Genomic DNA, 144179 nt, shown 5'->3' with positions numbered 1-144179 from the left:
GCACAACGCAGTGCACACACACACAACACAGAAACACGCCACACAACAGACACCATAAACACACCACACCCTTGAAAGGCAGGCACATAGCTACTGCTCACAATACGCGCGATAAACACTGCACAGACCGCAGACTGCGCACAAGAGACGTACAAAACAAGCACAACCACACACAGTCAACACATCTCACATCACGTGCATAACTCAAACAGCCAAACACACACACACAGCCTCTCTAACACAACAGCACACAAATCACAATCTCACACACACAAAACTGACTCATCACCTACATGTTCACACACACATTTGACGAAAATACATGCTACACACATAGAACGCATAGAACACAACACGCACAACCACAAGCATACAATACTGCGCACACGCAGACCCACACGCACACAACACGAACGAAAACGCACAAACACACACACACAAAATGCACCTGCACACAACACCTCCGACACAAGGCAAACTCAACTTTGCACACAGTGCTCAAATTACACAGCCCACCCAACATCGACCCAGTATGCAACACACGGAAAGCCGAAAGACAGCACTCGCACAACCCAGAACACAGTACACAACACAGCAGACAACAGAAAGAGCAGACACACAGATCACACTACACATTAGGCGGGAAGCCACACACCAAACGCAAAACATACGCAGCCGGCAACAGAGAACTCATCAAAAAAGGCGAAATGTACAATGCACGAAGAACCACTCAACACACACCACTCACAAATACCAACATCTCACATAACACACAGCACAGTGAAAAATACACAGAACTGTGCACTCAGCAAGCAGTGAGGAACACATACCGCACATACTACATACAAGATACACACAGCACGGACAACACACAACACAGAAGACAAGCAGGTCCCGCAGGCCGTCGGCAATACATCGCCAAGCACACAAGAACACAGCGTACCGCAACAGAATTCTACTCTGTATTTGGCGATTCCACTCTGTATGAGTTAGGAGAAAGTAGCTGCAAGTGTTAGAGCATGAAGTTAGAGCTCAGTTACCCCAGAACAATTTTCCATTGCACGTTTGAATTAAGCCTCGCTAGCCATAAAGAGGAGCTTCCTTGACAGATTCTCCTAGTGCTGCCTGCTTTTCGCCTGTGGAACAGAACCTCCAAACGTCCTGCTTCCAATGAATGCTGTACAGAAAGCAACTTGCCCCGCCTCTTCCCCTGAGGCTGGGCGGAAGACCTCTTCACAGTATCCCTGTGTCTGGGAGTAGAAGTGTGTATAAGAAGCTCGCCTTGACACAGCAGTGTTTAGCTGCCAGTCTGGATATGGCTGAGCAGGAAATCCCTTGAACTGAGACAGCCTCAGATCCTTCTCTGCAGGACAACGGCCCTGACGCTTAGGGCCCATCCGCCACCAGGCTTTGCAGAAGCTTGCACACACCTCTCGCTGACATGATGGTTGGGGACTGAAGCCAATGGGCACTTAGTTTTCAAAGCTCAGACTGTGGCATGGGAAACCGGCTTACATACCACACAGACCAACCTGGGCCTCTCTGGAGCGGCCACGTAGTAGCAGACGAAAGCGACTTTTTGCACTGCCAAGCTAAATTCGTTGTATGCGGGCGTTTTCCTGACAGCCAGGCTTCCTCAGCAAGGCCTCGCGCGAATGGCCACCCAAGCGAGCGCACGCCGCTCAGCACACACAGAGCTCTGCGCAGCAGACTCCACTCAGGCGCTTAGAGTGCAGGCACACACGGCAGACACGGGAAGCACATTGCAAGCGGAATTCGTTGTATGCGGGCAACTTTCTGACAGCCAGGCTGCCTCAGCAAGGCCTCACGCGAATGGCCACCCAAGCGAGCGCACGCCGCTCGGCACACACAGAGCTCTGCGCAGCAGACTCCACTCAGGTGCTTAGAGTGCAGGCACACAGGGCAGACACGGGAAGCACTTTGCAAGCGGAATTCGTTGTATGCGGGCAACTTTCTGACAGCCAGGCTGCCTCAGCAAGGCCTCACGCGAATGGCCACCCAAGCGAGCGCACGCCGCTCGGCACACACAGAGCTCTGCGCAGCAGACGTCACTCAGGCGCTTAGAGTGCACGCGCACACGACAGACACGGAAAGCACATTGCAAGCTCAGTTTCAACTTCCACCGCTACGGCTTCAATGATTCCTTGGATGGGCCATCCCGCACTGGTTTCTTTCACTCACATAAGCTGAATCCATAGCTGGCTTGCCTCCACTGCTGTCATTTCAAAGCATCTTGTTCTGCAGCTTCCTGTGTGGCTAGTGCGAAGGCCTATTCGCGGCTCACTTCGGTCTCTGAGACAGAGGGCATACAGAGAAGACCGCCTTCTACTGCAATGTTTACTGTTTTCCTTATCACGTAGGAGCAAGTTGCATGCAAGGCGAAAGCAGCCTAGTATTCTCTCAGGGAGGGTCTCCTCAGTGCACGGTGGATTGTTTCCCCAGCAGAGTTTGGCACAAGGCTCTCCCGCAGCAGTTTCTGACAGATTACTACAAAGGCATCGTCAGGGCCTTGCTATTAAAGGGATGACGTGGCTCTTTGCACCCTCAGGAAACAACGCCCTCCTGGAGGATTACAAACCTGTGGCGAAAACGGACAAGCATGAGAGGCTACCTTCTGTGCACTTGAATGCAGAAGTCCCTCAACGCACAGCACATCACACCGAGAACATAACTGCACGCTATACACATGAACCACGGTTCTCAGAGTGAACACAACACCCACAGTGAGGCCCACTGACCAAGCTTGACCATACACAGTACACGCATCACAAAGTACACTCATTGCTCAAGGAGCCAACCACGCACACAACCTGTCAAACACAACCACACACATAGCAACCCCCATGCAAAACACACACAAACCACCACAGAAAGAACACCGAATTTATGCAACACACATTTCACACAGTGCACACATCACTCCAAACACACATAAAACATACAGCACACAGAGCCTCGCAGAATGCACAATGCCAAACACGCAACATATACACAAGATATCGGTCCTAACACGCAATATCTCACTCAACTTGCAAAACACACAGACCACAGAACACACAGAGTAGGACACACACAGCACAAACACAAATCACAGAACAACACAGCACACGACACACACAGAAAGTACCACAACTCCTAACACACACGACACTCCCAAATCCATGGGCAAAACACATATAACCAACCAAGAAGACAAGTAGCACCCATTTCACACACTACGCACTACACACACAATCACGCACAGACACACCACACATACATCCTCACACAGGAGCACAACGCAGTGCACACACACACAACACAGAAACACGCCACACAACAGACACCATAAACACACCACACCCTTGAAAGGCAGGCACATAGCTACTGCTCACAATACGCGCGATAAACACTGCACAGACCGCAGACTGCGCACAAGAGACGTACAAAACAAGCACAACCACACACAGTCAACACATCTCACATCACGTCCATAACTCAAACAACCAAACACACACACACAACCTCTCTAACACAACAGCACAAAAAACACAATATCACACACACAAAACTGACACAGCACCTACAAGTGCACACACGCAACTGACGAAAACACATGCAACACACATAGAACGCACTACACACAACACGCACAACCAAAAGCATCCAATACTGCGCACACGCAGACCCACACCCAGACAGCACGAACGAAAACGCACAAACACACACACACAACATGCACATGCACACAACACGTCCGACACAAGGCAAACTCAACTTTGCACACAGTGCTCAAAATACACAGCCCACCCAACATCGACCCAGTATGCAACACACGGAAAGCCGAAAGACAGCACTCGCACAACCCAGAACACAGTACACAACACAGCAGACAACAGAAAGACCAGACACACATTTCACACTACACATTAGACGGGAAGCCACACACCAAACGCACAACATATGCAACCGCCAACAGAGAACTCATCAAAAAAGGCGAAATGTACAATGCACGAAGAACCACTCAACACACACCACTCACAAATACCAACATCTCACATAACACACAGCACAGTGAAAAATACACAGAACTGTGCACTCAGCAAGCAGTGAGGAACACATACCGCACATACTACACACAAGATACACACAGCACGGACAACACACAACACAGAAGACAAGCAGGTCCCGCAGGCCGTCGGCAATACATCGCCAAGCACACAAGAACACAGCGTACCGCAACAGAATTCTACTCTGTATTTGGCGATTCCACTCTGTATGAGTTAGGAGAAAGTAGCTGCAAGTGTTAGAGCGTGAAGTTAGAGCTCAGTTACCCCAGAACAATTTTCCATTGCACGTTTGAATTAAGCCTCGCTAGCCATAAAGAGGAGCTTCCTTGACAGATTCTCCTAGTGCTGCCTGCTTTTCGCCTGTGGAACAGAACCTCCAAACGTCCTGCTTCCAATGAATGCTGTACAGAAAGCAACTTGCCCCGCCTCTTCCCCTGAGGCTGGGCGGAAGACCTCTTCACAGTATCCCTGTGTCTGGGAGTAGAAGTGTGTATAAGAAGCTCGCCTTGACACAGCAGTGTTTAGCTGCCAGTCTGGATATGGCTGAGCAGGAAATCCCTTGAACTGAGACAGCCTCAGATCCTTCTCTGCAGGACAACGGCCCTGACGCTTAGGGCCCATCCGCCACCAGGCTTTGCAGAAGCTTGCACACACCGCTGGCTGACATGATGGTTGGGGACTGAAGACAATGGGCACTTAGTTTTCAAAGGTCAGACTGTGGCATGGGAAATCGGCTTACATACCACACAGACCAACCTGGGCCTCTCTGGAGCGGCCACGTAGTAGCAGACGAAAGCGACTTTTTGCACTGCCAAGCTAAATTCGTTGTATGCGGGCGTTTTCCTGACAGCCAGGCTTCCTCAGCAAGGCCTCGCGCGAATGGCCACCCAAGCGAGCGCACGCCGCTCAGCACACACAGAGCTCTGCGCAGCAGACTCCACTCAGGCGCTTAGAGTGCAGGCACACACGGCAGACACGGGAAGCACATTGCAAGCGGAATTCGTTGTATGCGGGCAACTTTCTGACAGCCAGGCTGCCTCAGCAAGGCCTCACGCGAATGGCCACCCAAGCGAGCGCACGCCGCTCGGCACACACAGAGCTCTGCGCAGCAGACTCCACTCAGGTGCTTAGAGTGCAGGCACACAGGGCAGACACGGGAAGCACTTTGCAAGCGGAATTCGTTGTATGCGGGCAACTTTCTGACAGCCAGGCTGCCTCAGCAAGGCCTCACGCGAATGGCCACCCAAGCGAGCGCACGCCGCTCGGCACACACAGAGCTCTGCGCAGCAGACGTCACTCAGGCGCTTAGAGTGCACGCGCACACGACAGACACGGAAAGCACATTGCAAGCTCAGTTTCAACTTCCACCGCCACGGCTTCAATGATTCCTTGGATGGGCCATCCCGCACTGGTTTCTTTCACTCACATAAGCTGAATCCATAGCTGGCTTGCCTCCACTGCTGTCATTTCAAAGCATCTTGTTCTGCAGCTTCCTGTGTGGCTAGTGCGAAGGCCTATTCGCGGCTCACTTCGGTCTCTGAGACAGAGGGCGTACAGAGAAGACCGCCTTCTACTGCAATGTTTACTGTTTTCCTTATCACGTAGGAGCAAGTTGCATGCAAGGCGAAAGCAGCCTAGTATTCTCTCAGGGAGGGTCTCCTCAGTGCACGGTGGATTGTTTCCCCAGCAGAGTTTGGCACAAGGCTCTCCCGCAGCAGTTTCTGACAGATTACTACAAAGGCATCGTCAGGGCCTTGCTATTAAAGGGATGACGTGGCTCTTTGCACCCTCAGGAAACAACGCCCTCCTGGAGGATTACAAACCTGTGGCGAAAACGGACAAGCATGAGAGGCTACCTTCTGTGCACTTGAATGCAGAAGTCCCTCAACGCACAGCACATCACACCGAGAACATAACTGCACGCTATACACATGAACCACGGTTCTCAGAGTGAACACAACACCCACAGTGAGGCCCACTGACCAAGCTTGACCATACACAGTACACGCATCACAAAGTACACTCATTGCTCAAGGAGCCAACCACGCACACAACCTGTCAAACACAACCACACACATAGCAACCCCCATGCAAAACACACACAAACCACCACAGAAAGAACACCGAATTTATGCAACACACATTTCACACAGTGCACACATCACTCCAAACACACATAAAACATACAGCACACAGAGCCTCGCAGAATGCACAATGCCAAACACGCAACATATACACAAGATATCGGTCCTAACACGCAATATCTCACTCAACTTGCAAAACACACAGACCACAGAACACACAGAGTAGGACACACACAGCACAAACACAAATCACAGAACAACACAGCACACGACACACACAGAAAGTACCACAACTCCTAACACACACGACACTCCCAAATCCATGGGCAAAACACATATAACCAACCAAGAAGACAAGTAGCACCCATTTCACACACTACGCACTACACACACAATCACGCACAGACACACCACACATACATCCTCACACAGGAGCACAACGCAGTGCACACACACACAACACAGAAACACGCCACACAACAGACACCATAAACACACCACACCCTTGAAAGGCAGGCACATAGCTACTGCTCACAATACGCGCGATAAACACTGCACAGACCGCAGACTGCGCACAAGAGACGTACAAAACAAGCACAACCACACACAGTCAACACATCTCACATCACGTGCATAACTCAAACAGCCAAACACACACACACAGCCTCTCTAACACAACAGCACACAAATCACAATCTCACACACACAAAACTGACACAGCACCTACAAGTGCACACACGCAACTGACGAAAACACATGCAACACACATAGAACGCACTACACACAACACGCACAACCACAAGCATACAATACTGCGCACACGCAGACCCACACGCAGACAGCACGAACGAAAACGCACAAACACACACACACAACATGCACATGCACACAACACGTCCGACACAAGGCAAACTCAACTTTGCACACAGTGCTCAAATTACACAGCCCACCCAACATCGACCCAGTATGCAACACACGGAAAGCCGAAAGACAGCACTCGCACAACCCAGAACACAGTACACAACACAGCAGACAACAGAAAGACCAGACACACATTTCACACTACACATTAGACGGGAAGCCACACACCAAACGCACAACATATGCAACCGCCAACAGAGAACTCATCAAAAAAGGCGAAATGTACAATGCACGAAGAACCACTCAACACACACCACTCACAAATACCAACATCTCACATAACACACAGCACAGTGAAAAATACACAGAACTGTGCACTCAGCAAGCAGTGAGGAACACATACCGCACATACTACACACAAGATACACACAGCACGGACAACACACAACACAGAAGACAAGCAGGTCCCGCAGGCCGTCGGCAATACATCGCCAAGCACACAAGAACACAGCGTACCGCAACAGAATTCTACTCTGTATTTGGCGATTCCACTCTGTATGAGTTAGGAGAAAGTAGCTGCAAGTGTTAGAGCGTGAAGTTAGAGCTCAGTTACCCCAGAACAATTTTCCATTGCACGTTTGAATTAAGCCTCGCTAGCCATAAAGAGGAGCTTCCTTGACAGATTCTCCTAGTGCTGCCTGCTTTTCGCCTGTGGAACAGAACCTCCAAACGTCCTGCTTCCAATGAATGCTGTACAGAAAGCAACTTGCCCCGCCTCTTCCCCTGAGGCTGGGCGGAAGACCTCTTCACAGTATCCCTGTGTCTGGGAGTAGAAGTGTGTATAAGAAGCTCGCCTTGACACAGCAGTGTTTAGCTGCCAGTCTGGATATGGCTGAGCAGGAAATCCCTTGAACTGAGACAGCCTCAGATCCTTCTCTGCAGGACAACGGCCCTGACGCTTAGGGCCCATCCGCCACCAGGCTTTGCAGAAGCTTGCACACACCTCTCGCTGACATGATGGTTGGGGACTGAAGCCAATGGGCACTTAGTTTTCAAAGCTCAGACTGTGGCATGGGAAACCGGCTTACATACCACACAGACCAACCTGGGCCTCTCTGGAGCGGCCACGTAGTAGCAGACGAAAGCGACTTTTTGCACTGCCAAGCTAAATTCGTTGTATGCGGGCGTTTTCCTGACAGCCAGGCTTCCTCAGCAAGGCCTCGCGCGAATGGCCACCCAAGCGAGCGCACGCCGCTCAGCACACACAGAGCTCTGCGCAGCAGACTCCACTCAGGCGCTTAGAGTGCAGGCACACACGGCAGACACGGGAAGCACATTGCAAGCGGAATTCGTTGTATGCGGGCAACTTTCTGACAGCCAGGCTGCCTCAGCAAGGCCTCACGCGAATGGCCACCCAAGCGAGCGCACGCCGCTCGGCACACACAGAGCTCTGCGCAGCAGACTCCACTCAGGTGCTTAGAGTGCAGGCACACAGGGCAGACACGGGAAGCACTTTGCAAGCGGAATTCGTTGTATGCGGGCAACTTTCTGACAGCCAGGCTGCCTCAGCAAGGCCTCACGCGAATGGCCACCCAAGCGAGCGCACGCCGCTCGGCACACACAGAGCTCTGCGCAGCAGACGTCACTCAGGCGCTTAGAGGGCACGCGCACACGACAGACACGGAAAGCACATTGCAAGCTCAGTTTCAACTTCCACCGCCACGGCTTCAATGATTCCTTGGATGGGCCATCCCGCACTGGTTTCTTTCACTCACATAAGCTGAATCCATAGCTGGCTTGCCTCCACTGCTGTCATTTCAAAGCATCTTGTTCTGCAGCTTCCTGTGTGGCTAGTGCGAAGGCCTATTCGCGGCTCACTTCGGTCTCTGAGACAGAGGGCGTACAGAGAAGACCGCCTTCTACTGCAATGTTTACTGTTTTCCTTATCACGTAGGAGCAAGTTGCATGCAAGGCGAAAGCAGCCTAGTATTCTCTCAGGGAGGGTCTCCTCAGTGCACGGTGGATTGTTTCCCCAGCAGAGTTTGGCACAAGGCTCTCCCGCAGCAGTTTCTGACAGATTACTACAAAGGCATCGTCAGGGCCTTGCTATTAAAGGGATGACGTGGCTCTTTGCACCCTCAGGAAACAACGCCCTCCTGGAGGATTACAAACCTGTGGCGAAAACGGACAAGCATGAGAGGCTACCTTCTGTGCACTTGAATGCAGAAGTCCCTCAACGCACAGCACATCACACCGAGAACATAACTGCACGCTATACACATGAACCACGGTTCTCAGAGTGAACACAACACCCACAGTGAGGCCCACTGACCAAGCTTGACCATACACAGTACACGCATCACAAAGTACACTCATTGCTCAAGGAGCCAACCACGCACACAACCTGTCAAACACAACCACACACATAGCAACCCCCATGCAAAACACACACAAACCACCACAGAAAGAACACCGAATTTATGCAACACACATTTCACACAGTGCACACATCACTCCAAACACACATAAAACATACAGCACACAGAGCCTCGCAGAATGCACAATGCCAAACACGCAACATATACACAAGATATCGGTCCTAACACGCAATATCTCACTCAACTTGCAAAACACACAGACCACAGAACACACAGAGTAGGACACACACAGCACAAACACAAATCACAGAACAACACAGCACACGACACACACAGAAAGTACCACAACTCCTAACACACACGACACTCCCAAATCCATGGGCAAAACACATATAACCAACCAAGAAGACAAGTAGCACCCATTTCACACACTACGCACTACACACACAATCACGCACAGACACACCACACATACATCCTCACACAGGAGCACAACGCAGTGCACACACACACAACACAGAAACACGCCACACAACAGACACCATAAACACACCACACCCTTGAAAGGCAGGCACATAGCTACTGCTCACAATACGCGCGATAAACACTGCACAGACCGCAGACTGCGCACAAGAGACGTACAAAACAAGCACAACCACACACAGTCAACACATCTCACATCACGTGCATAACTCAAACAGCCAAACACACACACACAGCCTCTCTAACACAACAGCACACAAATCACAATCTCACACACACAAAACTGACACAGCACCTACAAGTGCACACACGCAACTGACGAAAACACATGCAACACACATAGAACGCACTACACACAACACGCACAACCACAAGCATACAATACTGCGCACACGCAGATCCACACGCAGACAGCACGAACGAAAACGCACAAACACACACACACAACATGCACATGCACACAACACGTCCGACACAAGGCAAACTCAACTTTGCACACAGTGCTCAAATTACACAGCCCACCCAACATCGACCCAGTATGCAACACACGGAAAGCCGAAAGACAGCACTCGCACAACCCAGAACACAGTACACAACACAGCAGACAACAGAAAGACCAGACACACATTTCACACTACACATTAGACGGGAAGCCACACACCAAACGCACAACATATGCAACCGCCAACAGAGAACTCATCAAAAAAGGCGAAATGTACAATGCACGAAGAACCACTCAACACACACCACTCACAAATACCAACATCTCACATAACACACAGCACAGTGAAAAATACACAGAACTGTGCACTCAGCAAGCAGTGAGGAACACATACCGCACATACTACATACAAGATACACACAGCACGGACAACACACAACACAGAAGACAAGCAGGTCCCGCAGGCCGTCGGCAATACATCGCCAAGCACACAAGAACACAGCGTACCGCAACAGAATTCTACTCTGTATTTGGCGATTCCACTCTGTATGAGTTAGGAGAAAGTAGCTGCAAGTGTTAGAGCGTGAAGTTAGAGCTCAGTTACCCCAGAACAATTTTCCATTGCACGTTTGAATTAAGCCTCGCTAGCCATAAAGAGGAGCTTCCTTGACAGATTCTCCTAGTGCTGCCTGCTTTTCGCCTGTGGAACAGAACCTCCAAACGTCCTGCTTCCAATGAATGCTGTACAGAAAGCAACTTGCCCCGCCTCTTCCCCTGAGGCTGGGCGGAAGACCTCTTCACAGTATCCCTGTGTCTGGGAGTAGAAGTGTGTATAAGAAGCTCGCCTTGACACAGCAGTGTTTAGCTGCCAGTCTGGATATGGCTGAGCAGGAAATCCCTTGAACTGAGACAGCCTCAGATCCTTCTCTGCAGGACAACGGCCCTGACGCTTAGGGCCCATCCGCCACCAGGCTTTGCAGAAGCTTGCACACACCTCTCGCTGACATGATGGTTGGGGACTGAAGCCAATGGGCACTTAGTTTTCAAAGCTCAGACTGTGGCATGGGAAACCGGCTTACATACCACACAGACCAACCTGGGCCTCTCTGGAGCGGCCACGTAGTAGCAGACGAAAGCGACTTTTTGCACTGCCAAGCTAAATTCGTTGTATGCGGGCGTTTTCCTGACAGCCAGGCTTCCTCAGCAAGGCCTCGCGCGAATGGCCACCCAAGCGAGCGCACGCCGCTCAGCACACACAGAGCTCTGCGCAGCAGACTCCACTCAGGCGCTTAGAGTGCAGGCACACACGGCAGACACGGGAAGCACATTGCAAGCGGAATTCGTTGTATGCGGGCAACTTTCTGACAGCCAGGCTGCCTCAGCAAGGCCTCACGCGAATGGCCACCCAAGCGAGCACACGCCGCTCGGCACACACAGAGCTCTGCGCAGCAGACGTCACTCAGGCGCTTAGAGTGCACGCGCACACGACAGACACGGAAAGCACATTGCAAGCTCAGTTTCAACTTCCACCGCCACGGCTTCAATGATTCCTTGGATGGGCCATCCCGCACTGGTTTCTTTCACTCACATAAGCTGAATCCATAGCTGGCTTGCCTCCACTGCTGTCATTTCAAAGCATCTTGTTCTGCAGCTTCCTGTGTGGCTAGTGCGAAGGCCTATTCGCGGCTCACTTCGGTCTCTGAGACAGAGGGCGTACAGAGAAGACCGCCTTCTACTGCAATGTTTACTGTTTTCCTTATCACGTAGGAGCAAGTTGCATGCAAGGCGAAAGCAGCCTAGTATTCTCTCAGGGAGGGTCTCCTCAGTGCACGGTGGATTGTTTCCCCAGCAGAGTTTGGCACAAGGCTCTCCCGCAGCAGTTTCTGACAGATTACTACAAAGGCATCGTCAGGGCCTTGCTATTAAAGGGATGACGTGGCTCTTTGCACCCTCAGGAAACAACGCCCTCCTGGAGGATTACAAACCTTTGGCGAAAACGGACAAGCATGAGAGGCTACCTTCTGTGCACTTGAATGCAGAAGTCCCTCAACGCACAGCACATCACACCGAGAACATAACTGCACGCTATACACATGAACCACGGTTCTCAGAGTGAACACAACACCCACAGTGAGGCCCACTGACCAAGCTTGACCATACACAGTACACGCATCACAAAGTACACTCATTGCTCAAGGAGCCAACCACGCACACAACCTGTCAAACACAACCACACACATAGCAACCCCCATGCAAAACACACACAAACCACCACAGAAAGAACACCGAATTTATGCAACACACATTTCACACAGTGCACACATCACTCCAAACACACATAAAACATACAGCACACAGAGCCTCGCAGAATGCACAATGCCAAACACGCAACATATACACAAGATATCGGTCCTAACACGCAATATCTCACTCAACTTGCAAAACACACAGACCACAGAACACACAGAGTAGGACACACACAGCACAAACACAAATCACAGAACAACACAGCACACGACACACACAGAAAGTACCACAACTCCTAACACACACGACACTCCCAAATCCATGGGCAAAACACATATAACCAACCAAGAAGACAAGTAGCACCCATTTCACACACTACGCACTACACACACAATCACGCACAGACACACCACACATACATCCTCACACAGGAGCACAACGCAGTGCACACACACACAACACAGAAACACGCCACACAACAGACACCATAAACACACCACACCCTTGAAAGGCAGGCACATAGCTACTGCTCACAATACGCGCGATAAACACTGCACAGACCGCAGACTGCGCACAAGAGACGTACAAAACAAGCACAACCACACACAGTCAACACATCTCACATCACGTGCATAACTCAAACAGCCAAACACACACACACAGCCTCTCTAACACAACAGCACACAAATCACAATCTCACACACACAAAACTGACACAGCACCTACAAGTGCACACACGCAACTGACGAAAACACATGCAACACACATAGAACGCACTACACACAACACGCACAACCACAAGCATACAATACTGCGCACACGCAGACCCACACGCAGACAGCACGAACGAAAACGCACAAACACACACACACAACATGCACATGCACACAACACGTCCGACACAAGGCAAACTCAACTTTGCACACAGTGCTCAAATTACACAGCCCACCCAACATCGACCCAGTATGCAACACACGGAAAGCCGAAAGACAGCACTCGCACAACCCAGAACACAGTACACAACACAGCAGACAACAGAAAGACCAGACACACATTTCACACTACACATTAGACGGGAAGCCACACACCAAACGCACAACATATGCAACCGCCAACAGAGAACTCATCAAAAAAGGCGAAATGTACAATGCACGAAGAACCACTCAACACACACCACTCACAAATACCAACATCTCACATAACACACAGCACAGTGAAAAATACACAGAACTGTGCACTCAGCAAGCAGTGAGGAACACATACCGCACATACTACATACAAGATACACACAGCACGGACAACACACAACACAGAAGACAAGCAGGTCCCGCAGGCCGTCGGCAATACATCGCCAAGCACACAAGAACACAGCGTACCGCAACAGAATTCTACTCTGTATTTGGCGATTCCACTCTGTATGAGTTAGGAGAAAGTAGCTGCAAGTGTTAGAGCGTGAAGTTAGAGCTCAGTTACCCCAGAACAATTTTCCATTGCACGTTTGAATTAAGCCTCGCTAGCCATAAAGAGGAGCTTCCTTGACAGATTCTCCTAGTGCTGCCTGCTTTTCGCCTGTGGAACAGAACCTCCAAACGTCCTGCTTCCAATGAATGCTGTACAGAAAGCAACTTGCCCCGCCTCTTCCCCTGAGGCTGGGCGGAAGACCTCTTCACAGTATCCCTGTGTCTGGGAGTAGAAGTGTGTATAAGAAGCTCGCCTTGACACAGCAGTGTTTAGCTGCCAGTCTGGATATGGCTGAGCAGGAAATCCCTTGAACTGAGACAGCCTCAGATCCTTCTCTGCAGGACAACGGCCCTGACGCTTAGGGCCCATCCGCCACCAGGCTTTGCAGAAGCTTGCACACACCTCTCGCTGACATGATGGTTGGGGACTGAAGCCAATGGGCACTTAGTTTTCAAAGCTCAGACTGTGGCATGGGAAACCGGCTTACATACCACACAGACCAACCTGGGCCTCTCTGGAGCGGCCACGTAGTAGCAGACGAAAGCGACTTTTTGCACTGCCAAGCTAAATTCGTTGTATGCGGGCGTTTTCCTGACAGCCAGGCTTCCTCAGCAAGGCCTCGCGCGAATGGCCACCCAAGCGAGCGCACGCCGCTCAGCACACACAGAGCTCTGCGCAGCAGACTCCACTCAGGCGCTTAGAGTGCAGGCACACACGGCAGACACGGGAAGCACATTGCAAGCGGAATTCGTTGTATGCGGGCAACTTTCTGACAGCCAGGCTGCCTCAGCAAGACCTCACGCGAATGGCCACCCAAGCGAGCGCACGCCGCTCGGCACACACAGAGCTCTGCGCAGCAGACTCCACTCAGGTGCTTAGAGTGCAGGCACACAGGGCAGACACGGGAAGCACTTTGCAAGCGGAATTCGTTGTATGCGGGCAACTTTCTGACAGCCAGGCTGCCTCAGCAAGGCCTCACGCGAATGGCCACCCAAGCGAGCGCACGCCGCTCGGCACACACAGAGCTCTGCGCAGCAGACGTCACTCAGGCGCTTAGAGTGCACGCGCACACGACAGACACGGAAAGCACATTGCAAGCTCAGTTTCAACTTCCACCGCCACGGCTTCAATGATTCCTTGGATGGGCCATCCCGCACTGGTTTCTTTCACTCACATAAGCTGAATCCATAGCTGGCTTGCCTCCACTGCTGTCATTTCAAAGCATCTTGTTCTGCAGCTTCCTGTGTGGCTAGTGCGAAGGCCTATTCGCGGCTCACTTCGGTCTCTGAGACAGAGGGCGTACAGAGAAGACCGCCTTCTACTGCAATGTTTACTGTTTTCCTTATCACGTAGGAGCAAGTTGCATGCAAGGCGAAAGCAGCCTAGTATTCTCTCAGGGAGGGTCTCCTCAGTGCACGGTGGATTGTTTCCCCAGCAGAGTTTGGCACAAGGCTCTCCCGCAGCAGTTTCTGACAGATTACTACAAAGGCATCGTCAGGGCCTTGCTATTAAAGGGATGACGTGGCTCTTTGCACCCTCAGGAAACAACGCCCTCCTGGAGGATTACAAACCTGTGGCGAAAACGGACAAGCATGAGAGGCTACCTTCTGTGCACTTGAATGCAGAAGTCCCTCAACGCACAGCACATCACACCGAGAACATAACTGCACGCTATACACATGAACCACGGTTCTCAGAGTGAACACAACACCCACAGTGAGGCCCACTGACCAAGCTTGACCATACACAGTACACGCATCACAAAGTACACTCATTGCTCAAGGAGCCAACCACGCACACAACCTGTCAAACACAACCACACACATAGCAACCCCCATGCAAAACACACACAAACCACCACAGAAAGAACACCGAATTTATGCAACACACATTTCACACAGTGCACACATCACTCCAAACACACATAAAACATACAGCACACAGAGCCTCGCAGAATGCACAATGCCAAACACGCAACATATACACAAGATATCGGTCCTAACACGCAATATCTCACTCAACTTGCAAAACACACAGACCACAGAACACACAGAGTAGGACACACACAGCACAAACACAAATCACAGAACAACACAGCACACGACACACACAGAAAGTACCACAACTCCTAACACACACGACACTCCCAAATCCATGGGCAAAACACATATAACCAACCAAGAAGACAAGTAGCACCCATTTCACACACTACGCACTACACACACAATCACGCACAGACACACCACACATACATCCTCACACAGGAGCACAACGCAGTGCACACACACACAACACAGAAACACGCCACACAACAGACACCATAAACACACCACACCCTTGAAAGGCAGGCACATAGCTACTGCTCACAATACGCGCGATAAACACTGCACAGACCGCAGACTGCGCACAAGAGACGTACAAAACAAGCACAACCACACACAGTCAACACATCTCACATCACGTGCATAACTCAAACAGCCAAACACACACACACAGCCTCTCTAACACAACAGCACACAAATCACAATCTCACACACACAAAACTGACACAGCACCTACAAGTGCACACACGCAACTGACGAAAACACATGCAACACACATAGAACGCACTACACACAACACGCACAACCACAAGCATACAATACTGCGCACACGCAGACCCACACGCAGACAGCACGAACGAAAACGCACAAACACACACACACAACATGCACATGCACACAACACGTCCGACACAAGGCAAACTCAACTTTGCACACAGTGCTCAAATTACACAGCCCACCCAACATCGACCCAGTATGCAACACACGGAAAGCCGAAAGACAGCACTCGCACAACCCAGAACACAGTACACAACACAGCAGACAACAGAAAGACCAGACACACATTTCACACTACACATTAGACGGGAAGCCACACACCAAAAGCACAACATATGCAACCGCCAACAGAGAACTCATCAAAAAAGGCGAAATGTACAATGCACGAAGAACCACTCAACACACACCACTCACAAATACCAACATCTCACATAACACACAGCACAGTGAAAAATACACAGAACTGTGCACTCAGCAAGCAGTGAGGAACACATACCGCACATACTACATACAAGATACACACAGCACGGACAACACACAACACAGAAGACAAGCAGGTCCCGCAGGCCGTCGGCAATACATCGCCAAGCACACAAGAACACAGCGTACCGCAACAGAATTCTACTCTGTATTTGGCGATTCCACTCTGTATGAGTTAGGAGAAAGTAGCTGCAAGTGTTAGAGCGTGAAGTTAGAGCTCAGTTACCCCAGAACAATTTTCCATTGCACGTTTGAATTAAGCCTCGCTAGCCATAAAGAGGAGCTTCCTTGACAGATTCTCCTAGTGCTGCCTGCTTTTCGCCTGTGGAACAGAACCTCCAAACGTCCTGCTTCCAATGAATGCTGTACAGAAAGCAACTTGCCCCGCCTCTTCCCCTGAGGCTGGGCGGAAGACCTCTTCACAGTATCCCTGTGTCTGGGAGTAGAAGTGTGTATAAGAAGCTCGCCTTGACACAGCAGTGTTTAGCTGCCAGTCTGGATATGGCTGAGCAGGAAATCCCTTGAACTGAGACAGCCTCAGATCCTTCTCTGCAGGACAACGGCCCTGACGCTTAGGGCCCATCCGCCACCAGGCTTTGCAGAAGCTTGCACACACCTCTCGCTGACATGATGGTTGGGGACTGAAGCCAATGGGCACTTAGTTTTCAAAGCTCAGACTGTGGCATGGGAAACCGGCTTACATACCACACAGACCAACCTGGGCCTCTCTGGAGCGGCCACGTAGTAGCAGACGAAAGCGACTTTTTGCACTGCCAAGCTAAATTCGTTGTATGCGGGCGTTTTCCTGACAGCCAGGCTTCCTCAGCAAGGCCTCGCGCGAATGGCCACCCAAGCGAGCGCACGCCGCTCAGCACACACAGAGCTCTGCGCAGCAGACTCCACTCAGGCGCTTAGAGTGCAGGCACACACGGCAGACACGGGAAGCACATTGCAAGCGGAATTCGTTGTATGCGGGCAACTTTCTGACAGCCAGGCTGCCTCAGCAAGGCCTCACGCGAATGGCCACCCAAGCGAGCGCACGCCGCTCGGCACACACAGAGCTCTGCGCAGCAGACTCCACTCAGGTGCTTAGAGTGCAGGCACACAGGGCAGACACGGGAAGCACTTTGCAAGCGGAATTCGTTGTATGCGGGCAACTTTCTGACAGCCAGGCTGCCTCAGCAAGGCCTCACGCGAATGGCCACCCAAGCGAGCGCACGCCGCTCGGCACACACAGAGCTCTGCGCAGCAGACGTCACTCAGGCGCTTAGAGTGCACGCGCACACGACAGACACGGAAAGCACATTGCAAGCTCAGTTTCAACTTCCACCGCCACGGCTTCAATGATTCCTTGGATGGGCCATCCCGCACTGGTTTCTTTCACTCACATAAGCTGAATCCATAGCTGGCTTGCCTCCACTGCTGTCATTTCAAAGCATCTTGTTCTGCAGCTTCCTGTGTGGCTAGTGCGAAGGCCTATTCGCGGCTCACTTCGGTCTCTGAGACAGAGGGCGTACAGAGAAGACCGCCTTCTACTGCAATGTTTACTGTTTTCCTTATCACGTAGGAGCAAGTTGCATGCAAGGCGAAAGCAGCCTAGTATTCTCTCAGGGAGGGTCTCCTCAGTGCACGGTGGATTGTTTCCCCAGCAGAGTTTGGCACAAGGCTCTCCCGCAGCAGTTTCTGACAGATTACTACAAAGGCATCGTCAGGGCCTTGCTATTAAAGGGATGACGTGGCTCTTTGCACCCTCAGGAAACAACGCCCTCCTGGAGGATTACAAACCTGTGGCGAAAACGGACAAGCATGAGAGGCTACCTTCTGTGCACTTGAATGCAGAAGTCCCTCAACGCACAGCACATCACACCGAGAACATAACTGCACGCTATACACATGAACCACGGTTCTCAGAGTGAACACAACACCCACAGTGAGGCCCACTGACCAAGCTTGACCATACACAGTACACGCATCACAAAGTACACTCATTGCTCAAGGAGCCAACCACGCACACAACCTGTCAAACACAACCACACACATAGCAACCCCCATGCAAAACACACACAAACCACCACAGAAAGAACACCGAATTTATGCAACACACATTTCACACAGTGCACACATCACTCCAAACACACATAAAACATACAGCACACAGAGCCTCGCAGAATGCACAATGCCAAACACGCAACATATACACAAGATATCGGTCCTAACACGCAATATCTCACTCAACTTGCAAAACACACAGACCACAGAACACACAGAGTAGGACACACACAGCACAAACACAAATCACAGAACAACACAGCACACGACACACACAGAAAGTACCACAACTCCTAACACACACGACACTCCCAAATCCATGGGCAAAACACATATAACCAACCAAGAAGACAAGTAGCACCCATTTCACACACTACGCACTACACACACAATCACGCACAGACACACCACACATACATCCTCACACAGGAGCACAACGCAGTGCACACACACACAACACAGAAACACGCCACACAACAGACACCATAAACACACCACACCCTTGAAAGGCAGGCACATAGCTACTGCTCACAATACGCGCGATAAACACTGCACAGACCGCAGACTGCGCACAAGAGACGTACAAAACAAGCACAACCACACACAGTCAACACATCTCACATCACGTGCATAACTCAAACAGCCAAACACACACACACAGCCTCTCTAACACAACAGCACACAAATCACAATCTCACACACACAAAACTGACACAGCACCTACAAGTGCACACACGCAACTGACGAAAACACATGCAACACACATAGAACGCACTACACACAACACGCACAACCACAAGCATACAATACTGCGCACACGCAGACCCACACGCAGACAGCACGAACGAAAACGCACAAACACACACACACAACATGCACATGCACACAACACGTCCGACACAAGGCAAACTCAACTTTGCACACAGTGCTCAAATTACACAGCCCACCCAACATCGACCCAGTATGCAACACACGGAAAGCCGAAAGACAGCACTCGCACAACCCAGAACACAGTACACAACACAGCAGACAACAGAAAGACCAGACACACATTTCACACTACACATTAGACGGGAAGCCACACACCAAAAGCACAACATATGCAACCGCCAACAGAGAACTCATCAAAAAAGGCGAAATGTACAATGCACGAAGAACCACTCAACACACACCACTCACAAATACCAACATCTCACATAACACACAGCACAGTGAAAAATACACAGAACTGTGCACTCAGCAAGCAGTGAGGAACACATACCGCACATACTACATACAAGATACACACAGCACGGACAACACACAACACAGAAGACAAGCAGGTCCCGCAGGCCGTCGGCAATACATCGCCAAGCACACAAGAACACAGCGTACCGCAACAGAATTCTACTCTGTATTTGGCGATTCCACTCTGTATGAGTTAGGAGAAAGTAGCTGCAAGTGTTAGAGCGTGAAGTTAGAGCTCAGTTACCCCAGAACAATTTTCCATTGCACGTTTGAATTAAGCCTCGCTAGCCATAAAGAGGAGCTTCCTTGACAGATTCTCCTAGTGCTGCCTGCTTTTCGCCTGTGGAACAGAACCTCCAAACGTCCTGCTTCCAATGAATGCTGTACAGAAAGCAACTTGCCCCGCCTCTTCCCCTGAGGCTGGGCGGAAGACCTCTTCACAGTATCCCTGTGTCTGGGAGTAGAAGTGTGTATAAGAAGCTCGCCTTGACACAGCAGTGTTTAGCTGCCAGTCTGGATATGGCTGAGCAGGAAATCCCTTGAACTGAGACAGCCTCAGATCCTTCTCTGCAGGACAACGGCCCTGACGCTTAGGGCCCATCCGCCACCAGGCTTTGCAGAAGCTTGCACACACCTCTCGCTGACATGATGGTTGGGGACTGAAGCCAATGGGCACTTAGTTTTCAAAGCCCAGACTGTGGCATGGGAAACCGGCTTACATACCACACAGACCAACCTGGGCCTCTCTGGAGCGGCCACGTAGTAGCAGACGAAAGCGACTTTTTGCACTGCCAAGCTAAATTCGTTGTATGCGGGCGTTTTCCTGACAGCCAGGCTTCCTCAGCAAGGCCTCGCGCGAATGGCCACCCAAGCGAGCGCACGCCGCTCAGCACACACAGAGCTCTGCGCAGCAGACTCCACTCAGGCGCTTAGAGTGCAGGCACACACGGCAGACACGGGAAGCACATTGCAAGCGGAATTCGTTGTATGCGGGCAACTTTCTGACAGCCAGGCTGCCTCAGCAAGGCCTCACGCGAATGGCCACCCAAGCGAGCGCACGCCGCTCGGCACACACAGAGCTCTGCGCAGCAGACTCCACTCAGGTGCTTAGAGTGCAGGCACACAGGGCAGACACGGGAAGCACTTTGCAAGCGGAATTCGTTGTATGCGGGCAACTTTCTGACAGCCAGGCTGCCTCAGCAAGGCCTCACGCGAATGGCCACCCAAGCGAGCGCACGCCGCTCGGCACACACAGAGCTCTGCGCAGCAGACGTCACTCAGGCGCTTAGAGTGCACGCGCACACGACAGACACGGAAAGCACATTGCAAGCTCAGTTTCAACTTCCACCGCCACGGCTTCAATGATTCCTTGGATGGGCCATCCCGCACTGGTTTCTTTCACTCACATAAGCTGAATCCATAGCTGGCTTGCCTCCACTGCTGTCATTTCAAAGCATCTTGTTCTGCAGCTTCCTGTGTGGCTAGTGCGAAGGCCTATTCGCGGCTCACTTCGGTCTCTGAGACAGAGGGCGTACAGAGAAGACCGCCTTCTACTGCAATGTTTACTGTTTTCCTTATCACGTAGGAGCAAGTTGCATGCAAGGCGAAAGCAGCCTAGTATTCTCTCAGGGAGGGTCTCCTCAGTGCACGGTGGATTGTTTCCCCAGCAGAGTTTGGCACAAGGCTCTCCCGCAGCAGTTTCTGACAGATTACTACAAAGGCATCGTCAGGGCCTTGCTATTAAAGGGATGACGTGGCTCTTTGCACCCTCAGGAAACAACGCCCTCCTGGAGGATTACAAACCTGTGGCGAAAACGGACAAGCATGAGAGGCTACCTTCTGTGCACTTGAATGCAGAAGTCCCTCAACGCACAGCACATCACACCGAGAACATAACTGCACGCTATACACATGAACCACGGTTCTCAGAGTGAACACAACACCCACAGTGAGGCCCACTGACCAAGCTTGACCATACACAGTACACGCATCACAAAGTACACTCATTGCTCAAGGAGCCAACCACGCACACAACCTGTCAAACACAACCACACACATAGCAACCCCCATGCAAAACACACACAAACCACCACAGAAAGAACACCGAATTTATGCAACACACATTTCACACAGTGCACACATCACTCCAAACACACATAAAACATACAGCACACAGAGCCTCGCAGAATGCACAATGCCAAACACGCAACATATACACAAGATATCGGTCCTAACACGCAATATCTCACTCAACTTGCAAAACACACAGACCACAGAACACACAGAGTAGGACACACACAGCACAAACACAAATCACAGAACAACACAGCACACGACACACACAGAAAGTACCACAACTCCTAACACACACGACACTCCCAAATCCATGGGCAAAACACATATAACCAACCAAGAAGACAAGTAGCACCCATTTCACACACTACGCACTACACACACAATCACGCACAGACACACCACACATACATCCTCACACAGGAGCACAACGCAGTGCACACACACACAACACAGAAACACGCCACACAACAGACACCATAAACACACCACACCCTTGAAAGGCAGGCACATAGCTACTGCTCACAATACGCGCGATAAACACTGCACAGACCGCAGACTGCGCACAAGAGACGTACAAAACAAGCACAACCACACACAGTCAACACATCTCACATCACGTGCATAACTCAAACAGCCAAACACACACACACAGCCTCTCTAACACAACAGCACACAAATCACAATCTCACACACACAAAACTGACACAGCACCTACAAGTGCACACACGCAACTGACGAAAACACATGCAACACACATAGAACGCACTACACACAACACGCACAACCACAAGCATACAATACTGCGCACACGCAGACCCACACGCAGACAGCACGAACGAAAACGCACAAACACACACACACAACATGCACATGCACACAACACGTCCGACACAAGGCAAACTCAACTTTGCACACAGTGCTCAAATTACACAGCCCACCCAACATCGACCCAGTATGCAACACACGGAAAGCCGAAAGACAGCACTCGCACAACCCAGAACACAGTACACAACACAGCAGACAACAGAAAGACCAGACACACATTTCACACTACACATTAGACGGGAAGCCACACACCAAAAGCACAACATATGCAACCGCCAACAGAGAACTCATCAAAAAAGGCGAAATGTACAATGCACGAAGAACCACTCAACACACACCACTCACAAATACCAACATCTCACATAACACACAGCACAGTGAAAAATACACAGAACTGTGCACTCAGCAAGCAGTGAGGAACACATACCGCACATACTACATACAAGATACACACAGCACGGACAACACACAACACAGAAGACAAGCAGGTCCCGCAGGCCGTCGGCAATACATCGCCAAGCACACAAGAACACAGCGTACCGCAACAGAATTCTACTCTGTATTTGGCGATTCCACTCTGTATGAGTTAGGAGAAAGTAGCTGCAAGTGTTAGAGCGTGAAGTTAGAGCTCAGTTACCCCAGAACAATTTTCCATTGCACGTTTGAATTAAGCCTCGCTAGCCATAAAGAGGAGCTTCCTTGACAGATTCTCCTAGTGCTGCCTGCTTTTCGCCTGTGGAACAGAACCTCCAAACGTCCTGCTTCCAATGAATGCTGTACAGAAAGCAACTTGCCCCGCCTCTTCCCCTGAGGCTGGGCGGAAGACCTCTTCACAGTATCCCTGTGTCTGGGAGTAGAAGTGTGTATAAGAAGCTCGCCTTGACACAGCAGTGTTTAGCTGCCAGTCTGGATATGGCTGAGCAGGAAATCCCTTGAACTGAGACAGCCTCAGATCCTTCTCTGCAGGACAACGGCCCTGACGCTTAGGGCCCATCCGCCACCAGGCTTTGCAGAAGCTTGCACACACCTCTCGCTGACATGATGGTTGGGGACTGAAGCCAATGGGCACTTAGTTTTCAAAGCTCAGACTGTGGCATGGGAAACCGGCTTACATACCACACAGACCAACCTGGGCCTCTCTGGAGCGGCCACGTAGTAGCAGACGAAAGCGACTTTTTGCACTGCCAAGCTAAATTCGTTGTATGCGGGCGTTTTCCTGACAGCCAGGCTTCCTCAGCAAGGCCTCGCGCGAATGGCCACCCAAGCGAGCGCACGCCGCTCAGCACACACAGAGCTCTGCGCAGCAGACTCCACTCAGGCGCTTAGAGTGCAGGCACACACGGCAGACACGGGAAGCACATTGCAAGCGGAATTCGTTGTATGCGGGCAACTTTCTGACAGCCAGGCTGCCTCAGCAAGGCCTCACGCGAATGGCCACCCAAGCGAGCGCACGCCGCTCGGCACACACAGAGCTCTGCGCAGCAGACTCCACTCAGGTGCTTAGAGTGCAGGCACACAGGGCAGACACGGGAAGCACTTTGCAAGCGGAATTCGTTGTATGCGGGCAACTTTCTGACAGCCAGGCTGCCTCAGCAAGGCCTCACGCGAATGGCCACCCAAGCGAGCGCACGCCGCTCGGCACACACAGAGCTCTGCGCAGCAGACGTCACTCAGGCGCTTAGAGTGCACGCGCACACGACAGACACGGAAAGCACATTGCAAGCTCAGTTTCAACTTCCACCGCCACCGCTTCAATGATTCCTTGGATGGGCCATCCCGCACTGGTTTCTTTCACTCACATAAGCTGAATCCATAGCTGGCTTGCCTCCACTGCTGTCATTTCAAAGCATCTTGTTCTGCAGCTTCCTGTGTGGCTAGTGCGAAGGCCTATTCGCGGCTCACTTCGGTCTCTGAGACAGAGGGCGTACAGAGAAGACCGCCTTCTACTGCAATGTTTACTGTTTTCCTTATCACGTAGGAGCAAGTTGCATGCAAGGCGAAAGCAGCCTAGTATTCTCTCAGGGAGGGTCTCCTCAGTGCACGGTGGATTGTTTCCCCAGCAGAGTTTGGCACAAGGCTCTCCCGCAGCAGTTTCTGACAGATTACTACAAAGGCATCGTCAGGGCCTTGCTATTAAAGGGATGACGTGGCTCTTTGCACCCTCAGGAAACAACGCCCTCCTGGAGGATTACAAACCTGTGGCGAAAACGGACAAGCATGAGAGGCTACCTTCTGTGCACTTGAATGCAGAAGTCCCTCAACGCACAGCACATCACACCGAGAACATAACTGCACGCTATACACATGAACCACGGTTCTCAGAGTGAACACAACACCCACAGTGAGGCCCACTGACCAAGCTTGACCATACACAGTACACGCATCACAAAGTACACTCATTGCTCAAGGAGCCAACCACGCACACAACCTGTCAAACACAACCACACACATAGCAACCCCCATGCAAAACACACACAAACCACCACAGAAAGAACACCGAATTTATGCAACACACATTTCACACAGTGCACACATCACTCCAAACACACATAAAACATACAGCACACAGAGCCTCGCAGAATGCACAATGCCAAACACGCAACATATACACAAGATATCGGTCCTAACACGCAATATCTCACTCAACTTGCAAAACACACAGACCACAGAACACACAGAGTAGGACACACACAGCACAAACACAAATCACAGAACAACACAGCACACGACACACACAGAAAGTACCACAACTCCTAACACACACGACACTCCCAAATCCATGGGCAAAACACATATAACCAACCAAGAAGACAAGTAGCACCCATTTCACACACTACGCACTACACACACAATCACGCACAGACACACCACACATACATCCTCACACAGGAGCACAACGCAGTGCACACACACACAACACAGAAACACGCCACACAACAGACACCATAAACACACCACACCCTTGAAAGGCAGGCACATAGCTACTGCTCACAATACGCGCGATAAACACTGCACAGACCGCAGACTGCGCACAAGAGACGTACAAAACAAGCACAACCACACACAGTCAACACATCTCACATCACGTGCATAACTCAAACAGCCAAACACACACACACAGCCTCTCTAACACAACAGCACACAAATCACAATCTCACACACACAAAACTGACACAGCACCTACAAGTGCACACACGCAACTGACGAAAACACATGCAACACACATAGAACGCACTACACACAACACGCACAACCACAAGCATACAATACTGCGCACATGCAGACCCACACGCAGACAGCACGAACGAAAACGCACAAACACACACACACAACATGCACATGCACACAACACGTCCGACACAAGGCAAACTCAACTTTGCACACAGTGCTCAAATTACACAGCCCACCCAACATCGACCCAGTATGCAACACACGGAAAGCCGAAAGACAGCACTCGCACAACCCAGAACACAGTACACAACACAGCAGACAACAGAAAGACCAGACACACATTTCACACTACACATTAGACGGGAAGCCACACACCAAACGCACAACATATGCAACCGCCAACAGAGAACTCATCAAAAAAGGCGAAATGTACAATGCACGAAGAACCACTCAACACACACCACTCACAAATACCAACATCTCACATAACACACAGCACAGTGAAAAATACACAGAACTGTGCACTCAGCAAGCAGTGAGGAACACATACCGCACATACTACATACAAGATACACACAGCACGGACAACACACAACACAGAAGACAAGCAGGTCCCGCAGGCCGTCGGCAATACATCGCCAAGCACACAAGAACACAGCGTACCACAACAGAATTCTACTCTGTATTTGGCGATTCCACTCTGTATGAGTTAGGAGAAAGTAGCTGCAAGTGTTAGAGCGTGAAGTTAGAGCTCAGTTACCCCAGAACAATTTTCCATTGCACGTTTGAATTAAGCCTCGCTAGCCATAAAGAGGAGCTTCCTTGACAGATTCTCCTAGTGCTGCCTGCTTTTCGCCTGTGGAACAGAACCTCCAAACGTCCTGCTTCCAATGAATGCTGTACAGAAAGCAACTTGCCCCGCCTCTTCCCCTGAGGCTCGGCGGAAGACCTCTTCACAGTATCCCTGTGTCTGGGAGTAGAAGTGTGTATAAGAAGCTCACCTTGACACAGCAGTGTTTAGCTGCCAGTCTGGATATGGCTGAGCAGGAAATCCCTTGAACTGAGACAGCCTCAGATCCTTCTCTGCAGGACAACGGCCCTGACGCTTAGGGCCCATCCGCCACCAGGCTTTGCAGAAGCTTGCACACACCTCTCGCTGACATGATGGTTGGGGACTGAAGCCAATGGGCACTTAGTTTTCAAAGCTCAGACTGTGGCATGGGAAACCGGCTTACATACCACACAGACCAACCTGGGCCTCTCTGGAGCGGCCACGTAGTAGCAGACGAAAGCGACTTTTTGCACTGCCAAGCTAAATTCGTTGTATGCGGGCGTTTTCCTGACAGCCAGGCTTCCTCAGCAAGGCCTCGCGCGAATGGCCACCCAAGCGAGCGCACGCCGCTCAGCACACACAGAGCTCTGCGCAGCAGACTCCACTCAGGCGCTTAGAGTGCAGGCACACACGGCAGACACGGGAAGCACATTGCAAGCGGAATTCGTTGTATGCGGGCAACTTTCTGACAGCCAGGCTGCCTCAGCAAGGCCTCACGCGAATGGCCACCCAAGCGAGCGCACGCCGCTCGGCACACACAGAGGTCTGCGCAGCAGACTCCACTCAGGTGCTTAGAGTGCAGGCACACAGGGCAGACACGGGAAGCACTTTGCAAGCGGAATTCGTTGTATGCGGGCAACTTTCTGACAGCCAGGCTGCCTCAGCAAGGCCTCACGCGAATGGCCACCCAAGCGAGCGCACGCCGCTCGGCACACACAGAGCTCTGCGCAGCAGACGTCACTCAGGCGCTTAGAGTGCACGCGCACACGACAGACACGGAAAGCACATTGCAAGCTCAGTTTCAACTTCCACCGCCACGGCTTCAATGATTCCTTGGATGGGCCATCCCGCACTGGTTTCTTTCACTCACATAAGCTGAATCCATAGCTGGCTTGCCTCCACTGCTGTCATTTCAAAGCATCTTGTTCTGCAGCTTCCTGTGTGGCTAGTGCGAAGGCCTATTCGCGGCTCACTTCGGTCTCTGAGACAGAGGGCGTACAGAGAAGACCGCCTTCTACTGCAATGTTTACTGTTTTCCTTATCACGTAGGAGCAAGTTGCATGCAAGGCGAAAGCAGCCTAGTATTCTCTCAGGGAGGGTCTCCTCAGTGCACGGTGGATTGTTTCCCCAGCAGAGTTTGGCACAAGGCTCTCCCGCAGCAGTTTCTGACAGATTACTACAAAGGCATCGTCAGGGCCTTGCTATTAAAGGGATGACGTGGCTCTTTGCACCCTCAGGAAACAACGCCCTCCTGGAGGATTACAAACCTGTGGCGAAAACGGACAAGCATGAGAGGCTACCTTCTGTGCACTTGAATGCAGAAGTCCCTCAACGCACAGCACATCACACCGAGAACATAACTGCACGCTATACACATGAACCACGGTTCTCAGAGTGAACACAACACCCACAGTGAGGCCCACTGACCAAGCTTGACCATACACAGTACACGCATCACAAAGTACACTCATTGCTCAAGGAGCCAACCACGCACACAACCTGTCAAACACAACCACACACATAGCAACCCCCATGCAAAACACACACAAACCACCACAGAAAGAACACCGAATTTATGCAACACACATTTCACACAGTGCACACATCACTCCAAACACACATAAAACATACAGCACACAGAGCCTCGCAGAATGCACAATGCCAAACACGCAACATATACACAAGATATCGGTCCTAACACGCAATATCTCACTCAACTTGCAAAACACACAGACCACAGAACACACAGAGTAGGACACACACAGCACAAACACAAATCACAGAACAACACAGCACACGACACACACAGAAAGTACCACAACTCCTAACACACACGACACTCCCAAATCCATGGGCAAAACACATATAACCAACCAAGAAGACAAGTAGCACCCATTTCACACACTACGCACTACACACACAATCACGCACAGACACACCACACATACATCCTCACACAGGAGCACAACGCAGTGCACACACACACAACACAGAAACACGCCACACAACAGACACCATAAACACACCACACCCTTGAAAGGCAGGCACATAGCTACTGCTCACAATACGCGCGATAAACACTGCACAGACCGCAGACTGCGCACAAGAGACGTACAAAACAAGCACAACCACACACAGTCAACACATCTCACATCACGTGCATAACTCAAACAGCCAAACACACACACACAGCCTCTCTAACACAACAGCACACAAATCACAATCTCACACACACAAAACTGACACAGCACCTACAAGTGCACACACGCAACTGACGAAAACACATGCAACACACATAGAACGCACTACACACAACACGCACAACCACAAGCATACAATACTGCGCACACGCAGACCCACACGCAGACAGCACGAACGAAAACGCACAAACACACACACACAACATGCACATGCACACAACACGTCCGACACAAGGCAAACTCAACTTTGCACACAGTGCTCAAATTACACAGCCCACCCAACATCGACCCAGTATGCAACACACGGAAAGCCGAAAGACAGCACTCGCACAACCCACAACACAGTACACAACACAGCAGACAACAGAAAGACCAGACACACATTTCACACTACACATTAGACGGGAAGCCACACACCAAACGCACAACATATGCAACCGCCAACAGAGAACTCATCAAAAAAGGCGAAATGTACAATGCACGAAGAACCACTCAACACACACCACTCACAAATACCAACATCTCACATAACACACAGCACAGTGAAAAATACACAGAACTGTGCACTCAGCAAGCAGTGAGGAACACATACCGCACATACTACATACAAGATACACACAGCACGGACAACACACAACACAGAAGACAAGCAGGTCCCGCAGGCCGTCGGCAATACATCGCCAAGCACACAAGAACACAGCGTACCGCAACAGAATTCTACTCTGTATTTGGCGATTCCACTCTGTATGAGTTAGGAGAAAGTAGCTGCAAGTGTTAGAGCGTGAAGTTAGAGCTCAGTTACCCCAGAACAATTTTCCATTGCACGTTTGAATTAAGCCTCGCTAGCCATAAAGAGGAGCTTCCTTGACAGATTCTCCTAGTGCTGCCTGCTTTTCGCCTGTGGAACAGAACCTCCAAACGTCCTGCTTCCAATGAATGCTGTACAGAAAGCAACTTGCCCCGCCTCTTCCCCTGAGGCTGGGCGGAAGACCTCTTCACAGTATCCCTGTGTCTGGGAGTAGAAGTGTGTATAAGAAGCTCGCCTTGACACAGCAGTGTTTAGCTGCCAGTCTGGATATGGCTGAGCAGGAAATCCCTTGAACTGAGACAGCCTCAGATCCTTCTCTGCAGGACAACGGCCCTGACGCTTAGGGCCCATCCGCCACCAGGCTTTGCAGAAGCTTGCACACACTTCTCGCTGACATGATGGTTGGGGACTGAAGCCAATGGTCACTTAGTTTTCAAAGCTCAGACTGTGGCATGGGAAACCGGCTTACATACCACACAGACCAACCTGGGCCTCTCTGGAGCGGCCACGTAGTAGCAGACGAAAGCGACTTTTTGCACTGCCAAGCTAAATTCGTTGTATGCGGGCGTTTTCCTGACAGCCAGGCTTCCTCAGCAAGGCCTCGCGCGAATGGCCACCCAAGCGAGCGCACGCCGCTCAGCACACACAGAGCTCTGCGCAGCAGACTCCACTCAGGCGCTTAGAGTGCAGGCACACACGGCAGACACGGGAAGCACATTGCAAGCGGAATTCGTTGTATGCGGGCAACTTTCTGACAGCCAGGCTGCCTCAGCAAGGCCTCACGCGAATGGCCACCCAAGCGAGCGCACGCCGCTCGGCACACACAGAGCTCTGCGCAGCAGACTCCACTCAGGTGCTTAGAGTGCAGGCACACAGAGGGCAGACACGGGAAGCACTTTGCAAGCGGAATTCGTTGTATGCGGGCAACTTTCTGACAGCCAGGCTGCCTCAGCAAGGCCTCACGCGAATGGCCACCCAAGCGAGCGCACGCCGCTCGGCACACACAGAGCTCTGCGCAGCAGACGTCACTCAGGCGCTTAGAGTGCACGCGCACACGACAGACACGGAAAGCACATTGCAAGCTCAGTTTCAACTTCCACCGCCACGGCTTCAATGATTCCTTGGATGGGCCATCCCGCACTGGTTTCTTTCACTCACATAAGCTGAATCCATAGCTGGCTTGCCTCCACTGCTGTCATTTCAAAGCATCTTGTTCTGCAGCTTCCTGTGTGGCTAGTGCGAAGGCCTATTCGCGGCTCACTTCGGTCTCTGAGACAGAGGGCGTACAGAGAAGACCGCCTTCTACTGCAATGTTTACTGTTTTCCTTATCACGTAGGAGCAAGTTGCATGCAAGGCGAAAGCAGCCTAGTATTCTCTCAGGGAGGGTCTCCTCAGTGCACGGTGGATTGTTTCCCCAGCAGAGTTTGGCACAAGGCTCTCCCGCAGCAGTTTCTGACAGATTACTACAAAGGCATCGTCAGGGCCTTGCTATTAAAGGGATGACGTGGCTCTTTGCACCCTCAGGAAACAACGCCCTCCTGGAGGATTACAAACCTGTGGCGAAAACGGACAAGCATGAGAGGCTACCTTCTGTGCACTTGAATGCAGAAGTCCCTCAACGCACAGCACATCACACCGAGAACATAACTGCACGCTATACACATGAACCACGGTTCTCAGAGTGAACACAACACCCACAGTGAGGCCCACTGACCAAGCTTGACCATACACAGTACACGCATCACAAAGTACACTCATTGCTCAAGGAGCCAACCACGCACACAACCTGTCAAACACAACCACACACATAGCAACCCCCATGCAAAACACACACAAACCACCACAGAAAGAACACCGAATTTATGCAACACACATTTCACACAGTGCACACATCACTCCAAACACACATAAAACATACAGCACACAGAGCCTCGCAGAATGCACAATGCCAAACACGCAACATATACACAAGATATCGGTCATAACACGCAATATCTCACTCAACTTGCAAAACACACAGACCACAGAACACACAGAGTAGGACACACACAGCACAAACACAAATCACAGAACAACACAGCACACGACACACACAGAAAGTACCACAACTCCTAACACACACGACACTCCCAAATCCATGGGCAAAACACATATAACCAACCAAGAAGACAAGTAGCACCCATTTCACACACTACGCACTACACACACAATCACGCACAGACACACCACACATACATCCTCACACAGGAGCACAACGCAGTGCACACACACACAACACAGAAACACGCCACACAACAGACACCATAAACACACCACACCCTTGAAAGGCAGGCACATAGCTACTGCTCACAATACGCGCGATAAACACTGCACAGACCGCAGACTGCGCACAAGAGACGTACAAAACAACCACAACAACACACAGTCAACACATCTCACATCACGTGCATAACTCAAACAGCCAAACACACACACACAGCCTCTCTAACACAACAGCACACAAATCACAATCTCACACACACAAAACTGACACAGCACCTACAAGTGCACACACGCAACTGACGAAAACACATGCAACACACATAGAACGCACTACACACAACACGCACAACCACAAGCATACAATACTGCGCACACGCAGACCCACACGCAGACAGCACGAACGAAAACGCACAAACACACACACACAACATGCACATGCACACAACACGTCCGACACAAGGCAAACTCAACTTTGCACACAGTGCTCAAATTACACAGCCCACCCAACATCGACCCAGTATGCAACACACGGAAAGCCGAAAGACAGCACTCGCACAACCCACAACACAGTACACAACACAGCAGACAACAGAAAGACCAGACACACATTTCACACTACACATTAGACGGGAAGCCACACACCAAACGCACAACATATGCAACCGCCAACAGAGAACTCATCAAAAAAGGCGAAATGTACAATGCACGAAGAACCACTCAACACACACCACTCACAAATACCAACATCTCACATAACACACAGCACAGTGAAAAATACACAGAACTGTGCACTCAGCAAGCAGTGAGGAACACATACCGCACATACTACATACAAGATACACACAGCACGGACAACACACAACACAGAAGACAAGCAGGTCCCGCAGGCCGTCGGCAATACATCGCCAAGCACACAAGAACACAGCGTACCGCAACAGAATTCTACTCTGTATTTGGCGATTCCACTCTGTATGAGTTAGGAGAAAGTAGCTGCAAGTGTTAGAGCGTGAAGTTAGAGCTCAGTTACCCCAGAACAATTTTCCATTGCACGTTTGAATTAAGCCTCGCTAGCCATAAAGAGGAGCTTCCTTGACAGATTCTCCTAGTGCTGCCTGCTTTTCGCCTGTGGAACAGAACCTCCAAACGTCCTGCTTCCAATGAATGCTGTACAGAAAGCAACTTGCCCCGCCTCTTCCCCTGAGGCTGGGCAGAAGACCTCTTCACAGTATCCCTTTGTCTGGGAGTAGAAGTGTGTATAAGAAGCTCGCCTTGACACAGCAGTGTTTAGCTGCCAGTCTGGATATGGCTGAGCAGGAAATCCCTTGAACTGAGACAGCCTCAGATCCTTCTCTGCAGGACAACGGCCCTGACGCTTAGGGCCCATCCGCCACCAGGCTTTGCAGAAGCTTGCACACACCTCTCGCTGACATGATGGTTGGGGACTGAAGCCAATGTGCACTTAGTTTTCAAAGCTCAGACTGTGGCATGGGAGACCGGCTTACATACCACACAGACCAACCTGGGCCTCTCTGGAGCGGCCACGTAGTAGCAGACGAAAGCGACTTTTTGCACTGCCAAGCTAAATTCGTTGTATGCGGGCGTTTTCCTGACAGCCAGGCTTCCTCAGCAAGGCCTCGCGCGAATGGCCACCCAAGCGAGCGCACGCCGCTCAGCACACACAGAGCTCTGCGCAGCAGACTCCACTCAGGCGCTTAGAGTGCAGGCACACACGGCAGACACGGGAAGCACATTGCAAGCGGAATTCGTTGTATGCGGGCAACTTTCTGACAGCCAGGCTGCCTCAGCAAGGCCTCACGCGAATGGCCACCCAAGCGAGCGCACGCCGCTCGGCACACACAGAGCTCTGCGCAGCAGACTCCACTCAGGTGCTTAGAGTGCAGGCACACAGAGGGCAGACACGGGAAGCACTTTGCAAGCGGAATTCGTTGTATGCGGGCAACTTTCTGACAGCCAGGCTGCCTCAGCAAGGCCTCACGCGAATGGCCACCCAAGCGAGCGCACGCCGCTCGGCACACACAGAGCTCTGCGCAGCAGACGTCACTCAGGCGCTTAGAGTGCACGCGCACACGACAGACACGGAAAGCACATTGCAAGCTCAGTTTCAACTTCCACCGCCACGGCTTCAATGATTCCTTGGATGGGCCATCCCGCACTGGTTTCTTTCACTCACATAAGCTGAATCCATAGCTGGCTTGCCTCCACTGCTGTCATTTCAAAGCATCTTGTTCTGCAGCTTCCTGTGTGGCTAGTGCGAAGGCCTATTCGCGGCTCACTTCGGTCTCTGAGACAGAGGGCGTACAGAGAAGACCGCCTTCTACTGCAATGTTTACTGTTTTCCTTATCACGTAGGAGCAAGTTGCATGCAAGGCGAAAGCAGCCTAGTATTCTCTCAGGGAGGGTCTCCTCAGTGCACGGTGGATTGTTTCCCCAGCAGAGTTTGGCACAAGGCTCTCCCGCAGCAGTTTCTGACAGATTACTACAAAGGCATCGTCAGGGCCTTGCTATTAAAGGGATGACGTGGCTCTTTGCACCCTCAGGAAACAACGCCCTCCTGGAGGATTACAAACCTGTGGCGAAAACGGACAAGCATGAGAGGCTACCTTCTGTGCACTTGAATGCAGAAGTCCCTCAACGCACAGCACATCACACCGAGAACATAACTGCACGCTATACACATGAACCACGGTTCTCAGAGTGAACACAACACCCACAGTGAGGCCCACTGACCAAGCTTGACCATACACAGTACACGCATCACAAAGTACACTCATTGCTCAAGGAGCCAACCACGCACACAACCTGTCAAACACAACCACACACATAGCAACCCCCATGCAAAACACACACAAACCACCACAGAAAGAACACCGAATTTATGCAACACACATTTCACACAGTGCACACATCACTCCAAACACACATAAAACATACAGCACACAGAGCCTCGCAGAATGCACAATGCCAAACACGCAACATATACACAAGATATCGGTCATAACACGCAATATCTCACTCAACTTGCAAAACACACAGACCACAGAACACACAGAGTAGGACACACACAGCACAAACACAAATCACAGAACAACACAGCACACGACACACACAGAAAGTACCACAACTCCTAACACACACGACACTCCCAAATCCATGGGCAAAACACATATAACCAACCAAGAAGACAAGTAGCACCCATTTCACACACTACGCACTACACACACAATCACGCACAGACACACCACACATACATCCTCACACAGGAGCACAACGCAGTGCACACACACACAACACAGAAACACGCCACACAACAGACACCATAAACACACCACACCCTTGAAAGGCAGGCACATAGCTACTGCTCACAATACGCGCGATAAACACTGCACAGACCGCAGACTGCGCACAAGAGACGTACAAAACAAGCACAACCACACACAGTCAACACATCTCACATCACGTGCATAACACAAACAGCCAAACACACACACACAGCCTCTCTAACACAACAGCACACAAATCACAATCTCACACACACAAAACTGACACAGCACCTACAAGTGCACACACGCAACTGACGAAAACACATGCAACACACATAGAACGCACTACACACAACACGCACAACCACAAGCATACAATACTGCGCACACGCAGACCCACACGCAGACAGCACGAACGAAAACGCACAAACACACACACAACATGCACATGCACACAACACGTCCGACACAAGGCAAACTCAACTTTGCACACAGTGCTCAAATTACACAGCCCACCCAACATCGACCCAGTATGCAACACACGGAAAGCCGAAAGACAGCACTCGCACAACCCAGAACACAGTACACAACACAGCAGACAACAGAAAGACCAGACACACATTTCACACTACACATTAGACGGGAAGCCACACACCAAACGCACAACATATGCAACCGCCAACAGAGAACTCATCAAAAAAGGCGAAATGTACAATGCACGAAGAACCACTCAACACACACCACTCACAAATACCAACATCTCACATAACACACAGCACAGTGAAAAATACACAGAACTGTGCACTCAGCAAGCAGTGAGGAACACATACCGCACATACTACATACAAGATACACACAGCACGGACAACACACAACACAGAAGACAAGCAGGTCCCGCAGGCCGTCGGCAATACATCGCCAAGCACACAAGAACACAGCGTACCGCAACAGAATTCTACTCTGTATTTGGCGATTCCACTCTGTATGAGTTAGGAGAAAGTAGCTGCAAGTGTTAGAACGTGAAGTTAGAGCTCAGTTACCCCAGAACAATTTTCCATTGCACGTTTGAATTAAGCCTCGCTAGCCATAAAGAGGAGCTTCCTTGACAGATTCTCCTAGTGCTGCCTGCTTTTCGCCTGTGGAACAGAACCTCCAAACGTCCTGCTTCCAATGAATGCTGTACAGAAAGCAACTTGCCCCGCCTCTTCCCCTGAGGCTGGGCGGAAGACCTCTTCACAGTATCCCTGTGTCTGGGAGTAGAAGTGTGTATAAGAAGCTCGCCTTGACACAGCAGTGTTTAGCTGCCAGTCTGGATATGGCTGAGCAGGAAATCCCTTGAACTGAGACAGCCTCAGATCCTTCTCTGCAGGACAACGGCCCTGACGCTTAGGGCCCATCCGCCACCAGGCTTTGCAGAAGCTTGCACACACCTCTCGCTGACATGATGGTTGGGGACTGAAGCCAATGGGCACTTAGTTTTCAAAGCTCAGACTGTGGCATGGGAAACCGGCTTACATACCACACAGACCAACCTGGGCCTCTCTGGAGCGGCCACGTAGTAGCAGATGAAAGCGACTTTTTGCACTGCCAAGCTAAATTCGTTGTATGCGGGCGTTTTCCTGACAGCCAGGCTTCCTCAGCAAGGCCTCGCGCGAATGGCCACCCAAGCGAGCGCACGCCGCTCAGCACACACAGAGCTCTGCGCAGCAGACTCCACTCAGGCGCTTAGAGTGCAGGCACACACGGCAGACACGGGAAGCACATTGCAAGCGGAATTCGTTGTATGCGGGCAACTTTCTGACAGCCAGGCTGCCTCAGCAAGGCCTCACGCGAATGGCCACCCAAGCGAGCGCACGCCGCTCGGCACACACAGAGCTCTGCGCAGCAGACTCCACTCAGGTGCTTAGAGTGCAGGCACACAGAGGGCAGACACGGGAAGCACTTTGCAAGCGGAATTCGTTGTATGCGGGCAACTTTCTGACAGCCAGGCTGCCTCAGCAAGGCCTCACGCGAATGGCCACCCAAGCGAGCGCACGCCGCTCGGCACACACAGAGCTCTGCGCAGCAGACGTCACTCAGGCGCTTAGAGTGCACGCGCACACGACAGACACGGAAAGCACATTGCAAGCTCAGTTTCAACTTCCACCGCCACGGCTTCAATGATTCCTTGGATGGGCCATCCCGCACTGGTTTCTTTCACTCACATAAGCTGAATCCATAGCTGGCTTGCCTCCACTGCTGTCATTTCAAAGCATCTTGTTCTGCAGCTTCCTGTGTGGCTAGTGCGAAGGCCTATTCGCGGCTCACTTCGGTCTCTGAGACAGAGGGCGTACAGAGAAGACCGCCTTCTACTGCAATGTTTACTGTTTTCCTTATCACGTAGGAGCAAGTTGCATGCAAGGCGAAAGCAGCCTAGTATTCTCTCAGGGAGGGTCTCCTCAGTGCACGGTGGATTGTTTCCCCAGCAGAGTTTGGCACAAGGCTCTCCCGCAGCAGTTTCTGACAGATTACTACAAAGGCATCGTCAGGGCCTTGCTATTAAAGGGATGACGTGGCTCTTTGCACCCTCAGGAAACAACGCCCTCCTGGAGGATTACAAACCTGTGGCGAAAACGGACAAGCATGAGAGGCTACCTTCTGTGCACTTGAATGCAGAAGTCCCTCAACGCACAGCACATCACACCGAGAACATAACTGCACGCTATACACATGAACCACGGTTCTCAGAGTGAACACAACACCCACAGTGAGGCCCACTGACCAAGCTTGACCATACACAGTACACGCATCACAAAGTACACTCATTGCTCAAGGAGCCAACCACGCACACAACCTGTCAAACACAACCACACACATAGCAACCCCCATGCAAAACACACACAAACCACCACAGAAAGAACACCGAATTTATGCAACACACATTTCACACAGTGCACACATCACTCCAAACACACATAAAACATACAGCACACAGAGCCTCGCAGAATGCACAATGCCAAACACGCAACATATACACAAGATATCGGTCCTAACACGCAATATCTCACTCAACTTGCAAAACACACAGACCACAGAACACACAGAGTAGGACACACACAGCACAAACACAAATCACAGAACAACACAGCACACGACACACACAGAAAGTACCACAACTCCTAACACACACGACACTCCCAAATCCATGGGCAAAACACATATAACCAACCAAGAAGACAAGTAGCACCCATTTCACACACTACGCACTACACACACAATCACGCACAGACACACCACACATACATCCTCACACAGGAGCACAACGCAGTGCACACACACACAACACAGAAACACGCCACACAACAGACACCATAAACACACCACACCCTTGAAAGGCAGGCACATAGCTACTGCTCACAATACGCGCGATAAACACTGCACAGACCGCAGACTGCGCACAAGAGACGTACAAAACAAGCACAACCACACACAGTCAACACATCTCACATCACGTGCATAACTCAAACAGCCAAACACACACACACAGCCTCTCTAACACAACAGCACACAAATCACAATCTCACACACACAAAACTGACACAGCACCTACAAGTGCACACACGCAACTGACGAAAACACATGCAACACACATAGAACGCACTACACACAACACGCACAACCACAAGCATACAATACTGCGCACACGCAGACCCACACGCAGACAGCACGAACGAAAACGCACAAACACACACACACAACATGCACATGCACACAACACGTCCGACACAAGGCAAACTCAACTTTGCACACAGTGCTCAAATTACACAGCCCACCCAACATCGACCCAGTATGCAACACACGGAAAGCCGAAAGACAGCACTCGCACAACCCAGAACACAGTACACAACACAGCAGACAACAGAAAGACCAGACACACATTTCACACTACACATTAGACGGGAAGCCACACACCAAACGCACAACATATGCAACCGCCAACAGAGAACTCATCAAAAAAAGGCGAAATGTACAATGCACGAAGAACCACTCAACACACACCACTCACAAATACCAACATCTCACATAACACACAGCACAGTGAAAAATACACAGAACTGTGCACTCAGCAAGCAGTGAGGAACACATACCGCACATACTACATACAAGATACACACAGCACGGACAACACACAACACAGAAGACAAGCAGGTCCCGCAGGCCGTCGGCAATACATCGCCAAGCACACAAGAACACAGCGTACCGCAACAGAATTCTACTCTGTATTTGGCGATTCCACTCTGTATGAGTTAGGAGAAAGTAGCTGCAAGTGTTAGAGCGTGAAGTTAGAGCTCAGTTACCCCAGAACAATTTTCCATTGCACGTTTGAATTAAGCCTCGCTAGCCATAAAGAGGAGCTTCCTTGACAGATTCTCCTAGTGCTGCCTGCTTTTCGCCTGTGGAACAGAACCTCCAAACGTCCTGCTTCCAATGAATGCTGTACAGAAAGCAACTTGCCCCGCCTCTTCCCCTGAGGCTGGGCGGAAGACCTCTTCACAGTATCCCTGTGTCTGGGAGTAGAAGTGTGTATAAGAAGCTCGCCTTGACACAGCAGTGTTTAGCTGCCAGTCTGGATATGGCTGAGCAGGAAATCCCTTGAACTGAGACAGCCTCAGATCCTTCTCTGCAGGACAACGGCCCTGACGCTTAGGGCCCATCCGCCACCAGGCTCTGCAGAAGCTTGCACACACCTCTCGCTGACATGATGGTTGGGGACTGAAGCCAATGGGCACTTAGTTTTCAAAGCTCAGACTGTGGCATGGGAAACCGGCTTACATACCACACAGACCAACCTGGGCCTCTCTGGAGCGGCCACGTAGTAGCAGACGAAAGCGACTTTTTGCACTGCCAAGCTAAATTCGTTGTATGCGGGCGTTTTCCTGACAGCCAGGCTTCCTCAGCAAGGCCTCGCGCGAATGGCCACCCAAGCGAGCGCACGCCGCTCAGCACACACAGAGCTCTGCGCAGCAGACTCCACTCAGGCGCTTAGAGTGCAGGCACACACGGCAGACACGGGAAGCACATTGCAAGCGGAATTCGTTGTATGCGGGCAACTTTCTGACAGCCAGGCTGCCTCAGCAAGGCCTCACGCGAATGGCCACCCAAGCGAGCGCACCCCGCTCGGCACACACAGAGCTCTGCGCAGCAGACTCCACTCAGGTGCTTAGAGTGCAGGCACACAGGGCAGACACGGGAAGCACTTTGCAAGCGGAATTCGTTGTATGCGGGCAACTTTCTGACAGCCAGGCTGCCTCAGCAAGGCCTCACGCGAATGGCCACCCAAGCGAGCGCACGCCGCTCGGCACACACAGAGCTCTGCGCAGCAGACGTCACTCAGGCGCTTAGAGTGCACGCGCACACGACAGACACGGAAAGCACATTGCAAGCTCAGTTTCAACTTCCACCGCCACGGCTTCAATGATTCCTTGGATGGGCCATCCCGCACTGGTTTCTTTCACTCACATAAGCTGAATCCATAGCTGGCTTGCCTCCACTGCTGTCATTTCAAAGCATCTTGTTCTGCAGCTTCCTGTGTGGCTAGTGCGAAGGCCTATTCGCGGCTCACTTCGGTCTCTGAGACAGAGGGCGTACAGAGAAGACCGCCTTCTACTGCAATGTTTACTGTTTTCCTTATCACGTAGGAGCAAGTTGCATGCAAGGCGAAAGCAGCCTAGTATTCTCTCAGGGAGGGTCTCCTCAGTGCACGGTGGATTGTTTCCCCAGCAGAGTTTGGCACAAGGCTCTCCCGCAGCAGTTTCTGACAGATTACTACAAAGGCATCGTCAGGGCCTTGCTATTAAAGGGATGACGTGGCTCTTTGCACCCTCAGGAAACAACGCCCTCCTGGAGGATTACAAACCTGTGGCGAAAACGGACAAGCATGAGAGGCTACCTTCTGTGCACTTGAATGCAGAAGTCCCTCAACGCACAGCACATCACACCGAGAACATAACTGCACGCTATACACATGAACCACGGTTCTCAGAGTGAACACAACACCCACAGTGAGGCCCACTGACCAAGCTTGACCATACACAGTACACGCATCACAAAGTACACTCATTGCTCAAGGAGCCAACCACGCACACAACCTGTCAAACACAACCACACACATAGCAACCCCCATGCAAAACACACACAAACCACCACAGAAAGAACACCGAATTTATGCAACACACATTTCACACAGTGCACACATCACTCCAAACACACATAAAACATACAGCACACAGAGCCTCGCAGAATGCACAATGCCAAACACGCAACATATACACAAGATATCGGTCCTAACACGCAATATCTCACTCAACTTGCAAAACACACAGACCACAGAACACACAGAGTAGGACACACACAGCACAAACACAAATCACAGAACAACACAGCACACGACACACACAGAAAGTACCACAACTCCTAACACACACGACACTCCCAAATCCATGGGCAAAACACATATAACCAACCAAGAAGACAAGTAGCACCCATTTCACACACTACGCACTACACACACAATCACGCACAGACACACCACACATACATCCTCACACAGGAGCACAACGCAGTGCACACACACACAACACAGAAACACGCCACACAACAGACACCATAAACACACCACACCCTTGAAAGGCAGGCACATAGCTACTGCTCACAATACGCGCGATAAACACTGCACAGACCGCAGACTGCGCACAAGAGACGTACAAAACAAGCACAACCACACACAGTCAACACATCTCACATCACGTGCATAACTCAAACAGCCAAACACACACACACAGCCTCTCTAACACAACAGCACACAAATCACAATCTCACACACACAAAACTGACACAGCACCTACAAGTGCACACACGCAACTGACGAAAACACATGCAACACACATAGAAAGCACTACACACAACACGCACAACCACAAACATACAATACTGCGCACACGCAGACCCACACGCAGACAGCACGAACGAAAACGCACAAACACACACACACAACATGCACATGCACACAACACGTCCGACACAAGGCAAACTCAACTTTGCACACAGTGCTCAAATTACACAGCCCACCCAACATCGACCCAGTATGCAACACACGGAAAGCCGAAAGACAGCACTCGCACAACCCAGAACACAGTACACAACACAGCAGACAACAGAAAGACCAGACACACATTTCACACTACACATTAGACGGGAAGCCACACACCAAACGCACAACATATGCAACCGCCAACAGAGAACTCATCAAAAAAAGGCGAAATGTACAATGCACGAAGAACCACTCAACACACACCACTCACAAATACCAACATCTCACATAACACACAGCACAGTGAAAAATACACAGAACTGTGCACTCAGCAAGCAGTGAGGAACACATACCGCACATACTACATACAAGATACACACAGCACGGACAACACACAACACAGAAGACAAGCAGGTCCCGCAGGCCGTCGGCAATACATCGCCAAGCACACAAGAACACAGCGTACCGCAACAGAATTCTACTCTGTATTTGGCGATTCCACTCTGTATGAGTTAGGAGAAAGTAGCTGCAAGTGTTAGAGCGTGAAGTTAGAGCTCAGTTACCCCAGAACAATTTTCCATTGCACGTTTGAATTAAGCCTCGCTAGCCATAAAGAGGAGCTTCCTTGACAGATTCTCCTAGTGCTGCCTGCTTTTCGCCTGTGGAACAGAACCTCCAAACGTCCTGCTTCCAATGAATGCTGTACAGAAAGCAACTTGCCCCGCCTCTTCCCCTGAGGCTGGGCGGAAGACCTCTTCACAGTATCCCTGTGTCTGGGAGTAGAAGTGTGTATAAGAAGCTCGCCTTGACACAGCAGTGTTTAGCTGCCAGTCTGGATATGGCTGAGCAGGAAATCCCTTGAACTGAGACAGCCTCAGATCCTTCTCTGCAGGACAAGGGCCCTGACGCTTAGGGCCCATCCGCCACCAGGCTTTGCAGAAGCTTGCACACACCTCTCGCTGACATGATGGTTGGGGACTGAAGCCAATGGGCACTTAGTTTTCAAAGCTCAGACTGTGGCATGGGAAACCGGCTTACATACCACACAGACCAACCTGGGCCTCTCTGGAGCGGCCACGTAGTAGCAGACGAAAGCGACTTTTTGCACTGCCAAGCTAAATTCGTTGTATGCGGGCGTTTTCCTGACAGCCAGGCTTCCTCAGCAAGGCCTCGCGCGAATGGCCACCCAAGCGAGCGCACGCCGCTCAGCACACACAGAGCTCTGCGCAGCAGACTCCACTCAGGCGCTTAGAGTGCAGGCACACACGGCAGACACGGGAAGCACATTGCAAGCGGAATTCGTTGTATGCGGGCAACTTTCTGACAGCCAGGCTGCCTCAGCAAGGCCTCACGCGAATGGCCACCCAAGCGAGCGCACGCCGCTCGGCACACACAGAGCTCTGCGCAGCAGACTCCACTCAGGTGCTTAGAGTGCAGGCACACAGGGCAGACACGGGAAGCACTTTGCAAGCGGAATTCGTTGTATGCGGGCAACTTTCTGACAGCCAGGCTGCCTCAGCAAGGCCTCACGCGAATGGCCACCCAAGCGAGCGCACGCCGCTCGGCACACACAGAGCTCTGCGCAGCAGACGTCACTCAGGCGCTTAGAGTGCACGCGCACACGACAGACACGGAAAGCACATTGCAAGCTCAGTTTCAACTTCCACCGCCACGGCTTCAATGATTCCTTGGATGGGCCATCCCGCACTGGTTTCTTTCACTCACATAAGCTGAATCCATAGCTGGCTTGCCTCCACTGCTGTCATTTCAAAGCATCTTGTTCTGCAGCTTCCTGTGTGGCTAGTGCGAAGGCCTATTCGCGGCTCACTTCGGTCTCTGAGACAGAGGGCGTACAGAGAAGACCGCCTTCTACTGCAATGTTTACTGTTTTCCTTATCACGTAGGAGCAAGTTGCATGCAAGGCGAAAGCAGCCTAGTATTCTCTCAGGGAGGGTCTCCTCAGTGCACGGTGGATTGTTTCCCCAGCAGAGTTTGGCACAAGGCTCTCCCGCAGCAGTTTCTGACAGATTACTACAAAGGCATCGTCAGGGCCTTGCTATTAAAGGGATGACGTGGCTCTTTGCACCCTCAGGAAACAACGCCCTCCTGGAGGATTACAAACCTGTGGCGAAAACGGACAAGCATGAGAGGCTACCTTCTGTGCACTTGAATGCAGAAGTCCCTCAACGCACAGCACATCACACCGAGAACATAACTGCACGCTATACACATGAACCACGGTTCTCAGAGTGAACACAACACCCACAGTGAGGCCCACTGACCAAGCTTGACCATACACAGTACACGCATCACAAAGTACACTCATTGCTCAAGGAGCCAACCACGCACACAACCTGTCAAACACAACCACACACATAGCAACCCCCATGCAAAACACACACAAACCACCACAGAAAGAACACCGAATTTATGCAACACACATTTCACACAGTGCACACATCACTCCAAACACACATAAAACATACAGCACACAGAGCCTCGCAGAATGCACAATGCCAAACACGCAACATATACACAAGATATCGGTCCTAACACGCAATATCTCACTCAACTTGCAAAACACACAGACCACAGAACACACAGAGTAGGACACACACAGCACAAACACAAATCACAGAACAACACAGCACACGACACACACAGAAAGTACCACAACTCCTAACACACACGACACTCCCAAATCCATGGGCAAAACACATATAACCAACCAAGAAGACAAGTAGCACCCATTTCACACACTACGCACTACACACACAATCACGCACAGACACACCACACATACATCCTCACACAGGAGCACAACGCAGTGCACACACACACAACACAGAAACACGCCACACAACAGACACCATAAACACACCACACCCTTGAAAGGCAGGCACATAGCTACTGCTCACAATACGCGCGATAAACACTGCACAGACCGCAGACTGCGCACAAGAGACGTACAAAACAAGCACAACCACACACAGTCAACACATCTCACATCACGTGCATAACTCAAACAGCCAAACACACACACACAGCCTCTCTAACACAACAGCACACAAATCACAATCTCACACACACAAAACTGACACAGCACCTACAAGTGCACACACGCAACTGACGAAAACACATGCAACACACATAGAACGCACTACACACAACACGCACAACCACAAGCATACAATACTGCGCACACGCAGACCCACACGCAGACAGCACGAACGAAAACGCACAAACACACACACACAACATGCACATGCACACAACACGTCCGACACAAGGCAAACTCAACTTTGCACACAGTGCTCAAATTACACAGCCCACCCAACATCGACCCAGTATGCAACACACGGAAAGCCGAAAGACAGCACTCGCACAACCCAGAACACAGTACACAACACAGCAGACAACAGAAAGACCAGACACACATTTCACACTACACATTAGACGGGAAGCCACACACCAAACGCACAACATATGCAACCGCCAACAGAGAACTCATCAAAAAAAGGCGAAATGTACAATGCACGAAGAACCACTCAACACACACCACTCACAAATACCAACATCTCACATAACACACAGCACAGTGAAAAATACACAGAACTGTGCACTCAGCAAGCAGTGAGGAACACATACCGCACATACTACATACAAGATACACACAGCACGGACAACACACAACACAGAAGACAAGCAGGTCCCGCAGGCCGTCGGCAATACATCGCCAAGCACACAAGAACACAGCGTACCGCAACAGAATTCTACTCTGTATTTGGCGATTCCACTCTGTATGAGTTAGGAGAAAGTAGCTGCAAGTGTTAGAGCGTGAAGTTAGAGCTCAGTTACCCCAGAACAATTTTCCATTGCACGTTTGAATTAAGCCTCGCTAGCCATAAAGAGGAGCTTCCTTGACAGATTCTCCTAGTGCTGCCTGCTTTTCGCCTGTGGAACAGAACCTCCAAACGTCCTGCTTCCAATGAATGCTGTACAGAAAGCAACTTGCCCCGCCTCTTCCCCTGAGGCTGGGCGGAAGACCTCTTCACAGTATCCCTGTGTCTGGGAGTAGAAGTGTGTATAAGAAGCTCGCCTTGACACAGCAGTGTTTAGCTGCCAGTCTGGATATGGCTGAGCAGGAAATCCCTTGAACTGAGACAGCCTCAGATCCTTCTCTGCAGGACAACGGCCCTGACGCTTAGGGCCCATCCGCCACCAGGCTTTGCAGAAGCTTGCACACACCTCTCGCTGACATGATGGTTGGGGACTGAAGCCAATGGGCACTTAGTTTTCAAAGCTCAGACTGTGGCATGGGAAACCGGCTTACATACCACACAGACCAACCTGGGCCTCTCTGGAGCGGCCACGTAGTAGCAGACGAAAGCGACTTTTTGCACTGCCAAGCTAAATTCGTTGTATGCGGGCGTTTTCCTGACAGCCAGGCTTCCTCAGCAAGGCCTCGCGCGAATGGCCACCCAAGCGAGCGCACGCCGCTCAGCACACACAGAGCTCTGCGCAGCAGACTCCACTCAGGCGCTTAGAGTGCAGGCACACACGGCAGACACGGGAAGCACATTGCAAGCGGAATTCGTTGTATGCGGGCAACTTTCTGACAGCCAGGCTGCCTCAGCAAGGCCTCACGCGAATGGCCACCCAAGCGAGCGCACGCCGCTCGGCACACACAGAGCTCTGCGCAGCAGACTCCACTCAGGTGCTTAGAGTGCAGGCACACAGGGCAGACACGGGAAGCACTTTGCAAGCGGAATTCGTTGTATGCGGGCAACTTTCTGACAGCCAGGCTGCCTCAGCAAGGCCTCACGCGAATGGCCACCCAAGCGAGCGCACGCCGCTCGGCACACACAGAGCTCTGCGCAGCAGACGTCACTCAGGCGCCTAGGGGGCTCGCGCACCCGACAGACACGGAAACTACAATGCAAGCTCAGTTTCAACTTCCACCGCCACGGCTTCAATGATTCCTTGGATGGGCCATCCCGCACTGGTTTCTTTCACTCACATAAGCTGAATCCATAGCTGGCTTGCCTCCACTGCTGTCATTTCAAAGCATCTTGTTCTGCAGCTTCCTGTGTGGCTAGTGCGAAGGCCTATTCGCGGCTCACTTCGGTCTCTGAGACAGAGGGCGTACAGAGAAGACCGCCTTCTACTGCAATGTTTACTGTTTTCCTTATCACGTAGGAGCAAGTTGCATGCAAGGCGAAAGCAGCCTAGTATTCTCTCAGGGAGGGTCTCCTCAGTGCACGGTGGATTGTTTCCCCAGCAGAGTTTGGCACAAGGCTCTCCCGCAGCAGTTTCTGACAGATTACTACAAAGGCATCGTCAGGGCCTTGCTATTAAAGGGATGACGTGGCTCTTTGCACCCTCAGGAAACAACGCCCTCCTGGAGGATTACAAACCTGTGGCGAAAACGGACAAGCATGAGAGGCTACCTTCTGTGCACTTGAATGCAGAAGTCCCTCAACGCACAGCACATCACACCGAGAACATAACTGCACGCTATACACATGAACCACGGTTCTCAGAGTGAACACAACACCCACAGTGAGGCCCACTGACCAAGCTTGACCATACACAGTACACGCATCACAAAGTACACTCATTGCTCAAGGAGCCAACCACGCACACAACCTGTCAAACACAACCACACACATAGCAACCCCCATGCAAAACACACACAAACCACCACAGAAAGAACACCGAATTTATGCAACACACATTTCACACAGTGCACACATCACTCCAAACACACATAAAACATACAGCACACAGAGCCTCGCAGAATGCACAATGCCAAACACGCAACATATACACAAGATATCGGTCCTAACACGCAATATCTCACTCAACTTGCAAAACACACAGACCACAGAACACACAGAGTAGGACACACACAGCACAAACACAAATCACAGAACAACACAGCACACGACACACACAGAAAGTACCACAACTCCTAACACACACGACACTCCCAAATCCATGGGCAAAACACATATAACCAACCAAGAAGACAAGTAGCACCCATTTCACACACTACGCACTACACACACAATCACGCACAGACACACCACACATACATCCTCACACAGGAGCACAACGCAGTGCACACACACACAACACAGAAACACGCCACACAACAGACACCATAAACACACCACACCCTTGAAAGGCAGGCACATAGCTACTGCTCACAATACGCGCGATAAACACTGCACAGACCGCAGACTGCGCACAAGAGACGTACAAAACAAGCACAACCACACACAGTCAACACATCTCACATCACGTGCATAACTCAAACAGCCAAACACACACACACAGCCTCTCTAACACAACAGCACACAAATCACAATCTCACACACACAAAACTGACACAGCACCTACAAGTGCACACACGCAACTGACGAAAACACATGCAACACACATAGAACGCACTACACACAACACGCACAACCACAAGCATACAATACTGCGCACACGCAGACCCACACGCAGACAGCACGAACGAAAACGCACAAACACACACACACAACATGCACATGCACACAACACGTCCGACACAAGGCAAACTCAACTTTGCACACAGTGCTCAAATTACACAGCCCACCCAACATCGACCCAGTATGCAACACACCGAAAGGCGAAAGACAGCACTCCCACAACCCAGAACACAGTACACAACACAGCAGAAAACAGAAAGACCAGACACACATTTCACACTACACATTAGACGGGAAGCCACACACCAAACGCACAACATATGCAACCGCCAACAGAGAACTCATCAAAAAAGGCGAAATGTACAATGCACGAAGAACCACTCAACACACACCACTCACAAATACCAACATCTCACATAACACACAGCACAGTGAAAAATACACAGAACTGTGCACTCAGCAAGCAGTGAGGAACACATACCGCACATACTACATACAAGATACACACAGCACGGACAACACACAACACAGAAGACAAGCAGGTCCCGCAGGCCGTCGGCAATACATCGCCAAGCACACAAGAACACAGCGTACCGCAACAGAATTCTACTCTGTATTTGGCGATTCCACTCTGTATGAGTTAGGAGAAAGTAGCTGCAAGTGTTAGAGCGTGAAGTTAGAGCTCAGTTACCCCAGAACAATTTTCCATTGCACGTTTGAATTAAGCCTCGCTAGCCATAAAGAGGAGCTTCCTTGACAGATTCTCCTAGTGCTGCCTGCTTTTCGCCTGTGGAACAGAACCTCCAAACGTCCTGCTTCCAATGAATGCTGTACAGAAAGCAACTTGCCCCGCCTCTTCCCCTGAGGCTGGGCGGAAGACCTCTTCACAGTATCCCTGTGTCTGGGAGTAGAAGTGTGTATAAGAAGCTCGCCTTGACACAGCAGTGTTTAGCTGCCAGTCTGGATATGGCTGAGCAGGAAATCCCTTGAACTGAGACAGCCTCAGATCCTTCTCTGCAGGACAACGGCCCTGACGCTTAGGGCCCATCCGCCACCAGGCTTTGCAGAAGCTTGCACACACCTCTCGCTGACATGATGGTTGGGGACTGAAGCCAATGGGCACTTAGTTTTCAAAGCTCAGACTGTGGCATGGGAAACCGGCTTACATACCACACAGACCAACCTGGGCCTCTCTGGAGCGGCCACGTAGTAGCAGACGAAAGCGACTTTTTGCACTGCCAAGCTAAATTCGTTGTATGCGGGCGTTTTCCTGACAGCCAGGCTTCCTCAGCAAGGCCTCGCGCGAATGGCCACCCAAGCGAGCGCACGCCGCTCAGCACACACAGAGCTCTGCGCAGCAGACTCCACTCAGGCGCTTAGAGTGCAGGCACACACGGCAGACACGGGAAGCACATTGCAAGCGGAATTCGTTGTATGCGGGCAACTTTCTGACAGCCAGGCTGCCTCAGCAAGGCCTCACGCGAATGGCCACCCAAGCGAGCGCACGCCGCTCGGCACACACAGAGCTCTGCGCAGCAGACTCCACTCAGGTGCTTAGAGTGCAGGCACACAGGGCAGACACGGGAAGCACTTTGCAAGCGGAATTCGTTGTATGCGGGCAACTTTCTGACAGCCAGGCTGCCTCAGCAAGGCCTCACGCGAATGGCCACCCAAGCGAGCGCACGCCGCTCGGCACACACAGAGCTCTGCGCAGCAGACGTCACTCAGGCGCTTAGAGTGCACGCGCACACGACAGACACGGAAAGCACATTGCAAGCTCAGTTTCAACTTCCACCGCCACGGCTTCAATGATTCCTTGGATGGGCCATCCCGCACTGGTTTCTTTCACTCACATAAGCTGAATCCATAGCTGGCTTGCCTCCACTGCTGTCATTTCAAAGCATCTTGTTCTGCAGCTTCCTGTGTGGCTAGTGCGAAGGCCTATTCGCGGCTCACTTCGGTCTCTGAGACAGAGGGCGTACAGAGAAGACCGCCTTCTACTGCAATGTTTACTGTTTTCCTTATCACGTAGGAGCAAGTTGCATGCAAGGCGAAAGCAGCCTAGTATTCTCTCAGGGAGGGTCTCCTCAGTGCACGGTGGATTGTTTCCCCAGCAGAGTTTGGCACAAGGCTCTCCCGCAGCAGTTTCTGACAGATTACTACAAAGGCATCGTCAGGGCCTTGCTATTAAAGGGATGACGTGGCTCTTTGCACCCTCAGGAAACAACGCCCTCCTGGAGGATTACAAACCTGTGGCGAAAACGGACAAGCATGAGAGGCTACCTTCTGTGCACTTGAATGCAGAAGTCCCTCAACGCACAGCACATCACACCGAGAACATAACTGCACGCTATACACATGAACCACGGTTCTCAGAGTGAACACAACACCCACAGTGAGGCCCACTGACCAAGCTTGACCATACACAGTACACGCATCACAAAGTACACTCATTGCTCAAGGAGCCAACCACGCACACAACCTGTCAAACACAACCACACACATAGCAACCCCCATGCAAAACACACACAAACCACCACAGAAAGAACACCGAATTTATGCAACACACATTTCACACAGTGCACACATCACTCCAAACACACATAAAACATACAGCACACAGAGCCTCGCAGAATGCACAATGCCAAACACGCAACATATACACAAGATATCGGTCCTAACACGCAATATCTCACTCAACTTGCAAAACACACAGACCACAGAACACACAGAGTAGGACACACACAGCACAAACACAAATCACAGAACAACACAGCACACGACACACACAGAAAGTACCACAACTCCTAACACACACGACACTCCCAAATCCATGGGCAAAACACATATAACCAACCAAGAAGACAAGTAGCACCCATTTCACACACTACGCACTACACACACAATCACGCACAGACACACCACACATACATCCTCACACAGGAGCACAACGCAGTGCACACACACACAACACAGAAACACGCCACACAACAGACACCATAAACACACCACACCCTTGAAAGGCAGGCACATAGCTACTGCTCACAATACGCGCGATAAACACTGCACAGACCGCAGACTGCGCACAAGAGACGTACAAAACAAGCACAACCACACACAGTCAACACATCTCACATCACGTGCATAACTCAAACAGCCAAACACACACACACAGCCTCTCTAACACAACAGCACACAAATCACAATCTCACACACACAAAACTGACACAGCACCTACAAGTGCACACACGCAACTGACGAAAACACATGCAACACACATAGAACCCACAACACACAACACGCACAACCTCAAGCATACAATCCTGCGCACACGCAGACTCACACGCAGACAGCACGAACGAAAACGCACAAACACACACACACAACATGCACATGCACACAACACGTCCGACACAAGGCAAACTCAACTTTGCACACAGTACACAAATTACACAGCCCACCCAACATCGACCCAGTATGCAACACACGGAAAGCCGAAAGACAGCACTCGCACAACCCAGAACACAGTACACAACACAGCAGACAACAGAAAGACCAGACACACATTTCACACTACACATTAGACGGGAAGCCACACACCAAACGCACAACATATGCAACCGCCAACAGAGAACTCATCAAAAAAGGCGAAATGTACAATGCACGAAGAACCACTCAACACACACCACTCACAAATACCAACATCTCACATAACACACAGCACAGTGAAAAATACACAGAACTGTGCACTCAGCAAGCAGTGAGGAACACATACCGCACATACTACATACAAGATACACACAGCACGGACAACACACAACACAGAAGACAAGCAGGTCCCGCAGGCCGTCGGCAATACATCACCAAGCACACAAGAACACAGCGTACCGCAACAGAATTCTACTCTGTATTTGGCGATTCCACTCTGTATGAGTTAGGAGAAAGTAGCTGCAAGTGTTAGAGCGTGAAGTTAGAGCTCAGTTACCCCAGAACAATTTTCCATTGCACGTTTGAATTAAGCCTCGCTAGCCATAAAGAGGAGCTTCCTTGACAGATTCTCCTAGTGCTGCCTGCTTTTCGCCTGTGGAACAGAACCTCCAAACGTCCTGCTTCCAATGAATGCTGTACAGAAAGCAACTTGCCCCGCCTCTTCCCCTGAGGCTGGGCGGAAGACCTCTTCACAGTATCCCTGTGTCTGGGAGTAGAAGTGTGTATAAGAAGCTCGCCTTGACACAGCAGTGTTTAGCTGCCAGTCTGGATATGGCTGAGCAGGAAATCCCTTGAACTGAGACAGCCTCAGATCCTTCTCTGCAGGACAACGGCCCTGACGCTTAGGGCCCTTCCGCCACCAGCCTTTGCAGAAGCTTGCACACACCTCTCGCTGACATGATGGTTGTGGACTGAAGCCAATGGGCACTTAGTTTTCAAAGCTCAGACTGTGGCATGGGAAACCGGCTTACATACCACACAGACCAACCTGGGCCTCTCTGGAGCGGCCACGTAGTAGCAGACGAAAGCGACTTTTTGCACTGCCAAGCTAAATTCGTTGTATGCGGGCGTTTTCCTGACAGCCAGGCTTCCTCAGCAAGGCCTCGCGCGAATGGCCACCCAAGCGAGCGCACGCCGCTCAGCACACACAGAGCTCTGCGCAGCAGACTCCACTCAGGCGCTTAGAGTGCAGGCACACACGGCAGACACGGGAAGCACATTGCAAGCGGAATTCGTTGTATGCGGGCAACTTTCTGACAGCCAGGCTGCCTCAGCAAGGCCTCACGCGAATGGCCACCCAAGCGAGCGCACGCCGCTCGGCACACACAGAGCTCTGCGCAGCAGACTCCACTCAGGTGCTTAGAGTGCAGGCACACAGGGCAGACACGGGAAGCACTTTGCAAGCGGAATTCGTTGTATGCGGGCAACTTTCTGACAGCCAGGCTGCCTCAGCAAGGCCTCACGCGAATGGCCACCCAAGCGAGCGCACGCCGCTCGGCACACACAGAGCTCTGCGCAGCAGACGTCACTCAGGCGCTTAGAGTGCACGCGCACACGACAGACACGGAAAGCACATTGCAAGCTCAGTTTCAACTTCCACCGCCACGGCTTCAATGATTCCTTGGATGGGCCATCCCGCACTGGTTTCTTTCACTCACATAAGCTGAATCCATAGCTGGCTTGCCTCCACTGCTGTCATTTCAAAGCATCTTGTTCTGCAGCTTCCTGTGTGGCTAGTGCGAAGGCCTATTCGCGGCTCACTTCGGTCTCTGAGACAGAGGGCGTACAGAGAAGACCGCCTTCTACTGCAATGTTTACTGTTTTCCTTATCACGTAGGAGCAAGTTGCATGCAAGGCGAAAGCAGCCTAGTATTCTCTCAGGGAGGGTCTCCTCAGTGCACGGTGGATTGTTTCCCCAGCAGAGTTTGGCACAAGGCTCTCCCGCAGCAGTTTCTGACAGATTACTACAAAGGCATCGTCAGGGCCTTGCTATTAAAGGGATGACGTGGCTCTTTGCACCCTCAGGAAACAACGCCCTCCTGGAGGATTACAAACCTGTGGCGAAAACGGACAAGCATGAGAGGCTACCTTCTGTGCACTTGAATGCAGAAGTCCCTCAACGCACAGCACATCACACCGAGAACATAACTGCACGCTATACACATGAACCACGGTTCTCAGAGTGAACACAACACCCACAGTGAGGCCCACTGACCAAGCTTGACCATACACAGTACACGCATCACAAAGTACACTCATTGCTCAAGGAGCCAACCACGCACACAACCTGTCAAACACAACCACACACATAGCAACCCCCATGCAAAACACACACAAACCACCACAGAAAGAACACCGAATTTATGCAACACACATTTCACACAGTGCACACATCACTCCAAACACACATAAAACATACAGCACACAGAGCCTCGCAGAATGCACAATGCCAAACACGCAACATATACACAAGATATCGGTCCTAACACGCAATATCTCACTCAACTTGCAAAACACACAGACCACAGAACACACAGAGTAGGACACACACAGCACAAACACAAATCACAGAACAACACAGCACACGACACACACAGAAAGTACCACAACTCCTAACACACACGACACTCCCAAATCCATGGGCAAAACACATATAACCAACCAAGAAGACAAGTAGCACCCATTTCACACACTACGCACTACACACACAATCACGCACAGACACACCACACATACATCCTCACACAGGAGCACAACGCAGTGCACACACACACAACACAGAAACACGCCACACAACAGACACCATAAACACACCACACCCTTGAAAGGCAGGCACATAGCTACTGCTCACAATACGCGCGATAAACACTGCACAGACCGCAGACTGCGCACAAGAGACGTACAAAACAAGCACAACCACACACAGTCAACACATCTCACATCACGTGCATAACTCAAACAGCCAAACACACACACACAGCCTCTCTAACACAACAGCACACAAATCACAATCTCACACACACAAAACTGACACAGCACCTACAAGTGCACACACGCAACTGACGAAAACACATGCAACACACATAGAACGCACTACACACAACACGCACAACCACAAGCATACAATACTGCGCACACCCACACCCACACCCAAGCAACACGGACGGAAAAGCACAAACACACACACACAACATGCACATGCACACAACACGTCCGACACAAGGCAAACTCAACTTTGCACACAGTGCTCAAATTACACAGCCCACCCAACATCGACCCAGTATGCAACACACGGAAAGCCGAAAGACAGCACTCGCACAACCCAGAACACAGTACACAACACAGCAGACAACAGAAAGACCAGACACACATTTCACACTACACATTAGACGGGAAGCCACACACCAAACGCACAACATATGCAACCGCCAACAGAGAACTCATCAAAAAAGGCGAAATGTACAATGCACGAAGAACCACTCAACACACACCACTCACAAATACCAACATCTCACATAACACACAGCACAGTGAAAAATACACAGAACTGTGCACTCAGCAAGCAGTGAGGAACACATACCGCACATACTACATACAAGATACACACAGCACGGACAACACACAACACAGAAGACAAGCAGGTCCCGCAGGCCGTCGGCAATACATCGCCAAGCACACAAGAACACAGCGTACCGCAACAGAATTCTACTCTGTATTTGGCGATTCCACTCTGTATGAGTTAGGAGAAAGTAGCTGCAAGTGTTAGAGCGTGAAGTTAGAGCTCAGTTACCCCAGAACAATTTTCCATTGCACGTTTGAATTAAGCCTCGCTAGCCATAAAGAGGAGCTTCCTTGACAGATTCTCCTAGTGCTGCCTGCTTTTCGCCTGTGGAACAGAACCTCCAAACGTCCTGCTTCCAATGAATGCTGTACAGAAAGCAACTTGCCCCGCCTCTTCCCCTGAGGCTGGGCGGAAGACCTCTTCACAGTATCCCTGTGTCTGGGAGTAGAAGTGTGTATAAGAAGCTCGCCTTGACACAGCAGTGTTTAGCTGCCAGTCTGGATATGGCTGAGCAGGAAATCCCTTGAACTGAGACAGCCTCAGATCCTTCTCTGCAGGACAACGGCCCTGACGCTTAGGGCCCATCCGCCACCAGGCTTTGCAGAAGCTTGCACACACCTCTCGCTGACATGATGGTTGGGGACTGAAGCCAATGGGCACTTAGTTTTCAAAGCTCAGACTGTGGCATGGGAAACCGGCTTACATACCACACAGACCAACCTGGGCCTCTCTGGAGCGGCCACGTAGTAGCAGACGAAAGCGACTTTTTGCACTGCCAAGCTAAATTCGTTGTATGCGGGCGTTTTCCTGACAGCCAGGCTTCCTCAGCAAGGCCTCGCGCGAATGGCCACCCAAGCGAGCGCACGCCGCTCAGCACACACAGAGCTCTGCGCAGCAGACTCCACTCAGGCGCTTAGAGTGCAGGCACACACGGCAGACACGGGAAGCACATTGCAAGCGGAATTCGTTGTATGCGGGCAACTTTCTGACAGCCAGGCTGCCTCAGCAAGGCCTCACGCGAATGGCCACCCAAGCGAGCGCACGCCGCTCGGCACACACAGAGCTCTGCGCAGCAGACTCCACTCAGGTGCTTAGAGTGCAGGCACACAGGGCAGACACGGGAAGCACTTTGCAAGCGGAATTCGTTGTATGCGGGCAACTTTCTGACAGCCAGGCTGCCTCAGCAAGGCCTCACGCGAATGGCCACCCAAGCGAGCGCACGCCGCTCGGCACACACAGAGCTCTGCGCAGCAGACGTCACTCAGGCGCTTAGAGTGCACGCGCACACGACAGACACGGAAAGCACATTGCAAGCTCAGTTTCAACTTCCACCGCCACGGCTTCAATGATTCCTTGGATGGGCCATCCCGCACTGGTTTCTTTCACTCACATAAGCTGAATCCATAGCTGGCTTGCCTCCACTGCTGTCATTTCAAAGCATCTTGTTCTGCAGCTTCCTGTGTGGCTAGTGCGAAGGCCTATTCGCGGCTCACTTCGGTCTCTGAGACAGAGGGCGTACAGAGAAGACCGCCTTCTACTGCAATGTTTACTGTTTTCCTTATCACGTAGGAGCAAGTTGCATGCAAGGCGAAAGCAGCCTAGTATTCTCTCAGGGAGGGTCTCCTCAGTGCACGGTGGATTGTTTCCCCAGCAGAGTTTGGCACAAGGCTCTCCCGCAGCAGTTTCTGACAGATTACTACAAAGGCATCGTCAGGGCCTTGCTATTAAAGGGATGACGTGGCTCTTTGCACCCTCAGGAAACAACGCCCTCCTGGAGGATTACAAACCTGTGGCGAAAACGGACAAGCATGAGAGGCTACCTTCTGTGCACTTGAATGCAGAAGTCCCTCAACGCACAGCACATCACACCGAGAACATAACTGCACGCTATACACATGAACCACGGTTCTCAGAGTGAACACAACACCCACAGTGAGGCCCACTGACCAAGCTTGACCATACACAGTACACGCATCACAAAGTACACTCATTGCTCAAGGAGCCAACCACGCACACAACCTGTCAAACACAACCACACACATAGCAACCCCCATGCAAAACACACACAAACCACCACAGAAAGAACACCGAATTTATGCAACACACATTTCACACAGTGCACACATCACTCCAAACACACATAAAACATACAGCACACAGAGCCTCGCAGAATGCACAATGCCAAACACGCAACATATACACAAGATATCGGTCCTAACACGCAATATCTCACTCAACTTGCAAAACACACAGACCACAGAACACACAGAGTAGGACACACACAGCACAAACACAAATCACAGAACAACACAGCACACGACACACACAGAAAGTACCACAACTCCTAACACACACGACACTCCCAAATCCATGGGCAAAACACATATAACCAACCAAGAAGACAAGTAGCACCCATTTCACACACTACGCACTACACACACAATCACGCACAGACACACCACACATACATCCTCACACAGGAGCACAACGCAGTGCACACACACACAACACAGAAACACGCCACACAACAGACACCATAAACACACCACACCCTTGAAAGGCAGGCACATAGCTACTGCTCACAATACGCGCGATAAACACTGCACAGACCGCAGACTGCGCACAAGAGACGTACAAAACAAGCACAACCACACACAGTCAACACATCTCACATCACGTGCATAACTCAAACAGCCAAACACACACACACAGCCTCTCTAACACAACAGCACACAAATCACAATCTCACACACACAAAACTGACACAGCACCTACAAGTGCACACACGCAACTGACGAAAACACATGCAACACACATAGAACGCACTACACACAACACGCACAACCACAAGCATACAATACTGCGCACACGCAGACCCACACGCAGACAGCACGAACGAAAACGCACAAACACACACACACAACATGCACATGCACACAACACGTCCGACACAAGGCAAACTGAACTATGCACTCAGTGCTCAAATCACAGAGCCCACACAACATCGACGCAGTATGGAACACAGGGAAAGCCGAAAAACAGCACTCGCACAACCAAGAACACAGTACCCAAAACAGCAGACAACAGAAAGACCAAACACACATTTCACATTACACATTAGACGGGAAGCCACACACCAAACGCACAACATATGCAACCGCCAACAGAGAACTCATCAAAAAAGGCGAAATGTACAATGCACGAAGAACCACTCAACACACACCACTCACAAATACCAACATCTCACATAACACACAGCACAGTGAAAAATACACAGAACTGTGCACTCAGCAAGCAGTGAGGAACACATACCGCACATACTACATACAAGATACACACAGCACGGACAACACACAACACAGAAGACAAGCAGGTCCCGCAGGCCGTCGGCAATACATCGCCAAGCACACAAGAACACAGCGTACCGCAACAGAATTCTACTCTGTATTTGGCGATTCCACTCTGTATGAGTTAGGAGAAAGTAGCTGCAAGTGTTAGAGCGTGAAGTTAGAGCTCAGTTACCCCAGAACAATTTTCCATTGCACGTTTGAATTAAGCCTCGCTAGCCATAAAGAGGAGCTTCCTTGACAGATTCTCCTAGTGCTGCCTGCTTTTCGCCTGTGGAACAGAACCTCCAAACGTCCTGCTTCCAATGAATGCTGTACAGAAAGCAACTTGCCCCGCCTCTTCCCCTGAGGCTGGGCGGAAGACCTCTTCACAGTATCCCTGTGTCTGGGAGTAGAAGTGTGTATAAGAAGCTCGCCTTGACACAGCAGTGTTTAGCTGCCAGTCTGGATATGGCTGAGCAGGAAATCCCTTGAACTGAGACAGCCTCAGATCCTTCTCTGCAGGACAACGGCCCTGACGCTTAGGGCCCATCCGCCACCAGGCTTTGCAGAAGCTTGCACACACCTCTCGCTGACATGATGGTTGGGGACTGAAGCCAATGGGCACTTAGTTTTCAAAGCTCAGACTGTGGCATGGGAAACCGGCTTACATACCACACAGACCAACCTGGGCCTCTCTGGAGCGGCCACGTAGTAGCAGACGAAAGCGACTTTTTGCACTGCCAAGCTAAATTCGTTGTATGCGGGCGTTTTCCTGACAGCCAGGCTTCCTCAGCAAGGCCTCGCGCGAATGGCCACCCAAGCGAGCGCACGCCGCTCAGCACACACAGAGCTCTGCGCAGCAGACTCCACTCAGGCGCTTAGAGTGCAGGCACACACGGCAGACACGGGAAGCACATTGCAAGCGGAATTCGTTGTATGCGGGCAACTTTCTGACAGCCAGGCTGCCTCAGCAAGGCCTCACGCGAATGGCCACCCAAGCGAGCGCACGCCGCTCGGCACACACAGAGCTCTGCGCAGCAGACTCCACTCAGGTGCTTAGAGTGCAGGCACACAGGGCAGACACGGGAAGCACTTTGCAAGCGGAATTCGTTGTATGCGGGCAACTTTCTGACAGCCAGGCTGCCTCAGCAAGGCCTCACGCGAATGGCCACCCAAGCGAGCGCACGCCGCTCGGCACACACAGAGCTCTGCGCAGCAGACGTCACTCAGGCGCTTAGAGTGCACGCGCACACGACAGACACGGAAAGCACATTGCAAGCTCAGTTTCAACTTCCACCGCCACGGCTTCAATGATTCCTTGGATGGGCCATCCCGCACTGGTTTCTTTCACTCACATAAGCTGAATCCATAGCTGGCTTGCCTCCACTGCTGTCATTTCAAAGCATCTTGTTCTGCAGCTTCCTGTGTGGCTAGTGCGAAGGCCTATTCGCGGCTCACTTCGGTCTCTGAGACAGAGGGCGTACAGAGAAGACCGCCTTCTACTGCAATGTTTACTGTTTTCCTTATCACGTAGGAGCAAGTTGCATGCAAGGCGAAAGCAGCCTAGTATTCTCTCAGGGAGGGTCTCCTCAGTGCACGGTGGATTGTTTCCCCAGCAGAGTTTGGCACAAGGCTCTCCCGCAGCAGTTTCTGACAGATTACTACAAAGGCATCGTCAGGGCCTTGCTATTAAAGGGATGACGTGGCTCTTTGCACCCTCAGGAAACAACGCCCTCCTGGAGGATTACAAACCTGTGGCGAAAACGGACAAGCATGAGAGGCTACCTTCTGTGCACTTGAATGCAGAAGTCCCTCAACGCACAGCACATCACACCGAGAACATAACTGCACGCTATACACATGAACCACGGTTCTCAGAGTGAACACAACACCCACAGTGAGGCCCACTGACCAAGCTTGACCATACACAGTACACGCATCACAAAGTACACTCATTGCTCAAGGAGCCAACCACGCACACAACCTGTCAAACACAACCACACACATAGCAACCCCCATGCAAAACACACACAAACCACCACAGAAAGAACACCGAATTTATGCAACACACATTTCACACAGTGCACACATCACTCCAAACACACATAAAACATACAGCACACAGAGCCTCGCAGAATGCACAATGCCAAACACGCAACATATACACAAGATATCGGTCCTAACACGCAATATCTCACTCAACTTGCAAAACACACAGACCACAGAACACACAGAGTAGGACACACACAGCACAAACACAAATCACAGAACAACACAGCACACGACACACACAGAAAGTACCACAACTCCTAACACACACGACACTCCCAAATCCATGGGCAAAACACATATAACCAACCAAGAAGACAAGTAGCACCCATTTCACACACTACGCACTACACACACAATCACGCACAGACACACCACACATACATCCTCACACAGGAGCACAACGCAGTGCACACACACACAACACAGAAACACGCCACACAACAGACACCATAAACACACCACACCCTTGAAAGGCAGGCACATAGCTACTGCTCACAATACGCGCGATAAACACTGCACAGACCGCAGACTGCGCACAAGAGACGTACAAAACAAGCACAACCACACACAGTCAACACATCTCACATCACGTGCATAACTCAAACAGCCAAACACACACACACAGCCTCTCTAACACAACAGCACACAAATCACAATCTCACACACACAAAACTGACACAGCACCTACAAGTGCACACACGCAACTGACGAAAACACATGCAACACACATAGAACGCACTACACACAACACGCACAACCACAAGCATACAATACTGCGCACACGCAGACCCACACGCAGACAGCACGAACGAAAACGCACAAACACACACACACAACATGCACATGCACACAACACGTCCGACACAAGGCAAACTCAACTTTGCACACAGTGCTCAAATTACACAGCCCACCCAACATCGACCCAGTATGCAACACACGGAAAGCCGAAAGACAGCACTCGCCCAACCCAGAACACAGTACACAACACAGCAGACAACAGAAAGACCAGACACACATTTCACACTACACATTAGACGGGAAGCCACACACCAAACGCACAACATATGCAACCGCCAACAGAGAACTCATCAAAAAAGGCGAAATGTACAATGCACGAAGAACCACTCAACACACACCACTCACAAATACCAACATCTCACATAACACACAGCACAGTGAAAAATACACAGAACTGTGCACTCAGCAAGCAGTGAGGAACACATACCGCACATACTACATACAAGATACACACAGCACGGACAACACACAACACAGAAGACAAGCAGGTCCCGCAGGCCGTCGGCAATACATCGCCAAGCACACAAGAACACAGCGTACCGCAACAGAATTCTACTCTGTATTTGGCGATTCCACTCTGTATGAGTTAGGAGAAAGTAGCTGCAAGTGTTAGAGCGTGAAGTTAGAGCTCAGTTACCCCAGAACAATTTTCCATTGCACGTTTGAATTAAGCCTCGCTAGCCATAAAGAGGAGCTTCCTTGACAGATTCTCCTAGTGCTGCCTGCTTTTCGCCTGTGGAACAGAACCTCCAAACGTCCTGCTTCCAATGAATGCTGTACAGAAAGCAACTTGCCCCGCCTCTTCCCCTGAGGCTGGGCGGAAGACCTCTTCACAGTATCCCTGTGTCTGGGAGTAGAAGTGTGTATAAGAAGCTCGCCTTGACACAGCAGTGTTTAGCTGCCAGTCTGGATATGGCTGAGCAGGAAATCCCTTGAACTGAGACAGCCTCAGATCCTTCTCTGCAGGACAACGGCCCTGACGCTTAGGGCCCATCCGCCACCAGGCTTTGCAGAAGCTTGCACACACCTCTCGCTGACATGATGGTTGGGGACTGAAGCCAATGGGCACTTAGTTTTCAAAGCTCAGACTGTGGCATGGGAAACCGGCTTACATACCACACAGACCAACCTGGGCCTCTCTGGAGCGGCCACGTAGTAGCAGACGAAAGCGACTTTTTGCACTGCCAAGCTAAATTCGTTGTATGCGGGCGTTTTCCTGACAGCCAGGCTTCCTCAGCAAGGCCTCGCGCGAATGGCCACCCAAGCGAGCGCACGCCGCTCAGCACACACAGAGCTCTGCGCAGCAGACTCCACTCAGGCGCTTAGAGTGCAGGCACACACGGCAGACACGGGAAGCACATTGCAAGCGGAATTCGTTGTATGCGGGCAACTTTCTGACAGCCAGGCTGCCTCAGCAAGGCCTCACGCGAATGGCCACCCAAGCGAGCGCACGCCGCTCGGCACACACAGAGCTCTGCGCAGCAGACTCCACTCAGGTGCTTAGAGTGCAGGCACACAGGGCAGACACGGGAAGCACTTTGCAAGCGGAATTCGTTGTATGCGGGCAACTTTCTGACAGCCAGGCTGCCTCAGCAAGGCCTCACGCGAATGGCCACCCAAGCGAGCGCACGCCGCTCGGCACACACAGAGCTCTGCGCAGCAGACGTCACTCAGGCGCTTAGAGTGCACGCGCACACGACAGACACGGAAAGCACATTGCAAGCTCAGTTTCAACTTCCACCGCCACGGCTTCAATGATTCCTTGGATGGGCCATCCCGCACTGGTTTCTTTCACTCACATAAGCTGAATCCATAGCTGGCTTGCCTCCACTGCTGTCATTTCAAAGCATCTTGTTCTGCAGCTTCCTGTGTGGCTAGTGCGAAGGCCTATTCGCGGCTCACTTCGGTCTCTGAGACAGAGGGCGTACAGAGAAGACCGCCTTCTACTGCAATGTTTACTGTTTTCCTTATCACGTAGGAGCAAGTTGCATGCAAGGCGAAAGCAGCCTAGTATTCTCTCAGGGAGGGTCTCCTCAGTGCACGGTGGATTGTTTCCCCAGCAGAGTTTGGCACAAGGCTCTCCCGCAGCAGTTTCTGACAGATTACTACAAAGGCATCGTCAGGGCCTTGCTATTAAAGGGATGACGTGGCTCTTTGCACCCTCAGGAAACAACGCCCTCCTGGAGGATTACAAACCTGTGGCGAAAACGGACAAGCATGAGAGGCTACCTTCTGTGCACTTGAATGCAGAAGTCCCTCAACGCACAGCACATCACACCGAGAACATAACTGCACGCTATACACATGAACCACGGTTCTCAGAGTGAACACAACACCCACAGTGAGGCCCACTGACCAAGCTTGACCATACACAGTACACGCATCACAAAGTACACTCATTGCTCAAGGAGCCAACCACGCACACAACCTGTCAAACACAACCACACACATAGCAACCCCCATGCAAAACACACACAAACCACCACAGAAAGAACACCGAATTTATGCAACACACATTTCACACAGTGCACACATCACTCCAAACACACATAAAACATACAGCACACAGAGCCTCGCAGAATGCACAATGCCAAACACGCAACATATACACAAGATATCGGTCCTAACACGCAATATCTCACTCAACTTGCAAAACACACAGACCACAGAACACACAGAGTAGGACACACACAGCACAAACACAAATCACAGAACAACACAGCACACGACACACACAGAAAGTACCACAACTCCTAACACACACGACACTCCCAAATCCATGGGCAAAACACATATAACCAACCAAGAAGACAAGTAGCACCCATTTCACACACTACGCACTACACACACAATCACGCACAGACACACCACACATACATCCTCACACAGGAGCACAACGCAGTGCACACACACACAACACAGAAACACGCCACACAACAGACACCATAAACACACCACACCCTTGAAAGGCAGGCACATAGCTACTGCTCACAATACGCGCGATAAACACTGCACAGACCGCAGACTGCGCACAAGAGACGTACAAAACAAGCACAACCACACACAGTCAACACATCTCACATCACGTGCATAACTCAAACAGCCAAACACACACACACAGCCTCTCTAACACAACAGCACACAAATCACAATCTCACACACACAAAACTGACACAGCACCTACAAGTGCACACACGCAACTGACGAAAACACATGCAACACACATAGAACGCACTACACACAACACGCACAACCACAAGCATACAATACTGCGCACACGCAGACCCACACGCAGACAGCACGAACGAAAACGCACAAACACACACACACAACATGCACATGCACACAACACGTCCGACACAAGGCAAACTCAACTTTGCACACAGTGCTCAAATTACACAGCGCACCCAACATCGACCCAGTATGCAACACACGGAAAGCCGAAAGACAGCACTCGCACAACCCAGAACACAGTACACAACACAGCAGACAACAGAAAGACCAGACACACATTTCACACTACACATTAGACGGGAAGCCACACACCAAACGCACAACATATGCAACCGCCAACAGAGAACTCATCAAAAAAGGCGAAATGTACAATGCACGAAGAACCACTCAACACACACCACTCACAAATACCAACATCTCACATAACACACAGCACAGTGAAAAATACACAGAACTGTGCACTCAGCAAGCAGTGAGGAACACATACCGCACATACTACATACAAGATACACACAGCACGGACAACACACAACACAGAAGACAAGCAGGTCCCGCAGGCCGTCGGCAATACATCGCCAAGCACACAAGAACACAGCGTACCGCAACAGAATTCTACTCTGTATTTGGCGATTCCACTCTGTATGAGTTAGGAGAAAGTAGCTGCAAGTGTTAGAGCGTGAAGTTAGAGCTCAGTTACCCCAGAACAATTTTCCATTGCACGTTTGAATTAAGCCTCGCTAGCCATAAAGAGGAGCTTCCTTGACAGATTCTCCTAGTGCTGCCTGCTTTTCGCCTGTGGAACAGAACCTCCAAACGTCCTGCTTCCAATGAATGCTGTACAGAAAGCAACTTGCCCCGCCTCTTCCCCTGAGGCTGGGCGGAAGACCTCTTCACAGTATCCCTGTGTCTGGGAGTAGAAGTGTGTATAAGAAGCTCGCCTTGACACAGCAGTGTTTAGCTGCCAGTCTGGATATGGCTGAGCAGGAAATCCCTTGAACTGAGACAGCCTCAGATCCTTCTCTGCAGGACAACGGCCCTGACGCTTAGGGCCCATCCGCCACCAGGCTTTGCAGAAGCTTGCACACACCTCTCGCTGACATGATGGTTGGGGACTGAAGCCAATGGGCACTTAGTTTTCAAAGCTCAGACTGTGGCATGGGAAACCGGCTTACATACCACACAGACCAACCTGGGCCTCTCTGGAGCGGCCACGTAGTAGCAGACGAAAGCGACTTTTTGCACTGCCAAGCTAAATTCGTTGTATGCGGGCGTTTTCCTGACAGCCAGGCTTCCTCAGCAAGGCCTCGCGCGAATGGCCACCCAAGCGAGCGCACGCCGCTCAGCACACACAGAGCTCTGCGCAGCAGACTCCACTCAGGCGCTTAGAGTGCAGGCACACACGGCAGACACGGGAAGCACATTGCAAGCGGAATTCGTTGTATGCGGGCAACTTTCTGACAGCCAGGCTGCCTCAGCAAGGCCTCACGCGAATGGCCACCCAAGCGAGCGCACGCCGCTCGGCACACACAGAGCTCTGCGCAGCAGACGTCACTCAGGCGCTTAGAGTGCACGCGCACACGACAGACACGGAAAGCACATTGCAAGCTCAGTTTCAACTTCCACCGCCACGGCTTCAATGATTCCTTGGATGGGCCATCCCGCACTGGTTTCTTTCACTCACATAAGGCTGAATCCATAGCTGGGCATGGCCTCCACTGCTGTCATTTCAAAGCATCTTGTTCTGCAGCTTCCTGTGTGGCTAGTGCGAAGGCCTATTCGCGGCTCACTTCGGTCTCTGAGACAGAGGGCGTACAGAGAAGACCGCCTTCTACTGCAATGTTTACTGTTTTCCTTATCACGTAGGAGCAAGTTGCATGCAAGGCGAAAGCAGCCTAGTATTCTCTCAGGGAGGGTCTCCTCAGTGCACGGTGGATTTGTTTCCCCAGCAGAGTTTGGCACAAGGCTCTCCCGCAGCAGTTTCTGACAGATTACTACAAAGGCATCGTCAGGGCCTTGCTATTAAAGGGATGACGTGGCTCTTTGCACCCTCAGGAAACAACGCCCTCCTGGAGGATTACAAACCTGTGGCGGAAACGGACAAGCATGAGAGGCTACCTTCTGTGCACTTGAATGCAGAAGTCCCTCAACGCACAGCACATCACACCCAGAACATAACTGCACGCTATACACGTGAACCACGGTTCTCAGAGTGAACACAACACCCACAGTGAGGCCCACTGACCAAGCTTGACCATACACAGTACACGCATCACAAAGTACACTCATTGCTCAAGGAGCCAACCACGCACACAACCTGTCAAACACAACCACACACATAGCAACCCCCATGCAAAACACACACAAACCACCACAGAAAGAACACCGAATTTATGCAACACACATTTCACACAGTGCACACATCACTCCAAACACACATAAAACATACAGCACACAGAGCCTCGCAGAATGCACAATGCCAAACACGCAACATATACACAAGATATCGGTCCTAACACGCAATATCTCACTCAACTTGCAAAACACACAGACCACAGAACACACAGAGTAGGACACACACAGCACAAACACAAATCACAGAACAACACAGCACACGACACACACAGAAAGTACCACAACTCCTAACACACACGACACTCCCAAATCCATGGGCAAAACACATATAACCAACCAAGAAGACAAGTAGCACCCATTTCACACACTACGCACTACACACACAATCACGCACAGACACACCACACATACATCCTCACACAGGAGCACAACGCAGTGCACACACACACAACACAGAAACACGCCACACAACAGACACCATAAACACACCACACCCTTGAAAGGCAGGCACATAGCTACTGCTCACAATACGCGCGATAAACACTGCACAGACCGCAGACTGCGCACAAGAGACGTACAAAACAAGCACAACCACACACAGTCAACACATCTCACATCACGTGCATAACTCAAACAGCCAAACACACACACACAGCCTCTCTAACACAACAGCACACAAATCACAATCTCACACACACAAAACTGACACAGCACCTACAAGTGCACACACGCAACTGACGAAAACACATGCAACACACATAGAACGCACTACACACAACACGCACAACCACAAGCATACAATACTGCGCACACGCAGACCCACACGCAGACAGCACGAACGAAAACGCACAAACACACACACACAACATGCACATGCACACAACACGTCCGACACAAGGCAAACTCAACTTTGCACACAGTGCTCAAATTACACAGCCCACCCAACATCGACCCAGTATGCAACACACGGAAAGCCGAAAGACAGCACTCGCACAACCCAGAACACAGTACACAACACAGCAGACAACAGAAAGACCAGACACACATTTCACACTACACATTAGACGGGAAGCCACACACCAAACGCACAACATATGCAACCGCCAACAGAGAACTCATCAAAAAAGGCGAAATGTACAATGCACGAAGAACCACTCAACACACACCACTCACAAATACCAACATCTCACATAACACACAGCACAGTGAAAAATACACAGAACTGTGCACTCAGCAAGCAGTGAGGAACACATACCGCACATACTACATACAAGATACACACAGCACGGACAACACACAACACAGAAGACAAGCAGGTCCCGCAGGCCGTCGGCAATACATCGCCAAGCACACAAGAACACAGCGTACCGCAACAGAATTCTACTCTGTATTTGGCGATTCCACTCTGTATGAGTTAGGAGAAAGTAGCTGCAAGTGTTAGAGCGTGAAGTTAGAGCTCAGTTACCCCAGAACAATTTTCCATTGCACGTTTGAATTAAGCCTCGCTAGCCATAAAGAGGAGCTTCCTTGACAGATTCTCCTAGTGCTGCCTGCTTTTCGCCTGTGGAACAGAACCTCCAAACGTCCTGCTTCCAATGAATGCTGTACAGAAAGCAACTTGCCCCGCCTCTTCCCCTGAGGCTGGGCGGAAGACCTCTTCACAGTATCCCTGTGTCTGGGAGTAGAAGTGTGTATAAGAAGCTCGCCTTGACACAGCAGTGTTTAGCTGCCAGTCTGGATATGGCTGAGCAGGAAATCCCTTGAACTGAGACAGCCTCAGATCCTTCTCTGCAGGACAACGGCCCTGACGCTTAGGGCCCATCCGCCACCAGGCTTTGCAGAAGCTTGCACACACCTCTCGCTGACATGATGGTTGGGGACTGAAGCCAATGGGCACTTAGTTTTCAAAGCTCAGACTGTGGCATGGGAAACCGGCTTACATACCACACAGACCAACCTGGGCCTCTCTGGAGCGGCCACGTAGTAGCAGACGAAAGCGACTTTTTGCACTGCCAAGCTAAATTCGTTGTATGCGGGCGTTTTCCTGACAGCCAGGCTTCCTCAGCAAGGCCTCGCGCGAATGGCCACCCAAGCGAGCGCACGCCGCTCAGCACACACAGAGCTCTGCGCAGCAGACTCCACTCAGGCGCTTAGAGTGCAGGCACACACGGCAGACACGGGAAGCACATTGCAAGCGGAATTCGTTGTATGCGGGCAACTTTCTGACAGCCAGGCTGCCTCAGCAAGGCCTCACGCGAATGGCCACCCAAGCGAGCGCACGCCGCTCGGCACACACAGAGCTCTGCGCAGCAGACGTCACTCAGGCGCTTAGAGTGCACGCGCACACGACAGACACGGAAAGCACATTGCAAGCTCAGTTTCAACTTCCACCGCCACGGCTTCAATGATTCCTTGGATGGGCCATCCCGCACTGGTTTCTTTCACTCACATAAGCTGAATCCATAGCTGGCTTGCCTCCACTGCTGTCATTTCAAAGCATCTTGTTCTGCAGCTTCCTGTGTGGCTAGTGCGAAGGCCTATTCGCGGCTCACTTCGGTCTCTGAGACAGAGGGCGTACAGAGAAGACCGCCTTCTACTGCAATGTTTACTGTTTTCCTTATCACGTAGGAGCAAGTTGCATGCAAGGCGAAAGCAGCCTAGTATTCTCTCAGGGAGGGTCTCCTCAGTGCACGGTGGATTGTTTCCCCAGCAGAGTTTGGCACAAGGCTCTCCCGCAGCAGTTTCTGACAGATTACTACAAAGGCATCGTCAGGGCCTTGCTATTAAAGGGATGACGTGGCTCTTTGCACCCTCAGGAAACAACGCCCTCCTGGAGGATTACAAACCTGTGGCGAAAACGGACAAGCATGAGAGGCTACCTTCTGTGCACTTGAATGCAGAAGTCCCTCAACGCACAGCACATCACACCGAGAACATAACTGCACGCTATACACATGAACCACGGTTCTCAGAGTGAACACAACACCCACAGTGTGGCCCACTGACCAAGCTTGACCATACACAGTACACGCATCACAAAGTACACTCATTGCTCAAGGAGCCAACCACGCACACAACCTGTCAAACACAACCACACACATAGCAACCCCCATGCAAAACACACACAAACCACCACAGAAAGAACACCGAATTTATGCAACACACATTTCACACAGTGCACACATCACTCCAAACACACATAAAACATACAGCACACAGAGCCTCGCAGAATGCACAATGCCAAACACGCAACATATACACAAGATATCGGTCCTAACACGCAATATCTCACTCAACTTGCAAAACACACAGACCACAGAACACACAGAGTAGGACACACACAGCACAAACACAAATCACAGAACAACACAGCACACGACACACACAGAAAGTACCACAACTCCTAACACACACGACACTCCCAAATCCATGGGCAAAACACATATAACCAACCAAGAAGACAAGTAGCACCCATTTCACACACTACGCACTACACACACAATCACGCACAGACACACCACACATACATCCTCACACAGGAGCACAACGCAGTGCACACACACACAACACAGAAACACGCCACACAACAGACACCATAAACACACCACACCCTTGAAAGGCAGGCACATAGCTACTGCTCACAATACGCGCGATAAACACTGCACAGACCGCAGACTGCGCACAAGAGACGTACAAAACAAGCACAACCACACACAGTCAACACATCTCACATCACGTGCATAACTCAAACAGCCAAACACACACACACAGCCTCTCTAACACAACAGCACACAAATCACAATCTCACACACACAAAACTGACACAGCACCTACAAGTGCACACACGCAACTGACGAAAACACATGCAACACACATAGAACGCACTACACACAACACGCACAACCACAAGCATACAATACTGCGCACACGCAGACCCACACGCAGACAGCACGAACGAAAACGCACAAACACACACACACAACGTGCACATGCACACAACACGTCCGACACAAGGCAAACTCAACTTTGCACACAGTGCTCAAATTACACAGCCCACCCCACATCGACCCCGTATGCAACACACGGAAAGCCCAAAGACACCACTCCCACAACCCAGAAAACAGTACACAACACAGCAGAAAACAAAAAAACCAGAAACACAATTCACACCACACATTAGACGGGAAGGCACACACCAAACGCACAACATATGCACCCGCCAACAGAGAACTCATCAAAAAAGGCGAAATGTACAATGCACGAAGAACCACTCAACACACACCACTCACAAATACCAACATCTCACATAACACACAGCACAGTGAAAAATACACAGAACTGTGCACTCAGCAAGCAGTGAGGAACACATACCGCACATACTACATACAAGATACACACAGCACGGACAACACACAACACAGAAGACAAGCAGGTCCCGCAGGCCGTCGGCAATACATCGCCAAGCACACAAGAACACAGCGTACCGCAACAGAATTCTACTCTGTATTTGGCGATTCCACTCTGTATGAGTTAGGAGAAAGTAGCTGCAAGTGTTAGAGCGTGAAGTTAGAGCTCAGTTACCCCAGAACAATTTTCCATTGCACGTTTGAATTAAGCCTCGCTAGCCATAAAGAGGAGCTTCCTTGACAGATTCTCCTAGTGCTGCCTGCTTTTCGCCTGTGGAACAGAACCTCCAAACGTCCTGCTTCCAATGAATGCTGTACAGAAAGCAACTTGCCCCGCCTCTTCCCCTGAGGCTGGGCGGAAGACCTCTTCACAGTATCCCTGTGTCTGGGAGTAGAAGTGTGTATAAGAAGCTCGCCTTGACACAGCAGTGTTTAGCTGCCAGTCTGGATATGGCTGAGCAGGAAATCCCTTGAACTGAGACAGCCTCAGATCCTTCTCTGCAGGACAACGGCCCTGACGCTTAGGGCCCATCCGCCACCAGGCTTTGCAGAAGCTTGCACACACCTCTCGCTGACATGATGGTTGGGGACTGAAGCCAATGGGCACTTAGTTTTCAAAGCTCAGACTGTGGCATGGGAAACCGGCTTACATACCACACAGACCAACCTGGGCCTCTCTGGAGCGGCCACGTAGTAGCAGACGAAAGCGACTTTTTGCACTGCCAAGCTAAATTCGTTGTATGCGGGCGTTTTCCTGACAGCCAGGCTTCCTCAGCAAGGCCTCGCGCGAATGGCCACCCAAGCGAGCGCACGCCGCTCAGCACACACAGAGCTCTGCGCAGCAGACTCCACTCAGGCGCTTAGAGTGCAGGCACACACGGCAGACACGGGAAGCACATTGCAAGCGGAATTCGTTGTATGCGGGCAACTTTCTGACAGCCAGGCTGCCTCAGCAAGGCCTCACGCGAATGGCCACCCAAGCGAGCGCACGCCGCTCGGCACACACAGAGCTCTGCGCAGCAGACGTCACTCAGGCGCTTAGAGTGCACGCGCACACGACAGACACGGAAAGCACATTGCAAGCTCAGTTTCAACTTCCACCGCCACGGCTTCAATGATTCCTTGGATGGGCCATCCCGCACTGGTTTCTTTCACTCACATAAGCTGAATCCATAGCTGGCTTGCCTCCACTGCTGTCATTTCAAAGCATCTTGTTCTGCAGCTTCCTGTGTGGCTAGTGCGAAGGCCTATTCGCGGCTCACTTCGGTCTCTGAGACAGAGGGCGTACAGAGAAGACCGCCTTCTACTGCAATGTTTACTGTTTTCCTTATCACGTAGGAGCAAGTTGCATGCAAGGCGAAAGCAGCCTAGTATTCTCTCAGGGAGGGTCTCCTCAGTGCACGGTGGATTGTTTCCCCAGCAGAGTTTGGCACAAGGCTCTCCCGCAGCAGTTTCTGACAGATTACTACAAAGGCATCGTCAGGGCCTTGCTATTAAAGGGATGACGTGGCTCTTTGCACCCTCAGGAAACAACGCCCTCCTGGAGGATTACAAACCTGTGGCGAAAACGGACAAGCATGAGAGGCTACCTTCTGTGCACTTGAATGCAGAAGTCCCTCAACGCACAGCACATCACACCGAGAACATAACTGCACGCTATACACATGAACCACGGTTCTCAGAGTGAACACAACACCCACAGTGAGGCCCACTGACCAAGCTTGACCATACACAGTACACGCATCACAAAGTACACTCATTGCTCAAGGAGCCAACCACGCACACAACCTGTCAAACACAACCACACACATAGCAACCCCCATGCAAAACACACACAAACCACCACAGAAAGAACACCGAATTTATGCAACACACATTTCACACAGTGCACACATCACTCCAAACACACATAAAACATACAGCACACAGAGCCTCGCAGAATGCACAATGCCAAACACGCAACATATACACAAGATATCGGTCCTAACACGCAATATCTCACTCAACTTGCAAAACACACAGACCACAGAACACACAGAGTAGGACACACACAGCACAAACACAAATCACAGAACAACACAGCACACGACACACACAGAAAGTACCACAACTCCTAACACACACGACACTCCCAAATCCATGGGCAAAACACATATAACCAACCAAGAAGACAAGTAGCACCCATTTCACACACTACGCACTACACACACAATCACGCACAGACACACCACACATACATCCTCACACAGGAGCACAATGCAGTGCACACACACACAACACAGAAACACGCCACACAACAGACACCATAAACACACCACACCCTTGAAAGGCAGGCACATAGCTACTGCTCACAATACGCGCGATAAACACTGCACAGACCGCAGACTGCGCACAAGAGACGTACAAAACAAGCACAACCACACACAGTCAACACATCTCACATCACGTGCATAACTCAAACAGCCAAACACACACACACAGCCTCTCTAACACAACAGCACACAAATCACAATCTCACACACACAAAACTGACACAGCACCTACAAGTGCACACACGCAACTGACGAAAACACATGCAACACACATAGAACGCACTACACACAACACGCACAACCACAAGCATACAATACTGCGCACACGCAGACCCACACGCAGACAGCACGAACGAAAACGCACAAACACACACACACAACATGCACATGCACACAACACGTCCGACACAAGGCAAACTCAACTTTGCACACAGTGCTCAAATTACACAGCCCACCCAACATCGACCCAGTATGCAACACACGGAAAGCCGAAAGACAGCACTCGCACAACCCAGAACACAGTACACAACACAGCAGACAACAGAAAGACCAGACACACATTTCACACTACACATTAGACGGGAAGCCACACACCAAACGCACAACATATGCAACCGCCAACAGAGAACTCATCAAAAAAGGCGAAATGTACAATGCACGAAGAACCACTCAACACACACCACTCACAAATACCAACATCTCACATAACACACAGCACAGTGAAAAATACACAGAACTGTGCACTCAGCAAGCAGTGAGGAACACATACCGCACATACTACATACAAGATACACACAGCACGGACAACACACAACACAGAAGACAAGCAGGTCCCGCAGGCCGTCGGCAATACATCGCCAAGCACACAAGAACACAGCGTACCGCAACAGAATTCTACTCTGTATTTGGCGATTCCACTCTGTATGAGTTAGGAGAAAGTAGCTGCAAGTGTTAGAGCGTGAAGTTAGAGCTCAGTTACCCCAGAACAATTTTCCATTGCACGTTTGAATTAAGCCTCGCTAGCCATAAAGAGGAGCTTCCTTGACAGATTCTCCTAGTGCTGCCTGCTTTTCGCCTGTGGAACAGAACCTCCAAACGTCCTGCTTCCAATGAATGCTGTACAGAAAGCAACTTGCCCCGCCTCTTCCCCTGAGGCTGGGCGGAAGACCTCTTCACAGTATCCCTGTGTCTGGGAGTAGAAGTGTGTATAAGAAGCTCGCCTTGACACAGCAGTGTTTAGCTGCCAGTCTGGATATGGCTGAGCAGGAAATCCCTTGAACTGAGACAGCCTCAGATCCTTCTCTGCAGGACAACGGCCCTGACGCTTAGGGCCCATCCGCCACCAGGCTTTGCAGAAGCTTGCACACACCTCTCGCTGACATGATGGTTGGGGACTGAAGCCAATGGGCACTTAGTTTTCAAAGCTCAGACTGTGGCATGGGAAACCGGCTTACATACCACACAGACCAACCTGGGCCTCTCTGGAGCGGCCACGTAGTAGCAGACGAAAGCGACTTTTTGCACTGCCAAGCTAAATTCGTTGTATGCGGGCGTTTTCCTGACAGCCAGGCTTCCTCAGCAAGGCCTCGCGCGAATGGCCACCCAAGCGAGCGCACGCCGCTCAGCACACACAGAGCTCTGCGCAGCAGACTCCACTCAGGCGCTTAGAGTGCAGGCACACACGGCAGACACGGGAAGCACATTGCAAGCGGAATTCGTTGTATGCGGGCAACTTTCTGACAGCCAGGCTGCCTCAGCAAGGCCTCACGCGAATGGCCACCCAAGCGAGCGCACGCCGCTCGGCACACACAGAGCTCTGCGCAGCAGACTCCACTCAGGTGCTTAGAGTGCAGGCACACAGAGGGCAGACACGGGAAGCACTTTGCAAGCGGAATTCGTTGTATGCGGGCAACTTTCTGACAGCCAGGCTGCCTCAGCAAGGCCTCACGCGAATGGCCACCCAAGCGAGCGCACGCCGCTCGGCACACACAGAGCTCTGCGCAGCAGACGTCACTCAGGCGCTTAGAGTGCACGCGCACACGACAGACACGGAAAGCACATTGCAAGCTCAGTTTCAACTTCCACCGCCACGGCTTCAATGATTCCTTGGATGGGCCATCCCGCACTGGTTTCTTTCACTCACATAAGCTGAATCCATAGCTGGCTTGCCTCCACTGCTGTCATTTCAAAGCATCTTGTTCTGCAGCTTCCTGTGTGGCTAGTGCGAAGGCCTATTCGCGGCTCACTTCGGTCTCTGAGACAGAGGGCGTACAGAGAAGACCGCCTTCTACTGCAATGTTTACTGTTTTCCTTATCACGTAGGAGCAAGTTGCATGCAAGGCGAAAGCAGCCTAGTATTCTCTCAGGGAGGGTCTCCTCAGTGCACGGTGGATTGTTTCCCCAGCAGAGTTTGGCACAAGGCTCTCCCGCAGCAGTTTCTGACAGATTACTACAAAGGCATCGTCAGGGCCTTGCTATTAAAGGGATGACGTGGCTCTTTGCACCCTCAGGAAACAACGCCCTCCTGGAGGATTACAAACCTGTGGCGAAAACGGACAAGCATGAGAGGCTACCTTCTGTGCACTTGAATGCAGAAGTCCCTCAACGCACAGCACATCACACCGAGAACATAACTGCACGCTATACACATGAACCACGGTTCTCAGAGTGAACACAACACCCACAGTGAGGCCCACTGACCAAGCTTGACCATACACAGTACACGCATCACAAAGTACACTCATTGCTCAAGGAGCCAACCACGCACACAACCTGTCAAACACAACCACACACATAGCAACCCCCATGCAAAACACACACAAACCACCACAGAAAGAACACCGAATTTATGCAACACACATTTCACACAGTGCACACATCACTCCAAACACACATAAAACATACAGCACACAGAGCCTCGCAGAATGCACAATGCCAAACACGCAACATATACACAAGATATCGGTCCTAACACGCAATATCTCACTCAACTTGCAAAACACACAGACCACAGAACACACAGAGTAGGACACACACAGCACAAACACAAATCACAGAACAACACAGCACACGACACACACAGAAAGTACCACAACTCCTAACACACACGACACTCCCAAATCCATGGGCAAAACACATATAACCAACCAAGAAGACAAGTAGCACCCATTTCACACACTACGCACTACACACACAATCACGCACAGACACACCACACATACATCCTCACACAGGAGCACAACGCAGTGCACACACACACAACACAGAAACACGCCACACAACAGACACCATAAACACACCACACCCTTGAAAGGCAGGCACATAGCTACTGCTCACAATACGCGCGATAAACACTGCACAGACCGCAGACTGCGCACAAGAGACGTACAAAACAAGCACAACCACACACAGTCAACACATCTCACATCACGTGCATAACTCAAACAGCCAAACACACACACACAGCCTCTCTAACACAACAGCACACAAATCACAATCTCACACACACAAAACTGACACAGCACCTACAAGTGCACACACGCAACTGACGAAAACACATGCAACACACATAGAACGCACTACACACAACACGCACAACCACAAGCATACAATACTGCGCACACGCAGACCCACACGCAGACAGCACGAACGAAAACGCACAAACACACACACACAACATGCACATGCACACAACACGTCCGACACAAGGCAAACTCAACTTTGCACACAGTGCTCAAATTACACAGCCCACCCAACATCGACCCAGTATGCAACACACGGAAAGCCGAAAGACAGCACTCGCACAACCCAGAACACAGTACACAACACAGCAGACAACAGAAAGACCAGACACACATTTCACACTACACATTAGACGGGAAGCCACACACCAAACGCACAACATATGCAACCGCCAACAGAGAACTCATCAAAAAAGGCGAAATGTACAATGCACGAAGAACCACTCAACACACACCACTCACAAATACCAACATCTCACATAACACACAGCACAGTGAAAAATACACAGAACTGTGCACTCAGCAAGCAGTGAGGAACACATACCGCACATACTACATACAAGATACACACAGCACGGACAACACACAACACAGAAGACAAGCAGGTCCCGCAGGCCGTCGGCAATACATCGCCAAGCACACAAGAACACAGCGTACCGCAACAGAATTCTACTCTGTATTTGGCGATTCCACTCTGTATGAGTTAGGAGAAAGTAGCTGCAAGTGTTAGAGCGTGAAGTTAGAGCTCAGTTACCCCAGAACAATTTTCCATTGCACGTTTGAATTAAGCCTCGCTAGCCATAAAGAGGAGCTTCCTTGACAGATTCTCCTAGTGCTGCCTGCTTTTCGCCTGTGGAACAGAACCTCCAAACGTCCTGCTTCCAATGAATGCTGTACAGAAAGCAACTTGCCCCGCCTCTTCCCCTGAGGCTGGGCGGAAGACCTCTTCACAGTATCCCTGTGTCTGGGAGTAGAAGTGTGTATAAGAAGCTCGCCTTGACACAGCAGTGTTTAGCTGCCAGTCTGGATATGGCTGAGCAGGAAATCCCTTGAACTGAGACAGCCTCAGATCCTTCTCTGCAGGACAACGGCCCTGACGCTTAGGGCCCATCCGCCACCAGGCTTTGCAGAAGCTTGCACACACCTCTCGCTGACATGATGGTTGGGGACTGAAGCCAATGGGCACTTAGTTTTCAAAGCTCAGACTGTGGCATGGGAAACCGGCTTACATACCACACAGACCAACCTGGGCCTCTCTGGAGCGGCCACGTAGTAGCAGACGAAAGCGACTTTTTGCACTGCCAAGCTAAATTCGTTGTATGCGGGCGTTTTCCTGACAGCCAGGCTTCCTCAGCAAGGCCTCGCGCGAATGGCCACCCAAGCGAGCGCACGCCGCTCAGCACACACAGAGCTCTGCGCAGCAGACTCCACTCAGGCGCTTAGAGTGCAGGCACACACGGCAGACACGGGAAGCACATTGCAAGCGGAATTCGTTGTATGCGGGCAACTTTCTGACAGCCAGGCTGCCTCAGCAAGGCCTCACGCGAATGGCCACCCAAGCGAGCGCACGCCGCTCGGCACACACAGAGCTCTGCGCAGCAGACTCCACTCAGGTGCTTAGAGTGCAGGCACACAGAGGGCAGACACGGGAAGCACTTTGCAAGCGGAATTCGTTGTATGCGGGCAACTTTCTGACAGCCAGGCTGCCTCAGCAAGGCCTCACGCGAATGGCCACCCAAGCGAGCGCACGCCGCTCGGCACACACAGAGCTCTGCGCAGCAGACGTCACTCAGGCGCTTAGAGTGCACGCGCACACGACAGACACGGAAAGCACATTGCAAGCTCAGTTTCAACTTCCACCGCCACGGCTTCAATGATTCCTTGGATGGGCCATCCCGCACTGGTTTCTTTCACTCACATAAGCTGAATCCATAGCTGGCTTGCCTCCACTGCTGTCATTTCAAAGCATCTTGTTCTGCAGCTTCCTGTGTGGCTAGTGCGAAGGCCTATTCGCGGCTCACTTCGGTCTCTGAGACAGAGGGCGTACAGAGAAGACCGCCTTCTACTGCAATGTTTACTGTTTTCCTTATCACGTAGGAGCAAGTTGCATGCAAGGCGAAAGCAGCCTAGTATTCTCTCAGGGAGGGTCTCCTCAGTGCACGGTGGATTGTTTCCCCAGCAGAGTTTGGCACAAGGCTCTCCCGCAGCAGTTTCTGACAGATTACTACAAAGGCATCGTCAGGGCCTTGCTATTAAAGGGATGACGTGGCTCTTTGCACCCTCAGGAAACAACGCCCTCCTGGAGGATTACAAACCTGTGGCGAAAACGGACAAGCATGAGAGGCTACCTTCTGTGCACTTGAATGCAGAAGTCCCTCAACGCACAGCACATCACACCGAGAACATAACTGCACGCTATACACATGAACCACGGTTCTCAGAGTGAACACAACACCCACAGTGAGGCCCACTGACCAAGCTTGACCATACACAGTACACGCATCACAAAGTACACTCATTGCTCAAGGAGCCAACCACGCACACAACCTGTCAAACACAACCACACACATAGCAACCCCCATGCAAAACACACACAAACCACCACAGAAAGAACACCGAATTTATGCAACACACATTTCACACAGTGCACACATCACTCCAAACACACATAAAACATACAGCACACAGAGCCTCGCAGAATGCACAATGCCAAACACGCAACATATACACAAGATATCGGTCCTAACACGCAATATCTCACTCAACTTGCAAAACACACAGACCACAGAACACACAGAGTAGGACACACACAGCACAAACACAAATCACAGAACAACACAGCACACGACACACACAGAAAGTACCACAACTCCTAACACACACGACACTCCCAAATCCATGGGCAAAACACATATAACCAACCAAGAAGACAAGTAGCACCCATTTCACACACTACGCACTACACACACAATCACGCACAGACACACCACACATACATCCTCACACAGGAGCACAACGCAGTGCACACACACACAACACAGAAACACGCCACACAACAGACACCATAAACACACCACACCCTTGAAAGGCAGGCACATAGCTACTGCTCACAATACGCGCGATAAACACTGCACAGACCGCAGACTGCGCACAAGAGACGTACAAAACAAGCACAACCACACACAGTCAACACATCTCACATCACGTGCATAACTCAAACAGCCAAACACACACACACAGCCTCTCTAACACAACAGCACACAAATCACAATCTCACACACACAAAACTGACACAGCACCTACAAGTGCACACACGCAACTGACGAAAACACATGCAACACACATAGAACGCACTACACACAACACGCACAACCACAAGCATACAATACTGCGCACACGCAGACCCACACGCAGACAGCACGAACGAAAACGCACAAACACACACACACAACATGCACATGCACACAACACGTCCGACACAAGGCAAACTCAACTTTGCACACAGTGCTCAAATTACACAGCCCACCCAACATCGACCCAGTATGCAACACACGGAAAGCCGAAAGACAGCACTCGCACAACCCAGAACACAGTACACAACACAGCAGACAACAGAAAGACCAGACACACATTTCACACTACACATTAGACGGGAAGCCACACACCAAACGCACAACATATGCAACCGCCAACAGAGAACTCATCAAAAAAGGCGAAATGTACAATGCACGAAGAACCACTCAACACACACCACTCACAAATACCAACATCTCACATAACACACAGCACAGTGAAAAATACACAGAACTGTGCACTCAGCAAGCAGTGAGGAACACATACCGCACATACTACATACAAGATACACACAGCACGGACAACACACAACACAGAAGACAAGCAGGTCCCGCAGGCCGTCGGCAATACATCGCCAAGCACACAAGAACACAGCGTACCGCAACAGAATTCTACTCTGTATTTGGCGATTCCACTCTGTATGAGTTAGGAGAAAGTAGCTGCAAGTGTTAGAGCGTGAAGTTAGAGCTCAGTTACCCCAGAACAATTTTCCATTGCACGTTTGAATTAAGCCTCGCTAGCCATAAAGAGGAGCTTCCTTGACAGATTCTCCTAGTGCTGCCTGCTTTTCGCCTGTGGAACAGAACCTCCAAACGTCCTGCTTCCAATGAATGCTGTACAGAAAGCAACTTGCCCCGCCTCTTCCCCTGAGGCTGGGCGGAAGACCTCTTCACAGTATCCCTGTGTCTGGGAGTAGAAGTGTGTATAAGAAGCTCGCCTTGACACAGCAGTGTTTAGCTGCCAGTCTGGATATGGCTGAGCAGGAAATCCCTTGAACTGAGACAGCCTCAGATCCTTCTCTGCAGGACAACGGCCCTGACGCTTAGGGCCCATCCGCCACCAGGCTTTGCAGAAGCTTGCACACACCTCTCGCTGACATGATGGTTGGGGACTGAAGCCAATGGGCACTTAGTTTTCAAAGCTCAGACTGTGGCATGGGAAACCGGCTTACATACCACACAGACCAACCTGGGCCTCTCTGGAGCGGCCACGTAGTAGCAGACGAAAGCGACTTTTTGCACTGCCAAGCTAAATTCGTTGTATGCGGGCGTTTTCCTGACAGCCAGGCTTCCTCAGCAAGGCCTCGCGCGAATGGCCACCCAAGCGAGCGCACGCCGCTCAGCACACACAGAGCTCTGCGCAGCAGACTCCACTCAGGCGCTTAGAGTGCAGGCACACACGGCAGACACGGGAAGCACATTGCAAGCGGAATTCGTTGTATGCGGGCAACTTTCTGACAGCCAGGCTGCCTCAGCAAGGCCTCACGCGAATGGCCACCCAAGCGAGCGCACGCCGCTCGGCACACACAGAGCTCTGCGCAGCAGACTCCACTCAGGTGCTTAGAGTGCAGGCACACAGAGGGCAGACACGGGAAGCACTTTGCAAGCGGAATTCGTTGTATGCGGGCAACTTTCTGACAGCCAGGCTGCCTCAGCAAGGCCTCACGCGAATGGCCACCCAAGCGAGCGCACGCCGCTCGGCACACACAGAGCTCTGCGCAGCAGACGTCACTCAGGCGCTTAGAGTGCACGCGCACACGACAGACACGGAAAGCACATTGCAAGCTCAGTTTCAACTTCCACCGCCACGGCTTCAATGATTCCTTGGATGGGCCATCCCGCACTGGTTTCTTTCACTCACATAAGCTGAATCCATAGCTGGCTTGCCTCCACTGCTGTCATTTCAAAGCATCTTGTTCTGCAGCTTCCTGTGTGGCTAGTGCGAAGGCCTATTCGCGGCTCACTTCGGTCTCTGAGACAGAGGGCGTACAGAGAAGACCGCCTTCTACTGCAATGTTTACTGTTTTCCTTATCACGTAGGAGCAAGTTGCATGCAAGGCGAAAGCAGCCTAGTATTCTCTCAGGGAGGGTCTCCTCAGTGCACGGTGGATTGTTTCCCCAGCAGAGTTTGGCACAAGGCTCTCCCGCAGCAGTTTCTGACAGATTACTACAAAGGCATCGTCAGGGCCTTGCTATTAAAGGGATGACGTGGCTCTTTGCACCCTCAGGAAACAACGCCCTCCTGGAGGATTACAAACCTGTGGCGAAAACGGACAAGCATGAGAGGCTACCTTCTGTGCACTTGAATGCAGAAGTCCCTCAACGCACAGCACATCACACCGAGAACATAACTGCACGCTATACACATGAACCACGGTTCTCAGAGTGAACACAACACCCACAGTGAGGCCCACTGACCAAGCTTGACCATACACAGTACACGCATCACAAAGTACACTCATTGCTCAAGGAGCCAACCACGCACACAACCTGTCAAACACAACCACACACATAGCAACCCCCATGCAAAACACACACAAACCACCACAGAAAGAACACCGAATTTATGCAACACACATTTCACACAGTGCACACATCACTCCAAACACACATAAAACATACAGCACACAGAGCCTCGCAGAATGCACAATGCCAAACACGCAACATATACACAAGATATCGGCCCTAACACGCAATATCTCACTCAACTTGCAAAACACACAGACCACAGAACACACAGAGTAGGACACACACAGCACAAACACAAATCACAGAACAACACAGCACACGACACACACAGAAAGTACCACAACTCCTAACACACACGACACTCCCAAATCCATGGGCAAAACACATATAACCAACCAAGAAGACAAGTAGCACCCATTTCACACACTACGCACTACACACACAATCACGCACAGACACACCACACATACATCCTCACACAGGAGCACAACGCAGTGCACACACACACAACACAGAAACACGCCACACAACAGACACCATAAACACACCACACCCTTGAAAGGCAGGCACATAGCTACTGCTCACAATACGCGCGATAAACACTGCGCAGCCCGCAGACTGCGCACACGAGACGTACAAACCAAGCCCAACCACACACAGTCAACACATCTGACATCACTTGCATAACTCAAACAGCCAAACACACACACACAGCCTCTCTAACACAAGAGCACACAATTCACAATGTCACACACACAAAACTGACACAGCACCTACAAGTGCACACACGCAACTGACGAAAACACATGCAACACACATAGAACGCACTACACACAACACGCACAACCACAAGCATACAATACTGCGCACACGCAGACCCACACGCAGACAGCACGAACGAAAACGCACAAACACACACACACAACATGCACATGCACACAACACGTCCGACACAAGGCAAACTCAACTTTGCACACAGTGCTCAAATTACACAGCCCACCCAACATCGACCCAGTATGCAACACACGGAAAGCCGAAAGACAGCACTCGCACAACCCAGAACACAGTACACAACACAGCAGACAACAGAAAGACCAGACACACATTTCACACTACACATTAGACGGGAAGCCACACACCAAACGCACAACATATGCAACCGCCAACAGAGAACTCATCAAAAAAGGCGAAATGTACAATGCACGAAGAACCACTCAACACACACCACTCACAAATACCAACATCTCACATAACACACAGCACAGTGAAAAATACACAGAACTGTGCACTCAGCAAGCAGTGAGGAACACATACCGCACATACTACATACAAGATACACACAGCACGGACAACACACAACACAGAAGACAAGCAGGTCCCGCAGGCCGTCGGCAATACATCGCCAAGCACACAAGAACACAGCGTACCGCAACAGAATTCTACTCTGTATTTGGCGATTCCACTCTGTATGAGTTAGGAGAAAGTAGCTGCAAGTGTTAGAGCGTGAAGTTAGAGCTCAGTTACCCCAGAACAATTTTCCATTGCACGTTTGAATTAAGCCTCGCTAGCCATAAAGAGGAGCTTCCTTGACAGATTCTCCTAGTGCTGCCTGCTTTTCGCCTGTGGAACAGAACCTCCAAACGTCCTGCTTCCAATGAATGCTGTACAGAAAGCAACTTGCCCCGCCTCTTCCCCTGAGGCTGGGCGGAAGACCTCTTCACAGTATCCCTGTGTCTGGGAGTAGAAGTGTGTATAAGAAGCTCGCCTTGACACAGCAGTGTTTAGCTGCCAGTCTGGATATGGCTGAGCAGGAAATCCCTTGAACTGAGACAGCCTCAGATCCTTCTCTGCAGGACAACGGCCCTGACGCTTAGGGCCCATCCGCCACCAGGCTTTGCAGAAGCTTGCACACACCTCTCGCTGACATGATGGTTGGGGACTGAAGCCAATGGGCACTTAGTTTTCAAAGCTCAGACTGTGGCATGGGAAACCGGCTTACATACCACACAGACCAACCTGGGCCTCTCTGGAGCGGCCACGTAGTAGCAGACGAAAGCGACTTTTTGCACTGCCAAGCTAAATTCGTTGTATGCGGGCGTTTTCCTGACAGCCAGGCTTCCTCAGCAAGGCCTCGCGCGAATGGCCACCCAAGCGAGCGCACGCCGCTCAGCACACACAGAGCTCTGCGCAGCAGACTCCACTCAGGCGCTTAGAGTGCAGGCACACACGGCAGACACGGGAAGCACATTGCAAGCGGAATTCGTTGTATGCGGGCAACTTTCTGACAGCCAGGCTGCCTCAGCAAGGCCTCACGCGAATGGCCACCCAAGCGAGCGCACGCCGCTCGGCACACACAGAGCTCTGCGCAGCAGACTCCACTCAGGTGCTTAGAGTGCAGGCACACAGAGGGCAGACACGGGAAGCACTTTGCAAGCGGAATTCGTTGTATGCGGGCAACTTTCTGACAGCCAGGCTGCCTCAGCAAGGCCTCACGCGAATGGCCACCCAAGCGAGCGCACGCCGCTCGGCACACACAGAGCTCTGCGCAGCAGACGTCACTCAGGCGCTTAGAGTGCACGCGCACACGACAGACACGGAAAGCACATTGCAAGCTCAGTTTCAACTTCCACCGCCACGGCTTCAATGATTCCTTGGATGGGCCATCCCGCACTGGTTTCTTTCACTCACATAAGCTGAATCCATAGCTGGCTTGCCTCCACTGCTGTCATTTCAAAGCATCTTGTTCTGCAGCTTCCTGTGTGGCTAGTGCGAAGGCCTATTCGCGGCTCACTTCGGTCTCTGAGACAGAGGGCGTACAGAGAAGACCGCCTTCTACTGCAATGTTTACTGTTTTCCTTATCACGTAGGAGCAAGTTGCATGCAAGGCGAAAGCAGCCTAGTATTCTCTCAGGGAGGGTCTCCTCAGTGCACGGTGGATTGTTTCCCCAGCAGAGTTTGGCACAAGGCTCTCCCGCAGCAGTTTCTGACAGATTACTACAAAGGCATCGTCAGGGCCTTGCTATTAAAGGGATGACGTGGCTCTTTGCACCCTCAGGAAACAACGCCCTCCTGGAGGATTACAAACCTGTGGCGAAAACGGACAAGCATGAGAGGCTACCTTCTGTGCACTTGAATGCAGAAGTCCCTCAACGCACAGCACATCACACCGAGAACATAACTGCACGCTATACACATGAACCACGGTTCTCAGAGTGAACACAACACCCACAGTGAGGCCCACTGACCAAGCTTGACCATACACAGTACACGCATCACAAAGTACACTCATTGCTCAAGGAGCCAACCACGCACACAACCTGTCAAACACAACCACACACATAGCAACCCCCATGCAAAACACACACAAACCACCACAGAAAGAACACCGAATTTATGCAACACACATTTCACACAGTGCACACATCACTCCAAACACACATAAAACATACAGCACACAGAGCCTCGCAGAATGCACAATGCCAAACACGCAACATATACACAAGATATCGGTCCTAACACGCAATATCTCACTCAACTTGCAAAACACACAGACCACAGAACACACAGAGTAGGACACACACAGCACAAACACAAATCACAGAACAACACAGCACACGACACACACAGAAAGTACCACAACTCCTAACACACACGACACTCCCAAATCCATGGGCAAAACACATATAACCAACCAAGAAGACAAGTAGCACCCATTTCACACACTACGCACTACACACACAATCACGCACAGACACACCACACATACATCCTCACACAGGAGCACAACGCAGTGCACACACACACAACACAGAAACACGCCACACAACAGACACCATAAACACACCACACCCTTGAAAGGCAGGCACATAGCTACTGCTCACAATACGCGCGATAAACACTGCACAGACCGCAGACTGCGCACAAGAGACGTACAAAACAAGCACAACCACACACAGTCAACACATCTCACATCACGTGCATAACTCAAACAGCCAAACACACACACACAGCCTCTCTAACACAACAGCACACAAATCACAATCTCACACACACAAAACTGACACAGCACCTACAAGTGCACACACGCAACTGACGAAAACACATGCAACACACATAGAACGCACTACACACAACACGCACAACCACAAGCATACAATACTGCGCACACGCGGACCCACACGCAGACAGCACGAACGAAAACGCACAAACACACACACACAACATGCACATGCACACAACACGTCCGACACAAGGCAAACTCAACTTTGCACACAGTGCTCAAATTACACAGCCCACCCAACATCGACCCAGTATGCAACACACGGAAAGCCGAAAGACAGCACTCGCACAACCCAGAACACAGTACACAACACAGCAGACAACAGAAAGACCAGACACACATTTCACACTACACATTAGACGGGAAGCCACACACCAAACGCACAACATATGCAACCGCCAACAGAGAACTCATCAAAAAAGGCGAAATGTACAATGCACGAAGAACCACTCAACACACACCACTCACAAATACCAACATCTCACATAACACACAGCACAGTGAAAAATACACAGAACTGTGCACTCAGCAAGCAGTGAGGAACACATACCGCACATACTACATACAAGATACACACAGCACGGACAACACACAACACAGAAGACAAGCAGGTCCCGCAGGCCGTCGGCAATACATCGCCAAGCACACAAGAACACAGCGTACCGCAACAGAATTCTACTCTGTATTTGGCGATTCCACTCTGTATGAGTTAGGAGAAAGTAGCTGCAAGTGTTAGAGCGTGAAGTTAGAGCTCAGTTACCCCAGAACAATTTTCCATTGCACGTTTGAATTAAGCCTCGCTAGCCATAAAGAGGAGCTTCCTTGACAGATTCTCCTAGTGCTGCCTGCTTTTCGCCTGTGGAACAGAACCTCCAAACGTCCTGCTTCCAATGAATGCTGTACAGAAAGCAACTTGCCCCGCCTCTTCCCCTGAGGCTGGGCGGAAGACCTCTTCACAGTATCCCTGTGTCTGGGAGTAGAAGTGTGTATAAGAAGCTCGCCTTGACACAGCAGTGTTTAGCTGCCAGTCTGGATATGGCTGAGCAGGAAATCCCTTGAACTGAGACAGCCTCAGATCCTTCTCTGCAGGACAACGGCCCTGACGCTTAGGGCCCATCCGCCACCAGGCTTTGCAGAAGCTTGCACACACCTCTCGCTGACATGATGGTTGGGGACTGAAGCCAATGGGCACTTAGTTTTCAAAGCTCAGACTGTGGCATGGGAAACCGGCTTACATACCACACAGACCAACCTGGGCCTCTCTGGAGCGGCCACGTAGTAGCAGACGAAAGCGACTTTTTGCACTGCCAAGCTAAATTCGTTGTATGCGGGCGTTTTCCTGACAGCCAGGCTGCCTCAGCAAGGCCTCACGCGAATGGCCACCCAAGCGAGCGCACGCCGCTCGGCACACACAGAGCTCTGCGCAGCAGACTCCACTCAGGTGCTTAGAGTGCAGGCACACAGGGCAGACACGGGAAGCACTTTGCAAGCGGAATTCGTTGTATGCGGGCAACTTTCTGACAGCCAGGCTGCCTCAGCAAGGCCTCACGCGAATGGCCACCCAAGCGAGCGCACGCCGCTCGGCACACACAGAGCTCTGCGCAGCAGACGTCACTCAGGCGCTTAGAGTGCACGCGCACACGACAGACACGGAAAGCACATTGCAAGCTCAGTTTCAACTTCCACCGCCACGGCTTCAATGATTCCTTGGATGGGCCATCCCGCACTGGTTTCTTTCACTCACATAAGCTGAATCCATAGCTGGCTTGCCTCCACTGCTGTCATTTCAAAGCATCTTGTTCTGCAGCTTCCTGTGTGGCTAGTGCGAAGGCCTATTCGCGGCTCACTTCGGTCTCTGAGACAGAGGGCGTACAGAGAAGACCGCCTTCTACTGCAATGTTTACTGTTTTCCTTATCACGTAGGAGCAAGTTGCATGCAAGGCGAAAGCAGCCTAGTATTCTCTCAGGGAGGGTCTCCTCAGTGCACGGTGGATTGTTTCCCCAGCAGAGTTTGGCACAAGGCTCTCCCGCAGCAGTTTCTGACAGATTACTACAAAGGCATCGTCAGGGCCTTGCTATTAAAGGGATGACGTGGCTCTTTGCACCCTCAGGAAACAACGCCCTCCTGGAGGATTACAAACCTGTGGCGAAAACGGACAAGCATGAGAGGCTACCTTCTGTGCACTTGAATGCAGAAGTCCCTCAACGCACAGCACATCACACCGAGAACATAACTGCACGCTATACACATGAACCACGGTTCTCAGAGTGAACACAACACCCACAGTGAGGCCCACTGACCAAGCTTGACCATACACAGTACACGCATCACAAAGTACACTCATTGCTCAAGGAGCCAACCACGCACACAACCTGTCAAACACAACCACACACATAGCAACCCCCATGCAAAACACACACAAACCACCACAGAAAGAACACCGAATTTATGCAACACACATTTCACACAGTGCACACATCACTCCAAACACACATAAAACATACAGCACACAGAGCCTCGCAGAATGCACAATGCCAAACACGCAACATATACACAAGATATCGGTCCTAACACGCAATATCTCACTCAACTTGCAAAACACACAGACCACAGAACACACAGAGTAGGACACACACAGCACAAACACAAATCACAGAACAACACAGCACACGACACACACAGAAAATACCACAACTCCTAACACACACGACACTCCCAAATCCATGGGCAAAACACATATAACCAACCAAGAAGACAAGTAGCACCCATTTCACACACTACGCACTACACACACAATCACGCACAGACACACCACACATACATCCTCACACAGGAGCACAACGCAGTGCACACACACACAACACAGAAACACGCCACACAACAGACACCATAAACACACCACACCCTTGAAAGGCAGGCACATAGCTACTGCTCACAATACGCGCGATAAACACTGCACAGACCGCAGACTGCGCACAAGAGACGTACAAAACAAGCACAACCACACACAGTCAACACATCTCACATCACGTGCATAACTCAAACAGCCAAACACACACACACAGCCTCTCTAACACAACAGCACACAAATCACAATCTCACACACACAAAACTGACACAGCACCTACAAGTGCACACACGCAACTGACGAAAACACATGCAACACACATAGAACGCACTACACACAACACGCACAACCACAAGCATACAATACTGCGCACACGCAGACCCACACGCAGACAGCACGAACCAAAAAGCACAAACACACACACACAACATGCACATGCACACAACACCTCCGACACAAGGCAAACTCAACTTTGCACACAGTGCTCAAATTACACAGCCCACCCAACATCGACCCAGTATGCAACACACGGAAAGCCGAAAGACAGCACTCGCACAACCCAGAACACAGTACACAACACAGCAGACAACAGAAAGACCAGACACACATTTCACACTACACATTAGACGGGAAGCCACACACCAAACGCACAACATATGCAACCGCCAACAGAGAACTCATCAAAAAAGGCGAAATGTACAATGCACGAAGAACCACTCAACACACACCACTCACAAATACCAACATCTCACATAACACACAGCACAGTGAAAAATACACAGAACTGTGCACTCAGCAAGCAGTGAGGAACACATACCGCACATACTACATACAAGATACACACAGCACGGACAACACACAACACAGAAGACAAGCAGGTCCCGCAGGCCGTCGGCAATACATCGCCAAGCACACAAGAACACAGCGTACCGCAACAGAATTCTACTCTGTATTTGGCGATTCCACTCTGTATGAGTTAGGAGAAAGTAGCTGCAAGTGTTAGAGCGTGAAGGTAGAGCTCAGTTACCCCAGAACAATTTTCCATTGCACGTTTGAATTAAGCCTCGCTAGCCATAAAGAGGAGCTTCCTTGACAGATTCTCCTAGTGCTGCCTGCTTTTCGCCTGTGGAACAGAACCTCCAAACGTCCTGCTTCCAATGAATGCTGTACAGAAAGCAACTTGCCCCGCCTCTTCCCCTGAGGCTGGGCGGAAGACCTCTTCACAGTATCCCTGTGTCTGGGAGTAGAAGTGTGTATAAGAAGCTCGCCTTGACACAGCAGTGTTTAGCTGCCAGTCTGGATATGGCTGAGCAGGAAATCCCTTGAACTGAGACAGCCTCAGATCCTTCTCTGCAGGACAACGGCCCTGACGCTTAGGGCCCATCCGCCACCAGGCTTTGCAGAAGCTTGCACACACCTCTCGCTGACATGATGGTTGTGGACTGAAGCCAATGGGCACTTAGTTTTCAAAGCTCAGACTGTGGCATGGGAAACCGGCTTACATACCACACAGACCAACCTGGGCCTCTCTGGAGCGGCCACGTAGTAGCAGACGAAAGCGACTTTTTGCACTGCCAAGCTAAATTCGTTGTATGCGGGCGTTTTCCTGACAGCCAGGCTTCCTCAGCAAGGCCTCGCGCGAATGGCCACCCAAGCGAGCGCACGCCGCTCAGCACACACAGAGCTCTGCGCAGCAGACTCCACTCAGGCGCTTAGAGTGCAGGCACACACGGCAGACACGGGAAGCACATTGCAAGCGGAATTCGTTGTATGCGGGCAACTTTCTGACAGCCAGGCTGCCTCAGCAAGGCCTCACGCGAATGGCCACCCAAGCGAGCGCACGCCGCTCGGCACACACAGAGCTCTGCGCAGCAGACTCCACTCAGGTGCTTAGAGTGCAGGCACACAGGGCAGACACGGGAAGCACTTTGCAAGCGGAATTCGTTGTATGCGGGCAACTTTCTGACAGCCAGGCTGCCTCAGCAAGGCCTCACGCGAATGGCCACCCAAGCAAGCGCACGCCGCTCGGCACACACAGAGCTCTGCGCAGCAGACGTCACTCAGGCGCTTAGAGTGCACGCGCACACGACAGACACGGAAAGCACATTGCAAGCTCAGTTTCAACTTCCACCGCCACGGCTTCAATGATTCCTTGGATGGGCCATCCCGCACTGGTTTCTTTCACTCACATAAGCTGAATCCATAGCTGGCTTGCCTCCACTGCTGTCATTTCAAAGCATCTTGTTCTGCAGCTTCCTGTGTGGCTAGTGCGAAGGCCTATTCGCGGCTCACTTCGGTCTCTGAGACAGAGGGCGTACAGAGAAGACCGCCTTCTACTGCAATGTTTACTGTTTTCCTTATCACGTAGGAGCAAGTTGCATGCAAGGCGAAAGCAGCCTAGTATTCTCTCAGGGAGGGTCTCCTCAGTGCACGGTGGATTGTTTCCCCAGCAGAGTTTGGCACAAGGCTCTCCCGCAGCAGTTTCTGACAGATTACTACAAAGGCATCGTCAGGGCCTTGCTATTAAAGGGATGACGTGGCTCTTTGCACCCTCAGGAAACAACGCCCTCCTGGAGGATTACAAACCTGTGGCGAAAACGGACAAGCATGAGAGGCTACCTTCTGTGCACTTGAATGCAGAAGTCCCTCAACGCACAGCACATCACACCGAGAACATAACTGCACGCTATACACATGAACCAGGGTTCTCAGAGTGAACACAACACCCACAGTGAGGCCCACTGACCAAGCTTGACCATACACAGTACACGCATCACAAAGTACACTCATTGCTCAAGGAGCCAACCACGCACACAACCTGTCAAACACAACCACACACATAGCAACCCCCATGCAAAACACACACAAACCACCACAGAAAGAACACCGAATTTATGCAACACACATTTCACACAGTGCACACATCACTCCAAACACACATAAAACATACAGCACACAGAGCCTCGCAGAATGCACAATGCCAAACACGCAACATATACACAAGATATCGGTCCTAACACGCAATATCTCACTCAACTTGCAAAACACACAGACCACAGAACACACAGAGTAGGACACACACAGCACAAACACAAATCACAGAACAACACAGCACACGACACACACAGAAAGTACCACAACTCCTAACACACACGACACTCCCAAATCCATGGGCAAAACACATATAACCAACCAAGAAGACAAGTAGCACCCATTTCACACACTACGCACTACACACACAATCACGCACAGACACACCACACATACATCCTCACACAGGAGCACAACGCAGTGCACACACACACAACACAGAAACACGCCACACAACAGACACCATAAACACACCACACCCTTGAAAGGCAGGCACATAGCTACTGCTCACAATACGCGCGATAAACACTGCACAGACCGCAGACTGCGCACAAGAGACGTACAAAACAAGCACAACCACACACAGTCAACACATCTCACATCACGTGCATAACTCAAACAGCCAAACACACACACACAGCCTCTCTAACACAACAGCACACAAATCACAATCTCACACACACAAAACTGACACAGCACCTACAAGTGCACACACGCAACTGACGAAAACACATGCAACACACATAGAACGCACTACACACAACACGCACAACCACAAGCATACAATACTGCGCACACGCAGACCCACACGCAGACAGCACGAACGAAAACGCACAAACACACACACACAACATGCACATGCACACAACACGTTCGACACAAGGCAAACTCAACTTTGCACACAGTGCTCAAATTACACAGCCCACCCAACATCGACCCAGTATGCAACACACGGAAAGCCGAAAGACAGCACTCGCACAACCCAGAACACAGTACACAACACAGCAGACAACAGAAAGACCAGACACACATTTCACACTACACATTAGACGGGAAGCCACACACCAAACGCACAACATATGCAACCGCCAACAGAGAACTCATCAAAAAAGGCGAAATGTACAATGGACGAAGAACCACTCAACACACACCACTCACAAATACCAACATCTCACATAACACACAGCACAGTGAAAAATACACAGAACTGTGCACTCAGCAAGCAGTGAGGAACACATACCGCACATACTACATACAAGATACACACAGCACGGACAACACACAACACAGAAGACAAGCAGGTCCCGCAGGCCGTCGGCAATACATCGCCAAGCACACAAGAACACAGCGTACCGCAACAGAATTCTACTCTGTATTTGGCGATTCCACTCTGTATGAGTTAGGAGAAAGTAGCTGCAAGTGTTAGAGCGTGAAGTTAGAGCTCAGTTACCCCAGAACAATTTTCCATTGCACGTTTGAATTAAGCCTCGCTAGCCATAAAGAGGAGCTTCCTTGACAGATTCTCCTAGTGCTGCCTGCTTTTCGCCTGTGGAACAGAACCTCCAAACGTCCTGCTTCCAATGAATGCTGTACAGAAAGCAACTTGCCCCGCCTCTTCCCCTGAGGCTGGGCGGAAGACCTCTTCACAGTATCCCTGTGTCTGGGAGTAGAAGTGTGTATAAGAAGCTCGCCTTGACACAGCAGTGTTTAGCTGCCAGTCTGGATATGGCTGAGCAGGAAATCCCTTGAACTGAGACAGCCTCAGATCCTTCTCTGCAGGACAACGGCCCTGACGCTTAGGGCCCATCCGCCACCAGGCTTTGCAGAAGCTTGCACACACCTCTCGCTGACATGATGGTTGGGGACTGAAGCCAATGGGCACTTAGTTTTCAAAGCTCAGACTGTGGCATGGGAAACCGGCTTACATACCACACAGACCAACCTGGGCCTCTCTGGAGCGGCCACGTAGTAGCAGACGAAAGCGACTTTTTGCACTGCCAAGCTAAATTCGTTGTATGCGGGCGTTTTCCTGACAGCCAGGCTTCCTCAGCAAGGCCTCGCGCGAATGGCCACCCAAGCGAGCGCACGCCGCTCAGCACACACAGAGCTCTGCGCAGCAGACTCCACTCAGGCGCTTAGAGTGCAGGCACACACGGCAGACACGGGAAGCACATTGCAAGCGGAATTCGTTGTATGCGGGCAACTTTCTGACAGCCAGGCTGCCTCAGCAAGGCCTCACGCGAATGGCCACCCAAGCGAGCGCACGCCGCTCGGCACACACAGAGCTCTGCGCAGCAGACTCCACTCAGGTGCTTAGAGTGCAGGCACACAGAGGGCAGACACGGGAAGCACTTTGCAAGCGGAATTCGTTGTATGCGGGCAACTTTCTGACAGCCAGGCTGCCTCAGCAAGGCCTCACGCGAATGGCCACCCAAGCGAGCGCACGCCGCTCGGCACACACAGAGCTCTGCGCAGCAGACGTCACTCAGGCGCTTAGAGTGCACGCGCACACGACAGACACGGAAAGCACATTGCAAGCTCAGTTTCAACTTCCACCGCCACGGCTTCAATGATTCCTTGGATGGGCCATCCCGCACTGGTTTCTTTCACTCACATAAGCTGAATCCATAGCTGGCTTGCCTCCACTGCTGTCATTTCAAAGCATCTTGTTCTGCAGCTTCCTGTGTGGCTAGTGCGAAGGCCTATTCGCGGCTCACTTCGGTCTCTGAGACAGAGGGCGTACAGAGAAGACCGCCTTCTACTGCAATGTTTACTGTTTTCCTTATCACGTAGGAGCAAGTTGCATGCAAGGCGAAAGCAGCCTAGTATTCTCTCAGGGAGGGTCTCCTCAGTGCACGGTGGATTGTTTCCCCAGCAGAGTTTGGCACAAGGCTCTCCCGCAGCAGTTTCTGACAGATTACTACAAAGGCATCGTCAGGGCCTTGCTATTAAAGGGATGACGTGGCTCTTTGCACCCTCAGGAAACAACGCCCTCCTGGAGGATTACAAACCTGTGGCGAAAACGGACAAGCATGAGAGGCTACCTTCTGTGCACTTGAATGCAGAAGTCCCTCAACGCACAGCACATCACACCGAGAACATAACTGCACGTTATACACATGAACCACGGTTCTCAGAGTGAACACAACACCCACAGTGAGGCCCACTGACCAAGCTTGACCATACACAGTACACGCATCACAAAGTACACTCATTGCTCAAGGAGCCAACCACGCACACAACCTGTCAAACACAACCACACACATAGCAACCCCCATGCAAAACACACACAAACCACCACAGAAAGAACACCGAATTTATGCAACACACATTTCACACAGTGCACACATCACTCCAAACACACATAAAACATACAGCACACAGAGCCTCGCAGAATGCACAATGCCAAACACGCAACATATACACAAGATATCGGTCATAACACGCAATATCTCACTCAACTTGCAAAACACACAGACCACAGAACACACAGAGTAGGACACACACAGCACAAACACAAATCACAGAACAACACAGCACACGACACACACAGAAAGTACCACAACTCCTAACACACACGACACTCCCAAATCCATGGGCAAAACACATATAACCAACCAAGAAGACAAGTAGCACCCATTTCACACACTACGCACTACACACACAATCACGCACAGACACACCACACATACATCCTCACACAGGAGCACAACGCAGTGCACACACACACAACACAGAAACACGCCACACAACAGACACCATAAACACACCACACCCTTGAAAGGCAGGCACATAGCTACTGCTCACAATACGCGCGATAAACACTGCACAGACCGCAGACTGCGCACAAGAGATGTACAAAACAAGCACAACCACACACAGTCAACACATCTCACATCACGTGCATAACTCAAACAGCCAAACACACACACACAGCCTCTCTAACACAACAGCACACAAATCACAATCTCACACACACAAAACTGACACAGCACCTACAAGTGCACACACGCAACTGACGAAAACACATGCAACACACATAGAACGCACTACACACAACACGCACAACCACAAGCATACAATACTCTGCACACGCAGACCCACACGCAGACAGGACGAACGAAAACGCACAAACACACACACACAACATGCACATGCACACAACACGTCCGACACAAGGCAAACTCAACTTTGCACACAGTGCTCAAATTACACAGCCCACCCAACATCGACCCAGTATGCAACACACGGAAAGCCGAAAGACAGCACTCGCACAACCCAGAACACAGTACACAACACAGCAGACAACAGAAAGACCAGACACACATTTCACACTACACATTAGACGGGAAGCCACACACCAAACGCACAACATATGCAACCGCCAACAGAGAACTCATCAAAAAAGGCGAAATGTACAAGGCACGAAGAACAACTCAACACACACCACTCACAAATAACAACATCTCCCACAACACACAGCACAGTGAAAAATACACAGAACTGTGCACTCAGCAAGCAGTGAGGAACACATACCGCACATACTACATACAAGATACACACAGCACGGACAACACACAACACAGAAGACAAGCAGGTCCCGCAGGCCGTCGGCAATACATCGCCAAGCACACAAGAACACATCGTACCGCAACAGAATTCTACTCTGTATTTGGCGATTCCACTCTGTATGAGTTAGGAGAAAGTAGCTGCAAGTGTTAGAGCGTGAAGTTAGAGCTCAGTTACCCCAGAACAATTTTCCATTGCACGTTTGAATTAAACCTCCCTAGCCATAAAAAGGAGCTTCCTTGACAGATTCTCCTAGTGCTGCCTGCTTTTCGCCTGTGGAACAGAACCTCCAAACGTCCTGCTTCCAATGAATGCTGTACAGAAAGCAACTTGCCCCGCCTCTTCCCCTGAGGCTGGGCGGAAGACCTCTTCACAGTATCCCTGTGTCTGGGAGTAGAAGTGTGTATAAGAAGCTCGCCTTGACACAGCAGTGTTTAGCTGCCAGTCTGGATATGGCTGAGCAGGAAATCCCTTGAACTGAGACAGCCTCAGATCCTTCTCTGCAGGACAACGGCCCTGACGCTTAGGGCCCATCCGCCACCAGGCTTTGCAGAAGCTTGCACACGCCTCTCGCTGACATGATGGTTGGGGACTGAAGCCAATGGGCACTTAGTTTTCAAAGCTCAGACTGTGGCATGGGAAACCGGCTTACATACCACACAGACCAACCTGGGCCTCTCTGGAGCGGCCACGTAGTAGCAGACGAAAGCGACTTTTTGCACTGCCAAGCTAAATTCGTTGTATGCGGGCGTTTTCCTGACAGCCAGGCTTCCTCAGCAAGGCCTCGCGCGAATGGCCACCCAAGCGAGCGCACGCCGCTCAGCACACACAGAGCTCTGCGCAGCAGACTCCACTCAGGCGCTTAGAGTGCAGGCACACACGGCAGACACGGGAAGCACATTGCAAGCGGAATTCGTTGTATGCGGGCAACTTTCTGACAGCCAGGCTGCCTCAGCAAGGCCTCACGCGAATGGCCACCCAAGCGAGCGCACGCCGCTCGGCACACACAGAGCTCTGCGCAGCAGACTCCACTCAGGTGCTTAGAGTGCAGGCACACAGAGGGCAGACACGGGAAGCACTTTGCAAGCGGAATTCGTTGTATGCGGGCAACTTTCTGACAGCCAGGCTGCCTCAGCAAGGCCTCACGCGAATGGCCACCCAAGCGAGCGCACGCCGCTCGGCACACACAGAGCTCTGCGCAGCAGACGTCACTCAGGCGCTTAGAGTGCACGCGCACACGACAGACACGGAAAGCACATTGCAAGCTCAGTTTCAACTTCCACCGCCACGGCTTCAATGATTCCTTGGATGGGCCATCCCGCACTGGTTTCTTTCACTCACATAAGCTGAATCCATAGCTGGCTTGCCTCCACTGCTGTCATTTCAAAGCATCTTGTTCTGCAGCTTCCTGTGTGGCTAGTGCGAAGGCCTATTCGCGGCTCACTTCGGTCTCTGAGACAGAGGGCGTACAGAGAAGACCGCCTTCTACTGCAATGTTTACTGTTTTCCTTATCACGTAGGAGCAAGTTGCATGCAAGGCGAAAGCAGCCTAGTATTCTCTCAGGGAGGGTCTCCTCAGTGCACGGTGGATTGTTTCCCCAGCAGAGTTTGGCACAAGGCTCTCCCGCAGCAGTTTCTGACAGATTACTACAAAGGCATCGTCAGGGCCTTGCTATTAAAGGGATGACGTGGCTCTTTGCACCCTCAGGAAACAACGCCCTCCTGGAGGATTACAAACCTGTGGCGAAAACGGACAAGCATGAGAGGCTACCTTCTGTGCACTTGAATGCAGAAGTCCCTCAACGCACAGCACATCACACCGAGAACATAACTGCACGTTATACACATGAACCACGGTTCTCAGAGTGAACACAACACCCACAGTGAGGCCCACTGACCAAGCTTGACCATACACAGTACACGCATCACAAAGTACACTCATTGCTCAAGGAGCCAACCACGCACACAACCTGTCAAACACAACCACACACATAGCAACCCCCATGCAAAACACACACAAACCACCACAGAAAGAACACCGAATTTATGCAACACACATTTCACACAGTGCACACATCACTCCAAACACACATAAAACATACAGCACACAGAGCCTCGCAGAATGCACAATGCCAAACACGCAACATATACACAAGATATCGGTCCTAACACGCAATATCTCACTCAACTTGCAAAACACACAGACCACAGAACACACAGAGTAGGACACACACAGCACAAACACAAATCACAGAACAACACAGCACACGACACACACAGAAAGTACCACAACTCCTAACACACACGACACTCCCAAATCCATGGGCAAAACACATATAACCAACCAAGAAGACAAGTAGCACCCATTTCACACACTACGCACTACACACACAATCACGCACAGACACACCACACATACATCCTCACACAGGAGCACAACGCAGTGCACACACACACAACACAGAAACACGCCACACAACAGACACCATAAACACACCACACCCTTGAAAGGCAGGCACATAGCTACTGCTCACAATACGCGCGATAAACACTGCACAGACCGCAGACTGCGCACAAGAGACGTACAAAACAAGCACAACCACACACAGTCAACACATCTCACATCACGTGCATAACTCAAACAGCCAAACACACACACACAGCCTCTCTAACACAACAGCACACAAATCACAATCTCACACACACAAAACTGACACAGCACCTACAAGTGCACACACGCAACTGACGAAAACACATGCAACACACATAGAACGCACTACACACAACACGCACAACCACAAGCATACAATACTGCGCACACGCAGACCCACACGCAGACAGCACGAACGAAAACGCACAAACACACACACACAACATGCACATGCACACAACACGTCCGACACAAGGCAAACTCAACTTTGCACACAGTGCTCAAATTACACAGCCCACCCAACATCGACCCAGTATGCAACACACGGAAAGCCGAAAGACAGCACTCGCACAACCCAGAACACAGTACACAACACAGCAGACAACAGAAAGACCAGACACACATTTCACACTACACATTAGACGGGAAGCCACACACCAAACGCACAACATATGCAACCGCCAACAGAGAACTCATCAAAAAAGGCGAAATGTACAATGCACGAAGAACCACTCAACACACACCACTCACAAATACCAACATCTCACATAACACACAGCACAGTGAAAAATACACAGAACTGTGCACTCAGCAAGCAGTGAGGAACACATACCGCACATACTACATACAAGATACACACAGCACGGACAACACACAACACAGAAGACAAGCAGGTCCCGCAGGCCGTCGGCAATACATCGCCAAGCACACAAGAACACAGCGTACCGCAACAGAATTCTACTCTGTATTTGGCGATTCCACTCTGTATGAGTTAGGAGAAAGTAGCTGCAAGTGTTAGAGCGTGAAGTTAGAGCTCAGTTACCCCAGAACAATTTTCCATTGCACGTTTGAATTAAGCCTCGCTAGCCATAAAGAGGAGCTTCCTTGACAGATTCTCCTAGTGCTGCCTGCTTTTCGCCTGTGGAACAGAACCTCCAAACGTCCTGCTTCCAATGAATGCTGTACAGAAAGCAACTTGCCCCGCCTCTTCCCCTGAGGCTGGGCGGAAGACCTCTTCACAGTATCCCTGTGTCTGGGAGTAGAAGTGTGTATAAGAAGCTCGCCTTGACACAGCAGTGTTTAGCTGCCAGTCTGGATATGGCTGAGCAGGAAATCCCTTGAACTGAGACAGCCTCAGATCCTTCTCTGCAGGACAACGGCCCTGACGCTTAGGGCCCATCCGCCACCAGGCTTTGCAGAAGCTTGCACACACCTCTCGCTGACATGATGGTTGGGGACTGAAGCCAATGGGCACTTAGTTTTCAAAGCTCAGACTGTGGCATGGGAAACCGGCTTACATACCACACAGACCAACCTGGGCCTCTCTGGAGCGGCCACGTAGTAGCAGACGAAAGCGACTTTTTGCACTGCCAAGCTAAATTCGTTGTATGCGGGCGTTTTCCTGACAGCCAGGCTTCCTCAGCAAGGCCTCGCGCGAATGGCCACCCAAGCGAGCGCACGCCGCTCAGCACACACAGAGCTCTGCGCAGCAGACTCCACTCAGGCGCTTAGAGTGCAGGCACACACGGCAGACACGGGAAGCACATTGCAAGCGGAATTCGTTGTATGCGGGCAACTTTCTGACAGCCAGGCTGCCTCAGCAAGGCCTCACGCGAATGGCCACCCAAGCGAGCGCACGCCGCTCGGCACACACAGAGCTCTGCGCAGCAGACTCCACTCAGGTGCTTAGAGTGCAGGCACACAGGGCAGACACGGGAAGCACTTTGCAAGCGGAATTCGTTGTATGCGGGCAACTTTCTGACAGCCAGGCTGCCTCAGCAAGGCCTCACGCGAATGGCCACCCAAGCGAGCGCACGCCGCTCGGCACACACAGAGCTCTGCGCAGCAGACGTCACTCAGGCGCTTAGAGTGCACGCGCACACGACAGACACGGAAAGCACACTGCAAGCTCAGTTTCAACTTCCACCGCCACGGCTTCAATGATTCCTTGGATGGGCCATCCCGCACTGGTTTCTTTCACTCACATAAGCTGAATCCATAGCTGGCTTGCCTCCACTGCTGTCATTTCAAAGCATCTTGTTCTGCAGCTTCCTGTGTGGCTAGTGCGAAGGCCTATTCGCGGCTCACTTCGGTCTCTGAGACAGAGGGCGTACAGAGAAGACCGCCTTCTACTGCAATGTTTACTGTTTTCCTTATCACGTAGGAGCAAGTTGCATGCAAGGCGAAAGCAGCCTAGTATTCTCTCAGGGAGGGTCTCCTCAGTGCACGGTGGATTGTTTCCCCAGCAGAGTTTGGCACAAGGCTCTCCCGCAGCAGTTTTTGACAGATTACTACAAAGGCATCGTCAGGGCCTTGCTATTAAAGGATGACGTGGCTCTTTGCACCCTCAGGAAACAACGCCCTCCTGGAGGATTACAAACCTGTGGCGAAAACGGACAAGCATGAGAGGCTACCTTCTGTGCACTTGAATGCAGAAGTCCCTCAACGCAAGCACATCACACCGAGAACATAACTGCACGCTATACACATGAAACACGGTTCTCAGAGTGAACACAACACCCACAGTGAGGGCCACTGACCAAGCTTGACCATACACAGTACACGCATCACAAAGTACACTCATTGCTCAAGGAGCCAACCACGCACACAACCTGTCAAACACAACCACACACATAGCAACCCCCATGCAAAACACACACAAACCACCACAGAAAGAACACCGAATTTATGCAACACACATTTCACACAGTGCACACATCACTCCAAACACACATAAAACATACAGCACACAGAGCCTCGCAGAATGCACAATGCCAAACACGCAACATATACACAAGATATCGGTCCTAACACGCAATATCTCACTCAACTTGCAAAACACACAGACCACAGAACACACAGAGTAGGACACACACAGCACAAACACAAATCACAGAACAACACAGCACACGACACACACAGAAAGTACCACAACTCCTAACACACACGACACTCCCAAATCCATGGGCAAAACACATATAACCAACCAAGAAGACAAGTAGCACCCATTTCACACACTACGCACTACACACACAATCACGCACAGACACACCACACATACATCCTCACACAGGAGCACAACGCAGTGCACACACACACAACACAGAAACACGCCACACAACAGACACCATAAACACACCACACCCTTGAAAGGCAGGCACATAGCTACTGCTCACAATACGCGCGATAAACACTGCACAGACCGCAGACTGCGCACAAGAGACGTACAAAACAAGCACAACCACACACAGTCAACACATCTCACATCACGTGCATAACTCAAACAGCCAAGCACACACACACAGCCTCCCTGACACAACAGCACACAAATCACAATCTCACACACACAAAACTCACACAGCACCTACAAGTGCACACACGCAACTGACGAAAACACATGCAACACACATAGAACGCACTACACACAACACGCACAACCACAAGCATACAATACTGCGCACACGCAGACCCACACGCAGACAGCACGAACGAAAACGCACAAACACACACACACAACATGCACATGCACACAACACGTCCGACACAAGGCAAACTCAACTTTGCACACAGTGCTCAAATTACACAGCCCACCCAACATCGACCCAGTATGCAACACACGGAAAGCCGAAAGACAGCACACGCACAACCCAGAACACAGTACACAACACAGCAGACAACAGAAAGACCAGACACACATTTCACACTACACATTAGACGGGAAGCCACACACCAAACGCACAACATATGCAACCGCCAACAGAGAACTCATCAAAAAAGGCGAAATGTACAATGCACGAAGAACCACTCAACACACACCACTCACAAATACCAACATCTCACATAACACACAGCACAGTGAAAAATACACAGAACTGTGCACTCAGCAAGCAGTGAGGAACACATACCGCACATACTACATACAAGATACACACAGCACGGACAACACACAACACAGAAGACAAGCAGGTCCCGCAGGCCGTCGGCAATACATCGCCAAGCACACAAGAACACAGCGTACCGCAACAGAATTCTACTCTGTATTTGGCGATTCCACTCTGTATGAGTTAGGAGAAAGTAGCTGCAAGTGTTAGAGCGTGAAGTTAGAGCTCAGTTACCCCAGAACAATTTTCCATTGCACGTTTGAATTAAGCCTCGCTAGCCATAAAGAGGAGCTTCCTTGACAGATTCTCCTAGTGCTGCCTGCTTTTCGCCTGTGGAACAGAACCTCCAAACGTCCTGCTTCCAATGAATGCTGTACAGAAAGCAACTTGCCCCGCCTCTTCCCCTGAGGCTGGGCGGAAGACCTCTTCACAGTATCCCTGTGTCTGGGAGTAGAAGTGTGTATAAGAAGCTCGCCTTGACACAGCAGTGTTTAGCTGCCAGTCTGGATATGGCTGAGCAGGAAATCCCTTGAACTGAGACAGCCTCAGATCCTTCTCTGCAGGACAACGGCCCTGACGCTTAGGGCCCGTCCGCCACCAGGCTTTGCAGAAGCTTGCACACACCTCTCGCTGACATGATGGTTGGGGACTGAAGCCAATGGGCACTTAGTTTTCAAAGCTCAGACTGTGGCATGGGAAACCGGCTTACATACCACACAGACCAACCTGGGCCTCTCTGGAGCGGCCACGTAGTAGCAGACGAAAGCGACTTTTTGCACTGCCAAGCTAAATTCGTTGTATGCGGGCGTTTTCCTGACAGCCAGGCTTCCTCAGCAAGGCCTCGCGCGAATGGCCACCCAAGCGAGCGCACGCCGCTCAGCACACACAGAGCTCTGCGCAGCAGACTCCACTCAGGCGCTTAGAGTGCAGGCACACACGGCAGACACGGGAAGCACATTGCAAGCGGAATTCGTTGTATGCGGGCAACTTTCTGACAGCCAGGCTGCCTCAGCAAGGCCTCACGCGAATGGCCACCCAAGCGAGCGCACGCCGCTCGGCACACACAGAGCTCTGCGCAGCAGACGTCACTCAGGCGCTTAGAGTGCACGCGCACACGACAGACACGGAAAGCACATTGCAAGCTCAGTTTCAACTTCCACCGCCACGGCTTCAATGATTCCTTGGATGGGCCATCCCGCACTGGTTTCTTTCACTCACATAAGCTGAATCCATAGCTGGCTTGCCTCCACTGCTGTCATTTCAAAGCATCTTGTTCTGCAGCTTCCTGTGTGGCTAGTGCGAAGGCCTATTCGCGGCTCACTTCGGTCTCTGAGACAGAGGGCGTACAGAGAAGACCGCCTTCTACTGCAATGTTTACTGTTTTCCTTATCACGTAGGAGCAAGTTGCATGCAAGGCGAAAGCAGCCTAGTATTCTCTCAGGGAGGGTCTCCTCAGTGCACGGTGGATTGTTTCCCCAGCAGAGTTTGGCACAAGGCTCTCCCGCAGCAGTTTCTGACAGATTACTACAAAGGCATCGTCAGGGCCTTGCTATTAAAGGGATGACGTGGCTCTTTGCACCCTCAGGAAACAACGCCCTCCTGGAGGATTACAAACCTGTGGCGAAAACGGACAAGCATGAGAGGCTACCTTCTGTGCACTTGAATGCAGAAGTCCCTCAACGCACAGCACATCACACCGAGAACATAACTGCACGCTATACACATGAACCACGGTTCTCAGAGTGAACACAACACCCACAGTGAGGCCCACTGACCAAGCTTGACCATACACAGTACACGCATCACAAAGTACACTCATTGCTCAAGGAGCCAACCACGCACACAACCTGTCAAACACAACCACACACATAGCAACCCCCATGCAAAACACACACAAACCACCACAGAAAGAACACCGAATTTATGCAACACACATTTCACACAGTGCACACATCACTCCAAACACACATAAAACATACAGCACACAGAGCCTCGCAGAATGCACAATGCCAAACACGCAACATATACACAAGATATCGGTCCTAACACGCAATATCTCACTCAACTTGCAAAACACACAGACCACAGAACACACAGAGTAGGACACACACAGCACAAACACAAATCACAGAACAACACAGCACACGACACACACAGAAAGTACCACAACTCCTAACACACACGACACTCCCAAATCCATGGGCAAAACACATATAACCAACCAAGAAGACAAGTAGCACCCATTTCACACACTACGCACTACACACACAATCACGCACAGACACACCACACATACATCCTCACACAGGAGCACAACGCAGTGCACACACACACAACACAGAAACACGCCACACAACAGACACCATAAACACACCACACCCTTGAAAGGCAGGCACATAGCTACTGCTCACAATACGCGCGATAAACACTGCACAGACCGCAGACTGCGCACAAGAGACGTACAAAACAAGCAACACCACACACAATCAACACATCTCACATCACGTGCATAACTCAAACAGCCAAACACACACACACAGCCTCTCTAACACAACAGCACACAAATCACAATCTCACACACACAAAACTGACACAGCACCTACAAGTGCACACACGCAACTGACGAAAACACATGCAACACACATAGAACGCACTACACACAACACGCACAACCACAAGCATCCAATACTGCGCACACGCAGACCACCACACGCAGACAGCACGAACGAAAACGCACAAACACACACACACAACATGCACATGCACACAACACGTCCGACACAAGGCAAACTCAACTTTGCACACAGTGCTCAAATTACACAGCCCACCCAACATCGACCCAGTATGCAACACACGGGAAAGCCGAAAGACAGCACTCGCACAACACCAGAACACAGTACACAACACAGCAGACAACAGAAAGACCAGACAACACATTTCACACTACACATTAGACGGGAAGCCACACACCAAACGCACAACATATGCAACCGCCAACAGAGAACTCATCAAAAAAGGCGAAATGTACAATGCACGAAGAACCACTCAACACACACCACTCACAAATACCAACATCTCACATAACACACAGCACAGTGAAAAATACACAGAACTGTGCACTCAGCAAGCAGTGAGGAACACATACCGCACATACTACATACAAGATACACACAGCACGGACAACACACAACACAGAAGACAAGCAGGTCCCGCAGGCCGTCGGCAATACATCGCCAAGCACACAAGAACACAGCGTACCGCAACAGAATTCTACTCTGTATTTGGCGATTCCACTCTGTATGAGTTAGGAGAAAGTAGCTGCAAGTGTTAGAGCGTGAAGTTAGAGCTCAGTTACCCCAGAACAATTTTCCATTGCACTTTTGAATTAAGTCTCGCTAGCCATAAAGAGGAGCTTCCTTGACAGATTCTCCTAGTGCTGCCTGCTTTTCGCCTGTGGAACAGAACCTCCAAACGTCCTGCTTCCAATGAATGCTGTACAGAAAGCAACTTGCCCCGCCTCTTCCCCTGAGGCTGGGCGGAAGACCTCTTCACAGTATCCCTGTGTCTGGGAGTAGAAGTGTGTATAAGAAGCTCGCCTTGACACAGCAGTGTTTAGCTGCCAGTCTGGATATGGCTGAGCAGGAAATCCCTTGAACTGAGACAGCCTCAGATCCTTCTCTGCAGGACAACGGCCCTGACGCTTAGGGCCCATCCGCCACCAGGCTTTGCAGAAGCTTGCACACACCTCTCGCTGACATGATGGTTGGGGACTGAAGCCAATGGGCACTTAGTTTTCAAAGCTCAGACTGTGGCATGGGAAACCGGCTTACATACCACACAGACCAACCTGGGCCTCTCTGGAGCGGCCACGTAGTAGCAGACGAAAGCGACTTTTTGCACTGCCAAGCTAAATTCGTTGTATGCGGGCGTTTTCCTGGCAGCCAGGCTTCCTCAGCAAGGCCTCGCGCGAATGGCCACCCAAGCGAGCGCACGCCGCTCAGCACACACAGAGCTCTGCGCAGCAGACTCCACTCAGGCGCTTAGAGTGCAGGCACACACGGCAGACACGGGAAGCACATTGCAAGCGGAATTCGTTGTATGCGGGCAACTTTCTGACAGCCAGGCTGCCTCAGCAAGGCCTCACGCGAATGGCCACCCAAGGGAGCGCACGCCGCTCGGCACACACAGAGCTCTGCGCAGCAGACTCCACTCAGGTGCTTAGAGTGCAGGCACACAGGGCAGACACGGGAAGCACTTTGCAAGCGGAATTCGTTGTATGCGGGCAACTTTCTGACAGCCAGGCTGCCTCAGCAAGGCCTCACGCGAATGGCCACCCAAGCGAGCGCACCCCGCTCGGCACACACAGAGCTCTGCGCAGCAGACGTCACTCAGGCGCTTAGAGTGCACGCGCACACGACAGACACGGAAAGCACATTGCAAGCTCAGTTTCAACTTCCACCGCCACGGCTTCAATGATTCCTTGGATGGGCCATCCCGCACTGGTTTCTTTCACTCACATAAGCTGAATCCATAGCTGGCTTGCCTCCACTGCTGTCATTTCAAAGCATCTTGTTCTGCAGCTTCCTGTGTGGCTAGTGCGAAGGCCTATTCGCGGCTCACTTCGGTCTCTGAGACAGAGGGCGTACAGAGAAGACCGGCTTCTACTGCAATGTTTACTGTTTTCCTTATCACGTAGGAGCAAGTTGCATGCAAGGCGAAAGCAGCCTAGTATTCTCTCAGGGAGGGTCTCCTCAGTGCACGGTGGATTGTTTCCCCAGCAGAGTTTGGCACAAGGCTCTCCCGCAGCAGTTTCTGACAGATTACTACAAAGGCATCGTCAGGGCCTTGCTATTAAAGGGATGACGTGGCTCTTTGCACCCTCAGGAAACAACGCCCTCCTGGAGGATTACAAACCTGTGGCGAAAACGGACAAGCATGAGAGGCTACCTTCTGTGCACTTGAATGCAGAAGTCCCTCAACGCACAGCACATCACACCGAGAACATAACTGCACGCTATACACATGAACCACGGTTCTCAGAGTGAACACAACACCCACAGTGAGGCCCACTGACCAAGCTTGACCATACACAGTACACGCATCACAAAGTACACTCATTGCTCAAGGAGCCAACCACGCACACAACCTGTCAAACACAACCACACACATAGCAACCCCCATGCAAAACACACACAAACCACCACAGAAAGAACACCGAATTTATGCAACACACATTTCACACAGTGCACACATCACTCCAAACACACATAAAACATACAGCACACAGAGCCTCGCAGAATGCACAATGCCAAACACGCAACATATACACAAGATATCGGTCCTAACACGCAATATCTCACTCAACTTGCAAAACACACAGACCACAGAACACACAGAGTAGGACACACACAGCACAAACACAAATCACAGAACAACACAGCACACGACACACACAGAAAGTACCACAACTCCTAACACACACGACACTCCCAAATCCATGGGCAAAACACATATAACCAACCAAGAAGACAAGTAGCACCCATTTCACACACTACGCACTACACACACAATCACGCACAGACACACCACACATACATCCTCACACAGGAGCACAACGCAGTGCACACACACACAACACAGAAACACGCCACACAACAGACACCATAAACACACCACACCCTTGAAAGGCAGGCACATAGCTACTGCTCACAATACGCGCGATAAACACTGCACAGACCGCAGACTGCGCACAAGAGACGTACAAAACAAGCACAACCACACACAGTCAACACATCTCACATCACGTGCATAACTCAAACAGCCAAACACACACACACAGCCTCTCTAACACAACAGCACACAAATCACAATCTCACACACACAAAACTGACACAGCACCTACAAGTGCACACACGCAACTGACGAAAACACATGCAACACACATAGAACGCACTACACACAACACGCACAACCACAAGCATACAATACTGCGCACACGCAGACCCACACGCAGACAGCACGAACGAAAACGCACAAACACACACACACAACATGCACATGCACACAACACGTCCGACACAAGGCAAACTCAACTTTGCACACAGTGCTCAAATTACACAGCCCACCCAACATCGACCCAGTATGCAACACACGGAAAGCCGAAAGACAGCACTCGCACAACCCAGAACACAGTACACAACACAGCAGACAACAGAAAGACCAGACACACATTTCACACTACACATTAGACGGGAAGCCACACACCAAACGCACAACATATGCAACCGCCAACAGAGAACTCATCAAAAAAGGCGAAATGTACAATGCACGAAGAACCACTCAACACACACCACTCACAAATACCAACATCTCACATAACACACAGCACAGTGAAAAATACACAGAACTGTGCACTCAGCAAGCAGTGAGGAACACATACCGCACATACTACATACAAGATACACACAGCACGGACAACACACAACACAGAAGACAAGCAGGTCCCGCAGGCCGTCGGCAATACATCGCCAAGCACACAAGAACACAGCGTACCGCAACAGAATTCTACTCTGTATTTGGCGATTCCACTCTGTATGAGTTAGGAGAAAGTAGCTGCAAGTGTTAGAGCGTGAAGTTAGAGCTCAGTTACCCCAGAACAATTTTCCATTGCACGTTTGAATTAAGCCTCGCTAGCCATAAAGAGGAGCTTCCTTGACAGATTCTCCTAGTGCTGCCTGCTTTTCGCCTGTGGAACAGAACCTCCAAACGTCCTGCTTCCAATGAATGCTGTACAGAAAGCAACTTGCCCCGCCTCTTCCCCTGAGGCTGGGCGGAAGACCTCTTCACAGTATCCCTGTGTCTGGGAGTAGAAGTGTGTATAAGAAGCTCGCCTTGACACAGCAGTGTTTAGCTGCCAGTCTGGATATGGCTGAGCAGGAAATCCCTTGAACTGAGACAGCCTCAGATCCTTCTCTGCAGGACAACGGCCCTGACGCTTAGGGCCCATCCGCCACCAGGCTTTGCAGAAGCTTGCACACACCTCTCGCTGACATGATGGTTGGGGACTGAAGCCAATGGGCACTTAGTTTTCAAAGCTCAGACTGTGGCATGGGAAACCGGCTTACATACCACACAGACCAACCTGGGCCTCTCTGGAGCGGCCACGTAGTAGCAGACGAAAGCGACTTTTTGCACTGCCAAGCTAAATTCGTTGTATGCGGGCGTTTTCCTGACAGCCAGGCTTCCTCAGCAAGGCCTCGCGCGAATGGCCACCCAAGCGAGCGCACGCCGCTCAGCACACACACAGAGCTCTGCGCAGCAGACTCCACTCAGGCGCTTAGAGTGCAGGCACACACGGCAGACACGGGAAGCACATTGCAAGCGGAATTCGTTGTATGCGGGCAACTTTCTGACAGCCAGGCTGCCTCAGCAAGGCCTCACGCGAATGGCCACCCAAGCGAGCGCACGCCGCTCGGCACACACAGAGCTCTGCGCAGCAGACGTCACTCAGGCGCTTAGAGTGCACGCGCACACGACAGACACGGAAAGCACATTGCAAGCTCAGTTTCAACTTCCACCGCCACGGCTTCAATGATTCCTTGGATGGGCCATCCCGCACTGGTTTCTTTCACTCACATAAGCTGAATCCATAGCTGGCTTGCCTCCACTGCTGTCATTTCAAAGCATCTTGTTCTGCAGCTTCCTGTGTGGCTAGTGCGAAGGCCTATTCGCGGCTCACTTCGGTCTCTGAGACAGAGGGCGTACAGAGAAGACCGCCTTCTACTGCAATGTTTACTGTTTTCCTTATCACGTAGGAGCAAGTTGCATGCAAGGCGAAAGCAGCCTAGTATTCTCTCAGGGAGGGTCTCCTCAGTGCACGGTGGATTGTTTCCCCAGCAGAGTTTGGCACAAGGCTCTCCCGCAGCAGTTTCTGACAGATTACTACAAAGGCATCGTCAGGGCCTTGCTATTAAAGGGATGACGTGGCTCTTTGCACCCTCAGGAAACAACGCCCTCCTGGAGGATTACAAACCTGTGGCGAAAACGGACAAGCATGAGAGGCTACCTTCTGTGCACTTGAATGCAGAAGTCCCTCAACGCACAGCACATCACACCGAGAACATAACTGCACGCTATACACATGAACCACGGTTCTCAGAGTGAACACAACACCCACAGTGAGGCCCACTGACCAAGCTTGACCATACACAGTACACGCATCACAAAGTACACTCATTGCTCAAGGAGCCAACCACGCACACAACCTGTCAAACACAACCACACACATAGCAACCCCCATGCAAAACACACACAAACCACCACAGAAAGAACACCGAATTTATGCAACACACATTTCACACAGTGCACACATCACTCCAAACACACATAAAACATACAGCACACAGAGCCTCGCAGAATGCACAATGCCAAACACGCAACATATACACAAGATATCGGTCCTAACACGCAATATCTCACTCAACTTGCAAAACACACAGACCACAGAACACACAGAGTAGGACACACACAGCACAAACACAAATCACAGAACAACACAGCACACGACACACACAGAAAGTACCACAACTCCTAACACACACGACACTCCCAAATCCATGGGCAAAACACATATAACCAACCAAGAAGACAAGTAGCACCCATTTCACACACTACGCACTACACACACAATCACGCACAGACACACCACACATACATCCTCACACAGGAGCACAACGCAGTGCACACACACACAACACAGAAACACGCCACACAACAGACACCATAAACACACCACACCCTTGAAAGGCAGGCACATAGCTACTGCTCACAATACGCGCGATAAACACTGCACAGACCGCAGACTGCGCACAAGAGACGTACAAAACAAGCACAACCACACACAGTCAACACATCTCACATCACGTGCATAACTCAAACAGCCAAACACACACACACAGCCTCTCTAACACAACAGCACACAAATCACAATCTCACACACACAAAACTGACACAGCACCTACAAGTGCACACACGCAACTGACGAAAACACATGCAACACACATAGAACGCACTACACACAACACGCACAACCACAAGCATACAATACTGCGCACACGCAGACCCACACGCAGACAGCACGAACGAAAACGCACAAACACACACACACAACATGCACATGCACACAACACGTCCGACACAAGGCAAACTCAACTTTGCACACAGTGCTCAAATTACACAGCCCACCCAACATCGACCCAGTATGCAACACACGGAAAGCCGAAAGACAGCACTCGCACAACCCAGAACACAGTACACAACACAGCAGACAACAGAAAGACCAGACACACATTTCACACTACACATTAGACGGGAAGCCACACACCAAACGCACAACATATGCAACCGCCAACAGAGAACTCATCAAAAAAGGCGAAATGTACAATGCACGAAGAACCACTCAACACACACCACTCACAAATACCAACATCTCACATAACACACAGCACAGTGAAAAATACACAGAACTGTGCACTCAGCAAGCAGTGAGGAACACATACCGCACATACTACATACAAGATACACACAGCACGGACAACACACAACACAGAAGACAAGCAGGTCCCGCAGGCCGTCGGCAATACATCGCCAAGCACACAAGAACACAGCGTACCGCAACAGAATTCTACTCTGTATTTGGCGATTCCACTCTGTATGAGTTAGGAGAAAGTAGCTGCAAGTGTTAGAGCGTGAAGTTAGAGCTCAGTTACCCCAGAACAATTTTCCATTGCACGTTTGAATTAAGCCTCGCTAGCCATAAAGAGGAGCTTCCTTGACAGATTCTCCTAGTGCTGCCTGCTTTTCGCCTGTGGAACAGAACCTCCAAACGTCCTGCTTCCAATGAATGCTGTACAGAAAGCAACTTGCCCCGCCTCTTCCCCTGAGGCTGGGCGGAAGACCTCTTCACAGTATCCCTGTGTCTGGGAGTAGAAGTGTGTATAAGAAGCTCGCCTTGACACAGCAGTGTTTAGCTGCCAGTCTGGATATGGCTGAGCAGGAAATCCCTTGAACTGAGACAGCCTCAGATCCTTCTCTGCAGGACAACGGCCCTGACGCTTAGGGCCCATCCGCCACCAGGCTTTGCAGAAGCTTGCACACACCTCTCGCTGACATGATGGTTGGGGACTGAAGCCAATGGGCACTTAGTTTTCAAAGCTCAGACTGTGGCATGGGAAACCGGCTTACATACCACACAGACCAACCTGGGCCTCTCTGGAGCGGCCACGTAGTAGCAGACGAAAGCGACTTTTTGCACTGCCAAGCTAAATTCGTTGTATGCGGGCGTTTTCCTGACAGCCAGGCTTCCTCAGCAAGGCCTCGCGCGAATGGCCACCCAAGCGAGCGCACGCCGCTCAGCACACACAGAGCTCTGCGCAGCAGACTCCACTCAGGCGCTTAGAGTGCAGGCACACACGGCAGACACGGGAAGCACATTGCAAGCGGAATTCGTTGTATGCGGGCAACTTTCTGACAGCCAGGCTGCCTCAGCAAGGCCTCACGCGAATGGCCACCCAAGCGAGCGCACGCCGCTCGGCACACACAGAGCTCTGCGCAGCAGACGTCACTCAGGCGCTTAGAGTGCACGCGCACACGACAGACACGGAAAGCACATTGCAAGCTCAGTTTCAACTTCCACCGCCACGGCTTCAATGATTCCTTGGATGGGCCATCCCGCACTGGTTTCTTTCACTCACATAAGCTGAATCCATAGCTGGCTTGCCTCCACTGCTGTCATTTCAAAGCATCTTGTTCTGCAGCTTCCTGTGTGGCTAGTGCGAAGGCCTATTCGCGGCTCACTTCGGTCTCTGAGACAGAGGGCGTACAGAGAAGACCGCCTTCTACTGCAATGTTTACTGTTTTCCTTATCACGTAGGAGCAAGTTGCATGCAAGGCGAAAGCAGCCTAGTATTCTCTCAGGGAGGGTCTCCTCAGTGCACGGTGGATTGTTTCCCCAGCAGAGTTTGGCACAAGGCTCTCCCGCAGCAGTTTCTGACAGATTACTACAAAGGCATCGTCAGGGCCTTGCTATTAAAGGGATGACGTGGCTCTTTGCACCCTCAGGAAACAACGCCCTCCTGGAGGATTACAAACCTGTGGCGAAAACGGACAAGCATGAGAGGCTACCTTCTGTGCACTTGAATGCAGAAGTCCCTCAACGCACAGCACATCACACCGAGAACATAACTGCACGCTATACACATGAACCACGGTTCTCAGAGTGAACACAACACCCACAGTGAGGCCCACTGACCAAGCTTGACCATACACAGTACACGCATCACAAAGTACACTTATTGCTCAAGGAGCCAACCACGCACACAACCTGTCAAACACAACCACACACATAGCAACCCCCATGCAAAACACACACAAACCACCACAGAAAGAACACCGAATTTATGCAACACACATTTCACACAGTGCACACATCACTCCAAACACACATAAAACATACAGCACACAGAGCCTCGCAGAATGCACAATGCCAAACACGCAACATATACACAAGATATCGGTCCTAACACGCAATATCTCACTCAACTTGCAAAACACACAGACCACAGAACACACAGAGTAGGACACACACAGCACAAACACAAATCACAGAACAACACAGCACACGACACACACAGAAAGTACCACAACTCCTAACACACACGACACTCCCAAATCCATGGGCAAAACACATATAACCAACCAAGAAGACAAGTAGCACCCATTTCACACACTACGCACTACACACACAATCACGCACAGACACACCACACATACATCCTCACACAGGAGCACAACGCAGTGCACACACACACAACACAGAAACACGCCACACAACAGACACCATAAACACACCACACCCTTGAAAGGCAGGCACATAGCTACTGCTCACAATACGCGCGATAAACACTGCACAGACCGCAGACTGCGCACAAGAGACGTACAAAACAAGCACAACCACACACAGTCAACACATCTCACATCACGTGCATAACTCAAACAGCCAAACACACACACACAGCCTCTCTAACACAACAGCACACAAATCACAATCTCACACACACAAAACTGACACAGCACCTACAAGTGCACACACGCACCTGACGAAAACACATGCAACACACATAGAACGCACTACACACAACACGCACAACCACAAGCATACAATACTGCGCACACGCAGACCCACACGCAGACAGCACGAACGAAAACGCACAAACACACACACACAACATGCACATGCACACAACACGTCCGACACAAGGCAAACTCAACTTTGCACACAGTGCTCAAATTACACAGCCCACCCAACATCGACCCAGTATGCAACACACGGAAAGCCGAAAGACAGCACTCGCACAACCCAGAACACAGTACACAACACAGCAGACAACAGAAAGACCAGACACACATTTCACACTACACATTAGACGGGAAGCCACACACCAAACGCACAACATATGCAACCGCCAACAGAGAACTCATCAAAAAAGGCGAAATGTACAATGCACGAAGAACCACTCAACACACACCACTCACAAATACCAACATCTCACATAACACACAGCACAGTGAAAAATACACAGAACTGTGCACTCAGCAAGCAGTGAGGAACACATACCGCACATACTACATACAAGATACACACAGCACGGACAACACACAACACAGAAGACAAGCAGGTCCCGCAGGCCGTCGGCAATACATCGCCAAGCACACAAGAACACAGCGTACCGCAACAGAATTCTACTCTGTATTTGGCGATTCCACTCTGTATGAGTTAGGAGAAAGTAGCTGCAAGTGTTAGAGCGTGAAGTTAGAGCTCAGTTACCCCAGAACAATTTTCCATTGCACGTTTGAATTAAGCCTCGCTAGCCATAAAGAGGAGCTTCCTTGACAGATTCTCCTAGTGCTGCCTGCTTTTCGCCTGTGGAACAGAACCTCCAAACGTCCTGCTTCCAATGAATGCTGTACAGAAAGCAACTTGCCCCGCCTCTTCCCCTGAGGCTGGGCGGAAGACCTCTTCACAGTATCCCTGTGTCTGGGAGTAGAAGTGTGTATAAGAAGCTCGCCTTGACACAGCAGTGTTTAGCTGCCAGTCTGGATATGGCTGAGCAGGAAATCCCTTGAACTGAGACAGCCTCAGATCCTTCTCTGCAGGACAACGGCCCTGACGCTTAGGGCCCATCCGCCACCAGGCTTTGCAGAAGCTTGCACACACCTCTCGCTGACATGATGGTTGGGGACTGAAGCCAATGGGCACTTAGTTTTCAAAGCTCAGACTGTGGCATGGGAAACCGGCTTACATACCACACAGACCAACCTGGGCCTCTCTGGAGCGGCCACGTAGTAGCAGACGAAAGCGACTTTTTGCACTGCCAAGCTAAATTCGTTGTATGCGGGCGTTTTCCTGACAGCCAGGCTTCCTCAGCAAGGCCTCGCGCGAATGGCCACCCAAGCGAGCGCACGCCGCTCAGCACACACAGAGCTCTGCGCAGCAGACTCCACTCAGGCGCTTAGAGTGCAGGCACACACGGCAGACACGGGAAGCACATTGCAAGCGGAATTCGTTGTATGCGGGCAACTTTCTGACAGCCAGGCTGCCTCAGCAAGGCCTCACGCGAATGGCCACCCAAGCGAGCGCACGCCGCTCGGCACACACAGAGCTCTGCGCAGCAGACGTCACTCAGGCGCTTAGAGTGCACGCGCACACGACAGACACGGAAAGCACATTGCAAGCTCAGTTTCAACTTCCACCGCCACGGCTTCAATGATTCCTTGGATGGGCCATCCCGCACTGGTTTCTTTCACTCACATAAGCTGAATCCATAGCTGGCTTGCCTCCACTGCTGTCATTTCAAAGCATCTTGTTCTGCAGCTTCCTGTGTGGCTAGTGCGAAGGCCTATTCGCGGCTCACTTCGGTCTCTGAGACAGAGGGCGTACAGAGAAGACCGCCTTCTACTGCAATGTTTACTGTTTTCCTTATCACGTAGGAGCAAGTTGCATGCAAGGCGAAAGCAGCCTAGTATTCTCTCAGGGAGGGTCTCCTCAGTGCACGGTGGATTGTTTCCCCAGCAGAGTTTGGCACAAGGCTCTCCCGCAGCAGTTTCTGACAGATTACTACAAAGGCATCGTCAGGGCCTTGCTATTAAAGGGATGACGTGGCTCTTTGCACCCTCAGGAAACAACGCCCTCCTGGAGGATTACAAACCTGTGGCGAAAACGGACAAGCATGAGAGGCTACCTTCTGTGCACTTGAATGCAGAAGTCCCTCAACGCACAGCACATCACACCGAGAACATAACTGCACGCTATACACATGAACCACGGTTCTCAGAGTGAACACAACACCCACAGTGAGGCCCACTGACCAAGCTTGACCATACACAGTACACGCATCACAAAGTACACTCATTGCTCAAGGAGCCAACCACGCACACAACCTGTCAAACACAACCACACACATAGCAACCCCCATGCAAAACACACACAAACCACCACAGAAAGAACACCGAATTTATGCAACACACATTTCACACAGTGCACACATCACTCCAAACACACATAAAACATACAGCACACAGAGCCTCGCAGAATGCACAATGCCAAACACGCAACATATACACAAGATATCGGTCCTAACACGCAATATCTCACTCAACTTGCAAAACACACAGACCACAGAACACACAGAGTAGGACACACACAGCACAAACACAAATCACAGAACAACACAGCACACGACACACACAGAAAGTACCACAACTCCTAACACACACGACACTCCCAAATCCATGGGCAAAACACATATAACCAACCAAGAAGACAAGTAGCACCCATTTCACACACTACGCACTACACACACAATCACGCACAGACACACCACACATACATCCTCACACAGGAGCACAACGCAGTGCACACACACACAACACAGAAACACGCCACACAACAGACACCATAAACACACCACACCCTTGAAAGGCAGGCACATAGCTACTGCTCACAATACGCGCGATAAACACTGCACAGACCGCAGACTGCGCACAAGAGACGTACAAAACAAGCACAACCACACACAGTCAACACATCTCACATCACGTGCATAACTCAAACAGCCAAACACACACACACAGCCTCTCTAACACAACAGCACACAAATCACAATCTCACACACACAAAACTGACACAGCACCTACAAGTGCACACACGCAACTGACGAAAACACATGCAACACACATAGAACGCACTACACACAACACGCACAACCACAAGCATACAATACTGCGCACACGCAGACCCACACGCAGACAGCACGAACGAAAACGCACAAACACACACACACAACATGCACATGCACACAACACGTCCGACACAAGGCAAACTCAACTTTGCACACAGTGCTCAAATTACACAGCCCACCCAACATCGACCCAGTATGCAACACTCGGAAAAGCCGAAAGACAGCACTCGCACAACGCAGAACACAGTACACAACACAGCAGACAACAGAAAGACCAGACACACATTTCACACTACACATTAGACGGGAAGCCACACACCAAACGCACAACATATGCAACCGCCAACAGAGAACTCATCAAAAAAAGCGAAATGTACAATGCACGAAGAACCACTCAACACACACCACTCACAAATACCAACATCTCACATAACACACAGCACAGTGAAAAATACACAGAACTGTGCACTCAGCAAGCAGTGAGGAACACATACCGCACATACTACATACAAGATACACACAGCACGGACAACACACAACACAGAAGACAAGCAGGTCCCGCAGGCCGTCGGCAATACATCGCCAAGCACACAAGAACACAGCGTACCGCAACAGAATTCTACTCTGTATTTGGCGATTCCACTCTGTATGAGTTAGGAGAAAGTAGCTGCAAGTGTTAGAGCGTGAAGTTAGAGCTCAGTTACCCCAGAACAATTTTCCATTGCACGTTTGAATTAAGCCTCGCTAGCCATAAAGAGGAGCTTCCTTGACAGATTCTCCTAGTGCTGCCTGCTTTTCGCCTGTGGAACAGAACCTCCAAACGTCCTGCTTCCAATGAATGCTGTACAGAAAGCAACTTGCCCCGCCTCTTCCCCTGAGGCTGGGCGGAAGACCTCTTCACAGTATCCCTGTGTCTGGGAGTAGAAGTGTGTATAAGAAGCTCGCCTTGACACAGCAGTGTTTAGCTGCCAGTCTGGATATGGCTGAGCAGGAAATCCCTTGAACTGAGACAGCCTCAGATCCTTCTCTGCAGGACAACGGCCCTGACGCTTAGGGCCCATCCGCCACCAGGCTTTGCAGAAGCTTGCACACACCTCTCGCTGACATGATGGTTGGGGACTGAAGCCAATGGGCACTTAGTTTTCAAAGCTCAGACTGTGGCATGGGAAACCGGCTTACATACCACACAGACCAACCTGGGCCTCTCTGGAGCGGCCACGTAGTAGCAGACGAAAGCGACTTTTTGCACTGCCAAGCTAAATTCGTTGTATGCGGGCGTTTTCCTGACAGCCAGGCTTCCTCAGCAAGGCCTCGCGCGAATGGCCACCCAAGCGAGCGCACGCCGCTCAGCACACACAGAGCTCTGCGCAGCAGACTCCACTCAGGCGCTTAGAGTGCAGGCACACACGGCAGACACGGGAAGCACATTGCAAGCGGAATTCGTTGTATGCGGGCAACTTTCTGACAGCCAGGCTGCCTCAGCAAGGCCTCACGCGAATGGCCACCCAAGCGAGCGCACGCCGCTCGGCACACACAGAGCTCTGCGCAGCAGACTCCACTCAGGTGCTTAGAGTGCAGGCACACAGGGCAGACACGGGAAGCACTTTGCAAGCGGAATTCGTTGTATGCGGGCAACTTTCTGACAGCCAGGCTGCCTCAGCAAGGCCTCACGCGAATGGCCACCCAAGCGAGCGCACGCCGCTCGGCACACACAGAGCTCTGCGCAGCAGACGTCACTCAGGCGCTTAGAGTGCACGCGCACACGACAGACACGGAAAGCACATTGCAAGCTCAGTTTCAACTTCCACCGCCACGGCTTCAATGATTCCTTGGATGGGCCATCCCGCACTGGTTTCTTTCACTCACATAAGCTGAATCCATAGCTGGCTTGCCTCCACTGCTGTCATTTCAAAGCATCTTGTTCTGCAGCTTCCTGTGTGGCTAGTGCGAAGGCCTATTCGCGGCTCACTTCGGTCTCTGAGACAGAGGGCGTACAGAGAAGACCGCCTTCTACTGCAATGTTTACTGTTTTCCTTATCACGTAGGAGCAAGTTGCATGCAAGGCGAAAGCAGCCTAGTATTCTCTCAGGGAGGGTCTCCTCAGTGCACGGTGGATTGTTTCCCCAGCAGAGTTTGGCACAAGGCTCTCCCGCAGCAGTTTCTGACAGATTACTACAAAGGCATCGTCAGGGCCTTGCTATTAAAGGGATGACGTGGCTCTTTGCACCCTCAGGAAACAACGCCCTCCTGGAGGATTACAAACCTGTGGCGAAAACGGACAAGCATGAGAGGCTACCTTCTGTGCACTTGAATGCAGAAGTCCCTCAACGCACAGCACATCACACCGAGAACATAACTGCACGCTATACACATGAACCACGGTTCTCAGAGTGAACACAACACCCACAGTGAGGCCCACTGACCAAGCTTGACCATACACAGTACACGCATCACAAAGTACACTCATTGCTCAAGGAGCCAACCACGCACACAACCTGTCAAACACAACCACACACATAGCAACCCCCATGCAAAACACACACAAACCACCACAGAAAGAACACCGAATTTATGCAACACACATTTCACACAGTGCACACATCACTCCAAACACACATAAAACATACAGCACACAGAGCCTCGCAGAATGCACAATGCCAAACACGCAACATATACACAAGATATCGGTCCTAACACGCAATATCTCACTCAACTTGCAAAACACACAGACCACAGAACACACAGAGTAGGACACACACAGCACAAACACAAATCACAGAACAACACAGCACACGACACACACAGAAAGTACCACAACTCCTAACACACACGACACTCCCAAATCCATGGGCAAAACACATATAACCAACCAAGAAGACAAGTAGCACCCATTTCACACACTACGCACTACACACACAATCACGCACAGACACACCACACATACATCCTCACACAGGAGCACAACGCAGTGCACACACACACAACACAGAAACACGCCACACAACAGACACCATAAACACACCACACCCTTGAAAGGCAGGCACATAGCTACTGCTCACAATACGCGCGATAAACACTGCACAGACCGCAGACTGCGCACAAGAGACGTACAAAACAAGCACAACCACACACAGTCAACACATCTCACATCACGTGCATAACTCAAACAGCCAAACACACACACACAGCCTCTCTAACACAACAGCACACAAATCACAATCTCACACACACAAAACTGACACAGCACCTACAAGTGCACACACGCAACTGACGAAAACACATGCAACACACATAGAACGCACTACACACAACACGCACAACCACAAGCATACAATACTGCGCACACGCAGACCCACACGCAGACAGCACGAACGAAAACGCACAAACACACACCCACAACATGCACATGCACACAACACGTCCGACACAAGGCAAACTCAACTTTGCACACAGTGCTCAAATTACACAGCCCACCCAACATCGACCCAGTATGCAACACACGGAAAGCCGAAAGACAGCACTCGCACAACCCAGAACACAGTACACAACACAGCAGACAACAGAAAGACCAGACACACATTTCACACTACACATTAGACGGGAAGCCACACACCAAACGCACAACATATGCAACCGCCAACAGAGAACTCATCAAAAAAGGCGAAATGTACAATGCACGAAGAACCACTCAACACACACCACTCACAAATACCAACATCTCACATAACACACAGCACAGTGAAAAATACACAGAACTGTGCACTCAGCAAGCAGTGAGGAACACATACCGCACATACTACATACAAGATACACACAGCACGGACAACACACAACACAGAAGACAAGCAGGTCCCGCAGGCCGTCGGCAATACATCGCCAAGCACACAAGAACACAGCGTACCGCAACAGAATTCTACTCTGTATTTGGCGATTCCACTCTGTATGAGTTAGGAGAAAGTAGCTGCAAGTGTTAGAGCGTGAAGTTAGAGCTCAGTTACCCCAGAACAATTTTCCATTGCACGTTTGAATTAAGCCTCGCTAGCCATAAAGAGGAGCTTCCTTGACAGATTCTCCTAGTGCTGCCTGCTTTTCGCCTGTGGAACAGAACCTCCAAACGTCCTGCTTCCAATGAATGCTGTACAGAAAGCAACTTGCCCCGCCTCTTCCCCTGAGGCTGGGCGGAAGACCTCTTCACAGTATCCCTGTGTCTGGGAGTAGAAGTGTGTATAAGAAGCTCGCCTTGACACAGCAGTGTTTAGCTGCCAGTCTGGATATGGCTGAGCAGGAAATCCCTTGAACTGAGACAGCCTCAGATCCTTCTCTGCAGGACAACGGCCCTGACGCTTAGGGCCCATCCGCCACCAGGCTTTGCAGAAGCTTGCACACACCTCTCGCTGACATGATGGTTGGGGACTGAAGCCAATGGGCACTTAGTTTTCAAAGCTCAGACTGTGGCATGGGAAACCGGCTTACATACCACACAGACCAACCTGGGCCTCTCTGGAGCGGCCACGTAGTAGCAGACGAAAGCGACTTTTTGCACTGCCAAGCTAAATTCGTTGTATGCGGGCGTTTTCCTGACAGCCAGGCTTCCTCAGCAAGGCCTCGCGCGAATGGCCACCCAAGCGAGCGCACGCCGCTCAGCACACACAGAGCTCTGCGCAGCAGACTCCACTCAGGCGCTTAGAGTGCAGGCACACACGGCAGACACGGGAAGCACATTGCAAGCGGAATTCGTTGTATGCGGGCAACTTTCTGACAGCCAGGCTGCCTCAGCAAGGCCTCACGCGAATGGCCACCCAAGCGAGCGCACGCCGCTCGGCACACACAGAGCTCTGCGCAGCAGACTCCACTCAGGTGCTTAGAGTGCAGGCACACAGAGGGCAGACACGGGAAGCACTTTGCAAGCGGAATTCGTTGTATGCGGGCAACTTTCTGACAGCCAGGCTGCCTCAGCAAGGCCTCACGCGAATGGCCACCCAAGCGAGCGCACGCCGCTCGGCACACACAGAGCTCTGCGCAGCAGACGTCACTCAGGCGCTTAGAGTGCACGCGCACACGACAGACACGGAAAGCACATTGCAAGCTCAGTTTCAACTTCCACCGCCACGGCTTCAATGATTCCTTGGATGGGCCATCCCGCACTGGTTTCTTTCACTCACATAAGCTGAATCCATAGCTGGCTTGCCTCCACTGCTGTCATTTCAAAGCATCTTGTTCTGCAGCTTCCTGTGTGGCTAGTGCGAAGGCCTATTCGCGGCTCACTTCGGTCTCTGAGACAGAGGGCGTACAGAGAAGACCGCCTTCTACTGCAATGTTTACTGTTTTCCTTATCACGTAGGAGCAAGTTGCATGCAAGGCGAAAGCAGCCTAGTATTCTCTCAGGGAGGGTCTCCTCAGTGCACGGTGGATTGTTTCCCCAGCAGAGTTTGGCACAAGGCTCTCCCGCAGCAGTTTCTGACAGATTACTACAAAGGCATCGTCAGGGCCTTGCTATTAAAGGGATGACGTGGCTCTTTGCACCCTCAGGAAACAACGCCCTCCTGGAGGATTACAAACCTGTGGCGAAAACGGACAAGCATGAGAGGCTACCTTCTGTGCACTTGAATGCAGAAGTCCCTCAACGCACAGCACATCACACCGAGAACATAACTGCACGCTATACACATGAACCACGGTTCTCAGAGTGAACACAACACCCACAGTGAGGCCCACTGACCAAGCTTGACCATACACAGTACACGCATCACAAAGTACACTCATTGCTCAAGGAGCCAACCACGCACACAACCTGTCAAACACAACCACACACATAGCAACCCCCATGCAAAACACACACAAACCACCACAGAAAGAACACCGAATTTATGCAACACACATTTCACACAGTGCACACATCACTCCAAACACACATAAAACATACAGCACACAGAGCCTCGCAGAATGCACAATGCCAAACACGCAACATATACACAAGATATCGGTCCTAACACGCAATATCTCACTCAACTTGCAAAACACACAGACCACAGAACACACAGAGTAGGACACACACAGCACAAACACAAATCACAGAACAACACAGCACACGACACACACAGAAAGTACCACAACTCCTAACACACACGACACTCCCAAATCCATGGGCAAAACACATATAACCAACCAAGAAGACAAGTAGCACCCATTTCACACACTACGCACTACACACACAATCACGCACAGACACACCACACATACATCCTCACACAGGAGCACAACGCAGTGCACACACACACAACACAGAAACACGCCACACAACAGACACCATAAACACACCACACCCTTGAAAGGCAGGCACATAGCTACTGCTCACAATACGCGCGATAAACACTGCACAGACCGCAGACTGCGCACAAGAGACGTACAAAACAAGCACAACCACACACAGTCAACACATCTCACATCACGTGCATAACTCAAACAGCCAAACACACACACACAGCCTCTCTAACACAACAGCACACAAATCACAATCTCACACACACAAAACTGACACAGCACCTACAAGTGCACACACGCAACTGACGAAAACACATGCAACACACATAGAACGCACTACACACAACACGCACAACCACAAGCATACAATACTGCGCACACGCAGACCCACACGCAGACAGCACGAACGAAAACGCACAAACACACACACACAACATGCACATGCACACAACACGTCCGACACAAGGCAAACTCAACTTTGCACACAGTGCTCAAATTACACAGCCCACCCAACATCGACCCAGTATGCAACACACGGAAAGCCGAAAGACAGCACTCGCACAACCCAGAACACAGTACACAACACAGCAGACAACAGAAAGACCAGACACACATTTCACACTACACATTAGACGGGAAGCCACACACCAAACGCACAACATATGCAACCGCCAACAGAGAACTCATCAAAAAAGGCGAAATGTACAATGCACGAAGAACCACTCAACACACACCACTCACAAATACCAACATCTCACATAACACACAGCACAGTGAAAAATACACAGAACTGTGCACTCAGCAAGCAGTGAGGAACACATACCGCACATACTACATACAAGATACACACAGCACGGACAACACACAACACAGAAGACAAGCAGGTCCCGCAGGCCGTCGGCAATACATCGCCAAGCACACAAGAACACAGCGTACCGCAACAGAATTCTACTCTGTATTTGGCGATTCCACTCTGTATGAGTTAGGAGAAAGTAGCTGCAAGTGTTAGAGCGTGAAGTTAGAGCTCAGTTACCCCAGAACAATTTTCCATTGCACGTTTGAATTAAGCCTCGCTAGCCATAAAGAGGAGCTTCCTTGACAGATTCTCCTAGTGCTGCCTGCTTTTCGCCTGTGGAACAGAACCTCCAAACGTCCTGCTTCCAATGAATGCTGTACAGAAAGCAACTTGCCCCGCCTCTTCCCCTGAGGCTGGGCGGAAGACCTCTTCACAGTATCCCTGTGTCTGGGAGTAGAAGTGTGTATAAGAAGCTCGCCTTGACACAGCAGTGTTTAGCTGCCAGTCTGGATATGGCTGAGCAGGAAATCCCTTGAACTGAGACAGCCTCAGATCCTTCTCTGCAGGACAACGGCCCTGACGCTTAGGGCCCATCCGCCACCAGGCTTTGCAGAAGCTTGCACACACCTCTCGCTGACATGATGGTTGGGGACTGAAGCCAATGGGCACTTAGTTTTCAAAGCTCAGACTGTGGCATGGGAAACCGGCTTACATACCACACAGACCAACCTGGGCCTCTCTGGAGCGGCCACGTAGTAGCAGACGAAAGCGACTTTTTGCACTGCCAAGCTAAATTCGTTGTATGCGGGCGTTTTCCTGACAGCCAGGCTTCCTCAGCAAGGCCTCGCGCGAATGGCCACCCAAGCGAGCGCACGCCGCTCAGCACACACAGAGCTCTGCGCAGCAGACTCCACTCAGGCGCTTAGAGTGCAGGCACACACGGCAGACACGGGAAGCACATTGCAAGCGGAATTCGTTGTATGCGGGCAACTTTCTGACAGCCAGGCTGCCTCAGCAAGGCCTCACGCGAATGGCCACCCAAGCGAGCGCACGCCGCTCGGCACACACAGAGCTCTGCGCAGCAGACTCCACTCAGGTGCTTAGAGTGCAGGCACACAGAGGGCAGACACGGGAAGCACTTTGCAAGCGGAATTCGTTGTATGCGGGCAACTTTCTGACAGCCAGGCTGCCTCAGCAAGGCCTCACGCGAATGGCCACCCAAGCGAGCGCACGCCGCTCGGCACACACAGAGCTCTGCGCAGCAGACGTCACTCAGGCGCTTAGAGTGCACGCGCACACGACAGACACGGAAAGCACATTGCAAGCTCAGTTTCAACTTCCACCGCCACGGCTTCAATGATTCCTTGGATGGGCCATCCCGCACTGGTTTCTTTCACTCACATAAGCTGAATCCATAGCTGGCTTGCCTCCACTGCTGTCATTTCAAAGCATCTTGTTCTGCAGCTTCCTGTGTGGCTAGTGCGAAGGCCTATTCGCGGCTCACTTCGGTCTCTGAGACAGAGGGCGTACAGAGAAGACCGCCTTCTACTGCAATGTTTACTGTTTTCCTTATCACGTAGGAGCAAGTTGCATGCAAGGCGAAAGCAGCCTAGTATTCTCTCAGGGAGGGTCTCCTCAGTGCACGGTGGATTGTTTCCCCAGCAGAGTTTGGCACAAGGCTCTCCCGCAGCAGTTTCTGACAGATTACTACAAAGGCATCGTCAGGGCCTTGCTATTAAAGGGATGACGTGGCTCTTTGCACCCTCAGGAAACAACGCCCTCCTGGAGGATTACAAACCTGTGGCGAAAACGGACAAGCATGAGAGGCTACCTTCTGTGCACTTGAATGCAGAAGTCCCTCAACGCACAGCACATCACACCGAGAACATAACTGCACGCTATACACATGAACCACGGTTCTCAGAGTGAACACAACACCCACAGTGAGGCCCACTGACCAAGCTTGACCATACACAGTACACGCATCACAAAGTACACTCATTGCTCAAGGAGCCAACCACGCACACAACCTGTCAAACACAACCACACACATAGCAACCCCCATGCAAAACACACACAAACCACCACAGAAAGAACACCGAATTTATGCAACACACATTTCACACAGTGCACACATCACTCCAAACACACATAAAACATACAGCACACAGAGCCTCGCAGAATGCACAATGCCAAACACGCAACATATACACAAGATATCGGTCCTAACACGCAATATCTCACTCAACTTGCAAAACACACAGACCACAGAACACACAGAGTAGGACACACACAGCACAAACACAAATCACAGAACAACACAGCACACGACACACACAGAAAGTACCACAACTCCTAACACACACGACACTCCCAAATCCATGGGCAAAACACATATAACCAACCAAGAAGACAAGTAGCACCCATTTCACACACTACGCACTACACACACAATCACGCACAGACACACCACACATACATCCTCACACAGGAGCACAACGCAGTGCACACACACACAACACAGAAACACGCCACACAACAGACACCATAAACACACCACACCCTTGAAAGGCAGGCACATAGCTACTGCTCACAATACGCGCGATAAACACTGCACAGACCGCAGACTGCGCACAAGAGACGTACAAAACAAGCACAACCACACACAGTCAACACATCTCACATCACGTGCATAACTCAAACAGCCAAACACACACACACAGCCTCTCTAACACAACAGCACACAAATCACAATCTCACACACACAAAACTGACACAGCACCTACAAGTGCACACACGCAACTGACGAAAACACATGCAACACACATAGAACGCACTACACACAACACGCACAACCACAAGCATACAATACTGCGCACACGCAGACCCACACGCAGACAGCACGAACGAAAACGCACAAACACACACACACAACATGCACATGCACACAACACGTCCGACACAAGGCAAACTCAACTTTGCACACAGTGCTCAAATTACACAGCCCACCCAACATCGACCCAGTATGCAACACACGGAAAGCCGAAAGACAGCACTCGCACAACCCAGAACACAGTACACAACACAGCAGACAACAGAAAGACCAGACACACATTTCACACTACACATTAGACGGGAAGCCACACACCAAACGCACAACATATGCAACCGCCAACAGAGAACTCATCAAAAAAGGCGAAATGTACAATGCACGAAGAACCACTCAACACACACCACTCACAAATACCAACATCTCACATAACACACAGCACAGTGAAAAATACACAGAACTGTGCACTCAGCAAGCAGTGAGGAACACATACCGCACATACTACATACAAGATACACACAGCACGGACAACACACAACACAGAAGACAAGCAGGTCCCGCAGGCCGTCGGCAATACATCGCCAAGCACACAAGAACACAGCGTACCGCAACAGAATTCTACTCTGTATTTGGCGATTCCACTCTGTATGAGTTAGGAGAAAGTAGCTGCAAGTGTTAGAGCGTGAAGTTAGAGCTCAGTTACCCCAGAACAATTTTCCATTGCACGTTTGAATTAAGCCTCGCTAGCCATAAAGAGGAGCTTCCTTGACAGATTCTCCTAGTGCTGCCTGCTTTTCGCCTGTGGAACAGAACCTCCAAACGTCCTGCTTCCAATGAATGCTGTACAGAAAGCAACTTGCCCCGCCTCTTCCCCTGAGGCTGGGCGGAAGACCTCTTCACAGTATCCCTGTGTCTGGGAGTAGAAGTGTGTATAAGAAGCTCGCCTTGACACAGCAGTGTTTAGCTGCCAGTCTGGATATGGCTGAGCAGGAAATCCCTTGAACTGAGACAGCCTCAGATCCTTCTCTGCAGGACAACGGCCCTGACGCTTAGGGCCCATCCGCCACCAGGCTTTGCAGAAGCTTGCACACACCTCTCGCTGACATGATGGTTGGGGACTGAAGCCAATGGGCACTTAGTTTTCAAAGCTCAGACTGTGGCATGGGAAACCGGCTTACATACCACACAGACCAACCTGGGCCTCTCTGGAGCGGCCACGTAGTAGCAGACGAAAGCGACTTTTTGCACTGCCAAGCTAAATTCGTTGTATGCGGGCGTTTTCCTGACAGCCAGGCTTCCTCAGCAAGGCCTCGCGCGAATGGCCACCCAAGCGAGCGCACGCCGCTCAGCACACACAGAGCTCTGCGCAGCAGACTCCACTCAGGCGCTTAGAGTGCAGGCACACACGGCAGACACGGGAAGCACATTGCAAGCGGAATTCGTTGTATGCGGGCAACTTTCTGACAGCCAGGCTGCCTCAGCAAGGCCTCACGCGAATGGCCACCCAAGCGAGCGCACGCCGCTCGGCACACACAGAGCTCTGCGCAGCAGACTCCACTCAGGTGCTTAGAGTGCAGGCACACAGGGCAGACACGGGAAGCACTTTGCAAGCGGAATTCGTTGTATGCGGGCAACTTTCTGACAGCCAGGCTGCCTCAGCAAGGCCTCACGCGAATGGCCACCCAAGCGAGCGCACGCCGCTCGGCACACACAGAGCTCTGCGCAGCAGACGTCACTCAGGCGCTTAGAGTGCACGCGCACACGACAGACACGGAAAGCACATTGCAAGCTCAGTTTCAACTTCCACCGCCACGGCTTCAATGATTCCTTGGATGGGCCATCCCGCACTGGTTTCTTTCACTCACATAAGCTGAATCCATAGCTGGCTTGCCTCCACTGCTGTCATTTCAAAGCATCTTGTTCTGCAGCTTCCTGTGTGGCTAGTGCGAAGGCCTATTCGCGGCTCACTTCGGTCTCTGAGACAGAGGGCGTACAGAGAAGACCGCCTTCTACTGCAATGTTTACTGTTTTCCTTATCACGTAGGAGCAAGTTGCATGCAAGGCGAAAGCAGCCTAGTATTCTCTCAGGGAGGGTCTCCTCAGTGCACGGTGGATTGTTTCCCCAGCAGAGTTTGGCACAAGGCTCTCCCGCAGCAGTTTCTGACAGATTACTACAAAGGCATCGTCAGGGCCTTGCTATTAAAGGGATGACGTGGCTCTTTGCACCCTCAGGAAACAACGCCCTCCTGGAGGATTACAAACCTGTGGCGAAAACGGACAAGCATGAGAGGCTACCTTCTGTGCACTTGAATGCAGAAGTCCCTCAACGCACAGCACATCACACCGAGAACATAACTGCACGCTATACACATGAACCACGGTTCTCAGAGTGAACACAACACCCACAGTGAGGCCCACTGACCAAGCTTGACCATACACAGTACACGCATCACAAAGTACACTCATTGCTCAAGGAGCCAACCACGCACACAACCTGTCAAACACAACCACACACATAGCAACCCCCATGCAAAACACACACAAACCACCACAGAAAGAACACCGAATTTATGCAACACACATTTCACACAGTGCACACATCACTCCAAACACACATAAAACATACAGCACACAGAGCCTCGCAGAATGCACAATGCCAAACACGCAACATATACACAAGATATCGGTCCTAACACGCAATATCTCACTCAACTTGCAAAACACACAGACCACAGAACACACAGAGTAGGACACACACAGCACAAACACAAATCACAGAACAACACAGCACACGACACACACAGAAAGTACCACAACTCCTAACACACACGACACTCCCAAATCCATGGGCAAAACACATATAACCAACCAAGAAGACAAGTAGCACCCATTTCACACACTACGCACTACACACACAATCACGCACAGACACACCACACATACATCCTCACACAGGAGCACAACGCAGTGCACACACACACAACACAGAAACACGCCACACAACAGACACCATAAACACACCACACCCTTGAAAGGCAGGCACATAGCTACTGCTCACAATACGCGCGATAAACACTGCACAGACCGCAGACTGCGCACAAGAGACGTACAAAACAAGCACAACCACACACAGTCAACACATCTCACATCACGTGCATAACTCAAACAGCCAAACACACACACACAGCCTCTCTAACACAACAGCACACAAATCACAATCTCACACACACAAAACTGACACAGCACCTACAAGTGCACACACGCAACTGACGAAAACACATGCAACACACATAGAACGCACTACACACAACACGCACAACCACAAGCATACAATACTGCGCACACGCAGACCCACACGCAGACAGCACGAACGAAAACGCACAAACACACACACACAACATGCACATGCACACAACACGTCCGACACAAGGCAAACTCAACTTTGCACACAGTGCTCAAATTACACAGCCCACCCAACATCGACCCAGTATGCAACACACGGAAAGCCGAAAGACAGCACTCGCACAACCCAGAACACAGTACACAACACAGCAGACAACAGAAAGACCAGACACACATTTCACACTACACATTAGACGGGAAGCCACACACCAAACGCACAACATATGCAACCGCCAACAGAGAACTCATCAAAAAAGGCGAAATGTACAATGCACGAAGAACCACTCAACACACACCACTCACAAATACCAACATCTCACATAACACACAGCACAGTGAAAAATACACAGAACTGTGCACTCAGCAAGCAGTGAGGAACACATACCGCACATACTACATACAAGATACACACAGCACGGACAACACACAACACAGAAGACAAGCAGGTCCCGCAGGCCGTCGGCAATACATCGCCAAGCACACAAGAACACAGCGTACCGCAACAGAATTCTACTCTGTATTTGGCGATTCCACTCTGTATGAGTTAGGAGAAAGTAGCTGCAAGTGTTAGAGCGTGAAGTTAGAGCTCAGTTACCCCAGAACAATTTTCCATTGCACGTTTGAATTAAGCCTCGCTAGCCATAAAGAGGAGCTTCCTTGACAGATTCTCCTAGTGCTGCCTGCTTTTCGCCTGTGGAACAGAACCTCCAAACGTCCTGCTTCCAATGAATGCTGTACAGAAAGCAACTTGCCCCGCCTCTTCCCCTGAGGCTGGGCGGAAGACCTCTTCACAGTATCCCTGTGTCTGGGAGTAGAAGTGTGTATAAGAAGCTCGCCTTGACACAGCAGTGTTTAGCTGCCAGTCTGGATATGGCTGAGCAGGAAATCCCTTGAACTGAGACAGCCTCAGATCCTTCTCTGCAGGACAACGGCCCTGACGCTTAGGGCCCATCCGCCACCAGGCTTTGCAGAAGCTTGCACACACCTCTCGCTGACATGATGGTTGGGGACTGAAGCCAATGGGCACTTAGTTTTCAAAGCTCAGACTGTGGCATGGGAAACCGGCTTACATACCACACAGACCAACCTGGGCCTCTCTGGAGCGGCCACGTAGTAGCAGACGAAAGCGACTTTTTGCACTGCCAAGCTAAATTCGTTGTATGCGGGCGTTTTCCTGACAGCCAGGCTTCCTCAGCAAGGCCTCGCGCGAATGGCCACCCAAGCGAGCGCACGCCGCTCAGCACACACAGAGCTCTGCGCAGCAGACTCCACTCAGGCGCTTAGAGTGCAGGCACACACGGCAGACACGGGAAGCACATTGCAAGCGGAATTCGTTGTATGCGGGCAACTTTCTGACAGCCAGGCTGCCTCAGCAAGGCCTCACGCGAATGGCCACCCAAGCGAGCGCACGCCGCTCGGCACACACAGAGCTCTGCGCAGCAGACGTCACTCAGGCGCTTAGAGTGCACGCGCACACGACAGACACGGAAAGCACATTGCAAGCTCAGTTTCAACTTCCACCGCCACGGCTTCAATGATTCCTTGGATGGGCCATCCCGCACTGGTTTCTTTCACTCACATAAGCTGAATCCATAGCTGGCTTGCCTCCACTGCTGTCATTTCAAAGCATCTTGTTCTGCAGCTTCCTGTGTGGCTAGTGCGAAGGCCTATTCGCGGCTCACTTCGGTCTCTGAGACAGAGGGCGTACAGAGAAGACCGCCTTCTACTGCAATGTTTACTGTTTTCCTTATCACGTAGGAGCAAGTTGCATGCAAGGCGAAAGCAGCCTAGTATTCTCTCAGGGAGGGTCTCCTCAGTGCACGGTGGATTGTTTCCCCAGCAGAGTTTGGCACAAGGCTCTCCCGCAGCAGTTTCTGACAGATTACTACAAAGGCATCGTCAGGGCCTTGCTATTAAAGGGATGACGTGGCTCTTTGCACCCTCAGGAAACAACGCCCTCCTGGAGGATTACAAACCTGTGGCGAAAACGGACAAGCATGAGAGGCTACCTTCTGTGCACTTGAATGCAGAAGTCCCTCAACGCACAGCACATCACACCGAGAACATAACTGCACGCTATACACATGGACCACGGTTCTCAGAGTGAACACAACACCCACAGTGAGGCCCACTGGCCAAGCTTGACCATACACAGTACACGCATCACAAAGTACACTCATTGCTCAAGGAGCCAACCACGCACACAACCTGTCAAACACAACCACACACATAGCAACCCCCATGCAAAACACACACAAACCACCACAGAAAGAACACCGAATTTATGCAACACACATTTCACACAGTGCACACATCACTCCAAACACACATAAAACATACAGCACACAGAGCCTCGCAGAATGCACAATGCCAAACACGCAACATATACACAAGATATCGGTCCTAACACGCAATATCTCACTCAACTTGCAAAACACACAGACCACAGAACACACAGAGTAGGACACACACAGCACAAACACAAATCACAGAACAACACAGCACACGACACACACAGAAAGTACCACAACTCCTAACACACACGACACTCCCAAATCCATGGGCAAAACACATATAACCAACCAAGAAGACAAGTAGCACCCATTTCACACACTACGCACTACACACACAATCACGCACAGACACACCACACATACATCCTCACACAGGAGCACAACGCAGTGCACACACACACAACACAGAAACACGCCACACAACAGACACCATAAACACACCACACCCTTGAAAGGCAGGCACATAGCTACTGCTCACAATACGCGCGATAAACACTGCACAGACCGCAGACTGCGCACAAGAGACGTACAAAACAAGCACAACCACACACAGTCAACACATCTCACATCACGTGCATAACTCAAACAGCCAAACACACACACACAGCCTCTCTAACACAACAGCACACAAATCACAATCTCACACACACAAAACTGACACAGCACCTACAAGTGCACACACGCAACTGACGAAAACACATGCAACACACATAGAACGTACTACACACAACACGCACAACCAAAAGCATACAATACTGCGCACACGCAGACCCACACGCAGACAGCACGAACGAAAACGCACAAACACACACACACAACATGCACATGCACACAACACGTCCGACACAAGGCAAACTCAACCTTCCACACAGTGCTCAAATTACACAGCCCACCCAACATCGACCCAGTATGCAACACACGGAAAGCCGAAAGGCAGCACTCCCACAACCCAGACCACAGTACACAACACAGCAGACAGCAGAAAGACCAGACACACATTTCACACTACACATTAGACGGGAAGCCACACACCAAACGCACAACATATGCAACCGCCAACAGAGAACTCATCAAAAAAGGCGAAATGTACAATGCACGAAGAACCACTCAACACACACCACTCACAAATACCAACATCTCACATAACACACAGCACAGTGAAAAATACACAGAACTGTGCACTCAGCAAGCAGTGAGGAACACATACCGCACATACTACATACAAGATACACACAGCACGGACAACACACAACACAGAAGACAAGCAGGTCCCGCAGGCCGTCGGCAATACATCGCCAAGCACACAAGAACACAGCGTACCGCAACAGAATTCTACTCTGTATTTGGCGATTCCACTCTGTATGAGTTAGGAGAAAGTAGCTGCAAGTGTTAGAGCGTGAAGTTAGAGCTCAGTTACCCCAGAACAATTTTCCATTGCACGTTTGAATTAAGCCTCGCTAGCCATAAAGAGGAGCTTCCTTGACAGATTCTCCTAGTGCTGCCTGCTTTTCGCCTGTGGAACAGAACCTCCAAACGTCCTGCTTCCAATGAATGCTGTACAGAAAGCAACTTGCCCCGCCTCTTCCCCTGAGGCTGGGCGGAAGACCTCTTCACAGTATCCCTGTGTCTGGGAGTAGAAGTGTGTATAAGAAGCTCGCCTTGACACAGCAGTGTTTAGCTGCCAGTCTGGATATGGCTGAGCAGGAAATCCCTTGAACTGAGACAGCCTCAGATCCTTCTCTGCAGGACAACGGCCCTGACGCTTAGGGCCCATCCGCCACCAGGCTTTGCAGAAGCTTGCACACACCTCTCGCTGACATGATGGTTGGGGACTGAAGCCAATGGGCACTTAGTTTTCAAAGCTCAGACTGTGGCATGGGAAACCGGCTTACATACCACACAGACCAACCTGGGCCTCTCTGGAGCGGCCACGTAGTAGCAGACGAAAGCGACTTTTTGCACTGCCAAGCTAAATTCGTTGTATGCGGGCGTTTTCCTGACAGCCAGGCTTCCTCAGCAAGGCCTCGCGCGAATGGCCACCCAAGCGAGCGCACGCCGCTCAGCACACACAGAGCTCTGCGCAGCAGACTCCACTCAGGCGCTTAGAGTGCAGGCACACACGGCAGACACGGGAAGCACATTGCAAGCGGAATTCGTTGTATGCGGGCAACTTTCTGACAGCCAGGCTGCCTCAGCAAGGCCTCACGCGAATGGCCACCCAAGCGAGCGCACGCCGCTCGGCACACACAGAGCTCTGCGCAGCAGACTCCACTCAGGTGCTTAGAGTGCAGGCACACAGAGGGCAGACACGGGAAGCACTTTGCAAGCGGAATTCGTTGTATGCGGGCAACTTTCTGACAGCCAGGCTGCCTCAGCAAGGCCTCACGCGAATGGCCACCCAAGCGAGCGCACGCCGCTCGGCACACACAGAGCTCTGCGCAGCAGACGTCACTCAGGCGCTTAGAGTGCACGCGCACACGACAGACACGGAAAGCACATTGCAAGCTCAGTTTCAACTTCCACCGCCACGGCTTCAATGATTCCTTGGATGGGCCATCCCGCACTGGTTTCTTTCACTCACATAAGCTGAATCCATAGCTGGCTTGCCTCCACTGCTGTCATTTCAAAGCATCTTGTTCTGCAGCTTCCTGTGTGGCTAGTGCGAAGGCCTATTCGCGGCTCACTTCGGTCTCTGAGACAGAGGGCGTACAGAGAAGACCGCCTTCTACTGCAATGTTTACTGTTTTCCTTATCACGTAGGAGCAAGTTGCATGCAAGGCGAAAGCAGCCTAGTATTCTCTCAGGGAGGGTCTCCTCAGTGCACGGTGGATTGTTTCCCCAGCAGAGTTTGGCACAAGGCTCTCCCGCAGCAGTTTCTGACAGATTACTACAAAGGCATCGTCAGGGCCTTGCTATTAAAGGGATGACGTGGCTCTTTGCACCCTCAGGAAACAACGCCCTCCTGGAGGATTACAAACCTGTGGCGAAAACGGACAAGCATGAGAGGCTACCTTCTGTGCACTTGAATGCAGAAGTCCCTCAACGCACAGCACATCACACCGAGAACATAACTGCACGCTATACACATGAACCACGGTTCTCAGAGTGAACACAACACCCACAGTGAGGCCCACTGACCAAGCTTGACCATACACAGTACACGCATCACAAAGTACACTCATTGCTCAAGGAGCCAACCACGCACACAACCTGTCAAACACAACCACACACATAGCAACCCCCATGCAAAACACACACAAACCACCACAGAAAGAACACCGAATTTATGCAACACACATTTCACACAGTGCACACATCACTCCAAACACACATAAAACATACAGCACACAGAGCCTCGCAGAATGCACAATGCCAAACACGCAACATATACACAAGATATCGGTCCTAACACGCAATATCTCACTCAACTTGCAAAACACACAGACCACAGAACACACAGAGTAGGACACACACAGCACAAACACAAATCACAGAACAACACAGCACACGACACACACAGAAAGTACCACAACTCCTAACACACACGACACTCCCAAATCCATGGGCAAAACACATATAACCAACCAAGAAGACAAGTAGCACCCATTTCACACACTACGCACTACACACACAATCACGCACAGACACACCACACATACATCCTCACACAGGAGCACAACGCAGTGCACACACACACAACACAGAAACACGCCACACAACAGACACCATAAACACACCACACCCTTGAAAGGCAGGCACATAGCTACTGCTCACAATACGCGCGATAAACACTGCACAGACCGCAGACTGCGCACAAGAGACGTACAAAACAAGCACAACCACACACAGTCAACACATCTCACATCACGTGCATAACTCAAACAGCCAAACACACACACACAGCCTCTCTAACACAACAGCACACAAATCACAATCTCACACACACAAAACTGACACAGCACCTACAAGTGCACACACGCAACTGACGAAAACACATGCAACACACATAGAACGCACTACACACAACACGCACAACCACAAGCATACAATACTGCGCACACGCAGACCCACACGCAGACAGCACGAACGAAAACGCACAAACACACACACACAACATGCACATGCACACAACACGTCCGACACAAGGCAAACTCAACTTTGCACACAGTGCTCAAATTACACAGCCCACCCAACATCGACCCAGTATGCAACACACGGAAAGCCGAAAGACAGCACTCGCACAACCCAGAACACAGTACACAACACAGCAGACAACAGAAAGACCAGACACACATTTCACACTACACATTAGACGGGAAGCCACACACCAAACGCACAACATATGCAACCGCCAACAGAGAACTCATCAAAAAAGGCGAAATGTACAATGCACGAAGAACCACTCAACACACACCACTCACAAATACCAACATCTCACATAACACACAGCACAGTGAAAAATACACAGAACTGTGCACTCAGCAAGCAGTGAGGAACACATACCGCACATACTACATACAAGATACACACAGCACGGACAACACACAACACAGAAGACAAGCAGGTCCCGCAGGCCGTCGGCAATACATCGCCAAGCACACAAGAACACAGCGTACCGCAACAGAATTCTACTCTGTATTTGGCGATTCCACTCTGTATGAGTTAGGAGAAAGTAGCTGCAAGTGTTAGAGCGTGAAGTTAGAGCTCAGTTACCCCAGAACAATTTTCCATTGCACGTTTGAATTAAGCCTCGCTAGCCATAAAGAGGAGCTTCCTTGACAGATTCTCCTAGTGCTGCCTGCTTTTCGCCTGTGGAACAGAACCTCCAAACGTCCTGCTTCCAATGAATGCTGTACAGAAAGCAACTTGCCCCGCCTCTTCCCCTGAGGCTGGGCGGAAGACCTCTTCACAGTATCCCTGTGTCTGGGAGTAGAAGTGTGTATAAGAAGCTCGCCTTGACACAGCAGTGTTTAGCTGCCAGTCTGGATATGGCTGAGCAGGAAATCCCTTGAACTGAGACAGCCTCAGATCCTTCTCTGCAGGACAACGGCCCTGACGCTTAGGGCCCATCCGCCACCAGGCTTTGCAGAAGCTTGCACACACCTCTCGCTGACATGATGGTTGGGGACTGAAGCCAATGGGCACTTAGTTTTCAAAGCTCAGACTGTGGCATGGGAAACCGGCTTACATACCACACAGACCAACCTGGGCCTCTCTGGAGCGGCCACGTAGTAGCAGACGAAAGCGACTTTTTGCACTGCCAAGCTAAATTCGTTGTATGCGGGCGTTTTCCTGACAGCCAGGCTTCCTCAGCAAGGCCTCGCGCGAATGGCCACCCAAGCGAGCGCACGCCGCTCAGCACACACAGAGCTCTGCGCAGCAGACTCCACTCAGGCGCTTAGAGTGCAGGCACACACGGCAGACACGGGAAGCACATTGCAAGCGGAATTCGTTGTATGCGGGCAACTTTCTGACAGCCAGGCTGCCTCAGCAAGGCCTCACGCGAATGGCCACCCAAGCGAGCGCACGCCGCTCGGCACACACAGAGCTCTGCGCAGCAGACTCCACTCAGGTGCTTAGAGTGCAGGCACACAGAGGGCAGACACGGGAAGCACTTTGCAAGCGGAATTCGTTGTATGCGGGCAACTTTCTGACAGCCAGGCTGCCTCAGCAAGGCCTCACGCGAATGGCCACCCAAGCGAGCGCACGCCGCTCGGCACACACAGAGCTCTGCGCAGCAGACGTCACTCAGGCGCTTAGAGTGCACGCGCACACGACAGACACGGAAAGCACATTGCAAGCTCAGTTTCAACTTCCACCGCCACGGCTTCAATGATTCCTTGGATGGGCCATCCCGCACTGGTTTCTTTCACTCACATAAGCTGAATCCATAGCTGGCTTGCCTCCACTGCTGTCATTTCAAAGCATCTTGTTCTGCAGCTTCCTGTGTGGCTAGTGCGAAGGCCTATTCGCGGCTCACTTCGGTCTCTGAGACAGAGGGCGTACAGAGAAGACCGCCTTCTACTGCAATGTTTACTGTTTTCCTTATCACGTAGGAGCAAGTTGCATGCAAGGCGAAAGCAGCCTAGTATTCTCTCAGGGAGGGTCTCCTCAGTGCACGGTGGATTGTTTCCCCAGCAGAGTTTGGCACAAGGCTCTCCCGCAGCAGTTTCTGACAGATTACTACAAAGGCATCGTCAGGGCCTTGCTATTAAAGGGATGACGTGGCTCTTTGCACCCTCAGGAAACAACGCCCTCCTGGAGGATTACAAACCTGTGGCGAAAACGGACAAGCATGAGAGGCTACCTTCTGTGCACTTGAATGCAGAAGTCCCTCAACGCACAGCACATCACACCGAGAACATAACTGCACGCTATACACATGAACCACGGTTCTCAGAGTGAACACAACACCCACAGTGAGGCCCACTGACCAAGCTTGACCATACACAGTACACGCATCACAAAGTACACTCATTGCTCAAGGAGCCAACCACGCACACAACCTGTCAAACACAACCACACACATAGCAACCCCCATGCAAAACACACACAAACCACCACAGAAAGAACACCGAATTTATGCAACACACATTTCACACAGTGCACACATCACTCCAAACACACATAAAACATACAGCACACAGAGCCTCGCAGAATGCACAATGCCAAACACGCAACATATACACAAGATATCGGTCCTAACACGCAATATCTCACTCAACTTGCAAAACACACAGACCACAGAACACACAGAGTAGGACACACACAGCACAAACACAAATCACAGAACAACACAGCACACGACACACACAGAAAGTACCACAACTCCTAACACACACGACACTCCCAAATCCATGGGCAAAACACATATAACCAACCAAGAAGACAAGTAGCACCCATTTCACACACTACGCACTACACACACAATCACGCACAGACACACCACACATACATCCTCACACAGGAGCACAACGCAGTGCACACACACACAACACAGAAACACGCCACACAACAGACACCATAAACACACCACACCCTTGAAAGGCAGGCACATAGCTACTGCTCACAATACGCGCGATAAACACTGCACAGACCGCAGACTGCGCACAAGAGACGTACAAAACAAGCACAACCACACACAGTCAACACATCTCACATCACGTGCATAACTCAAACAGCCAAACACACACACACAGCCTCTCTAACACAACAGCACACAAATCACAATCTCACACACACAAAACTGACACAGCACCTACAAGTGCACACACGCAACTGACGAAAACACATGCAACACACATAGAACGCACTACACACAACACGCACAACCACAAGCATACAATACTGCGCACACGCAGACCCACACGCAGACAGCACGAACGAAAACGCACAAACACACACACACAACATGCACATGCACACAACACGTCCGACACAAGGCAAACTCAACTTTGCACACAGTGCTCAAATTACACAGCCCACCCAACATCGACCCAGTATGCAACACACGGAAAGCCGAAAGACAGCACTCGCACAACCCAGAACACAGTACACAACACAGCAGACAACAGAAAGACCAGACACACATTTCACACTACACATTAGACGGGAAGCCACACACCAAACGCACAACATATGCAACCGCCAACAGAGAACTCATCAAAAAAGGCGAAATGTACAATGCACGAAGAACCACTCAACACACACCACTCACAAATACCAACATCTCACATAACACACAGCACAGTGAAAAATACACAGAACTGTGCACTCAGCAAGCAGTGAGGAACACATACCGCACATACTACATACAAGATACACACAGCACGGACAACACACAACACAGAAGACAAGCAGGTCCCGCAGGCCGTCGGCAATACATCGCCAAGCACACAAGAACACAGCGTACCGCAACAGAATTCTACTCTGTATTTGGCGATTCCACTCTGTAT

This window comes from Manis javanica, chromosome 8 (assembly GCF_040802235.1).
Source record: "Manis javanica isolate MJ-LG chromosome 8, MJ_LKY, whole genome shotgun sequence".
Taxonomy (NCBI): domain Eukaryota; kingdom Metazoa; phylum Chordata; class Mammalia; order Pholidota; family Manidae; genus Manis; species Manis javanica.
The sequence above is the reverse complement of the archived record's forward strand: the minus strand, read 5'-3'. Positions refer to the sequence as shown.